The sequence below is a fragment of the Schistosoma haematobium genome, chromosome ZW (genome assembly GCF_000699445.3).
Source record: "Schistosoma haematobium chromosome ZW, whole genome shotgun sequence".
NCBI classification, from domain to species: Eukaryota; Metazoa; Platyhelminthes; class Trematoda; order Strigeidida; family Schistosomatidae; genus Schistosoma; species Schistosoma haematobium.
This window is the reverse complement of record NC_067195.1, coordinates 22,391,685-22,535,863: the sequence shown is the minus strand read 5'-3', so window position 1 is coordinate 22,535,863 and position 144,179 is coordinate 22,391,685. Positions and strand designations below refer to the sequence as shown.

Below are 144,179 nucleotides of genomic sequence, written 5' to 3'. Positions count from 1 at the left end.
TATAGCATCAGATCATCACTTGCTGGTCGCCAAGATGAAATTGAAACTCAAGAAACACTGGACAACGGGGAGGACAATATCACAAAAGTTCAATACGGCCTTTCTCCAGGATACTAACAAGCTCAACAAATTCAAGATAGACCTCAGCAACAAGTTCCAGGCCTTTCATGATCTACTCAATGGAGAAGGAACTACTGTGGAGAGCAACTGGAAGGGGATCAAAGAGGCAATCACTTCAACATGTCATGAGGTCCTGGGTCACAAGAAGCACCATCACAAGGAATGGATCACTGTTGATACACTGGATAAGATTCAAGAAAGGAGGAACAAGAAAGCAGCAATCAATACCAGCCGAACAAGAGCAGAAAAAGCCAAGGCACAAGCTGAATACACAGAACTAAACAAACAGGTGAAGAGGAGCATCAGAACCGACAAACGTAAATATGTGGAAGATTTAGCAACGGCGGCGGAAAAGGCTGCAAGAGAAGGAAACATAAGACAATTGTATGACACGACAAAGAAACTCTCTGGAAATCGCCGCAAACCAGAACGACCAGTGAAAAGCAAGGAAGGCAAGGTAATCACCAACATTGAAGAGCAACGAAACAGGTGGGTAGAACACTTCAAAGAACTCTTGAATCGACCGGCCCCATTGAATCCACCCAACATCGAAGCAGCACACACGGACCTCCCAATCAATGTTGGCCCACCAACAATTGAAGAAATCAGCATGGCCATCAGACAAATCAAGAGTGGCAAAGCAGCAGGACCAGACAACATTCCAGCAGAGGCACTAAAAGCAGACGTAGCGGCAACTGCAAGGATACTCCACATTCTCTTCAATAAGATTTGGGATGAGGAACAAGTACCAACAGACTGGAAAGAAGGACCTCTGATCAAAATACCGAAGAAAGGCGATCTCAGCAACTGTGATAACAACAGTGGCATCACTCTTCTCTCAATACCGGGAAAAGTCTTCAACAGGGTATTGTTAAACAGGATGAAGGACTGCGTAGACGCCCAACTTCGTGACCAACAGGCAGGATTCCGTAAGGATAGATCGTGTACAGACCAAATCGCAACTCTACGGATCATTGTGGAACAACCAATTGAATGGAATTCATCACTCTACACCAACTTCATTGACTACGGAAATGCATTTGATAGCGTGGACAGAACAACACTATGGAAACTTCTTCGACACTACGGCGTGCCCCAGAAGATAGTCAATATCATACAGAACTCATATGATGGATTACACTGCAAAATTGTGCATGGAGGACAGTTGACAAAGTCGTCTGAAGTGAAGACCGGTGCTAGGCAAGGTTGCCTACTCTCACCCTTTCCCTTTCTCCTGGTGATCGACTGGATCATGAAGACGTCAACATCTGAAGGGAAACATGGGATACAATGGACATCTAAGATGCAGTTGGATGATCTAGACTTCGCAGACGATCTGGCCCTTCTATCCCAAACGCAACAACAGATGCAGGAGAAGACGAACAGTGTGGCAGCAGCCTCAGCAGCAATAGGTCTCAATATACACAAAGGGAAAAGCAGGATTCTCCGATACAACACAGAATGCACCAATCCAATCACAATTGACGGAGAAGATTTGGAAGATGTCAAAACCTTTACGTATTTGGGCAGCATCATTGATGAACAGGGTGGATCCGATGCAGATGTGAAGGCGCGGATCGGCAAAGCAAGAGCAGTATATTTACAACTGAGGAACATCTGGAACTCAAAGCAACTGTCAACCAACACCAAGGTCAGGATTTTCAATACAAATGTCAAGACAGTTCTACTGTATGGGGCAGAAACCTGGAGAACTACGAAAGCCATCATCCAGAAAATACAGGTGTTTATTAACAACTGTCTACGCAAAATACTTCAGATCCATTGGCCGGACATTATTAGCAACAACGTACTGTGGGAGAGAACAAACCAGATCCCAGCGGAGGAAGAAATCAGGAAGAAGCGCTGGAAGTGGATAGGACACACATTGAGGAAAGCACCCAACTGCGTTACAAGACAAGCCCTCACATGGAATCCTCAAGGTCAAAGGAAAAGAGGAAGACCAAAGAACACATTACGCCGAGAAATGGAGATAGACATGAGAAAAATGAACAAGAATTGAATGGAACTAGAAAAGAAGGCCCAGGACAGAGTGGGTTGGAGAATGCTGGTCGGCGGCCTATGCTCCATTGGGAGTAACAGGAGTAAGTAAGTAAGTAAGTGGTTACTGCCAAAATCTTCCAAATACTGTATTTCATCCACCTGATGTATCTAAACCAGTAAAGTCACGTTGATCCATTAGTGACGAACAGTTTTTAATCATAAAATAGACACAAAAAGCTTGTGAATACGACCCATCAAATATAATGAACAGCTTATGATGAATTAACCAACATTGCACTGCGTAAGTGGGTTGGACAAATTGTTGTCAATTTCTAATAAATCCTGAGATCTGAGAACAATCAAAGGCTTAAAGACCTTATAAAAGTAGTTATTTTTCAGAATAATTTGTCTTATTAAGATAACTTTAGAACAATGGATTATGAAAGGTATATCAAGTTCTTGTTTATCTCCATATAAAGTTTTTGAGAAATGGTTTATTCATCAGAATAAAATATTAAAAAAGTTCCTTTGTATAACATGTAAATATCATAGCTTAGTCAGTATTCTAGAATTTAAGTTGAAATATTGGCAGCAGACTGTATTAAATGTAAAATTATGTCTATTTACTTCCTGTAGATGACTGGGTGTGCTTAGTCAGACCATTTTAACATCACTGTCAAAAATCTACCTACCTATCTATCTGAATAGAATGAGATGTCCTTCGAGAACGAATGTTGCACTAACTGAATTTAACTGACAGTTGACTGTTCAATATACGTATATGACTTTCTAACTATTTAAACTAATTCTCAGAAAAATTTCTTTGAATATATGTGTATGTATACATTGTGTATCTAAGACAGTTGTCGATTGAACAGTTTAAATATTAAGTTAGTAACAGAATTTACTGAAGATGTCAGTGTACAAAATATAATCTTTTTTTTAAAAAAAAGTAACGAACTGGTTATTATTCATTTTAATGATACTCATATACAGAATTAGATTTTTTAAAAATACTTCCAATTATGTTAATTTATCTATGAAACTTAGTCTACTATGCGAATTGAATTCAAGCTTTTTACATGTGAACATGCTGTTGAAAACTAGCTTGGATCAAAAGGTTCTTCTATTCATGTGAGTCCATTTGGGTTGTTTTGAAGAGTAAAACTTAAGTATCGTTTTATGCTCAAGGATATACATTATGTAAAGAAAGTTGATTGTTAAGTAGAATTATGTAAATAAAATGTAACATTACTATAGAAATCTTCCAAGTTAAGTGGCAAATTCTATCCATAGATGTTATCGAATATCAAAATTCGAAATAGATTTTTAATTAAGTGCTCTAAAAATTAACAGCGTTAAACTCTATTTCAAGTCAATCCACGAAAATTCCAAATATTATTGGTTCATCGTAATGATAATTCTTTATTTCACTAGTCAGAAAGCTAGGAAAACTAATAGTATACTAATTGACAAAAATCTCTTCAAATCAAGACATTTAGTTCTATGTAACCGTCGAATCCATATAATGCTTAGACTGTTTCCAAGCCTTTATTTAGAGTAAAGACAGTAATTATTTTATTTATTCACTTTATATTCAGTTTGCTTGTCATTTTTATATTACATAATATTCAGTATAGTTATTTTATTTACTAACACAATTCTTGCTTATTCTACTCTTCACTAAAGCTATTTTGATCTAATTTGAGATTCACTGACTAAGTAGAACCGACATATATATATCACAAGTGACGACTAAAATCTTTGACTTCTTATAACAACCATAAGAAAATCCTTATTTTTTTAACTTCAGCTTTTTAGTATAGAACGTGATTTTACAGTAACGAGCCTGATGAATTACTCCGTACTACCTAAATTAAGTGATTTCATCGGTCATCAGTTTTTATTAGAATTTCCTTAACATTTATTTCGAATCAACGCATTATTCAACAAACGACTATTATCTGTTTAGATAATTTCGGAAGATTCTCTATAAGTTGATAAATAAAGCAGAACGTTATAACTTTTTGTAGCCCTATATCTAACTCCAAGTGGATTATATACTGATTGTCACCGACAAACACATATCGGCTCTCCTCGTTTATGTCATTGATTTAAATCGCGTTAGTGAACAATAGAATTAAATAAGTGGAATCCAAGAATAGATTTTTGAATATATATTTTTTGTACACTCATTGATCTGGACAAGAAATAAGAGAGAGATGAGATGAATAGAAGAGAGTGAGGCCAAACCGATACCATCAACTATATTTATTTATATTCAATTATATGAACTATCATTATTCTTAACACATTTTAAACATTCATTCTCACAATATAATTTCACCACCCAGTTACAAACCAAACAATTAAGCTTCACTTTAATTTTTTTAGTTTTCAATAAGTTTGTTCGAAATGTATTTCTCAATTTAAACAGAATACTTCTCGATTGAGTTATACTAATTTGAATTTATTGGCTGAAATGTTTTTACAGAGAACTTGTTTCCTTTTTGTTGTTTTGTTTGTTTGTTTTTGGATAGGATACAGTTTATATAGGAGTCCTTTGATGTTGTTTTCCCGTACTTTTCTGTAATAAACAAATTTTCTGGTAAAGTCAAATACATATGTTTATTGAATGTCAAAAATAGATGATAATTCTTCAATCTGAAATATGTAAATTATTTATGATAAAGATGGAAAATAAACATTGGTGTATTAGTACACATTTTAATGGATAAACAAATGGCTAATTATTTGTTTTGATATGTTTATTGATAACAAAATAAACCGCTTCTATGAATTGAAATAAGTCTTACTAATACATAAATAAATAGGTACAAATTATCTGGCTATTAAACTCATAATCTAGTCTTTATTGTTGATCAATGTTCATTAAATGTAGTGTATGATGTGATAGGTAAATTTTGAAGAACCAGTGAATTAATCATTTAAACGAATGTTATATGATCTACATTAAAATTAGTTTCAGACATGAAAAATAATAACACTTAATTTATCTCGTATTTATGCAGTAGTGTAACATATCAGACTACATTGATATAGAGTTTCTTACGACTGGTTCAGTAACTTGAAGCTACAAATCAGTCTTCTCATTCATTACTTCTATCAAGATATATATATTCACGGTTTCGTACAAATTTTACTTGTTCTTTTAACCACAACACACTTTGACATAGAAGCCTTAATTTATTATTATATTGAAAATAATAGGTTAGAAAGTATACTGTTTCAATGTGAATGATAGTTTATAAATTCATCTAACAATCTTAGTAAAAATTGTTCACATGGTAGGCAAAATTTGTAATTAAATCACCTAGTTAATCAATTTGACACCTGTAGCTAGAGTTAAATATAATTTCAACTTATTGATTGAAAAAAAGGAAGGGATGGAGCTACAGTTGCTTGTTTACTGGGATTAATGAATGTAACTGTCCTCAGTTTCATAGCTACACTGTTATCCAGAGTATTTTAAATATTGGTCTGTATGATACAACAATTTCCATTTGCTAGCCTGTTAGTGTTCATTTCAGCTAATGTAACAGTGAATAAGATACAGTATATACGTTTATTTCAATTTGACATCCATGAAACGGATATTTTTAAAAATATTTTCCATGTTTCATAAGATAACAGTGACGAGTAAAACTTTGCAGAAATTCTTCATTATGACATAGATGACGACAATAACAATAAAAGAATTAATGATGCTGGTATTGATGAGGTGTAACGCTTGACAATTTCAGATTGATTCAACGTTATGACAAGTTACTATCTGACGTTAAATAAACTTGAGATACACTCACGCACTAAGGTAAATTAAAATATCATTTTAAAGAGTGAACTAATTTCTGGAGACGAACGCTATTATAATATCGTATCCACCTCTTAATTTGTTTAAATTATGAGACCGAACAGAACAAGAGCACATGCTACAAGTATAAAGTTAGTTAACATTATCCATATATATATATATATATATATATATATATATATATATATATATATATATATATATATGTGACAGTTTCTGCGTATATGTGCGTGTTGGTAAGACTGTATGAATTCTGCCATTAAAACAGACGCTACATCATTTCTTTAACATTTCTCCGTTTTATTGTTTTGAAGTAAAGTAAATATTCACAGTTTAAACAGTTGTTGTTTTATTGAAATGTTAATAAGTTTTGAAATATTTTCAAGAAAATAGGTAATATTATCAATAGTTTGACAAGTGTCATTCAACACAAAGATGATAGAGTATCACTAATTCGAATGAATGATATTGCTATCTGTTTCATTCATTTTTCTCAATTTTATTTCCAATTTCACAATGTTTTTACTTTTCAGTTAGAGATAAGTGAACAATGTTTCCTTCTCTTATTCTTCGTTTCAAGTGACTAAATCATCATGAAAATAAACAGCAGGTAAACTAGTCGATCGAGTTATACATCATCTGGAAGTGAATGACATTCTCTTCTTAGACAAATCACTATATTTAAACAAGTATGTAAATAAAAAAATTTGAATTTGCATTCCCATACATATCCATTGAATCAACATATTTAAACAATGAATCAGTGGTCTTGAATATTAATAATAATAATAATAATTACTTTTAAATATACGGATAAGTTTATTAATTTAAGAAGCTAATGAAATTCTCAAGATGTGTATAAACACTAGATGAATTGTTATAGTTCTGAAAACATAAATTAGTCAAAGTAGTGTCGATTTTCATTGGATTTCATTTTCGTGAAGGAAAAATCAATACAGACGTTCATGTTTTCGTAATTAGATAAACATGATAATAATAAGTATCGGTGTATATATATATATATATATATATATATGTTTGTATGTTCACATGATACTAACTAAATAAAGATCAGTAGTTTTGTGATAGTAGTGCTGAGAATAATGAAGTCAGAATGACAAAACAGAAATAAATTTGGACGTTTGAAGGGATTATTAAAGTTTCGGTTATAGTAGGGTTCCATTAAAGTAAAGTTTAAGGTGTCCTAATAATCAAAGTCAAAATATATAAGTATTAAAGAGTTGATATGAAGTGGTGAAAAAGAACTAATAGGAAACAAACTGGCAAAATCTTTTACTAATTATTTTCTGCCCTAGGATGAGATAAAGGTATTGGGGGTTTCATATAAATTATAAGCCTATTCTGGCTGGTTCGATTTCTTATAACCGAACTAATATATAGTAGTAGAATTCTAAGCATGTTGCATGAATTGGATGAAATACGATATATACTTGACAAAATTTTATGTAAGTATAATTAATTATAAATTCGAACCTGATAAACGTTCAGTTGAAAACAATATTATCTCGTCTTTTAATAAATCCTTTCATGTTATATTAATGTTAAGCATTGTTAAGCATCAAAATATAAACGGGATAAGCCTTACTCATTAGAAAGACAACAATGATAATTCCTGTTTGAAAATTAATAAAAGTACACGAATACATTGTCTTTATGTAAAGAAGTGCTTTACTAAAGTATTCATACTAGATTCAATTATTCGGGCTTTCAAAAAATCCCTGTTCTCATAGGTCATGGTGACTGAAAATGTTAGTCATATGGCTTCAAATTAAACTGAAAAACTATGAGATATTCATTATCAGTAAAAGAATCTGCGGACATTGTCTTATTCATTATGTTGGGTATACGTAGGTAACTTAGCCATGTACCTCAAACTTTCCACCTATTCAGGCAAGTTTATTAGCCCTAATCGGTGATCATTGATGGACCATGGAAACAAATACAAAATTTCAGGTGACATTTTTTAATTATTCCTGACATACATAGGGGTTAAACAAAAAGCACGACAGTGCTACCTGACAAAAATTGTGACTTCGAAAAGTAACCGTATATAGTCTACTCGCCGTGTCTTCCAGAATTACCATAGGATACAGTATCATTAAATGTCCAACATCGTTTTTAACCGTTGTTTTAGAGAATGGAATCATAAATTAACTCAGAGAACTAAGTGGCTGAGTTTATAGATATAATTGATGTATGACATTCATTGAGATCCTTCTTTGCTTTATTTTGAAGGATAGTTGGATTATCCCAGAACCATGAGTCTCTTATCTAATAAAACCTTTTTATGTTCCATTTGACAGCATCAGTGCAACTCCTTGTTTGTGTGGGAAGCAGTTTCTACCTCCCAAAAAAATACAGCAATAGCTCTCCTCAAGTTGATCTTTGGTGTCCAAACTGTGCTCAATGAGTCTCACTTATTCCAAGCAGGGTCAGTTTATGTCTTCGCACTTCCGTTGCTATCTGAATGACCAACCTAGTCTCCTACATCATCCGGATATTCCATGTACCTATATTAATTGTTGCTTTAGTTATCAGTAGACCATCAGTTTCATGGATTTCGAAAACTCACAGCTTCTGTCATGTATTCTGAAATGCATCTATACAAAGATCTTTCAACTCCTATGGCAAGTTTAAGTGATTTTTATGTGGTTGTCATTTTTTCAACGATTTTTATGGGATGGAGTTCCTGGCCTTATGCCCAAGCCTCTATATTCACGGGGGTTCGGAAGTAGCAATAGCCCCAATGAGCTCCAGGTAGAGTTAACTGTCATCTGATACCACTTAGATTTTGACTAAAACTGGAGTATGCATGATAAACCTCATCATAGTGTAAATAAGTAAAACCAACTGTTTATGCTATGGGTAAGTTGATCATGATAGTATGTTTTGGTTATAGTTACAGAATAAACATTATTTTATAAACGTGATCAGATTGGTAGTACGGACGTTAACGTGATGCGTTCAAGCCTGGATGACACGAACTGATAATTGAAAACCTTAGGAGAAATGGTTTTCACCATAACATATATGAAATTTGGTCAAACTAAGAATTATAGACTAAATGCGAGCAGGTAACTCATAAATACTCATCAAAGCATCATAAAGTAAGATGAGTTCAAATCATTTCAAGTAAATATGGGACTTGATTTCAAATTGTAGGATATGTTTTATTTAATCTGCTATATCATGGTTTTATTTTATGTTTATTAACTGTATTAATTTCTCCTTATTCCGGCAGTAGTGTTCCAAATATCTTAGTGAGTTCAACTAACACATACAAATGAGTTACATCGAGATAAGATACAATCGGTGTGACTGAATTCTGTTCAGAAATAAATTTGCCAGATCCTTACTATTGATAGTGAATTTTCAAAGATTTCATAGTGTTTGAACAACAGTCCAATTTCCTGACTATCGAGTTCTATTCGTCACTGAAAAATGAAAAAAAACTTAACAATTTGAATGTATGTGCACTTAGAATGTTCACTGTTTAAGTCAACTGACATTTACATGCATCCATTTCAATAAATTAAAATTCAGGTCTCGAAAATTATATGCAAAGTTAGAGTCAGTATTACTTGAAACGATTTATTATTTCATCACCCTAATAAAAAAATTGTGCTCAGTTACGAACATTTTCATAAAGTGACATTCCATGTGTAGATGTTGTTTTCATTAATAAATTGTGTGTTTCGTTATGATGATCAGGAAAATTTTATTATTTCACGTGCCGCTTCAAAAAAGATGTTTACCCGCCTGGAGTATACATATACATATATAATTGCACAGCTTGATGATAAATTCGTTTCAGAGGTCCATTCGACGAATTTTATGTCCTCAATGTTTAAATGCGAATTAAAAATACACGACTTCTATTCGATCCATTAAAAATACATAAACCATCGGTTGAATTTTTCTTGTTAGCGTTTTTTTAGCGATTTAGTTTTCTGCGGGATGGGGTCGCTAACCACATGCCCAACCCTCCTGCTTTACCCTGGCTTGGGACCGGTCGTGCACAGACCAAATTGCAACAATACGGATCATCGTCGAAAAATCAATTGAGTGGAAATCGTCACTGTACATCAACTTCATTGATTATGAAAAGGCATTTGACAGTGTAGATAGGAGAACGTTATGGAAACTTCTGTAACACTACGGAGTTCCTGAGAAGATTTTCAACATTATCCGGAACTCATACGACGGACCACAGTGCAACGTAGTGCATGGAGGACAGCTGACAGACGCATTCCAAGTAAGGACCGGAGACAGACAAGGCTGTCTACCCTCTCACCTCCTCTTTCTTCTGGTGGTCGACTGGATTATGAAGACCTCGACATCTGATGGAAAACACGGCATACAATGGACAGCTCAGAACCGATTAGACGATTTGGACTTCGCAGATGACCTAGCCCTCCTATCGCATACACACGAACAGATGCAGATAAAGACAGCCAGTGTAGCAGCAGTCTCTGCATCAGTAGGCCTCAGCCTACACAAGGGGAAAACCAGGGTCTTCAAATACAACACAGAGAACAGCAATCCAATCACTCTTGATGGCGAAATTCTGGAAGATGTAGAATCCTTCACATACCTGGGAAGTATCATCGATGAACAAGGAGGTTCAGATGCAGATGTAAAGGCGAGGATTGGAAAAGCAAGGGCCGCATTCCTACAATTGAAGAACATATGGAACTCAAAACAACTTTCAACCAATATCAAAGTGAGAATCTTCAACACCAACGTCAAGGCAGTTCTACTGTACGGAGCTGAAATTTGGAGAACTACAACAATCACTATCAAGAAAGTACGAGTATTTATAAATGATTGTCTACGCAAAATACTCAACACCCATTGGTCGGATACCATCAGCAACAGCCATCGCTGGGAGAGAACAAACCAGCTTCCAGCTGAAGAAGAAATTAGGAAAATACGATGGAAATGGATAGGACATACATTACTCAAATCATCAAACTGCATCACGAGGCAAGCCCTGATTTGGGATCTTGAAGGGAAGCAGAAAATAGGAAGGCCAAAGAACACATTACGTCGGGAAATAGAAGGAGGTATGAAAAGGATGGATAGGAACTGGAAAGAGCTGGAAAGGATTACCCAGGACAGAGTTGGATGGAGAATGCTTGTGAGCGGCCTATGCTCCTTCACGGGGAGTAACAGGCGTAAGTTAGTAAGTAAGTATCTGTTTTCTTGTTTGTTATAGTACAGCTTGATTAAATCATCAACTTAATGATATGGTAAAATAATTAGTATATTGTTAGACAATTACAGTGCAGTCACAAGGTCCATTTGAACGTATACAGTTCAAAATAATGGAATGAAAGCTTGAAGTAAGGAACAACGTAATTTCTTTGATAACTCTCTTCATATATGTTCTTAATTTTTTTTATTGAACTGAATAATGGTGAAAAAATTTTTAAGCTAACTTCCCGTTCTGTGTGCATCAGTACGATAATGAAGTGAACAATATAATTCGGGTAATTTTTGTGAATAACCAGGTGTAACTCAGGGAATCCCTAATATGTGCTTGGAATAAAATAAAACCATAAAAACAGCAGTATAGTGGGTTTTGTTGGTAGGCTTAATGATAACATAGTCTACTTATTCAGTGTCTCTACAGTTTCACTGGTGGACTGAGATATGATCATTTGTGTATGCTTTTTAAGGTAGTTTCGGAAGAGATTAAATAATCGGTATATCGTACACGCAGTGGTAGCAAGTGTGTTTTGCGGATAGATTGTTGCAAATCGTTCCAAGTTCTGAAAATTTTACTAACAGAGCAGTTCTTTTACTGAGTGAAATCTTAATGAAAGATCCACAGTTTGATATTGAGTTATGAATGCTGCAACCTGGTGATCCCGAAACTAGATTACTTTACTGCATCTAAGAGATAAGTTATTTTGTATCTTGAGGGAACAGATTAGGGTGACGAGTTCATAAAGAACCAAGTATTAACCTAGTAAATGTAGATTTGTAATCGAATGTATAATCACTATTAAGAATGCAAAATGTAAAGTGACTGAACAGATTCTCTCCTCAGTTTTCATTTGCTCAGGACACAATTCAGAATAAAACGCACTATTCTGGCAGTGGTGGAACACATAATTTTTACGATGAAATACTTAATTCAATGTTATGCTAGTTACATAGTTTGCAACCTGAATGTTAACGTGGTCTAGATCTACGTATTCGATCTCCTATGTGAAAGACGAACTTCAGGAATATCTAACCCCTAGGTTTACCACCGAACGAAACCTAATATCTCTTTCCCATTTGCTGTGACCTTGAAATTCAGATAAAGATAACGGAACCAAATCCATTTACATTTATCAATCCTAAGTCCTGAATCACACTATGTGAATCATTCTGGAAACAAATGGCTTAATATGTATTGACTTATATTTGTGAATGCTGGTCTTATCACCCGATAAGAAATGTGAAATATATTTGGAGGAGAGTACAAACCACAGCAGTCTCTTGTTAAAAGTGATCATTTATATAAAATCTCAGGTGTTTCCGAGGTGACCATGGCAAATAATCGGTAGAATATATCTTGCAAACAATAAGATTAAGAGGTTGTTATCACAACACATTCACTTTGTAAGCAAATATTTGAAGTTGATCGAAGCATTAGGTAACAAATTTTCTCAGTCAACTGTGTGTGATTATTCTAATTTGATTTTTGATCACGAAAATGAAATCAAATTTGATGCCTAATGTAGCAGAAAGGAGTATATATTGAAAAATCAACTGACTGGACCAGATAGTGGTTCAGAAGTTCATACGCACCTGAGAATCTTAAAATCAAATAAGATGTAGTGTTCCAACCTTATTTTACCGAACACATCCAATGATTTCAATTTTCATAAAGCGGTTAGTGTTTTCGGAAAATTGCTTGGCGAATAGTCATTGGTTATCATTTATTCCTTACAGTTATCCATAATTACCCTATGAAACTCCTGACGATAATATTACTTATTTATATCAATTTGATGGTGAATACAATTATATAAACTTTTTCTCAATCAATGATGTTCAGTCCACTAGTAATATATTTGTATGTAATATGCAGTCACCTACTGATCCTCAAATTAATATTCAAGATTTTTGGATATAGTGCAACAATTATCATTTTCTCTGGATGTGACCTGAATCCTAATCGCTAATCGGTGGAGTGTGATAAAAATGTGGTTGCTAAGATAGTTTTTGACGTCAGATTAAATTACCATAACTCCTCAATCCATTTTTTAAAAAACTGTATGCATAGTATTTTTGTAGTGTTTAGGAGAGCTAAATTATATAACACGAACTAGGAAAATGCCAATCACGAGAAATAAATACATCAGTTTGGAAAATTTTTAAAGTTTACATTGTCGAGCAATCGTCGAACAATCAGTTGAGTGGAACTCGTCACTGTACATCAACTTCATTGATTATGAAAAGGCATTTGACAGTGTAGATAGGAGAACGTTATGGAAACTTCTGTAACACTACGGAGTTCCTGAGAAGATTTTCAACATTATCCGGAACTCATACGACGGACCACAGTGCAACGTAGTGCATGGAGGACAGCTGACAGACGCATTCCAAGTAAGGACCGGAGACAGACAAGGCTGTCTACCCTCTCACCTCCTCTTTCTTCTGGTGGTCGACTGGATTATGAAGACCTCGACATCTGATGGAAAACACGGCATACAATGGACAGCTCAGAACCGATTAGACGATTTGGACTTCGCAGATGACCTAGCCCTCCTATCGCATACACACGAACAGATGCAGATAAAGACAGCCAGTGTAGCAGCAGTCTCTGCATCAGTAGGCCTCAGCCTACACAAGGGGAAAACCAGGGTCTTCAAATACAACACAGAGAACAGCAATCCAATCACTCTTGATGGCGAAATTCTGGAAGATGTAGAATCCTTCACATACCTGGGAAGTATCATCGATGAACAAGGAGGTTCAGATGCAGATGTAAAGGCGAGGATTGGAAAAGCAAGGGCCGCATTCCTACAATTGAAGAACATATGGAACTCAAAACAACTTTCAACCAATATCAAAGTGAGAATCTTCAACACCAACGTCAAGGCAGTTCTACTGTACGGAGCTGAAATTTGGAGAACTACAACAATCACTATCAAGAAAGTACGAGTATTTATAAATGATTGTCTACGCAAAATACTCAACACCCATTGGTCGGATACCATCAGCAACAGCCATCGCTGGGAGAGAACAAACCAGCTTCCAGCTGAAGAAGAAATTAGGAAAATACGATGGAAATGGATAGGACATACATTACTCAAATCATCAAACTGCATCACGAGGCAAGCCCTGATTTGGGATCTTGAAGGGAAGCAGAAAATAGGAAGGCCAAAGAACACATTACGTCGGGAAATAGAAGGAGGTATGAAAAGGATGGATAGGAACTGGAAAGAGCTGGAAAGGATTACCCAGGACAGAGTTGGATGGAGAATGCTTGTGAGCGGCCTATGCTCCTTCACGGGGAGTAACAGGCGTAAGTAAGTAAGTAAGTAAGTAAGTAAGTAAGTAAGTATGTAAGTAATTAAGTAAGTAAGTAAGTAAGTAAGTAAGTAAGTAAGTAAGTAAGTGAGTAAGTAAGTAAGTAATTAAGTGAGTAAGTAAGTAAGTAAGTAAGTGAGTAAGTAAGTAAGTAAGTAAGTAAGTAAGTAAGTATCAGTTGAATTTACTAGAATATTCAAATCATTATAAGATATACAGATTTATTTTAATGAGACATTGGGATTTCAGTGGAAATTATTACTGTGAAACTAATTTTAACTATATGAGAATGATATTCTACACATTAGGCCTAATCTAAGGAAACAATATAAAAAGTTAAAACTAATTATTTCTCATTTAATATAATGGCAGTTTTTAAAACAATAATCTAGATGAGTTACATTTATAGTACAGTATCTCAATTAAGATGAATAACAATGAAGTTTTTCATTAATTTTACATTATTATTTTTATAATCATTTTTAATGAAAGATTTTCATTAATAAACTTTATTATCCTTATCAATTTCAATTATTTACAATATTCTATGTTGTTATTGTTGTCGACATTACTTCTTTTTTATGCATTGGATTAAAAACGTTTGCTTAAGTGTACATAAAATACTAAAGAGCAATAGGGAGAATCCAATTTTTAAATTTATATTTATGCATATACTTAAAAGTAGAAAAGATCAAAGGAGTTGTTTCGGAATTCGATATACCTCATTTATTGTGTTGTTGTTGATGTTTTGTACAGGAGAAATGCTCTAATCTACCTATCTATCTATCTATCTATTTATCTATTTAACAAAATAAAACCTTATTTTATTATGTATAACACAGGGGGAGATGATAGGGCTACGTATTTCCGTTACAATGGCGACAAATAAAGGTGAACTGGTCATCATCCAAAGTAAGATAGATTAATTTGTCGCCCGTGGATAATTGTTTTTTTTTCCTCTATGCTAAAATGTTTAATTTTAAAGTTGTTATTATCATTAACAACATTGGTAGTATCACTAATTAATATTGGTTACATTAGTATAAAGATGGTAATAACAATAATAGTAGTGATACTTATATTACAATTCTAACTATCTAGTGTATCGTGTAATTTTCATTAATGCTCATTTCTGATGGATTACAAAATTGAATGCGTATTGAAGTAAGTAAATTTAACGTGTCAACGATCGAAAACGAAATGCGGAAAATGATATTAGATTTTCTAATCATTGTATATATATATATATCGGAATAATGTTTATTAAAATAAAATAGACGACGAATACATATACATATGAGGAAAAAGCTAACGGCGGTAAAGTCAGTAACATCTATTTTCATCACCGTAGATGTTTTTTATCATAATTGTTAATATAGCTGTAATTATGTTAGTGATGTGAGATAAATTGAGTAGCCCGAAAAAATACGCATAAGAAATATAACACTTTGATGATTTGCCGACAAATTTGTTCTTTTTTTTGATAGAGCTACCAATTCACCCCTTCCTTTTAGCTTTAAAATGTGATTGAGTTTATAGGTTTAAAATTAGTATTCAACTTTTTATTTAAAAAAAACAAAACAAATATTTTGTTGTTTAGATTGTGTACTAGTGCTCCTGTGTATGTGATTTATTCAAACGAATAAGAGTCATTCATAGCAATAATTATCAACATTAAATAGTTGATGCAAATATAGGTGTTTTATTATGTATATATAATGATATTTAAATGAATGAAAAATATTGAACTGCGGCATGTTTCATTTTGATAGTGGTTTTACTAAAAAACGAACCAATGCTTTTTAGTGGTAACTATTATAAAACCAATTGGGTACGAGTCTTGACAACCACGAAATTCATTGGATTGATAAGAAGAAATAAATTACCAGTCTTTCTAAAATCAATGAGAGTTATAGATTTATATATGAAAAAAGTCAGTTAAATATATATGATAAGTGTCATATATATTTAGTAATATTATAATTATGATTAGAATAATAATACTCAATATTGACTAATGGCTGAAATAATATATCTTCAGTCAAGTATGAGTTCCACAACTTCTGTTATTATATAAATGAACATTGCGAATATATTATCATTGATTCACAATGCAAGGATTCACTATCTTTTCATCTAGGCAGAATTGTGAAATTGCAGCACGTTGTGTGTGGATAACTTTGTTTGTTTAATGAAGCGATGCAGATTAGGCACATTCGGTGAATTGTACTGTCATAGTAATGAAAAAAGAAACTGTACACGAATTTCAAGTAACTAATGCGTTTTCCAACTACATTAAAGGTTCCTAAATGTTCAAACTAGGGTATTCTGGATTTTTGAATTCATCTATAAGGTCCAAGATTGTTCTTCTTATTGCTTCTCTAGATATTTCTATGTAATACTCAATGACTTCATGTAACCTCAAAGTTATTGATGAGTACAGTTAGTAATTGGTCTTTATAGCACTGGTGTACAATGAATAGATGATGGTATCCCATGCTGTCTTAACGACCGTGCTCACTTTATTCATCCACAAATATTTTGTTTTAGGTCGCACATAACTCCTGCTTAATGTTCCAGATCAGAAAAACTGTCGTTATAAATTTCCTAGTTAGACATTACTAATTCAATTACGACATACTACTGTTAGTTTTTTTCAGTAGTTGATTTCAAACATCTAAATTATACTGAAGTCGAAAAATGAAACAGTAGTCAACAACAGAAAAGATAGTTCTGTAGAAAATTGTCATCAAAATCCTTATTAAATATTGAATATATAAGAACTGATCAATGTGGCTTACATAATCATGAAATAATTTGATCTGACCTGGAAATTAACTAAATATTTCAGTGTTATCTTTGAAGTATATATAGTCTAAAACGAAAGTTTCCCTAATTTTTTTCCCAGTTTACTTGATAACTCTTATGGTTTCCATCATTATCAACTGGAATCTCAATAGTCCTATAAACAGATTTGACATTCACACCTTCAATTATATCAGGAGATCAAATCATTCAATATCCAATCTGTTATTGTTTTCACTTGGTATTGTTTAGCTTGTATCTTCCGATTGCGGTTTAAGACTGTAACTGATCAGTCTGTTATTGGCATATGTGAATACTGTGCGTATGCCTCAACAGTGCCTTAATTCACAAGCTTTTTGTAAGCACATACAGCTGACGAGTCTCAAATAGGATGAAACGCGCGTCCTGGATTCCAGTGCTAGCCATTATCCATCATTGCTTGTTATTGTTTTATTCAAATAATGCTAGGCATTAAATCTATTATCTTTTGATTATCATAATAATACAACTAAGAAATGTCAAATTATGAGTTTCAGTACAATGAATCCATAAAAGTCTATTTAAAGGAAATAACTAAATATACTTTTTTCTCTCTCTAACTCTTCAAACTTATGCAACATAACATTCAATGTCTATTGATTGATTAATCACGAAAAATACTATTGAAGTTTATATTATATAAAATTAATGCGATTTAGTCATATTAAACATATACAACAGGAACAACGAATTATTTATGAGATGCCGCAGTTAATTTGACAGCCACAATAAATAAAATAATATATCGTTGTTTTATGAGTCAACATTTCATTTCTCTTTTTTTCTCTCTTTTTTTTGCTTCTTTTTTTAAATATATTTTACAATATGGAATGAAATATGAAGGAATAAATTTTCACTTAAATGTTAATTGAAATCTATACGCATAAATATTTTCATTTTTACATCGTAATAAGAAATAAATAAAGATTTAATGCAAAATTTTCCAACTCGAAAAAAAGATGATAGTAAACATTAAAAGAAAAAAAAAGAAAAAAAGGGGAAAAAGAAAGTAGAAACTAAAGAAGCAGGCCATTTTATTTTTATGATGGATTTATCAATATTGAAAGGAAGGAAAACCGATTAGAGTTCTGTAAAAATTTGATAAGTTACTGTTTTAGTGTGGATAAATTTATAAAGCATTTTATCATATAAATTCGGTATGGTTCATTGTATGTTGCTGATTAGAATTAGTGGTAAATTCATCAAACTAAGAGTATAGATGAAAAGTATTCCAACTTGATTTATAACTTTTATATTGTGCATAAACTTAATCGAATGTAGATCAAAATCTATGGTTCTATAGTTCGACATTGAGTAGTTTACCGCTGAGCCTATAACATTTAGTTTACCAATGATGATAAGTGTCATTAGTTCTCCTAAACAGTAAGATTCAAGTTGTAATCCATGATTGGTAAAATTTACCAAGCCCAAGTAGATGGATGAAGTCTACAGGTCAATAAATGCTTTCCCGGTGGGTCAAAAACAGTTTATTCATATATATATATAGGAAGTGAACTTTTATTGTCTCCTCTGGTTCGAAACCTGTTATCTCTCGACATCTCCTTCAGAAGTCTTTTACGATTGTGGAAAATAAGTGAACAAAAAAAGCCATTTTTTAAAGATCATCATTCTACAAATAGTGACTTTTCTTGAATGACATCTTTTCGATAATTTAGTCTGAACTTAAAGCGTATTAAAGGGTATTTGAAATATTTTGTGTCGTCGAAAAAGTTCTCATATTTTATATAAGTGAAAGTCTGGTTTAAAAAACCGAAGAAATGCTTTCAAGAATTAAGAAAAATCTAAATAATTTTGTACTTGCATTTTCACTCTTTGTTAGTTGAGGAAGTTTCTGATATTTCGCTTACAAGTATTCTTTTAAAAACTGTAATCTTCTAATTACATCTGCCGATTGAATCTATGTTCGTTCGCGTTATAATTATAGAAGTGTATAATATATTCACATTAATTTTGGATAATTGGCGATCTCTTACATATTAATTGATCTGTATGTTTTAGGACTGAAAGTTGTTCAATGAACTGGTGTGTTTATTCTATATTCCCCCTACTTAATAAATTAAATTTATTCTGTTCAAATTTTCAGTTGCATATACATCAACATATATGCCCCCAAATGCCCTGGTACGGCCTAGAGTGGCGATAGTGCGCTCTCGCTCTCGAAATGCTCTCAAGTGGCCACGCGTATATAACCTCTGCCAGGGAAGTTCCAGTCACTGCCTGTTCGCGGCGGGGGTGTTGTTTATGAAATTGAGAGGACGAAAAGCGAATGTATGGCGCTTTAACCTGGTTGATGGACACGGAAGATCCACCTAAGGGAGTTGGAAAACCCTGATTTCAAACCAATGGTGCACATGAGCTCCAGTATCCTGAAGGAACAAATGGCGTAAGAACCTATTGTTGATCATCGGCTACCAAGGGACTGTATCTCCTAACGTTGCTCCACTGCCTTGTGGATTAGACCTTTAGGTCGAAGGGTCCGGATGTAGCCCCTAGGAAAACTTTTTACTTCGGTCTGGACACCCGGGAGGTATCACAACCCACACACAAATCAAGTAACTTGTGTGGCGCATATGTATTCGGTGCTCCTTTGTACCAATATTTATGTTCAAATCAATAAATAAATAATATATTAAAACAATGGTTAATTGCCGTCTAAATTATTAGCTAATTCTTTGATTTATTTTTTCTTGTTTCTTAATTAAAAAAACTCATAAATAATATTAGACAATTTTGTATGTATTGATCTGACTGATTCGTGACTCAAACAATTTTTATTGTTAAATCGTCATTTAAAGCGATAACGAGTGACAGATACCAGTTCTGTTTATGTAACTTTGGGGGTGAAAGACCACAGTGTGTACAACTTTTTAAATCTTACAGTACGTAAGTAGTATCCCAGTATATGCTTATGGATGCACTTAACTGTACATACACAACCGATATCTAAGCATATGGACAAAAGTTAACTGTTATTTTTTACAGTTCGGAAGAAATTAGATTCCGCCAATGAATAAATTATTCGATTTTTAGTTGTTATTGTTGCTGTCGACAGACATAAAACAACTCTTTTCCTTAATGTTTAGCTGAATTTAACAAAATCTGTTGTGAATTCTTATGCTAACTATGTGATAGGTAATTTTATGAACTCACGAAATCAGATACGAATCAAAGTAAAAGTAAAGTCACACAAAAAAATAAAAAACATGAGTTACTTTCTCCCTATCAAAAATATTTTCACATATATTTAGTTTCGAACGCGTTAGTTTACTAACCGCCACCATTTTACGTGTAAAAAATTGTCTTGAGCATCTGGGTTACCTGTTCCTGCCACCTAGACATTTCATCAAGTTATCTATTTTTGTTTGTTTTAATATATCATTATGTCTATTAATCGCATAAGCTATCCTGGTGCATTTCTGAAAAGTGTACAACCTTTCGTTGTCAAAGTTACAAAAAGCTCAATAAGAGACAATGCGATTGCTGGCAATATACAATGAAAAGAATATACATCATTCAGATGTTCATTTACTGGACTGCTAACAACTAACTGGCGATCACTCAATATTTATCGCCAGGACTGATCAAGAAGAAAGAAACGGAAAATTGTTGAAATACTTTGCTCTGAGAATTCTATATTGTACCAAAAATATAATATTGAATAAAGCTAACAATAATAATAACTATCAGTCTAAAAATGACCTATGCGAAGAAAGGTAGTTACTTTTACGGTTCTGTCAAATAAAGATGTTCATTTACCTAGTTTTTTGTAGTACAAGCTTTCAACTAAAATTATCAGGCTTTTGAAGAAAGAAACATTTTGATATATTTACACGGCTTTATCATTATTGTTATTCGTCCTGAAGTGTTTTTTTAAATCTGTTCGAGGATATGAATTTTATTCGTGTGATCAATCGGTCATTTGATTTATATAACACTATCATTCACTAAATAAAACCTTCAAGTTACGTAAATTTGACAACTGATTGACATAATAAACTTCAAACAGCATAAGCTAGATCAAATGTCAAAATTGACAGCTAATTGGTTGTTGAGTATTTGGTTGAAATAAATTTGGGAAAATGACTTCACTATCTGGTATTGCTTCTCCGTGAATTAAAGTGTCACTAAATACCAAGTAGTATTATATAGCTATTTAATTCTGATTCGGGACTCTTCAGCAACGTACACTAATGACTGCTCATGAGACCGAGTGTAGAACCTTCAGTTAACATTCCGAATACGTTTAGAATCAGATGATCCATATTTTCATCTTCAGTCATTATGAAATAGCGATTTCAACATGCGATGCCAGTGGTGGTTACGAAATCACAAATCACGGCATTAAATAAAGACCATCTGCTTACAAATGACTAACTTTCACAGGGATTTCTACTAGTTTATTGATGATCTGTGAGGTTAATCACGTAGAACGTGAAGCACTTACATAGTGTTATCAATAAATAAAGACAGTACTTTGTCGCAAATTGAAGATGTGGACCGAGTGACTTCAACTTAATGCTTTTAACTTAATTTGCCCATGGTGAGATTTAATTCAGCCGAGTTCTTTCATAAGAGGTAATAGGTTTTCCTTACGAATGAATCCTAAACTAGGATGAAACATATGTATAATGATTGCATTACTTTAATGGCTTTCATCAGAATTAGGCTTATTACGAAAGTGCTTTTAGAAAATTTATCATTTCAGCCCTGGACCAACCAGATCGAATAAGAGTATTTTGGAACAGAAAAAACGATTACAAAAAGATTGTACAATAACGGAAAATTTTTTTATCATATAGAAATTATACAGTACGAAAACAGATAATTTTGTAAACCGGATTAATGTTCCTAAATTTTTGGAAAGTAGCTTAATTATCATAAAATAACCAATTAATATTACTTCAGAAAGGTCGCATGGACGATATATTTCAGTATTCATCAAGCCTTTGATAAAAGTGAATTTAACCTTTTAGACAAAATTGGTTGATAGTAACAAAACCAATACGGTTCAATACAGTTATCTTCTGTGTCTAAATACAACAAGAATCAGTGGAATTTTGTGTTCAACAAGAGGGCTTGACTTTGTTCTGTCTGGGAATAATATACCTATGATAAGAAATTAGCAACTTGACCGTCACTGAGAATGAGAAGTTGTGATATTGGTTACAGATATTTGACGAAAGTTCAGTAGTAGTAGTAGTAGGAGGAGTAGAAGTAGGAGTAGAAGTAGTAGTAGTGGTGTAGTAGTGGTGTAGTAGTGGTGTAGTAGTGGTGTAGTAGTGGTGTAGTAGTGGTGTAGTAGTGGTGTAGTAGTGGTGTAGTAGTGGTGTAGTAGTGGTGTAGTAGTGGTGTAGTAGTGGTGTAGTAGTGGTGTAGTAGTGGTGTAGTAGTGGTGTAGTAGTGGTGTAGTAGTAGTAGTAGTAGTAGTCTGAGTACCATACAGTAAATACCTAATTTGCATAATGTCAATCAATCGTCTCAGACTTCATGGTTCTTTCATTTCCACAGCAACCATTCTATGTCCTCGATCTCTTGTCTTCGATCTTCTCAACCTTCTGCCTCCAGGTGTTGCACTTTCGATTGATAAAACATACTACTTATATCCATCGACATCAGTAGCACACACCACAGTAGTATAAGTAGTAACAGTAACTCATGAAATAGAACAAAGTAATTGTTGGACATTAGCATATTACTAATCAGTAATTCACTCAGTATGAAAATACAAGTACTTGTAATTTAAAAGTTGTAAAATGTGACCTACAAAGTTGTCAACAAATTAACAAACACAATATCTCATGAAGAACAATCATTGTGTTCTATTCTAATTAAACAAACAGTAAACCTAGTCGTGTTCTCATAAAATTTGTTTAGAATTTAAAAAGAATCGTTTATGTTTCTTTAAACTGCCTCTGATCTTCTCTTTGTTATTATAATTTTTATTTCGAATAAATATTCCTGATTTGTAAGGGTGAAAATAAGTCTGCATTAGTTAATCCTACAACACTCATATATTAAACTTATTTTTGCTCTAAACAACTTCAGTCATACTGGTTTTTTGTGTTTACTGTTTTGTACATGTAATATACTGCTAGAAGAAGAAGCAACTTTTAACTGTTTAGTCGTTCTCTCAATTATTATCTTTTTACTCAGGTGCATTCCGACTACCTAATAAATGGGTTGCAATTCATGTCAACACCGGCAATAGATTTTGCATCCATTATAAATACAAATATACTGTATTCATTCATTATAATAGTTCTATGATTATTTGAATGATGTTATTTTTCATGCAGTCAGTGAATGATAAAAGTGAACTAAAATGTATATTCTAAAGCTGTCTGAATATTTTTGAAAATAATTATTTCTATAATTATATATTTAAATAATGGAACTTCAGCTGTTGCAACCATCAACAATAGTGAGATAGATTTTCCTTGTTATAATTTTATAATTGTAATCAGAAAAACACTTTCTTGTAATGTTGCTTTAATACATACTTCTTTTCATTGATTCATAAATCAATTGTTCATGTTTGAGTGAGATAGTTCCTTATTGAGAGCATCAAATAATTGTAATATTACGTTGTGAATTTACTGATTTTTTAATTATGGGCTGCTGGGTTTTAACTCACCAGTTTAATAATAATAATAATGGATGCTGTAAAACAAATTAATGTGTCCTGAATTCATGTCCTGGAAGGGTACCGATTTCTCGCTACTGATGAGTCTAAAAAGTAAAGGAATTAGATTGGCACTGAGAATTAGATGATATAACATCGATTCATACTTAGTAATCAATTGGTGTTGTTCAGTAGCCTCTAAATATTTATCATTGCCATCGCTGTTAATTGTTTAACCATTCTAAGCACCTTTCTGAAATTATTAAGATCTTGGAGATGGATTAATCATTTAGTTCTTGTTATCATTACAAAGTAATCATTAGCATAAACTTCAAAATACAATATCTATGTGCAAAATAACCTTTTACGTTATCTGAAGATTTATTGACAAGTATTAACATAATTGGGAATAAAAGAATAAGGTATACAGGGGAATTAATTTTAATTTTGATTATACTTCAATTATTCATTCTAAGTGTTTCAATCTGATGGATAACAAAACACAATTAACTCATCACATTCGACAAATAATATCGTTCTTGTCTTATTTATATTCAAAATTTTCAACAAAACTATTTATAAATTAATTTGGGAGGCTTTCATAAATTAGTGAAACTTCTGTGAACATTATAAAAGCAGTAATAATTACATGGCTATCCTAATTAAGAAAATAAACATGATTTAATTGATTAATAAAGGTTATGTAATATTTCGTTATTGACAATCGAAACAGAGATTAACCAATCTTTGTTGCCGTATATGTATCCTGAGTGGATTGTCTTGGTATAGCCTGGATTTACAAGTCTCGATAAGAACATCAAAACTGAGATGCATGTACATACAACTAGAGTCTCAAATAAGATGAAATGCGAATCCAGTTTTCCACTTCTAACCGCAAACCAAATGTAATGTAATTCATTGGAGTCATTATCACAACTTAAGAAAATTTGTTTTTCATCACGGTCTTATATCAGCTGGCTAACAAGTGAAAGCTAATAAGGACTGTACTTTTGTCTCATTTTATTACGAGACTTCGCAGCCCTGTGCGTATAAAATCTTCATACGATTTCGAATTTAGCAACTCTAAGCCTTTTTAAGCTGTTTTAGAGTAAAAAGTAGAAAAATCATGCCAATAAGTAACTTTATTATGTGAATAATGTTATCCCTAGAAACAGATTACAACTATTCACTCTCTCGTGGTTAACTTCGAGTAGGATTCCTGAAGATCCAATAAGAAATTATGATCAGTGGAATTCAGTAATCTAGGGACTGAGAAAGTTCATCACATGATGATGATTAGGCGATATAGCGAACTGAAATAAGTTTAGAGATAGAACCTCTAGATTCTTCTTAATGATCAGAATTTATTGTGCTTAAAGCGAAATCTAATAGTCATTGATTAGATCGCTAGTAATGTTGGATTAGGATGAAACAACTTTACAGTGTTTACTGGCTTTAAATATTTTCTAGATAACATTAATCTGTAAAGTGAAAATTTTTATATTGTACGAATTCACTTAATTATATTGATAATAACTGATCAAGCTTTATATCGTAGAATATAACATTAATGACACTTATAATATCCTCCATTTTCTCCCTCTGTTATTAGTTTTCTTTTGATGGGTTAAACAAAAAGAAAAGATGGTACTGATAGTAATATTAATAAATATATTAATAATAACAACAATAATAATAGTCAAACTGTAAAAGGAAGTAGCAACGTTGAATCCTTTTGTGGCTTGTTATTGAACAACACATCCACACATACAACCATAAATAAAAATCTAATAAGTAAACATATAATTAACTGAATTAATATTTAAAATACAAGTAAGGTAAACAATGAATGATAAATTAATTCCACAACACATAGATCATTGTCACTGATCCTGTCGTTCCTAGTGTTTTTTCTGTTTATTGTTTTCCGTTTTCTTTCTATAGCTCAACTTCTCCTCCCCTCTTCACATGTTTCTGTATTGTTATTTGTTGAATTGTGTGTACCCTGCCTACAAATACACATACTATTCAATAGGTTATGTCTTTATATATATACGAACAGATAAAATAAATATATGCTTATCTTGCTAGCAGATAAATTTATAACGTGCTTTTATTTTATAGTTTTATACGTTATTTCTTTGTGATAAAGTTAATTAATTACTGTACCCTATCTATAAACAAGCTCATACTGTATATGTATCATAATTCCTAAACAATGGCATTTGATCTATCAACAGTCATATAAAAATGAAATTGTCCCTTCTTTTCCAGTTTAATTTCTTTGAATTCGGCTCCATTTTCTTTGTCACTTTATTTAAACTAATTCTGTGCCTTTTAAAACATTAAAAAAATATATGAAAATAATGTGAAGTGTGTTCATTCCGTCTTCCATTTACCGGGCTTTCTTTGCCCCCTCTCTCTTCCTTTGACTTTATTATTTCAAATCATTTTATCGTGATTTATGTTGAGTTCACTAACTAAACAGAGGAACAATTAGAATAAAAGTAACAAATAATATTAGAAAGCTGAGAGAAATAAATCAAAAAGAAACAAGAGACAGAAAACAAATATGAATGGATGGCAAAATACTCTAGATTGACTTACTGTTCTTAATTAATCCCCCCTCTGTTGTTCAATAATACATTTCCTCAAAAGAAGAAATACAACAGTGAGTTGCTTTGATGTTTTCCTACATATTTAGATTGTCAAATTGTAACTAGCATCTTCTTGCACACTTATGAACAAAATAAAAAGACAAACAATAGTGAGATAAATAGGAATAACCGAATAGGCGAGGCAATAAGCTCCTTTGAACATACGTATTAAGCGTATATAGTTGAAAGGGTAAAAAAAGAAAAGACATTGAAAGGTGGATTGTCCTAGATATAAGAAAGTTTACGGATCCTTTCTTTATCACATTAATTATCTCATTATTATCATTATCATCACTATTATTAATTTTATATATACAATAAAATGGGATGTAGCATAAAAGAAAACAATGATTCAATCATATCCTTAATAATAGTCATAGTTTAACGTGGTAGCCGCTAAATTACAACTAAAAACAACAATATTTACAACTAAATTAATATAATTCTTAGAGAAAATAGCTGTTAGATGGTTGTATGTTTTTCTAAAACTTAGCTGTTGATTGCTACTTTGCTATTCCCATGTACATTTTCTCCAAAGCTTCTTTCAATTTTGAACACAGTGTAATGATTACAGCTGTTGAACTATATCAATCACAAAATTAAAGAATGAAACTTATAATAATTAATTGTATCTAATGGGTAATAGGAAGGAGTCCCGAACAACTTAATTTAGCAGTAAAATCATAAGGGTTGATAAGTAATTATATTGTGTAACAAATACGATAAGAGCATTTAAAAATCCAACAGACCTACTGGGTCTCTACAGTGCGTTCATCTAACTAAACTATTTTTAATGGACTTCGTCAAAATGAAACGAGCATTAGAGAAGTTAGTACTTTTAGTACAATATTTCGGACTATTATTGTCTTTACATTTATTGTATTATTACTAAATAACTGTGCTTCCATGTTTCTATATACCGTTTATTGTAAGGTTCCATTTGACCTATTAACCATTACTATGCGTCTTATTGTTCTAATAGTTATATACAGATTGCCTTTTTTTGGCAAATTTAGTTAGTGATGAAGATTGAGATCGGATATGTGGCAGAATTCGACAGTAGATATTATAAGAAATGCTACTTATAAACATCTACTACACGTCAATATACTGAAAACACTGACTACATTTGTTAGCGATTGGCAGTAGGACATAAGATGTTATTACCGTATTACCTTAGTTTCACTAACTCGGTACATCCGCGCATTACTGTTTTCAGCTAGCTTAGAATCTATCAACAACACTAGAGTGTTATCTATCCAGATAAAGGGCTACGATAGGCATTCTTTGTCATTTATTCATTTTTATCAAATATGAGACATTATTGTAACCGCTATTATATATATATATATATATATATATATATATATATATATAATTTTTACATACACCCGATGATTAGTTAACGATGTCACATATAGAAAAAAATATTTGAAGTTACTTCAACAGCACACAATGCACGTAGTTCACAGTGAATTGATTCAAAGAATATTGACTTAAAATAAATGCTACACTAAATTAAGAAAAACAGAAAATCAACCAACTGATTGATTGGCTGACTGATATCACCTCGAGAACTACTGAATAGCCGTTTTATTCTTCTTTAAATCTCATTAATAGTCACTTTAGGGACTACAATGAGACCTTCAAATATCGTAGCCAACACTGTACCATTGAAACTGTGAGTTAAGATTCATTGATTTACATCTTCAATCCATTTTGAAAATGAAATGTCTTTAGCTGACATTCTAGTGGATGCTTTATACTAACATAATTATGATCAAATTCGGATTTATTTGACCCTACTTAGTATCCACAATATGTTCCTAACCACTTTTAGGTATATCAACCAAAATGATTACTTTTAGTTACCTGGGCTGAAATTCAGTTTAGTTTTAGTCAGAAATTTTACTTAACCTATTCTCTAATCCTCATTTAGTCTCTTTTCTGCGGACTTGCAAAAGTGACAGAATTATCTGCTCAAGTATAGTCATTCTTTAAGTATACATGTAAATAAGCTGAAAAATATAGTAGATCCCCTATAGATTGAATAAATTGTTGATTATATTAGTTAGAAAACTAAAAGGTAATTGGAGATATTTGTAGTACTTAATTATTAATTTCGCCATAGAAATGTATTCTCGTATATAAAATACGACTTTGAAATATTTAGTTTAATACTGATAAGAAATGGTAACACCTTTCACATGTATTTATAGTTAACCTATCGAGGTTATCCACAACTTACTGTTATTTAATACACATTCTTACTTACTTACTTACTTACTTACTTACTTACGCCTGTTACTCCTCGTGAAGGAGCATAGGCCGCTCACCAGCATTCTCCATCCAACCCTGTCCTGGGCAATCCTTTCTAGCTCCGTCCAGTTGTAATTCATCGTTTTCATATCTGCTTCTATTATCCGACGCAATGTGTTCTTCGGCCTTCCTCTTTTCCGCTTCCCTTCAGGATTCCAAGTTAGGGCTTGCCTCGTGATGCAGTTTGACGATTTGCGTAATGTATGTCCTATCCATTTCCATCGTATTTTCCTAATTTCTTCTTCAGCTGGAAGCTGGTTTGTTCTCTCCCAGCGATGGCTGTTGCTGATGGTATCCGACCAATGGATGTTGAGTATCTTGCGTAGACAGCTATTTATAAATACTTGTACTTTCTTGATAGTGGTTGTTGTAGTTCTCCAAGTTTCAGCCCCATACAGTAGAACTGCCTTGACGTTGGTGTTGAAGATTCTCACTTTGATATTGGTTGAAAGTTGTTTTGAGTTTCATATGTTCTTCAACTGAAGGGATGCGGCCCTTGCTTTGCCAATCCTCACCTTTACATCTGCATCTGAACCTCCTTGTTCATCGATGATGCTTCCCAGGTATGTGAAGGATTCTACATCTTCCAGAATTTCGCCATCAAGAGTGATTGGATTGCTGTTCTCTGTGTTGTATTTGAAGACCCTGGTTTTCCCCTTGTGTAGGCTGAGGCCTACTGATGCAGAGACTGCTGCTACACTGGCTGTCTTTATCTGCATCTGTTCGTGTGTATGCGATAGGAGGGCTAGGTCATCTGCGAAGTCCAAATCGTCTAATCGGTTCTGAGCTGTCCATTGTATGCCGTGTTTTCCATCAGATGTCGAGGTCTTCATAATCCAGTCGACCACCAGAAGAAAGAGGAGGTGAGAGGGTAGACAGCCTTGTCTGTCTCCGGTCCTTACTTGGAATGCGTCTGTCAGCTGTCCTCCATGCACTACGTTGCACTGTGGTCCGTCGTATGAGTTCCGGATAATGTTGAAAATCTTCTCAGGAACTCTGTAGTGTCGAAGACGTTTCCATAACGTCCTCCTACCTACACTGTCGAATGCCTTTTCATAATCAATGAAGTTGATGTACAGTGACGAGTTCCACTCAACTGATTGTTCGACGATGATCCGTAGTGTTGCTATTTGGTCTGTACACGACCGATCCTTACGGAATCAAGCTTGTTGATCTCGAAGTTGGGCGTCTACTGAATCCTTCATTCGGTTCAGCAACACTCTGTCAAAGACTTTTCCCTGGTATTGACAATAGTGTAATGCCTCTGTAGTTTTCACATTTGCTCAGATCTCCTTTCTTTGGAATCTTGACGAGGTGTCCTTCTTCCCAGTCCATCAGCGCTTGTTCCTCCTCCCAAATCTTTTTGAATAGAGGGTGAAGCATGTTTGTATTTACTTCGATGTCTGACTTCAGTGCTTCAGCTGGTATGCTGTCGGGTCCTGCTGCTTTCCCGTTCTTGATTTGTCTGACGGCCATTCTGATTTCTTCCGTAGTTGGTGGATTGACATCTATAGGAAGATCTATGTGTGCTGCTTCGATGTCCGGTGGATTCATTGGAGCCGGCCTATTCAGGAGTTCCTCGAAGTATTCTACCCATCTGTTCCTCTGTTGTTGAACATCAGTGATTGGCTTACCTTCTTTGTCTTCGACCGGTCTCTCTGGTTTACTGTATTTCCCTGCTAGTTTCTTCGTTGTATCGTGAAGCTGTTTCATATTTCCTTCTCTAGCAGCTTTCTCCGACGTCGTTGCTAGTTCTTCCACGTATTTCTTCTTGTCGGCTCTAATGCTCCTCTTCACTTGTTTGTTTGCTTCTATGTATTCAGCTTGTGCTTGGACTTTCTCTGCTCGTGTTCGGCTGTTGTTTATTACTGCCTTCTTGTTCTTCCTTTCTTTGATCTTGTCCAGTGTTTCTGTAGAGATCCATTCCTTATGATGGTGTTTCTTTAGGCCCAGGACCTCTTGACACGTTGAAGTTAATGCTTCCTTGATGCCTTTCCAGTTGTCCTCCATAGTAGTTTCTTCTTCTTTCAGTAGATTGTGTAAGGCTTGGAACCTGTTGTTGAGAGCTATCTTGAATTCATTGAGTTTGTCAGTATCTCGAAGGAAGGCTGTATTGAACCTTTGTATTGCTGTTTGTCTAGTTGTCCAGTTTTTCGTTAGCTTTAGTTTTAAATTAGCCACAACTAGATGGCGATCTGAAGCTATATCAGCTCCTCTCCTGGTTCTCACATCTTCCATTGTCCTTCGGAATTTTTTATTGATGCAGATATGATCTATCTGGTTCTCTGTAGTGTGGTCAGGTGAGATCCATGTAGCTTTGTGTATACGCTTGTGTGGAAATATTGTGCCTCCTATGACCAATTTATTGAATGCACACAGGTTTGCAAATATTTCCCCATTTTCGTCTCTCTCACTCAGTCCATCTCGTCCCATAATATCTTCATATCCGGTGTTGTCTATTCCGACTTTGGTGTTTAGATCTCCCATTAGAATGGTGAGGTCGTTTCTTGGGCACTTCTCTATGGTTGATTGCAGCCGCTCGTAGAATTGATCTTTAATGTCGTCGTTGCTATCATTGGTGGGTGCATAACATTGGATAATAGTCATTGTGATCCCCTCCTTCTTTGTTTTGAATGATGCTTTGATGATTCTGGATCCGTGAGATTCCCATCTAACAAGTGCATTTCGTGCTACTTTGAACAGCATTAGAGCAACTCCCTGAGTGTGTGGAGCATTGTCCTCTTCGTGACCGGAGTATAGCAGCATCTCTCCCGTAGCTAGCCTTTCCTGTCCATCTTGGGTCCAGTGGGTTTCGCTGATTTCCCAGTACTGCCAAGTTGTATCTCCTCATTTCCATTGATATTCGACTGGTCTTCCCGGTTTCCCACATTGTTCGAACGTTCCATGTACCTATGAAAATTGTTGCTCTGGTTGTTAAAAGGGGCATCAGCCTCGTGTCTTCCGAAGGAACTCGGCTTTCACCATGAAGCGTCATAGTTCTTCTAAATGAAGACCTTCTAACTCCCAGGGCAGAGTTAAAATGGTTTGGATTATTTTTTCTGGTAAGCGTTTTTTTAGCGAGTTAGTTTTCTACGGGATGAGGACGCTAACCCCATGCCCAACCCTCCTCCTTTACCCGGGCTTGGGACCGGCAGCAACCCTATAAGAGCTACAGGCGGAGTTTTAATACACATTCGCTTAAATATTATTTACGGAGCATGTAATAATTACTATTACAGTTATTGAAAAAACCTTAGGATATTGATAATAGAAAAGCAAAGTAGTTTAGACTTGTAGGACAGATTTTAAACGTTTGGCAAGGATATTCATATAAGCTTGGTTGTTTGTAGACAAGTGTCCGTTCTACTGATACAGCATTTTAGTTATGATGCTGAACTGAAGTGGAAAACAGTATTGTGCTTAAGCGGGCTAATATAATAAATGTGATAAGAGTTTTCCTTAATTTATCATACTAACTAAAATGGTAATGAAGTGAACAATGTTATCAAATCAGTAATGAAACCGACGAAACAACTTCGAAAAAAATGTCAGCCAAAGCATAAAGGATTGAGTTATTTTCCTACGGTTGAATAAATTACTTACATAATATCCCATGTTATAATATTTCGTTGTAGTTTATATTACTAATAAGTAATATAATTCTGACACTAGCATTTTAGAACGATCAGCTTCAAACGTTAATTTGCGTGAATTGTGTCAGTGGAAAACCCACTTTAAAATCAAGCCCTTAAGAACAAAAGCTTGATTACACGGTAATTGCAAGTTTATAGTTTGTAAAACCTTATTGTACCAATCTGTTAATTGGCAATCCTAGTACCAAGAGACCAAATTACGAATAAATCAGATGGATTTTTGGCTTATCAAGAACTTACATGGAATGTCAGCCAAGCAGTTTATTTTAAGCATTTCTCAACTGAATGCAGGTAAAGTGAATTGAGTATATAGGATAACGCTTTAAAAGTTTTTTTCCTCTTGGAATTTATTGCCCATAAATGATAAGAAACCTTGTAATGGATTCTGAAACATCATTTTATTTTAGTAGTGTTTGCAGAAAGTTAGCAAAATTGGTTCGAAACTATTTAATGAATAAAGTTTACAGTTATCAATAAGATACTACACCTTGAATGATACCATTCTTTATATCAAATTAATTTAACACTTGTGTTCATCCAGGATGCTATGGAGTTCTGATTTATAAAATGGTCCTTAAATTACAATTTATGACTTTTTTTGACTCACCTGACGCTTAGGTACAGATGTTATGGATACTACCGAATTCATAACTGAAAGATCACCATTAAACCAAAAAAAGCATGTGGAATCTGAAAGTGCTTATACTATTGGTGGATTTGGACCGATTAAACAAAATGATAATCTTTTATAGATTTTAACACAGATTTTATTACGTCAGTAATATTTATGTGGCCGCCGAGCCAGGTGACATCTTCATGCAGATTACTCGAAATAAATTAATTGGAAATCAGTATACCTGTATTTGCGATTTTTGCCTTCAGGAAATAATACTACTTTGTTGTTACTGATACGTATTCGTGATTATTTGCACTAACAGTAAACCTAATTCCAGAGCTATTTGATCAAGTACAACTGTCTGAAATTTTGCTAACAACAATTTCACGCTTAAAATAACTCAGCATTGACTAGTTTGCTTCCAAATCTCTGTACTTCCTATTTCAGCTTAGATTTCCTATAAGTTTATTCATTAGAAAAATTTCACTAATAATCTAGACAATTATGACATTAAATCCTGTTTATTCGGCCTATTGTACTTTAACTGTTCTTGCTTTGTGTAAGATATCTACTGTGTTCCTTTGCTTGTTCTCACTAATTTCCTAACCGAAAGTTAAATTTTGTTCACTTATTTTTCTAAATGGTTTTAGTAACCTCTTATAGCCCTTGTTGTTATTTCTCAGATTATTTAGGAATAATTATCAGTTCTCTTTGTTTGTAATCTGAAGATTCTGAAAATCAACTTACCGACCCTACAAAAGATGAACATACTTAGCAGTCATATATGTAACTAATGAACGAAACTTATGGGAGGAAATAAACACACAGCCAGTTATTTCTATACGAAAAATTATATGTCGAATTATATCAAACCCAATTTCCAACTATCATGTGCCAATAATCTTTATATGTTATCAACCAACTATAGGTTTTTCGGTAAACTAAGATAAAAATTACTCTTGTTGAGAGTACTTTGTCTTATTCATGATACATTCATTTGAAATTTTCATATTTATAATTCGAGTACACTTAGACTGATGAAAGCAATCGGCAAAATTAATTGGTCAAAACAAAAGTCACCATATCACAAATTTTGGGCAATCAATCAGCATTATTTTCATATTGTTACCATTCGACTTGTTTTATACAATTATTTATTGGAAGGAAATGTCATCGGCATTTATGATGAAACTTAAAATAATCTGTTTATTATGTCTAATTGACTTTGATGAAATGACTATGGAATCCATTAAGAAAATGAAAATTCATCATATTGGTCATTAATCATATCATAAAATCACTTGACATGACCATCGGTGTATAGCCAAAATTTTATCCATTTCGTTTAGAATATAAATGACATTAAAGTGTACAGTTATGTTGAACGATTATGTCTTGATGATTAATTATATGTGGTCGACTTGTTACTATGTGGATTGTGTATCTTTAAATATGAAAATGTATGAAGGCTTTTATTACTTGTGTGTCTTCATCCAAAAATTAGTTCTAAAGAGTAATCATTAATCAATTTCATGATTTCCAACTTTGATTTGCCGTCACATGGATTCACTAATTTGATGTGATTCATTACAAATCATCTGGAGTATAGATAGATGTATCATGTGGCCTTTGATTGTCTTGACTGATTAACTTATGTGTAACGATTAATGAGTAAATGAACAGATTGGCCTGTTTACGTATAAATAAGGACGTATTGGCCAGTAGACCATTCGGGTATAGATTTGATGTTAAGGGCATAATGTACGTGAATGTCCACCAAATTATCAGTGATCCTAGCAATGAAGCTAATCAAAACCTTCATTCGATATTATTTTGTTCAGATGTTGCATAGATCTGTACTCCAATTGGATGGAAGAAACCCATTGTGACTAATACCAACAGATAAAAAACCTGTGAATAGTTTCTTTTTAAACTAAACTGATTGCAATACAGAAATGTCATAATATTCTGACATATACTCCTCTGTATCCTATCAACTAATGTATGAACAATGTTGAGCAGTCTGAATGAATGCTGATTCTTGTCAAAGTAATTTCTCAAAACGTACAAATTCTAAATAACGACAGTTTATCAAGGCCATATTGTTTTTGTGAGCCGTGGATCGGACTTCACGTAGATCGTTTGCTGCTTGTTATCGATATATACATTTCGCCAATCCTCGTATATATATCAACTAGCAAAAGATTGATAATTTTATTAAATGTGCAGATGACAATTTCCTACTAATATCTGATAGTAGAACAAGGAAACATTCTATGCCAAAAAGTAAATTGTTAGTTCACTCGATATTACGATGATTTTCGACCACACCAATCACGACAGATCATCAGCCAAAATTTATGTCGTCCTATCCATACAAATGATCCAGATTTACACCCTAGATTATCAGTTTTATTGTTCTATCATACGGGACAGAATATTTAATTGTTTATTTAGTTTACATTGTATCAGTTAGATACAACACTGATGCTGGTCAATCCAGAAGATTTATTTGTTTCAGTATGAAGTTTAGGAAATTGACAATTCAACCTCCATTCAAATCCGAAACCTTTGGTCTCGCAGATGAACACTTAACCCCTAACCATTGGTCCAGCATCCAATATTATGCAAGTTTAACTTGAATCGATCCATTATATTTGGCGACAATTTTACATTTGATTCCGGTTCAGTAATCTAGAGGTCAAGCGTTCGTGAGCCAGACACAATGTCCTGGGTTCTATTCCTTGCTTGGGGTTATGGATGTGCACTAATGAAGAGTGTTATAGTAGGACGAAATGGACAGTACGTTCCGAGTTTTTTGACAGCTGTCTCATTTAAATGGGCCTGTTATCTCGATGAAAGACCAGTTTGTATTTTTGTTAGTGAAATTTAATTTCTTGTCATTGTCATATTTATCTGTGATCTATTTTATACGTAAACTAAACAATATGAAAATGACCATGAATTCTTGAACTTATAAGCTATTATTATGACATATATCATAGTTAAGTGAGTGCGATGGTAGCTAGTTCCCAATTTGTTAATTATTTGGCGGTGATTTTTTAATGACTTATGGTTATATAATAAAACTGGAGTTTTCGGAAATGTTTCCCTTTATAAAAAGTTTAAAGTTTATTATAGCTGTCAAGTAAAAAATTAGATGGATACTTTCATTTATTTGCCATTATTTCAGTTTGATAAGATAGTTTTAAATTCCACAGGATCATTTCCTTCCAGATGGTAAATACTTGTTGACAGGTAATAACCAGATCTGAATTACTATTCAATACTTTCCCACTAGTCCTTTCTGACCACCAAACATCATAACAACTAAAACGTATGAACTTGGAATGGGCAGTACAGAATGATTATTATACTTTCCCAATTATGTTGTACGATTTTCCCATGGTGCAACTACATGTAAAACACTTTTAATAAATTATGGGTCTAACAATTAGGAAGGCACTGGTAATCATATTTAAGCAGGATAGGTTATACAATTTATGCTATAAATAGTATATATCTTTTGACTGTTCGAAAATTAACTGTACATTACTTTTAAATCTAATTGGTAAGTAGAAAAATGTTGGTTATTTACGTTATGAAGCATTATAGTCTTTATATCTCAACCTACAGTATTTTTTCTTAAAAAGTTTTCAGTTAGTATGCAAAACAACTACGTTCTTACAAGTTTCTAATGGATCTTAAATGCACTTTTCTCTTTACAAATGAATCAGAAATCTCGATCAAAATAAATTCCTTAGGGTGCAAGCTTTGTTGTTTATTCAGAACGACAACAAAAACTATACTAATGAACAAATTCATTCAAATAACGCAATACTATCAGCAGCATCAAACTGAATTAGTTACATATATTTCCAACCTTTAACGCATAATCACTGCAACTGGTACTTCAAATAAAGCTGTAAATACTATATGTAATTAACTAAATTCAACTACCTACAGAATTTAAACAGAACGATGCATCTATTGTTATTTTGTCTATATATATGTATTAAGTATATCAGTAGCATAATCTAGTTTATGCTACAGATAGATAAATGGTATTTGCAAATAAGATAAATGAAGATAAATAAAATCGTCTTCAATGTGATAATATCTAAACAAAATTACATTGAAATAAAATACAAATGTGAATCATAATGTTAAAAATAATCTTAATTGCAAAGGCGAAAAATTCAACATTATCAAAGGCGCATTAATTCATTAATTAATTCTAAGAATAATAAGAAACAATTAGGTAAAAAAAAATGAATGATAATAAAAATAATATTGTGAAGAAATACAACAACAACTTAAGAATGATATAATTTCAATGAAATGACATTAAGAAAGTGCAATCGATCGATCAGTTGGTGCTTGAAATTTCCACCAAGGCACAGAAAATCGATATTGCCTATAAGTACAATCATGAGGTAAGTAAGCTAAATAAGTCCTACCATCAACAATATAAGGTCTTATATCAGTGCAATTTTCTAGTAAACGATTTATGCAGATTAAATTAGCGAATGCCTAATGAAGATTAAAAGAAAAAAAATTGATGCTAGTTGATTATTTTAAAATAAAATATAAGTTACAATAAGTGAAATATTTAGTGAAATGGTTAGTAGAGATGTTCGCAACAATGAATAAGATAATATCTTAATCTGATATCAGTTAGAAACTCAGAAATTTCTGGACAGTTACGAATCTCTAGTTTAGAAAGGGAAATGTAAATTATTGAATTTTGAATCAGTATTTTAAAAGTATTGTGCTTGTGTGAGATCTGAAAGTTTTGGGTATATTCTTGAAATAGGATTTTTGATGGATGTTGATAAGAAGTTATGATCTCCATTTAAATAATTGTCTAGTTTTCTATGATTTTTACTAGTTCATAAAGTGAACTCAGTTTGTGATGAAAATTAATAAAATAATCACTTTATTTATACATTCTCGTCCCATAAAATATTTGTAATATCTTAGTGAGTAGAAAAATTGACTTTCTAGCATTTAACAACCGGATATAATACTAACAAATTTCTAAACAACTTTTAAACACTGAGAAGTGAGAAGTGAACAATAAATTAACTACAACAGGATTCGAAACCAAGGAACGTTCGTCTTGTATTACATTTAAACTTGTTCGAACGATTTATATGTATAATTTACCTTTATGTATCTGTGAATACTTTCCAAAATGGTGAAACGAACATGTAGTTAAAACGGTCAACATCTCACTACTCATTCATCTAATTCAAACTGCTAATCAGGTCAGGATAAATGAATAATTTCCAATAGTTTATCGGGTTAGAGTCTTCCAAATAGCAAAAACAATAGATATGTTGGTTAAAAGATCAGAGCTTTGAGTACGAAGAAAATGCGTTCAGCCTCTTTCCTAACAATGCTCAACTTCAGACTCATTACGTCAGTATTCATAATGTTTGCAAGACGATCTAATTTAACTAATTTACATATGGTCTTCCTCTTTGAATTTCCTTAAGTTTAATTTATTTTATTCAAGTATTATTTTGATAGAAATCATGAACCGATCTACGTCAAACCACCTTTGGAAACCAGGAAGCAGTGGACGGTCGTTTCGTCCTAGTATAGGAATTCTTGGTGGTGTGCATACACGACCACACACGTGGGACTCGGACCCAGGACCTTCAGTCTCACGAGTGAACGCTCAACCTCTAGACCACTGAGCCGGCATCCAACGGTGTCAATGTCTATCTTTAATTAATCCATGATATTGTGAGACCACCTTCCACTGTCTTCAGTAAGTAACCACCTCACATCCGACAGGGATTAGCTCTATTGCTCAGGGCTTCTCACTAGAACTACGGAAAAGTCTTCTCAAAGCTAGTCACTAGTAAGCGTATGATAATTTCTAGTACAGAGTTGTGGAGATTGATTAATTTCATTGAAATTATAAAACGATTTAAGTTAGAGGATCACTGAAAATATTGCTTTCATCACTGTTCATATATCTTTCGTTAAGTATAATAATAATTATCTTTATTATTAATTCTTGTAAGCACATGAAGAATTTAAGCAGCTTTAAATTCATCTTGCTGTTTGATACATCACTTAGTTTTCGACCAAACATCTGATCTTATGTGTAACTACATAGTTAGTTTTTTTCACTCTATCTCACCTATATCTATTCTGATTATATTCAACTGATATATCAACTTATTCGGCTTAAAATCACAAACTGGACAGTTCATCATCGGCAACTCTACTTGATTTTATTGACAATCCTAAATTTATATGCTAATATCTTAAAAGATGTATTCGCTCTACACTTGTTTGTCCCTTCGGAGCATTAATTTGGATTTATAATCGCAAACGGTGATAACAATTTATAGAAAAATTATTTTTCTTTCACTTCCTGCATTTTTACTCTGTACTTTATCAATTAAACGACTTACTTTACACGCTGATTCTTCATGTTCATTCCCCCAAATATAAATACACTCCAAAGTAAGATTTGTAATCAATGATTCAGCCAATGCACAAAGTCCGGGCCCTTTTAACTCACAAAACTGTACTGCAAGACTAACAATTAAGAAAACAGAATAAAGATCTCACAAAAATGATTTTCCAATGAGAAAATTTAATTTAATCTACTGAATAATTCTAAGAAAAGTTCCAGGTTCGTTATATTACCACCTATGATTTGCGTATTTACAATTGGTATGTGTTTCCGAATGTAATTTCGAATAATACAGCAAAATACTGTTATCATTTTGATAAAGTAACATGATTATAACTATCAAACATTAATACAACTCAAGAAAAAATTAAATGTTTCAGTATTGGGCCTTGGGCCACACTATTAATGTATGCGGAGTAGTATAATGATATTATATTTGCAAAACAGAAAACATACAGAAAAATGGACCCAGCTTATATTTTCCAGATGTGTACAGTGATGAATGGGATGAATGAATTACCATTTTGAACCTCTCATCATGTCTCTATGATCTATTACTTCCCGAGGAATAGACCATATTAATTAGGAAATGTCTGTAATGTAGTAAAATAAGTTAGAATACTACAGAAATGTAAACTTAATAACTAAAATGTAATTCCGCTATAGAGATGTAATTGTTCTTTACATGACCTAAATGTAAAATAGAGTTACAAGACAAAATTTATGAAATAACTTTAGAAACCTATTTCATTATATATATATATATATATATATATATATTGGCTGTCTGAATCTTCCCGTTGATATTTAGGGCTGAAATTGATCAGTCTCTTTTGGCACACATGTATCCTGTGCGTACTGTCTTGATATTACCATCAAGTGACAACCATTTTTAAGCAAAGATAGTTAGTGGCTAGCATTGGAAGCCATGACGCGAGCGTTGTGCCACTTGGGACTCTTCAGCTGGGTTTACCTGGATTCTGGCGCTTATTTTTACTCCATGACTCCGATAAGTATTTTTCTTCAGAACTCTTTCCTTAACATGAGCAATAAGGAAATTTAAACGCTTACAAATAAACAATAAAAATTATCACCACCATACAAGACAATAAACTCGGTTACTCAGTGAATAACTTGTTCTGCATTTAAGGCGAAAAATACTTATTTAGTTGCCGGAGTGAACATCTGCACTGGTATCCAAAACATCCAGCTAACGCGTCCCGAATAGGACAAAATGCACGTCCTGAACCCTACCGCTAGCTACCATCAATCTCTACTTATATTATGACCTTAATAGTTCGCTAATAAGCATATATTGATGTAAACATTACCGCCGTGAAAAGAGTATTCAAATATTTTATTTAATCTAGTGCTACTGAAGATTTGCTAGAATTAAAACTTATGGTTTGACAGAAATTAGGCCCGAAGTGTATAGTCTACTAATAAGTAGTTAAACGTTTTAAGTTAACAAAACTGTTTATTCCTGTCTTCTATTAGGGAGACTGACAAGTTACATTCATTAGTACATCTACCACGGTAGATTAGCCTCTCTTAATACATTGTGGTGGTTAGCAGAATAAGGAAATGTAGATAATTACACATCATATGTATCTCTCAAATATACTCTAAAGTACGTGTAAATACCAAAGCAGGTAAATTTAAAAGATAGTGATGAGAATATGTACACAGTTTATTGAACATAGTGAACTAGTTATATCTCACATGCCTAGATAATAATAATAATCACTAACAGGACAGGAGACGCAGGCAAGGTGTAACAAAGGTATTTAGGATCAATAACAAACATTTGCTCTTCGGAGAATATCAGAGACCACAGTAACTATACGACTTAAACTTGATCTTGAGAAGGAATCAGTGATTACTCCTTTCAAATCCCCGTCACCAAATATTACGATCCAATTAACTTAACTCATGTACGTTATTTTTCACATAATCCTCTACAAAACTGCCATTCATAGCTCTCACAAAAACAAGCTTGGGAACGTTTTATTAAAATTCTAGACCAAATTCGCTTTCTTGGCGACTTAATATTCCTTGATGAGTAAGTGATCCTTACTTTCTAAATATGCTAATATTTATTTAGAGAATTTCGAATTAACATTAGGTAAGGTGAATGAGACAAAATCCACCAAATTTATTATATACAGCAAACCGTTTTGTTTCCGCTTTATTTACATTTGTATGGGAAATCAACTTTATGTAGTTGAGCATAATTATAGAAAGATTTATATGAATCAAATTATTAAGTGGATTAGATGAAAAATTTCATTTCTGTCGTAACCCGTATATATCAAGTAATGAATAGCAATATTTATGTTGAATAGAAGGAACTAAATATTTGTTTCTCATCGCTACAGACCAATAGGATGAGAAAGAAATGACATATTATCATTGGAGATGTTGAAACATAAAGTTAGCTCTGAATCCCATTATCTAAATGATGTGTATTGGATTTGGGTAATTTTCTTTAAATTGATCGTTACGATACCTAGTCAAATAAACCATTTTTAAAAAATATACTTTCTCACTTTTCATGATTAATAGATGAGAATAGTTATATTTGAATTCAGTTTACACAGCCTTATTACATGAAATAACCCAAACATGAATACGGTTCAAACTGTATAAATAATTCAAATGAATAGTACATGTAAAATGTATAGTCAGTGTAACAGATTACAGTATGATAATAATAATTTTTCTAAAAATGAGACTAGCCTCGTCTCTCTTCCCACATGAATAATTATCGAATACTTTTCAAATAATGAATTCTATAATTTATCGCAATAAAACATTATGCTTACACTTTTAAATGTGTATTATAGACCAATGCATCTGCTAAAGCCATAGCTCCTTTACACTGAATTCGGTTGAATGCCAGATCCAAAACGACCAATGGGCAGTTCATGCTGATTACTCTGGATAATAAAATGGCTCCATCACGTGAAATACGATTGCTATGAAAAAAATTAAAGACTAATATTATTTCTTAAACAAAAATATGGTTAGAGATGGATAGTGACTAGAAGTAGAATCCAGGACGCACGTTTCGTCCTATTTGGGACTCTTCAACTGGATGTACCTGCATCTCAGAGTTGATGTCCACTCCGGGACTCGAACCCAGTACCGTCCGCTTCAAACACCATCGCGTTACGCACATATGCCTATAATAGACTGATCAATTGCAATCCTAAACGTCAATGGGAAAATTCAAACAACCAATACAAAAGTGAATTTAACATATAGTTATTATTAAAAACGTCTATTTATCTACAGAGAAAGGTTCGTGAACCAACACAGGATTATTACAATGGTTCAGTAAGTTAGAAGACGACTTCACAAAATAAAAGGATATTTGGTGAACTTAGTAGATATGTCTCATGTGAGTCAGTTTTTAAATAAGGGACGTTATGATGCCAAATTTTACAATTTAAGTAGTGGGGTCTCAGCAGGAACATTGACTTACTATAGTACAAAGAATTGTTATAAAAAGATTTCAAGTTATTTTATTTATTTATTTTTTAACACATAGATATTGGTACAAGGAGGCACACAAATCTCATTCGATATGTGTGAGGGCTGTGATACTGCCCGGGTGCCCAAACCGAAGCAGGTGGTTTTCTTAGGGGGCTACACCTCGAGCCTTCGACCTTAAGGTTTGACCCACAAGATAGTGGAGCATCGTGAGGAGATGCAGTCCCATGGTAGCCGGTGACCAACGATTGGTCCATACGCCATTTGTTCCCGCAGGATATTGGAGTCCATGTGCACCATTGGTTTGGAATCCGGTTAAAGCGCCGGACATTCGCTTTTCGTCCTCTCATTTTCGTAAACAACACCCCCGCCACGAGAAGGCAGTGAGTAGGACTTCCCTGGCAGAGGCTATATACGCGTGGCCATGTGAGAGCATTTCGAGAGGGAGAGCGGACTCTCCCTACTCTCGGCCGTACCAGGGCATTTGGGGGCGATTTCAAGTTAAATAAAAAGATATCCCCTAACTGTAATTGTAACTATGCCACATTGATGATAGTATTCCATATATTGAGATGGATTAAAACAAATGGATTCAAGCACTTAGCTGACTATACATTTTTTAATAAACTACAAGAAAAAAGATTTCTGGAAATAAGTCAAAGCTTCCTTAGTTTTTCGTGAACTTATGAATGAGTGGTTCGTTTTCAAACAAAAGCATGGGTCAAACATTGTAGTAGACAAATAAACTGTAGTATCTTGAAAGCATTAACTTTTAGTATTTCCCATATCAGATTCTAAATATCATTAAGTGTTGGATTTATTCTCATGAATGAATAGTGTAACTGTTCGTTTCAGTGAAAATTAATATAATCAGATTTATTCCTGATTTACTTTGTAAAATTCTCAGACAGAAGAAGACAACCTGAAGTATTTTTTGACAGGTAACTTTCTTTAAAAGTACTGGGTTTGCCTAAAAATGGATCTTCCTATTATTATTTCAGTCATCATCTTTTCACGCCAAATCGTATCACAATTGGAAATCTATAAATCTCGCTTGGTTTTGACATTTTCTGTTCTCGGCTGTCAAAATTCTATTTAATACACCAATTTAGTATCAATCTCAAGGTAACGTAAATAGTATGTCATCAGCCGTATTGTACGCATGAATACGTTTCTCAAAATAGCCAAAACTCTCTTGCAAAGATCATTGTTTTTTCTTATCACAAGTGAAAAGCTACATATATTCACACGTTCTCAAATCTCCAATTAGATCATCAAAAGTCAGATGGGTATTCACAAGTACCCTTATTATTTAAAACCATAACTCATATGATAATCTACGTAAAATACCAGACCGCCGCAATCTATAGATACTAACCGGTATCTAAAAGCGACACTTTCGACTCAAAACCGAGTAGAAAATAAATAGATTCAAAGAGGCTAAGATATTTCACAACAATTATTGAATTTAAAGAGAGCTTATAATCAAAACTACATAGAAAATTTGATGGAACAAAAGTTATATAAATTAACTAGCTAAAGAAGCTTTCTTTATGTTTCTTTTTATTTGCCTCTTCTTAACAAGAGTATATTCATATTATTTATAGTCCTTTTGCCGACTACTCATTACTTTTAACATTAAGCTGTCTCTACTTTAAACGTGAGTGTGTATGGATGTTAAATAATTTTTGATTATGACAGTCATTTGTGGTTAGTGAGTGAAATACTAACAACTGTAGTTAAAATGAGATAATTTGTTCTTAGTTAGCATTAAAATAGAATGATTTACTTACGCGCTTATATCTAATAATTCTAATGTATCATTACGTTCCATTGCTTCAGCTAAACGTGCCGCTCCAAAATCACGCATATCACATTTCGCTAAGTGTAATTCTTTTAAAGTTTTATTAATCTATTAAAAGTTAGCAAATGAGATTCAGATAAGAACAAAACTCTAACAATGAACATTTGAGCAAAAGAAATTAAAGTGTAAGGTAGCATGAAAACAGTTTGATGAAAATGATTAGTCTATTCAAAAGTTACTTAAATACTAAAATTTACCACTTATTGACATAATTCCAGACTGTGTAAATTCATGACTTTTATTGATTACAGATTGAATGAACCTATTACTCATTATGAAATAAAATTTGTCATCAGTGTTTGAATAATGTGAACTTAGATGTAAACTAAAGAACAGAGTCTAGATCAAATGACTCGTTTTCTTTTTTTATACCGCAAATGTCATAAATTACTAATCAGTAGTAATTACAAAGCTTAGTTGAAAACGTTGTTTGTCTATATATCTTGAACTGTGAGATACATCATGGTTGAGACAGGAAAAGAAACCATTAAAGACAATCAAAATAATCTCTGTCCGGAAGGAAATAGGTGTTTTCAAGTAATTTGAGTATTATTATGTCAAATTCAGCATATTAATGTTCAGATGCTGGGGAATTATGTACTATAGCAAGATTTCCTTAGTGTCTGATTTGCATAAAGATTTTTTAATAAGTAATAGAATGTTAGATTTGAAGGCATTTAGCTCGATCACGTACGACATGAAAATGTATGCACTTCTGAGCAATCTAAAACTAGAAGAAAACATCTACTCAGTGATTCCCTAGCTAAAATCAGCTCTTTATGTCAACGGCCTTCGAAACTTTAGTTTGATGTTACTTTGATGATGTGAACACATTATGTCTAAGCAGTTATAGGGTATATTAGTTCATGAAACTTATAATATCATTAAAAAAAAGTCCATCATAAATTATCTTACACATAGCATATCAGCAAAATGTACAGTTGATTCTTCTTGCAACGTCCATGATATCTGTCGATTTAGATTAATCCCAATAATTGAGTTATTACTTTTCAATACAGTAGCAAATGCAATACAACTAGTTATATCCTTTCGAAAAAAGATGAATGAAAATGATAAAAATTCACTATGTAACAAAAAGCGAAAACAGGATTTGTTTCAAATATTTATATATGTAGCAACCATAACAAAAGTTTTGGTGATAAATTTAAAATGATAAATATTTTTATAAATTATGAAACAAATAGGTCTAGTTTCTAACAGATAATCCAACGGAAGCCGGTTTTTTAGGTATGTCCGAAAGTGAAATTGCTTATTACAACGCGTAAGAGCCAGTTGTTCTGAGGAATAAAAATTTTTAGTTTTGTACCCAATCTCCCTATTTTGGGGAAATTTTAGGGAAGCCGCTATAGAAAATGTTGGGGAAATGGCACAAAACACCCAAGTTTCCTATATACATACCTTTGTAGTGAGAGTAAAAACATTGATAATCAGTTATAATGTGGTAGATTCAAGTGTATCTTCATACTTTAATTACACAGATATTATACCAAACCAGTAAATATGATAAGATAGGGTAGTATAAGAAGACTTTTCGTTAAAGCAATCAAATCTAAATCGAAACTACACGAAAAATCAGAAGTGATTTCGTTCCGATCGTAAATTTTCGCTTGCTTACATCTACATTCTTCCATAGAATATGTCCTGAATTTTGTTCCACTTTTATGTGAGACAAAACCCTGTACGTTCCTTTGTATACTACTTATTTCTTTTTACCTACAAAACTATTTTTTTACTATAAGATGCCATTGTGTAAATTTCGAGGCTTTTATATATATATATATATATATATATATCACTCGACTAACCTGATCACATTCTCCAAGATCTATGAATTCAAGTGTATCGTTTATTTGTAGCGCTTGAGCAAAGTATAGACCTCCTTTAGAGCCGATTGGGTTCCCAGTCATTTTTAAGATAACCAAATTTCTGTTATTCTAATAGTTAACAAAAAAATCAACAACGTTCGTTACAATTTGAAAGACTAAGTACACATATATAGTTACAACAATGACAAATATAAATGAATGTTAATAAAGCTAACTTTCACAATTTTGGATTTACCATAGTGGGTTCAAATAAGGAGCCAACAGTATAGAGCTATTTTAATAAAACTCATAACCTTTTTTATACTAATTTAAATAATAATAATAGTGAAATGATAATGAAACAGAATGAAATTGGTATCTATTGCTCTGATTCCCTAAACAGTATTATTAAATGACAGGAACTAGTTTTCGGAGGTTTTTTCAGTAGTAATTATAAAAGCTCCTTTTACATCTTGAAATGTTTGTTATTTTTTGATTGGGAAACAAATAAATAATTATTTCGTTGGGAAAAAAACGTGATCACCTCATATAAGAGATTAGAAAAGGTATATTAGATTGTACATTACCTTTAAAGAATTAGCAAGAAACTGTGCACCTTTCTCTGTGATATCATTACACATTAGATTTAATTCTTCTAACAAATTATCTACCTTTTGAAAATGGATAAATATAAAAACAGTAAGAATGTAGAAATGTATTACTTGACTTCAATTATTTCAATGAACATATATAATTGAATGCTGACATAAAACCAGGCTGATAAATAAAAGTACAATTTTTTTAGCAAAAGGGCAAATTGATTAAGATTTCAATCTATTATTATAATTAAAACTATTCAAGTAAAATATACTGATCAAACTTATATGAAAAGCTTGGACAATATTTGTTAATAATTTCAACTTTACAATTCCAATTAAAGTCGTATATATATTTGTGACAATACGAGCTGTGATCTTATTAAATATATATCTAATACACTCATTTAGTTCAATATTTGGGATTCATCAAATGAATATATGCCTCCATCGTAGTGTTAATGTTGACATAGAAGTTGAAACCTAGTGTATTGGAAAACTGGAATACTATTCATTAGCCTTCTGTTAAGATACGATAACTGTAGACTTTTTTCAATGGGCATGATCTTATTCATTATTCGTAATGGTTTGTACTTTTTTCTCTTTGTTAGTATTCAATGTAGAATTAACAAGTGTTGATAATCAGCAACAAAAGAATTCAAAAGCTAATAATTAATAGTTGAAATATCTGTATTTAATAACAAACTTATAACTTACATTTAAGAATTCACATAATATTTCGACTCCTTCATCTTTAATAAAATTGTAGCGTAAATCCAACATTGTAATACATGGTTTAAGGGATAAAGCCATACACAACGGTGTCAGATCAACACTAGTCAATTGAATGGCATCCAAATGATGGTTATTGCCACAGAGTTTTAAATATATTGCGAATAATCTGTCATCACTATAACACAAGTAGAATATTAATAAAAAAGGAACGTTATTCATTTTAAACAATCTTCCATAGCCAAACAAAAAGCACTCCTTGGAACCCATTTGAGGTTGCTGCCACTGAACGGTTCGAGCATAGGATCAGTAACTCCACCTCGTAAAAAGATAACCCCATAAAAACACGCCAACCAGAAAAAATCATTTGAACTTCCCCTGAAAGTTCAAATGCCTTCACATGGAAGATTTATAACAGCTAATGACGAAAGTGGAAAATCTTTGGGATCCATGGAGCCGATGCCATTCTGACAACTAAAGGAACAACTAATATAGGTACATGAAATATTCAGATGATGCAGGAGACCAGAAAGGTAATTCAAATAGCGACGGAAACGGAAAGACACATCATGCCCCTGCTTGGGAAACTAATTCAATGCAATTTGGACGACAAAAATTGACTTGAGGAGAGCTGTTGCTGTATTCTGTTTACGAGGCAGAAATTGCTTCCCTCACACAAACAAGGAGCCCCACTACTGGTATCTTGCGCAGCATAAAACTACCCTATAGGTTGACAGCCTCACACCTTCGTGGTCATTCGACCATCCTCCAAAACGAAGTAGAGGAGAATCCAAATGGATACCTGTCAGGGCTAAACCCCCAACAATGAAGGTAGTGTAAACGAGAATAACAAATTTTATGAGAGGCTGCAGTTCGTCCTAGAGAATTACCTGGGAAAAGGTCAGACCATTCTGATGAGCGACTTAATGCCAAATTTTGGATTGATAGCCCTGAGAGAAAGAGATGACAACTACAAGAGTCTGATAGATCGAAATGCTTTCAACACAATTGTTATGAACAACAGGATTCTGAGTTACAATCGCGTGAAAAAAGCTTCATAAGTTTTACCAGATCACATTGAGGCAAAGTAGATCGACTAAATATGCATGTGTAAAAAAATCAGAAGAATAATCAAAGACGCAAGAATAAATAAAGCTGATGAGGTTTAACATTACCGCCTGTTGATGCCCAAGGGACAGACTGAATATTTCGGAGAAAGAAAACAAACGAACAAGAGTATTAGAGCTAATGAGTAGGAATACGTAGGACACCTGATCATTACAGAAGCAAGAGCAAAAAAATATGAGAAAGTTAAGTTTAAAGGAGGAATTACTGCAGTGAGGTTTCACGTTCTCTTCTTAAATAACTCGAATGAAGAACAAGTACCAACAGACTAAAATGACGGATACCCCATCAAGATACAGAAGAAAGAAGATTTTAGTGAGTGTGGAAACTGTAGAGGCACTACACTTTTTTCAGTACTAAGTAAATTTTTCAACAAAATATTACTTAACAGAATGAAAAATGTTGTAGATGTCCAAATTTGATATCAGCAAGCTGAGTTTCGTGACGATAGATAATGTACCACCAAATCACAATATTACCGATTATTGTTGAACAACCAAATTAATGAAATCTATTGCTAAATGTCAACATCCTTGGTTTTAAAAAAGCATTCGATAATGTATATGAGAAAACCTTGCAGTTTTCAACACCATGGAGTACCTGAGCAGATTGTCACCATCGTATCGAACTCATGGGAGTGGCTGCATTACATGGAGAACAGTCCACAGGTGCATTACAAGTAAAGGCTAGTGTCAGACTAGGCCGTCAACGTTTGTCTTTTTTTTGTCTTGCTCACTGTTGGCTGGATCATGAATATCTCTACAGCTCAGAGGTAGGATGAAATAAGGTGGATACCCTGAGTAAAGCTGGATTATTTAGACCTCGTAGATGACTTACTCTGGTATCTCATAGACACCAACCAATGCAGACGAAAATACCCAGCATAGCAGCAGCTTTAATAGAAGTAGGCCTCATCATTCACAAGAGCAAATGCAAATTTCTGAAGTACAATACAATGAGCATCAACAAAACCGGAGCTCTAGAAGTTTCCACGTTCCTGGGTAGCATCGCTGATAACCCAGGAGGATCTGATGGGGATAGGAAGGCACAAATTCAAAAGGCAAGTGCAACATTCCTACAATTGAAAAACATTTAGGACTTAAAAGAACCGTCACTTAAGGCCAAAGTTGGAACTTCCAACTCTAAAGTCAAAACAGTTCTATGGTACGGAGCTGAAACTTAGAGAACTATCACAACTATTACCAAAAAGGTGCAGGCATTTGAAAACAGATGACTGGACAAAACGCTCCATGTTTATTATCCAGATATGATCAGCAATAATCTAGTCTAGCAGAGAAAAGAGCCATCTGTTAGGTGAGGAAGGAATTAGGAAAAGGATCTAGAGGTGGATAGGATAAATTTTGCGGAAACCATCAAACTGTATCACAAGGCAAGCCTTGACCTAGAGTCTTTAAGGCGAAATAAGGAGAGATAGACCAAAGAATACACAGTGACTGAGATTCTGAAGACACACTAATACCCTGAGTGGCACTTGGTAACAAGTGGGAAGGGAAGGAGAAGAACGAGTTGTTTGTAGATCCCTGCTTGGTGATCTACGAGTAGTAAAAAACCTAAATATACTGATAAATAAAACAAGTGTGGCATTTTAAGAGGGCTAACAGGCTTAAACAAGTAGATAAGTATGTCAAACAAGAAAGGCACACTATTTATATCTAGGTTGAAATATAAAATATAAACACTTAATTTGAATGGCAGACCAGGATTTTATTCACAGATAGAAGCTTTATACTATTTACTGAGTGCTTAAATATAAAGATCCTATTTTACATTTCACAAGTCCACCTATTTTGAAATAAACTCAAAAACTCCACGTTACTTAGACTTTAAGTGATTTGCTTGTCTCCACTTTCTATTTATTTGTCTCTCTTCTCACACCCATGTCGATGAGCCACCTTAAGTATTTGACAGACGTTATTATACTTCTTACATTCCTCTTGATTAACTTTCTCATTATGATAATGCTTGCAACCAGTTCAGGTACAAGATAGAGTGGGCTGGACGGATGGGAGATAATAAGGAATACAGAGTTATGATTGATTAGAATGATGAAAGTTCTTTTTACCCAAAAAGGAAATTTTCGATGCGAATGAAATAATTAAAGAAAAGTCCAACTCCAAAATGCGCTTAGATAGTATTTAAAAATAGAAGAAAATGCTTTCACGGAATTCCCTAACGTTATTAAACTCCTCATTATTTGAAAACTAAAGGGTAACTGTAATAACACTCATTAATGATAAGTATCAGCCACAGCTACCAGATAAGACTGATTGGCAGTGCCTGTAGCTTTTTCTGCGTCTTACAATGTATAATGAATAGAAAACTAAAAAATTCATTTCAAACTTCGTTTTTTCTGTTTCCTATTGGTAAATAGTGGCACGTAATCTAAAAATAATTATCAGAATGAGTTTTGTGGAGATTTTAGGAAATTTCACAGGTTGAAATCATGAGTCAGTTGAAGCTAGACCACCATTGAAAACCTGGAAGCACTGGACGGCCGTCTCGTCCTAGTATGGGACTCCTCAGCAGTGCGCATCCACGAACCCGCCCCCCGCGGGATTCGAACCCAGGGCCTACTGGCTTCGCGCGCGAGCACTTAACCATTAGACCACTGAGCCGGCATCCAACGGTGTTAATGTCGTGGATGCGCACTGCTGAGGAGTCCCATACTAGGACGAAACGGCCGTCCAGTGCTTCCAGGTTTTCAATGGTGGTCTAGCTTCAACTGACTCATGATTTCAACCTGTGAAATTTCCTAAAAATAATTATTCATGCAATTTCCGAGTTTGCGGTATAATGCAATAGAAAAAAACAAGACTGTTAATCACAAAATAATTGACAGATAGGCATAGAAAGCTAACTTTTTATCTAATTCATATTCTATTCTCATCATTTTACTTATAAAACTTGATGCCGGTGTCGGTTTGTTTTGTAAGCAATCCACATAAGTTGATGCTAATTCTTTCAAATTCTCTAGGTTTAATTCTGTCGATACATCACTATTTCGTTTCATAATGAATGTTTATTTTGAAGTTATAATTGAATGAGTCCAAATTTCGATAATGATGATTGTGAAGATAAGCTGTAAAAAATAAAGACAGCTTATGTAATCATTATAAGTCTAAGTTATATTGTCTATATGAGTGTTTCAAAAATGAAGTGGATTAAAAGAAAAGTGGTTTTTCGACCAACAGCTTCAAATTTTACAAAACGTACGATTCAAACATTGTATTTAAATATATCTGGAATTTTTTAATATTTTAGTCATACTTTTGCGTTTTAACACTTATTCTACATCACTTTTAAAACTTTATTCACTAAAACACCATATAATCTTAGGACAGTATTTTCGTGGCTATCCATGAAAACTTGGAATTTTCAGCATTTACTTGTCCGACTATTTCTACCAAGAGATCCAAGTTGAGCAAGTACGTATAGTAAAAAATGGAGAAGAATGTGGAGCAGACACAAAACAAAAGTAGAATAGAAATATGGAAATGAATAAAATTATTGTTATAGAAAGGAGATATACTTTTCAGAAGTCGATGGATCGAGAACAAGTCTATATCCTTTATGATACAAATTATAATCTCTCAAGCCCTAGTATTTTTGGCTCTGAATGGAGGCTAATGGAATGTGATAGAGATTAGAAAGTGATTTTATATTTAAAGGCTACACTAATAATCGACTCACTGATAATGTAAAATACTTCAGAATAATATACATTTTTACTTGATTGTTAAGATAATTGTGAGTACCTAACTCTTTAAAGATGAATGATCACTTACTCTTTGTTTTCTGATATTCAATTAACGGTAAGTTTGGTTAAAAACTGCATGAGAAATCCAAATTACGCCTCTATATCAACTGAGAGTACGCCGACTTTATATACCTAAAGTGTGATTCAAGATTGAATGTTCGATCTCGATGATAATGTCTTGACTGAGAAAGACGGATTTAGAAGTTATCAGTATGGTAACAGAAACTTTAATCTTGTTGTTTCTCTCGATGTAGTTTCTTGAATGATGGCTGCTTTCCTCGTCATATTATTAAAGCTGGCCGTGCTTGTAAAATACCTCCTTCCCTAAAAAATCTTCGACGCGTCACGAAATCACAAATTGAATGTACCAAGGAACTTATCTCCAAACTTAAAACAGAATCACTTGGTTATGACAAAATTGTTATGGATTTAAACATTGTATGTAGAATCAAACTCATGAATTTCGTTCACGATGTTCAGTCCAAAACCAGTCATAAATTCCTAAAGACATTAACCAAAACACTTGTGAAAGAACAAAAACATAACGCCTTTTCTACGAATCCAGAAAAATACGTACAGAATTTATCCAGTAAAAAACTAACTCGAATTGAAACTGAAGCACTCTCCCTTGGATTTAAATTTCACATCCCGAAAAAATGTAACAGAATAGACACTGAAACCCAGTTTTAGTATTTATATCAACAATTGTCAGAACTTAAACCCATGAACGATGAAAAACATAGTTGGTTGAAATTGAAATTAGTTAACATTACAAACCAGTACATAACGACACCAACCCCACAATCGAAGGTGTTGACTAAAGATCACCAACTAGCATTAAAAAACTTGTGAAAGATGAAACAATATTGCTACTTCGTCCAGATAAGGGTTCCGGTGTAGTCGTTCTTAACAGAGATGAATACATTAGCAAAATAATGTCTACTTTAAATGATTCCACTAGATTTATCATCGATAATGCCCAGAAAGACTTAACAGAGACGACAGAGAAGCGACTTTTAAAAAAATTGAGAGAACTCCTGAAGAAAAATCCAATAGATAATCATACATACAATGAACTTAAACCTAAAGGATCACAATTACCGTACTTATACGGCCTACCAAAAACTCACAAGCCCGACATCCCGATTAGACCAATATTATCCATGGCTAATTCGCCCTTCCATAAACTCGCCCGCTGGCTGACAAGGTGCCTAGAACCAATCCGAAAGAAACTAACACCTTACAGTCTAAAAGATAGTTTTGAATTCGTACAAAAGTTCGACAACCTAAATGTTTCCGATAAATGTATGGTTTCATTCGACGTCTCATCGCTCTTCACAAACATCCCCTTGGAAGAAACGATAGAGATCATATGTGAATATCCTGAACTTCTACCTCTACCAATCCGTGATTTTAAACAGCTCCTCTTTTTGTGTACAAAAAACATACAATTTCAAGTCAATAATGTCCTTTACCGTCAAATTGATGGAGTTGCCATGGGCAGCCTGTTGGGCCCAATTCTCGCCGATATATTTATGGGAAACCTGGAACTAAAAAAGCTTAAGCATGCAATCGATGGTTTTGCAATGTACTGTAGACATATTGATGACACATTCCTTGTCTGCAACAATCATGAGCACGCCATTAGACTACTTGATATGTTTAATAAAACTCACAAGGATAAAGAATTTACTATGGAACAAGAAGTTGAAGGTAAATTCCGTTTCCTTGATATTGGGATCAAACTAACATCTGATGGCACAATTCATAGACATATTAATCACAAAAATACTTGGAGTGGACTATATCTCAATTACTATCCAATGAGTTACAAAAAGGGTATTGTACGAACCCTTTTTGACCGCGCTCGTAAAATTTGTTCAAAGGAATGCTTGGATGACGAAATCACTCTCATCATTAATGTTCTACGTGAAAATGCATACCCATTGAAATTCATCCAGAAACATGCAAAAACCAATCTTCGGACAAAGTACGATGGAGTAGAAAAGAAAACCTGCTTCTTACATTTACGTTTCAAAGGAGAGGAAATTGCCGGATTAATTAATCACAGATTAACTTCTGCGTTGAAAGTGGCTTACCCAGCAGCAAAACTTATGACAGTATGGCAAACGAACTGCTCACTTAAACAAACTAAAGTCGACAAGTCCTCTTTTCTTAGTAGCTCCAAATGCATTTACCAATTCACATGTACGTACCAAAGCACATACATTGAAAGAGCTGAGAGAAGAGTGCATGTCCGCATTTCTGAGCATGTTCCGAAGAACTTGAGGCTGTGAGGGACTAAGGCTCTCAACAGTGCAATAGCTCGGCATTTACTTGACACCGGGCACACCGTCGACATTTTGCACGCTTTTAAAATTATCAATAGACAAAGAAATACGACTACTCTCCGCTTCGCTGAAGCAATTACGATAAAAAAACTTAGACCGAATTTATGAACTCAAAAAGAGACAGTAATAAACTTATTATTACCCTGGCAATCCAATTTTTTGTTGGTTATTTGGGTTATTTTATTCATTTATTTATTTTAAAATATTTATTTTGTGTTATACTCCTCCCCTATTACCTAATTCTTAAACCAACTTATTATTCACACATTTCCACCACCTGATCCTCTTAAATTATGTTAACTTTTCAAATTCTATCTAATTATTATTACGTAACCCATCTTATCATTATTCAATTCCATTAATCTCTAAAATTATCACACAATTTATGAACTTCACTAAACTATTACACCATCCACTCTGAATTAATTCCCTTTTTAACCTCTGACCTGTTCTAGCATATATATATATATATATATATATATATATATATATATATATATATATATATATATAATTGTAATTCAGTTATTTACACTCATTTATGTCAATTGTTTCTCACTATCTCAATGTAAAAATTCTATCACATTTTTTGTTTGTAAGCAGCTGTTGAGAAACCTCGAAATATTATGAATTTATACTATTCTGCACCAGTATTTGTTTGTGCTTTATTTAAACAATCACAACTTTAAAATAGCATTTGCATAAGTAAATAGTTGGCCTTCAATTTGAAGGAAATTTGATGAAGGTGGTAATAAGGACTTTTCATGTTGTGCACTGAATGTGCAATAAAGTAAAAGTAATAAAAGGATGATATAGAAGAATAACTTTAATGGATTGCACCTAAGATGATTTTTGGAGCTTTTAAGTTACAGTCCCACGGGTGACTGTATAAATTCAATCTACTCCCTTTGCGGTGTATACTACCTAAGTTGGAAAATGTTAGCAGTATGTAACTCCAATCAGAATTGGAATACCTGGGAGCAGAAAATTAAATTGAAGAGAACATGAATGTCAAAAAGCGAGCAGCTGTAATAAAAAGAGTTGAAGGAATCATTGGGCGTATAAAATACAACTGAAGAAAGATGTACAAAAAATGTATTTAATGTACGGTTTTCATATTTTACCAACGCACTCTGTAATTTCGCATTAATCAACAAATTGGTTAACCCCAGCATTTCTTTGTTTAACACAACTTGTTGTATAGGAGTTTTAGGAGTGGCTTGATTGTCGTCGTCAGATCATATAATTATTTCTTATGTCTTCCGGGACGAAAAATTTAGGAAGGCAAAAGAGCTAATAAACCCATAACTCGTTACTTGTCAGCTGATTATCAACTCTCATCGAACCGCTAACAAATAGAACTATCCACTTCGATGCGTATTTTAAGCGTCATCTGTCAACACATTCAAAATGAAACTGAATCAGCTGAAAAATTTCCTTTGCCAGAACTCTGGCTTTACCAAACTCAAACTGCTATAAGCATAGTCAAAAAATGTGATCTCATCTTATAAGTGTTACGAACTCAGACTCAGCAGGAAAATATAAGCAAAATTGAGAGAAGAAAAACAGAAGGTTAGGGAAAACATGAAGGAATATATGTCTAAAAGTTTAATAAGGAAAAGGTAAACCGATTTGTTACGCATACATAAAAAAACCAAAAGTTGAAAAGAATAAAACAAGAAATTGTGAAAGCCAGAAGTCGCTTACTGTTTTGAAGAATATACATGCTGAAAGAAATCGGAAGCCCAAAAGTTTCTAATCACAAAATGGTATTTGTGAATGTACAATTTACATGTCTGTTAGACAGTTGCAGATGTTCATGCTCAAGACAGATGATTAAGGGTCTGAGTTAGTCTTTTCCCAGCATTCTTCTGAGCGTTTCGGTGAGACTAAGATTTATGGAAGACCTTTGAGCGACGCTAAAGCGGCCTTGATAATGTCCACCTACTGACTAAACTAAATGAGGGTTTCAAACCAAAGTGAAGGATGAGGATTGTGATTTACAGTTGATGGGTAAGGATTAGATCTAGTGGTTTCATCACAAACTAACATAATCTAAAATGTCAAGACGTTATTAAGTCAAATGGATAAAGAATTTCGCGCCAAAATCCAAGAACTATCATCGCAAATCTGGTTGTTTCGTCCACAAATTATAGTCTGGCCGTGGCAGTGGATCACCAATGCCTCCAGGCAGGGACCCAGCTATATTAATGATAATAGAGGAAAAAGAAATTGGTAACTCATAGTAAGAAATTATCCTTAGTCTTTAAGAATACGTCATTTCCTATTAAAGGATTTGTGGAGAGTCGCTTAGAATAGCTCATCTGGAAGCGAGTTTCAGCATTTGATAACTCTTAAGGAGTAAAAGTTGTGCATACAGTCCGTTCTGCTGTGTTGTGTTTCCAGTTTCTGGGTGTTACCCCTTGGATTTGTGTTGGAGCTAAACTTAAGTAGGTGTTTAAGGGGATTCCCAGGAGTATTAAGGATACTGTAAGCAATAAGAAGGTTACCTCTAAGATGCTTGTACTGTAATGGGTAGAGGTTTAGGGATTGAAGGAGCTCTTCATAAGGCTTTAATTTGAGTCCATGAACTGATTTCGTGGCTCGCTGATAACCATGAACAAAGCACATTAGGGTCAGGAGATAAAAATGGAGACTCTAGCAAACAAGAAATGTATATGTTAGGATTATAATCAGCCGTATTCGTTTTTTTCATTTATAGAGTTGGTTAACAAAACATGTAAAATTAATATACGTGTGGGGTCAAACATTATTGTGAATAGCTATAAACACAGAAAAACCCAGCAATGTATCTTTATTATTGCTTCCAAGAACCAAGATATGGTATAAGGTCTTTGGCAGAGTTCAATAAATACAGTGAAGCTATTCGAATGCAGCAGTCGTGGTTAGGACTTCCACTACTGTACGATATATAAACATGTCTTTCATCTATACAAATCTTTTCGCCCAAAAACAGTAAAAACACGTAAAAGGGAATGAATTGAAGTCTTACGTATGAAGGGATATTGGTCGAGAAATGAGCTAACAAGAGAAATTCGATAACTGAACAAATTCAAAAGTCCGCGTTCGCTCGTCATGACAACGAATAAAATATAAAAATAAATTATTACTCATTCTTTACACAAAATACGATGACCAATTTAAAGCTATGCTATTATTATTTTATGTTGTTTTTGCGGACGCAAACCTTGACAAGTTTTCAAGTTTGTGCGTTACTGCGTAAACAAATTGTCGAAATAATTCAAAGCATCAAAGACTTGAATAAAAAAACCGGGTTTGAACGGAAAGGTCTATTATATTGTCACCTTTTATCTGAAACGGTCTTCACTGTCCAAGCTCACTTAATCTTGGTGAAAGACTTGGTTTAATGCTTTAAACATATTTGTGAGTTCGATGAATGATCTATTTGTTGTGTACAGAAAATCCAGTTTTAATTAAGTATTTTTGGTCAGCCATGATTTTATAAGCCGTGTTCATTTTGATAGCTGTCTTTAAAACGTATGTATAACTAAGTTTTACATATCTTGATTGTCAGTAAGATTTGGTCGTAATCTCTATATCTCATAACTTAAGCCGTTGGTTTAAACGTTTTTATCGGACTAGTTACTACTCCTGACATCTCATTATTCCAGTTGTCAGACCCTTTGCGCTTTTGGAATAACAAGGTTGAATTTTTATTAATTACATTTATATGATATTTTCAACCCTGGACTTATGAGTTCTTTGTTTTGTAACCAGTTTGAACGCAATATATGGATTTTTTGTGCATCATGCACTAGAATTCGACCTTTTTGAATCAAACTGATTATTTGCATTTAACAACAGTCATAAGTAAATTGCATCTGAAAACATATTTTTAAGGTTCTTCTCTTCATAAGGTTCTGTAAATACTTGACTGTTGGTTGAAAAACATTTATAAGAGTTCAACGATGATGGTTGAAAAATATGAGAAACACAATGACATTAAATTCAGACGAAGTTAAGGAGAAACAAGGATAAAAATAATAATCTGAAGCAAATACATATAAAAACCAATATTTATCCTAACCACACTGTTGCTCTACTTGATGTAAGCATTTTGTAACTTTATGACTAGGCTTCCCTTTAAAGTCGTTTGCCGATAGAGTTGTGACCATTCTATATGATCACGCAGAAACACGGAACCCGAGTTGCATAGAATGAAGTTCCATCCATTCCTACACTCTTTGTCGAGGTCATGTATTACCTGTTCCCTGAAGTGTATACACAAATGTTCCTGGTCGTTTTATTCCTGGTAAGGTAGTTTAAACTAGTCAAAATGTTATAAGCCAATCCCACTTCTATAGTAAGTATAGTAAGTCAGTTGAAATGTGTTAATACTTGCAGTGTTTTACAGTAGAGATTTATTTTTCCCATGAGTGTTCACCGACGAGATTGATGCAACTTGTTTAGGTTAAGAGATTCCATTTGTTGACCACTGAAAACCATAGCCCCACCCTAGGTTAATCTAGTCGCAATACTTGAACCCTTTTACGGTTCCCTTGAAGATGATTGGTCTTAGAGGAGCGATAACAGATGATATACGGAGGCCTAAATCAGTCTTAAGTCACCTCATTTCTTACGATTAGAGGAAGGAGAAAAGATATGAGCGTTTTAAGGTCACCCTCCGTGTGCCCACTTGATAAAATTATTCTGGAATCGTAAATATTTGAAGGAAGGTAGGGAACTTTAGACTATACTTCCCTTCAGTCAGTCTTTCGGATAACACAAAACCTCATGGGTTATTGCTGTGTTCAATAAAAGCTCAAAATTTTCTGATATTTAGGTTATCGTTACCCTCAGTTGTCTTCTCTACAGCCTAAAACTTCAAGTAAACTAACTTTATCCGTACTACTGAGTTTCATGGAAGATTAGCTGTACGAGACAAAAGCAAAAATAAACAAAAAGTGACACACCAAAGCCACTAGAGCAAATTTACTGCTCGTTTAACGTAGAACTTCTTGTAGAACTTGGTATTTCTTAAAAAAATTGTGGGCCATAGGTGATAATTTATATCATTCTAAAGACTGTTGAATTCCTTTGTAAAATCCATAAATAATACATGAACAAATATACTTTTTACCTTGATGTTGTTATTAAAGTTTATATACTTAGATCACTGAAAGTTGTTAAATATTATTTACTGCTTAGTTCCTACTTTGCATTTAGCAATTACATTGTTGTTGGTTCTATTCATCGCAGTTCGTGAAACTCAATTAACACATTGAAGTCTTAAGTTACATGTTAGAAATGGTTCTTTCAGTTACAGAACGAATATAATACTCAGTAGTTCGGTGTACATGGTTGCTCAACAGATATTTTGACCTACCTGCTAGTGCTTCTATAGGGCTTGGAAAAAGCTCTCGAAAATCTATGAAAGGTTGAGTCTTCTTCAGGTAGATAGCATGTTGGAAAAAGCGGTTATTTTCGAATAGATTAGTAGTGGCAATAAGAGTGATCTAAGGTCGGGACGGTTTTTGACCAATTCTAAGCATTCAAATTATGCAGTATTGTGGGTGTTTAGACTGTCAATTCACTGTCCTAATCTTTAAAGACCATTTAAATATTCTTTTGCTTATAGTGGAACGTAAGATATCATCGAACTAGAAATTTATACTTTCGAGGTCTTTGTGTGATTCCTTGGAAAGTGAAAATAAAGTTGAGGAACAGTAACATTCCTTCTATACTTTGCCTGTAACTTTAGTTTGGTATCACTGCCTACTTTCTAGTGATCTACTTCATTTGTTCTCTTAAACCTTAATTATCTAACTTTGTTGTTTAGTATTATTGATACACGTAGTTCAGTTTCTCTGCTCTCTTCCTTATTTGTTTTTCTCTCTGTACTGATATGAAGCGTCATCTTGTTTAATATTATTAATGACAGGATTGGATTCATTGTTGTTAGCAAGTTTGTAACCACTTACTATATTTATTTGGGTAAATTTTCACACAAATTCACAACCTACTCATTTTTAATCGTGATTTGTCCGTTGTCTTATATATAGAGTTAGCTTGATAGGATTGTGTTATCTCTTAATTTTACATTCATCTTCAATCCGATTTGTTAGTTTTAAAACGCTAAATATACACTTGCAGATTCTGACTATAATCTATTCTTATTTTTGTGGTCGTAATTTTCTACTAAAGTGGTTTCGTTACAATTGAGTACGGTTTTAAAATGTCTAATCTTAAGCAACATCATTTGAAGAATTAATGAAGTCAATAAATCCTGGACCACCCTTTTATCCCTATTTGTGTTTACAATGACTAGTTTACTCAGAATTGTTACAAACCCAAGGGACTGGTTTTAATATGGATTTATCAAAGTTTTTACTAAGAATCTCTAAGGTTGGTTTCAGATTCTCGTTGTTTGTATGGTTGGAGGTTACTCTCATGGTCTTTTATTTCCCTTCCACCTGTAGATAAAGCAGTTATTGAGTAAACCTAGGTTTCCTATGCTTCACTTCAACTGTACAACGATCGATAGATTTAAACAACTATGAAGTGCGTTTATAACATATTCACTGATACCGACTGCGATGCATTCTTGGGTGACGGGGTTGCTTCTATTGCTACTCTCATCAATTTCGCTCTCACTCAGCATTTTATTCATTTACGGCATTATGAACGTGGTTTGAAAAAAACGTCATTCATCATCACGGGAGTGTAGGTTGTAGACTATTCTTCTTCTCTTTCTGTATGTGTGTTTGTTTCAAAGTTGAGTTGCGTGCCGCTGGGCTGGAACCATCACCGGCTTCATGGTGGATCTTCTGAACTTCAAAATACTTTAACCTCTAAATTAGATAAAAGTGATGTCATGCTTGGAATAGGCTAGCCGTTGATAATCTGCACCAACATAAACGTGGGGTTTTGGTAGATTCACTGAGGTAAACCAGAGCTTGTGTTTAAAAACGCTATCAACAGCAAGTAAGGAGTTCATAAAAAATCTTGATCAACTTGTACCTGGCCCTAGTTTATTCTCATCGATTTCTACAGCCACCAGCCATTGACATTGTTATATTTACGATTTGGCTAGTTTTAATTTAGGGTCTTTTAAGCACCGGCTAATAAGAAATCACTGAAATTAGATGGACTAATTTACGCCATGTTCTTGAAAGTTTATTCCAATTATATTGTGCAAGTTACATAAAATATAACCTTACAAACTACAGTAGAGTGGAAAAAGCAAGTATTACGAAATGAAGTAAATTCGTCCTATCTCGTTTGCAAAAGTCTAGGGGACTAATATAAATTAGCTTACGAACACTTAGTAGGGAAGAAATCGATGTATTTGTTCTCTAATTTCTAACAATATTTTTTAAACATTACCACCCATTTAGAATCTTTATACTTATTGGCCAGCAAAGTAACATTTTGCTATATACATTTTACCAGTGAACTTGATATTTCGTACGGTGAGGTAGTTCGTAAAAGCCGTTTTGTTTTTCGTCATGTAGAGAACCATAGAAGATAACAGCCAACTAACTTAGTTATCTCAATGTGTGGCTCCTCAAGAGTGTATAATCAAGCAATCTTGTATGAAATTAGATTAAAAGTTTTCACGCCACACAGTTATTGGTAACACATCAGGCTTCTATGTTCTAATCAAACTGTCCACATTTTTAACACTAACCCTATTCTTTCCTTATGCTTATTATCTTTATCATTAATAAGTTATGATATCACATTGGTTAAAATTCAAAATATTAGGGCGTTTTAATTAAGTCAACTCCAACCAATACCCTACTAAAATTTCTTTTATTCTACTACTAGCTATCGATGAAAGGCTATGCTTAATTCACTTAGAAATAATACTCACATATAACTATTTTTTTCTAACTGTAGATGGCGACTCCTAGTTTGAAGAAGGGTACATCTAATTCAGACCTGTTAAACCGAACAGTTACCACAAATTCTAACCCAGTTAGAGCATTTTATGAGTTACCTGAGGGTGCGTCAACATCTGCTCAAATAGTCAAAGAATCAAGAGATTGGCTTCGTTCTGTTTCAACATGTAGGCCTTTTACACCTAAAGATAAAACAAGATCACTATTAAACACATTACAAACAAGAACTGGCTACAGACCACCAAGCGCTTTCAAGGTTACAGCAAAATCTTTTGATCCTTATGAAACAACAAGCAAATCGAATATCCAGTTGGAACCAATTCATATAAAGGTAGGTAGTTCACCTTTATTATTATTTTCAAAAGTACAAAAAAACTTGTTCTCACAAATCAATCACTTTCTAGCAGATTCTCGGATCTCATTTACCCAAAAGTCCATATTACTGTGTTAATACCTAGAAAACAAATGGCGCTTGAATGCAATTTTATGTGATTTTAGAATGTATTTTAAGTATTCCCAAATACCAGCTACCACGATAGGTGATGTCAGTGTAATAACAAACTTGAAGAAGTCGATGAGTCTCTACACTAAAGCGAAGCATCATTCCATAAATCAATTGACTGTTGGTCCGATCCATTTTGTGAGATACAAACTATCTGGTCAGAACCTTCCCCACACAGCCAGTACTTGGAGATCTTGGGCTATATGGTTTATAGCCGATTATAAGACGCAGATTAGTTCACTCTCTACCTTATTCTAGATCCTCAGTTTCAGCATTTCGTCATAGATACCTTTTCATTTCTGACTTTTTGTATAGCTTTGCCGATATTTAGCCATTATCATTATTATAGCTACTATATCATTTCGATTTTTTCACGAATCATCTTGTTAACTTTATCTCATCGTGCGACTGCGAATATGGAGAGTTGAGCTATCACACATTCATGCCAGACTCTAAGTTGATTGTAACCTATTAACTCCCTGACCGAAACACACTCGGGTTGCTAAAAATTAATAAAATCTTAAAGACGGGAAAATACCTTGAATGCACATGAAGATATTGATTTAAAATTAAAACACATTACCAAACTAAGTAAGAAGCAATTATCATTTCATATAAACGCCCTAACAGAATGCTACTCATGGGTGTCTATACAATTAATTCAATTTATGATCACGATTTAAACTAAATTCAGATATCAACTTATTGTACAGTGTATTACTAACTCATACTCTTGTTGAGAAATATTACAATATGTTATTTGTTATTTTTTAGACATAGTTGGGCAATGAAATATATTGCTGAACTATCATTTAAATAGTGAGACTATAATTTATGGACGTTCTTTAAGCAGCGCTAAAGTGACTTTGAGAATGTCCACCCACTAACTAGGACTAAATGAGGGTTATAAAGCAGTGTGAAGAATTAGAATTATGACTTACAGTTTATGGTTAGGGTCAGGAACTAGATTTAGCATTATCGTCACTAACTGACATCAACTAAAATGCCGAAATGCTATTTAGCCAAACGGATGAATGAATTTTGTCCCGAAATCGAAGACCGGTTATCTTATATCTGATTAATTCGTCCATAAATTATAGTCTTGCCATAGTCCAGTTACAGTTTAAAAATAAAAGATCTGGATCTCCTAGTCATAGTCACGAAAAATTCAGGGCTGTTAGATGGCAGTTCATCTCTCTAATACAAGGATTTCTAGTTTTAAATAATAATTGTAGGTAAACTATTAATCTAGCAATCTTTGTGAAAGGCGTTTTGTTGGTATTAATTGAGTTGTTTCTTATTTCAATTTCCATAATTGACCGAAATATATTCCTCGAAGTCATGTCCGGAAGGACAGTTACATTGACTTTTTAACCCAGAAGAAGGCGATTCAATCCAACTTGTTTCGCTTCTTAATTTGAAACACAGAGAGAAACCAATTCATATCAATATCTGACCTACTTTTGCCATCGTTATTCACACTAGTACAAAAGGCATGAATAGAAATTACTAATGAATATTTAAAGAAGCACAATATTTCGACTGAAGAGTAAGATGAATCAATATCCCTTTTCTTATGCTCAATTTTTCTGGCTGGTTTCGAAAACAGGCATCTTAATGTTATTATTTCAAATATAGTTTAAAGAAAACTACGAAATAACTGGTGTTTTATTTCTTTAAAAATATTTCTTTCGTAACAACGTGTCTTTGAATAAATTATTCACCTTCTAAACTTTAGACCGTATGCTTTTAATATACTGGTAAGTGTATTTTTCCATTGTTAATTTTCAGGATTTCATTTGATCAGTCCCTCTTCCTGCATATTCCCATTGAGCGAATGTTTAAACATTGTCTTAGATCATCGGTTCACTAAATTTTGGCGTTTTAACCAGCAGAATAGTTCAGAGTGAGCTTTTCATCCTGTTCAAGTCTCATCGTTGTATAAGTTCAAGCTATTACTCATACGCAGTACTTATTACTTCAAACCTCAACGCTTTATCCTCTAGGTTATTTAGTGTAGATGATCACTAACTTGTTAAACGGGTATCATATTCATTATTAATAGTAATAAGGGCTTGTGTTTCTCCGTTGTATCATATGAATATGTTATGAGGTATACCTTGGATTATCTAACTTAGAATGCTTTGAACTACCTTTCGTATATAAAAAGGGTATCTTGTATGTACTAATTAGTAACCTTATCAGTATTCCTGAAAGTGACCATACACTACCGAGTGTGAATACTTTATTTAACCTAAATATCTATTCACTTTTTTAACTTATAGGAAAAAAATATTCAGAAACCGTCAAAGCTTAGTAAAATTGAAATGAAACTTAACGTGAAACGAAAATCTAAACATCTTGATGATCGAATTCAAGTTCGTCACTCCGGTATGTGATTTACGCTGTTTAGATTATTTAAATGCTTTTCCATCTTGTAATCTGAAGAAACGTCGATATCTTTACTTGTTATAACTAAAAAAAATACTGCTTGATGCAATGAATAAGGTAAAACCGGAGATGAAGGATTTATTAGGCAAGAATAATAAATTCACAAGTGATCCAACCTCTGATCAACAACTCTATCAAAATATATTGAGTCGTATCTGATTTATTTATTTGAACAGCAGTCAAGCTTGGATACACTGAACTTAATACAAATTAAACGATAACTTAATCCATGTATAGAATTTACAACATCGTCAGAGTGAAATGCTTTTAATGGCAAATACAGTTAAATTGATACTCCATAACTTATTCTCTAGTGTTCATGTTTGATTGACTGAATTATTAAATTGAATTCCGCCACCCCCCTCAAAAAAAATCAAGCCCCTTTTTTTCTACGCTATAATATTCGGGTTTGGAATTTTACCTTATCGCTAAGTCAATGATATTACAAGTGTGAATAAATACAATGAGACTTTTGAACATCTGTATTATGTTTTAATTTCGAAAAAGAAAAAAGTCATCTTATTGCTCCATAGCTTCACTTTGTGATATGAATCTAAAATAATTTTTAAAATCCCCATGATACTGAATATCAACAAATCATTGGCAACAAACTGTTGTAACTGATTGGATAAATAAATTTTGACTTAACGAATAACCATAGTCACTTCTGATCATTGAATTCTGATACGGTGCAATTTATGTTATTTAAAAAGTCTACATTAAATTATTGCTGACACTACTCAATTTTAAGCATCAATATTTTTCTCACTTTATATAAATAAGTATCTAAGGGATATTTATCAGATGGAAAATACTTATTAACAATATAATCACGTTTCAAAGGTAGATTGCTGAAAAATGTACCCTTTTATATTTGTAGACTATTGTTAATATCATCAATTTAGATTCGACTGAAAAAAGTACATGTGAATCAATTCTGTTGAAACTTCGTTCACGTTATCTCAATGCACGCTTCTGAAGGGTTCCATACTAGAACGAAACAACTATCGAGAACTTCTAGTCATCAATAGTTGTCTAACTAAGATCAGCCCGTGATTTAAAGTGTGGAAAAAGGGTTTAGAATATTTTATACTGTTATGTTTGCGTTATTAAATGTATAGAATTTTTCACACATTCTCGATGCAAGTTTTTATTAGTCTCAGTATTCACGAAAGCATATCACGTGTCATGATAAATGGGTTCGAACTGGTCCAAGCCTATTATAGTGTGATCAGGTAAAGTTTCCTATTAATTAGTTTCAACCACTTACCATCAAAGTACACAACTATGTCGAATCACTTAGACTAGTATCCACATTACAATTTTATAGACTAGCTTTTTGGGAAAAAATATGACATTGCATATTACTCGCTACTTGATTACTGTAAAGAGAAAGCCAGTTCGTGCAATGAATAGATTAGTAGCAATGTCACATTGTGTTGCTAAATAAGACGAACTTGAATTCCAAGCAAACATCGAATTCATTAAGATTTTAGATCGGTTATCAGGATCCAGGATCCGCTTCAAGAATATTTCACCACCATCTTATTTAACTGAAGATTATGCTGGAAACATAGTCCCTGTCCATTATCTGTTTAGTACTAAATATTTAAATATAACAAATTTTTCTGTAGTTAGAATAGTTGATTGAATACTACTGAATAAGACATAAAATACAAAACTCAAGTGGATGGCAACTGTTAATCCAGTCAACCAATTACGAAATTAATTAAAAATAATGTACCATTAATAAGTGAAGTTCAAAGTGAACCTAGTTTGACTTCTAAGAATACGTTTACCATCATATACCAGATGGAGGGAATAAACAAAAAAGAAACTAGATTGTTCCGAATCACTTAAAAAAGTGCTATCAATAAAGACAGAAATTTCATTCTGGTTTAACAGGGTGAAATATATTTTTAACAATACTGAAAAATACATTAACATAGATCCTAGTACGAAATACATTAGCTTATGTTACTACACCTCGTCGATAAGATTAAAATGCAAGTGTCAAGTAAGACTATTATAAATACATTTTAAACGAATAAATCACAAGTAGCAGGAGACTTGACAAACTTGTCACCCGTACGTAAAAAAATAATCATAGTAAAACGATTGTTGATACGATAATTTCACTGTGTTATTGCGTTGATTTAAGAATGCAAGTGATGGAATATTTCGAGCATAAGTACATCTTTTACTCATGCTTCAGGGATAAAGCTGAATAGCTTAAGGGATCATTGTATCTATTTCATGTTTGACAGGCGGTTAAATATTTCACTGGTCTTACAAAAAGAAAAGATTGGTAAATATTAACTAGGCTTTTCGTGTCCTTTGCAAAATTTCCTCAGTGATCAGCCATTATTTGTTGATGGGACTATTTCATCGTTCTACTTACTAAATACACTAACGTTCTTGAGCAAACTTTTACGCGTTCAGTGAGCACAAGTTTCAAGACCGGGAATCGTTTTAGTCAAACCAGCTTATTTTTTATTATTATAATAGGATTACTATCTTTTTATACAATTTATAATGACTACTGTTCAAGAACAATGTGAGGTTTATGATATCGCTAAGCTAATAAGTAATTGTTCATGACCACCTCCCATAAACTTGGGCTTTTATAGTATCATAAACGTATTCTACCACTTTTCCAAGCTTCATATTTATCATAGACATTTCAACTTTATTAGGAGTCGAAAGACCAGTGTCAACAGACCACTCAGGTTGCAACCACATTTTAAACAACTGGAGAGTTGTTCAAACACTTTATATTAGGATAAGTATTAGCTCAAAATACTTAACAGATAAACGAAAGTTCAGAAACAATTTGCTTTCATTGACATGTACTTAGTGTTTTTGAGGCACACCAGAGAATAAATTTTACTGCAGCTAGTGTTTTACTATTTCATTCCCTTTATTTCATTTATTTATTTGAACACATAAATATTTGTACAAGGGGGCACCAGACACATATACGCCACACAAACCAAATGAGATTTGTGTGAGGGCTGTGATACTGCCCGGGTGCCCAAACCGAAGCAGGTGGTTTTCTTAGGGGGCCACTCCCCGAGCCTTCGACCTAAAGGTCTGGTCCACAAGTTAGTGGAGCGTCGTAAGGAAATGCAGTCCCATGGTAGCCAGTGACTAACGATTGGTTCATATGCCATTTGTTCCTTCAGGATACTGGAGCCCATGTGCATCATTGGTTTGGAATCAGGGTTTCCCAACTCCCCTAGGTGGACTCTCCATGTCCACCGACCCGGTTAAAGCACTGGACATTCGCTTTTCGTCGTCTCAATTTCGTAAACAACACCCCCGACACGAGAAGGCAGTGAGTAGGACTTCCCTGGCAGAGGTTATATACGCGTGGCCACTTGAGAGCGTTTCGAGAACGAGAGCGAACTCTCCCAACTTTCGGTCGTACCAGGGCATTTGGGGGCAAATAAATAGGATCGTAGCAGCAACATTCTATTTATTTGCCCCCAAATGCTCTGGTACGGCCGAGAAAGGGGAGAGTCCGCTCTCCCTCTCAAAATGCTCTCACATGGCCACGCGTATATGGCCTATGCCACGAAAGTCCCTTTACAAAGAAGTTTAGGTGGATTAATAGCTAAATTATTATACAAATCTTGGCAAAGGAATTCAAATACACATATAAACTATGGATATTTGTTTTCTCTTTGTGTAAACTGGGAATCCTTTTGCACTGATTTAAGCATACATTTTCAATATTAAACTAAGCTTTTTATATTGCTTAAATAGTTAACTATATTTTAACCCGAATGGTTTCTTTAAGTTTCCTTTCTTAAAACTATATACGAAAGTTTCACTGAAAATGTGTTTTTTCTCTGTTTAAAATGCCATTCAAATTTCCTATATAAATAATTTATCTCAATTGACTTCATAATCTATTCTGTCTTTTCGTCTCCAAATAATTGAATTGGTTGATTAATCTGTAAAGTAACTTTCTAAGTTGAAAATAACAACGATGTAACTACTAGTATTAAAGAAACTTTCATTTCATCAAATAATTAACGTATATTATCATCTTCCACTTTGTAAATGTCAGGTTCTTTGTGATGTAAAAAATTACTACAGAAACCCTTTATATAGTCGAAAAGTTGGCTAGCAGAAATCTACAAAATACTTGTTTTGTTTGTTTGTCTTGTGTAAAATACTCATCGTCTCCTATTTCTTATGTCTTCGTATTTTATGTTAGGTTTTATCGTAAACTAACATCAGCTGAAAAATCAATGTAAAGCACATCCTAGTTCTCAATTGATTCACTGTTTACATCGATAGATCTATGTAGAAACGAACTTGAGGCTCACGGGTTTCATAGTGAGCGCATTACCATTAAGCTTGAGACCTTTTGGTATGTCTAAAGTATTTCTTGGTATGTTTACTTAGGTGGTCACAAAAGCTTTGAGTTTTAGACTTTAGGCTGTATATATTTTGTTAAGGGCAATTGTACTACATACCTTCCTAACTGTTGACAGATGTATAAGTTATGTTTGTTTATGCGAATTATCAAAACAATAAATTATAAGTTATTATTCTATATTTAATTTTATGATAAATAACATTCAGAGAAAAAAACTTCATTTCAGCAACACCATCTCAATCCAGTGGGCCCATGGAAGAATCTGTTTTGACTGACAGTCATAAAAATTCACCACGTCTGGAACTTATTGGCACACAGACTCGCTTGATCTCCCCGATAAGTGTTAAGCGTTCAGCTTGTTCGGTTATTAAATCAGAACGATGCGCCGCTCCAAAGTCTCCATATGGTAGTTGTACCGAGTAAGTTTAGCCTATATTATAAGATACACTCTAGTATTATGTTTCTGAGATATATATAACTAGCAGAGCAGTTAAAGTCATCCAAACTGTTGATGATAAATCTAATTACAGTTGATACGTATGGCAAGCTGGATAGAACCAAAGATCTTCAGGTTTCCCAAGGAGCACAATATATTTAAGCTACCATGTCGAAATCAAATGGTTAATATTTTTTCAAATCCCATCAACTAGTGACAAAGAATAACTCTCATTCAGTGGTCTTTAGTTATGATCTATCTCAATTTCGGCCTTCTTATCTTTAACTGTTGTTATTTCTGACAAGAACTTTGAGAAATTCATCTAAAAGAAACTCATGGGTAAGGATATGAACTGACATTGACTAGAAAATCATTTATAACTAGGGAGTACTAAAATTGCTTCTTGCTAGTTTGAGACTTCAACAACATTCAATTGATACGTTGTACACAGCTGAGGCTTGGAAATTAATACCTTCAAAATTCAGCAAATCTCTATATGATTATTTAGTTCATTAATTACAAGATTTCATTTTAAAAAATGAATTGAAATAACGAAGATTAGAGGTAATAAATATTGTCATTAAGTTTATCAAAGTTAAGGAAACGTAAATCATGTGTTATAACGATGTAATTACCACAAAAACTAGTATTGATATATAAACAAAAGAGAAATTCTTCAGTGTAAGCTATTGCATTTATCAAACTTGATGCTACGAAAAGTCGTTTTTCTTTTTTAATGATGTCGGTTCGTGATTCAGGCTGACATCGTTGTCAAATAATATTGGACTAAAGCAATGAGTACTTACGTACGCCTTTTACTCCTAATGGAGCATAGGCCGCCGACCAGCATTCTCTAATCCACCCTGTCCTGAGCCTTCTTTTCTAGTTCCGTTCAATTCTTGTTCATTTTTCTCATGTCTGTCTCCGTTTCTCGACGTAATGTGTTCTTTGATCTTCCTCTTTTCCTTTGGCCTTGAGGATTCCATGTGAGGGCTTGCCTTGTGATGCAGTTGGGTGCCTTCCTCAATGTGTGTCCTATCCACTTCCAGCGCCTCTTCCTGATTTCTTCCTCCGCTGGGATCTGGTTTGTTCTCTCTCACAGTACGTTGTTGCTAATAATGTCCGGCCAACGGATTCGAAGTATTTTGCGTAGACAACTGTTAATAAACACCTGTATTTTCTGGATGATGGCCTTCATAGTTCTCCGGGTTTCCACCCCATACAGTAGAACTGTCTTGACATTTGTATTGAAAATCCTGATCTTGTTGTTGATTGACAGTTGCTTTGAGTTCTAGATGTCCTTCAGTTGTAAATATGCTGCTCTTGCTTTGCCGATCCGCGCCTTCACATCTGCATCAGATCCACCCTGTTCATCAATGATGCTGCCCAGACATGTAAACGTTTTTACATCCTCCCAATCTTCTCCGTCAAGTGTGATTGGATTGGTGCATGCTGTGTTGTATCGGAGAATCCTGTTTTTCCCTTTGTGTATATTGAGACCTACTGCTGCTGAGGCTGCTGCTACACTGGTCGTCTTCTCCTGCATTTGTTGTTGCGTTTGGGATAGAAGGGCCAGATCATCTGCGAAGTCTAGATCGTCCAGCTTCATCCTATCTGTCTACTGTATCCCATGCTTCCCTTCAGATGTTGACGTCTTCATGATCTAGTCGATGATCATGAGGAAGAGAAAGGGTGAGAGTAAGCAACCTTGCCTAACACCGGTCTTCACTTCGAACGACTTTGTCAACTGTCCTCCATGCACAATTTTGCAGTGTAATCCATCATATGAATTCTGTATGATATTGACTATCTTCTGGGGCACGCCGTGGTATCGAAGAAGCTTCTATAGTGTTGTTCTGTCCACTTTATGAAATGAATAAGAACAATGTAAATCAGAGGCTGAAAAATATAGTACTAACTTGTTTTCCGTACTTCATATTGTTATATCTGGTCGTCGCTGATTATCATGTCGGAATCGCTTATCACTTATATTTTCAAAACGAGGAACCACTGCAATTCCCATGAAGCGAAAGTAAGAACACAAAGACTGATACAAGTGAAGATTTATTAACCCTAAAACACGACGACGATCCTAGTCAAAAATACACTCACTTCGATTAATAGTTAGGATAAAATCCCATATATATAAAATACCCAGAATTATAACAAGTCACATGCTGAGTATAGTTCATGTAAACTTAATACAAGAATAACGTATGTTATACAAGAATAAAAAACATACTACATTGAGTAATCATTACATTGAATTAAAAACGGATGTAATATTGAACAAAAATCATAATGAGTAAATCAATTTAATTTTGACTTTTCATTCCGTCATATCATATATATTTGTAATGTAAGCATATTGGAATCATAATACCTGTCCCATCCAAGTATTCTGATCTCCATTAATTTCCAAGAACAATGAATAAAAGTAATCGACTTTTTAAAATTGCTACTGTAAATTTATTGCATTCAATCTTTTAAAGTTATTTCACTGTTTATTAGAATTTGTTGATGTACTTTTTTTGTATTGTCCTTTATAAGTTTCTTTCTTGTATATGCCTAAAGTTTCACAGCTTTAACCCTCTAATCTATTAAATACTGGTTAGTAAAATTTCAGTACCACAGAGGCAGAAAGTTATACTCACTGGAAAGGCTGGAGGAGAAGCGTGTAAAATTAAATAACTGTCTTCTATGAAATGAATACTTTTTAGGAAATTATCAAGAAATATAGTACTAAACACCATAGTATGGTTTAAGTACATAAACTGAAAAAGAAACATATTTTTATCCAGTTAACATTCAAAGGTAATAGAATCATGAATAAAACCAACCAAAAACTAAAAGTAGCTTTAAAGAGTACATTTCCTGCTACAAAATTATTTTCAGTGCATATAACTGCATGTTCAGTAATATGAACGAAAGTAGACAAATACCCATCACGTATCACAAACTGACTATATCAATTTAAATGTCGGTACAAAATCATGTACAGTAGAAAGAGAAACGCATGGGCATCTACACGTTTTTTTGAACATATTGCAAAGAACCTATGCAACCAGGGAAGAAGTGTTTTTCTGACTTTGATAGCGCAACACCTTGAAAGAAGTTATAAAGTGGATGCAATGAATGGATTTAAAATAATCAATAAGCATTCCAACACTGCTATTTTGTGAAACCTATAGCAACTAGAAGGTTTGAACCTGATCTTTATAGTCAAAAAGAGTTATATGTTAATCTTTTTCTTCTCTTTTCGTAACGAAAGTACTATAATTTCTTTTCCAAATCTTATTGTTCAGTTAATTTTAATCACAATCTAGTGAGTTTAGTTCATATATCTTTTCTTCTCAGAACTCTTCAATCTTTTTGTTATATTCTACAATGAAAATTATCTTAAATTTATTCTAGAACTGTCACTATTAAAAATTTTACTTCTTAACTACAGTCACATTTACATTGTATACACCTCACTCATTCTTTATTGTTGGATAGTTCATTTCTCAAAACAACGAAATACAATCAATTCACTGTATTCTACAAACTAATCTTATTTCTGACTTATTTAGATAAAAGTATTGCCTCTAGAACTTACTGATACTTTAGCAATAAGCATTCAATTGTCAAATTATCTTGTTTATTATTTCTAATCATTTTATATTAAACAAACTTCGTTGCAATACAAAATCACTTAGCTTAGATGATGAGTCGAATTCAATGATCATTGTAAACTAGACAAAATAATGCTGATCACTATTCACCTATAGATTAATATGATTATTCATTTATTTGTTGTTCATTTTAAAATTTATTCTATTGTTAGACTTCAGATGTTGTCAACCAATCAAAAACATTTACAAAATACTCAAATGGAAATAAATAAAAATAAGGATATCATCTCAAACATTAATTCTATTCTACCTGAGAAATATTCTTCCAGTAATAAAATAACAACAAAGATTTCCGTATATCCTTATTATCTTAATCCTCCTGAATTGTCAACATTATCTTCAATAGATGATAATCAATCATTTCGACCAAATAGTCCAATTGATTCATTTCTTCTATCGAATAGAACAATTTTAACTAATGAAGAAGAAGAAGAAGATAAACATCAATTTAGATCTAATGGTATTCGATCTGATGTTACTGGAACAAATACAAATAGAGAATTTACTAAATTAATTGTCGATGAGAATAAAGTTGGTGATATGAGTTAAAATATCATTTTGTTTTCATATGAAACTTTATTTATTAAGGCAGTTTTTTTCTTGTTTAATAAGATTAAATCTTAAGAAATGGTTGGTTAAGCGCCTGGGGCGAGACTGATAGGTCCTGGGTTCGAATCCCGCGAGGCGGGGTCGTGGATGCGCACTACTGAGGGGTCCTACGATAGGACGAAACGGCCGTCCAGTGCTTCCAGGTTTTCCATGGTGGTCTAGCTTCAATTGACTCATGATCTCAATTGTTGAAATTACTACAATCTCCACAAAACCCCTTTTGATACTAATATGTAGTTTAGTTTCCTTAAAATAGTGTTTCGTTTAATGAAGTTGAAAGACATTGAATGCTAATTTGATTTTTGTTATATTTTATTGTTTAAATAGTGATGTGTAATATCACAACCAATGTCAATTGAGCTCATTGTCTCACTTTAATTTCATTTAAACTGATATAGATAACCAGTATATAGGACTGATTTCCTTAATGTTAATAGTAGAATAAACATTTCGAACAGTTATATAAATATTTTAATAGAAATTGTGCATTAAACATGACTCAGGTTACATGTATTTAATGAAAGCGTTTCTTGCTTGACCAGCTCCTTTTTAATATGAATGTTTAAACAACCTTTTTTTTCAGTTCAAAATAAACTTTTCATTAGATCTGTTATTCATATTAATTACTATGATGGTCCCTTACTCAAACTGCCTAAATGACGTAGAATACAACTAAGAATATCATTGTATGAGTACCAACTTCTTTTACTACTCCAATGAGGAAAAGTTTCAATAAATTTAAAGTCTTATAAATTAATGAATTGAGGTATAGATATATAGAAATAACTATCGGTTATCAAGGAATAACATGTTTCATGTACATCGTTAAGATTGAAGTCATCAGCATAACTATATGATCTAACGTACTTACCGCATGTTACCCCCTCGTGGAGAAGCATAGGCTGCCCACCAGTTTTATCTGATCACTAGAAATTTTCCACCATTTGATTACTGGCATTTACTGTTTTCTACACAGAAAACATTTATCTAGTTGTATCATTCATAAACTCAGACAATAAAATTTATACTTATTCATATTAGAAGATTTCTAGAAAACATAGGAATTAACTTTCTTAACAATCCCACTTATGAAAAACTACACTTGTCGAAGTGTACCATTTATTTGTTGTTGTTTTATTTCTTTTTTTTTCGTTATATCAAATCTTAATTTTAAAGTAACTTAAAAATAGCCCTGTTAATCTTGACAAAACTATATTCTTTTCCTTTAAAAAATTTTATACTCTTTAAGAAAATTTCTTCATTTTGCTAATAAACAATTCACTGTTTCCAATGGTAACTCAAACTATATCTTTCTTCTTGTTAAACAATGAAATATTCATTGTACTTAAATTTATCAAATTCTTATCTGTATAGAAAGATTTTTTCCGCTGTGTATACAGTAGTAGTACATCTGAAAACAACTAGATATAAGAAGAATTCATTTCTTAAGCGAATAGGGGGAAGCTTAAAGGAATTCTTGAATATTGAATATGTTTGTCTACTTATTATCTTTGTGTATTGACAAATGGAAAGTGAAACGAAAGTGAAATTGCAATTAAGAATATTTTCTATATTTATATAATTCATTTAGTGTTTTTATTTGTCCAAACTGGTTCTTTGTTCATTTTTCATGGTGTTGCTTATATTACATTACAGTGAATTAGGGATTTGACCAACACAATCTTTGATAAACTGTATGTATATACTGCTACAACTATATTACTCAGAAATAGAAATATACAAATACGTCTACATCATTGGTTTACTTAGAAGAATGGAAGATGGGCATTCTCTAGATAGGTTTCTAATTGACTAATGATCATTGCAGAATAAACTTAACCTTTGTAACGTTTACACTAGTTGTATTAAAATAAAGAGATATTCATTTTGAGCTCGGTTGAAACTGCTCACAGTACATCTATATCCAATGAAAATTGTTGACTAGCTTACTTCGTTTTGTAATTCAGTAAACATATGTCTTCTACTCGCCAGTATATTATTACTTATCGATAAGGTTAATTTCATTAAAGTTTTATAAAGAATGTTAGCCAGAAATTCCTTTAACTTATTTATTTGATTTCAATGAGAATACAGATAACAAATAAAGCATTACTTAAATATAGATTTATTATGTTTTATTCTGTACTCTGTAGTTCAAAATCGTAGCATATGTATAGAACTTCGCGAGTAAGGTCTCTTACGTGTATTGAAATTAAAGCTTATTAACCATAATTTTAATATATACGCGTAATTCCATTTATCATTTTCAAAAGACCAAGAACAAAGATTGTGGCAGAATAGCATGAATTCATTTTATTTCGTTGGTTCTCGTCAGCTGCTTACAACCTAAATTCACGCTATTCTGCTAAAATCTTTGTTCTTGCTCTTTTCAAAATTTTAATTTAATTGTTTCATCAACTGTTATTCCAAAGAAAGAAATGTTTCATAATATTGGCACCCTCCCGCGGTACCTATGTTTAACAGTCAATCTTTATTGTTTTAAAGCTCATTTTGGCCTTTATTGAATATAAGCATTCCTGCTGACATATTTGACAAATGGCAACAGATCGTTTTTATAATAATGTTGATATTTAAACAATTAATAGGCGTTTAACTTTGACCATTCATCAAAGATGACAAGTCAATAGGTACTCAAGGTTATGTTGCAATTACTCAGTGCTAATATTTAGAGTATACTACTCAAACATTTTATGATTGATTTACAAAACTTACGTAGCTAACACACAATAAACCAGGGATGAAAAATTGGATCACAATGATCTGCTGTGATAAATTTAGGTAGAAATTTTAAGAAGTGGTCACTCTTCTTAAGAAAGCTAGTCAAAATGAGACTGTAATGAAACTTGTAATATTAAACCAAGCCGCTTAGAATGCACATGAGCCAACAGAAACTGATCACTTGTAATCCTTAATATAAATAACGTGAAAATCTAAACCTGTGCATACATATTTCCGTTTGTTTTTTTTTGCAAATAAATTCACTAGCCTAAATCTTGTGGTCCACATAAACGTTCAGTCAATTACGATGTAACTAATATAAATTTACGTGATAAATTTCAAACATCTGTTTCCAGTGATTCTGGTTTGTCATCCGTTACAGAACTGGATAATTTAATTTACCAATTAAATGAACTGTCATTGTCAACATCAACGATAAAAACAGAGACATTAGCATCATCACCTTCATCATCCTGTAGAAATTTACAGAATTCTAAAACATTTGATTTGCAAGTATTGTTTAAAGACAACAATGATTCATCGGTTCAGGAACAATACCAAAAATTAAGTGAAGTAAAAAACAAAGTTACACCTTCAACAAAAAATATTCAACAATCGATGAACGAAGAAGAAACTGTTCATTCAAATTTAATAACAAATAAATTAGACGAAAATGAAGTCACAGATTTATTAGATCGTATACAAAATTGTGTCAGTGAATTTGATTTGGAGGGGAATAGAAATTGGTCAAACCGTTCAATGTTATTGAAAGCTGTATTCAACTTAATTAATTATCCTTCATTAAGGATACATCTAGCCGTAGCTAGATTGATCTTTACAGTTAGTGATAATTTAGTTAGCTAATGTTTCTGTGAGCTTAGTTTTGTTACTGACTTGATAATTTCATTAAAACCCCATATCCTATTTTCAATATGTAAAATTTATTTTGCATGGGATTGTTCACTATTTTAACACTGAATGCAACTACTATGACGTCATTTTTCTGTATTTAATTGTTCTGTAAATGCATACTACATCATCTTGTAGGGAATCTGACATTTTATTCATCTCTGCTTCCAAATTCAAACTAATTTAGGAACAAAATTATGAAATAAACATTAATAGACGAAATGAAAGCTGTTAACAGGAGTATGCATTAAATTTATATCACTCACTGGGTTCTATTGTTTATAACAATATTTGTAGTAGTATTGTTATTCAGTAGTTCAGTCATTTAATATAAAACTTGGTCTTCACTTCATCTGCCATGAAATGGACATCCATGAAGTATTCTTAGTCGTCTTACAATGTGTGATTTAGAGCAAATTATTTTCAACCTTGCTCTGATTTTTTGAGTAAAAAAGGTGTATAATAACAAAAATCTCTTTATTGGATACTAAATACTTGTTTACGATAAGGAACTCTCAGCTTATGTGGTAAAATGTCTTAGCGAATTCCTTTGACACTCATATTATTGTGGAAATTCAAAACAAGGCTGTTTGAAAACCGTTTTTAAGACGGAACTTATTTAACAACTGCCCTTAAACAATTGTTTTCATCCAGTTCTGCACTGTTCTTCCTTTTTAAGCAAGCATCCTAAGTAGTGTAATGTACACCATACGGATTGCGCTTTACGCTCATGAATTCCATTTTTACTAAGTCTCGTTGCGTCAGCGGACAAGGAAGCAAAGAAATATACCATTTACTTCCATATCTCTTCTTGCTTTTCATATTAGTTATCACAACAGTTAGTAGTAAGTCCTTTATAAATGTGTTTGAGTTAAATGCGCTGTTCAAATACATGAAAACAAAGTCATGTCCTTCAGTATCTAAACAGTTAAAAATTGTGTTTCAGAGATTTAAGTACCGACTGTGGTTAAACTAATCTGCTTTCAGATTAAAGTTAAAAAATTATTGTGTTTTATTTCATGCCATATTTGACCAAGTAGATAGCATCAGACAATTTACGTACATTCATAAAACACTGTTCCTCAATACAGATAAATATATCAAGAATCTTTTAAGAAATCATGCACTCAATAAATTATAAATAGAAAAAGGGATTCCGATAAGAACAGAATGAATTTGGTTGTTGACCTCAGGACTTATGTATGAGATTATTTTACTTTAATATTAAAAAACTATTTTATTGGTGATTTTTAAAGAGTGGACTAATATAAAGATTTATTTAATTAGTGGCATGATCAGAACACTTTCTCGGTCTATTATCCCCAAAAATAATCTTTTTTACATGGACTCAATATAATTTTCTCCCTCTCAAGGATTTCGCTCATTGTTTTCATGAATCATGCCACTTCTTTTGCAGATGAAAGTAACTGGGAAAAATTTGTTAAACATTTGTAAAATTGTCTACAAAGTAGCTAAAAATGCAGATAATGATTGCTTATTTCTAGAGAATCCTAATACCCTTGGTAAGTATTAATTTATTGTTTTGACATTTGTAAGGTTACTGAGATTCCTTTTTTTAATTTTTAATGTAGCTAGATGTTATAAATCAAGTAAGTACGATAAAGTGGGTAAATTTTGTGAAATAAAACCTTATTTACAGCCATGGGTCACTCGTCAGTTATGACATGGCGCTATGGTCATTGAATGTCATTAATGATAGCTATCTCGATCCTAATATGATCAAGTTCTCTGCGCGACTTCCATTGAACATTCAAGAAATCTTCTCAAAGTTATTCACTAGTGATTGAATAATTATTGTTAACTTTGATGTTTTACAGACAGATTTATTGTTTGAAGTCCCGAAGTAAGATGGAATACTTATCTAGCGGTCCTTAATCTATCAGCTTTGTTAACTGCCTTCTCGGACCACTGAGATAAAATATTGATGAGTTGTCTGTTTTTTACCCATTACTTAATTACCCTTCAAATATTTGCATAATCTCTTAATAAATATTTGAGTATTAGTTAAGCTAAAATTAACATTTCTCTTGTTTTCCCCATTTTCAGATGTTTTAATTGATGCTCTACATTTGTCAGAATTGTCCATTATGCCTTTTTCCATTTCCTCATCTGTTGCCTATCCGTCAACAGTACCAGTAACCTCATCGTTATCACCGAAATCGTTTTCAATGAATAATTTGTTTCAAAACTCAACATTATTTTGTATACAGTTAGAAAGTTTATTATTTTTAACTGGAACAATAAAGTTCCTTATAAGTAATATAAATTTTATGCACAAATTTCATTCCAATTCAAGCTTTTTACCAAATTTAATGACTATTCATAAGCATATATATGAAATGTTAATTTATTTCCTGAAGAATAAGAAATATTTTTGTTCAGTGAATACTGTTAAAAAAGAAGAGCAACATAATAGCAATGATGATAATGACGATGCTAATAATAATGATGTATATGGTAATCAAATTAATAAATTTATACAACATGCATATCATATCATTATACAGGTCAGTGCTTGTTTCTTATTTAAGCAATATTTCATTGATTCACCATATCACTACAGTTATGGCAGAAGTAGTAGTAATGATCTCGAATGATTAAAATAAAACATCACCTTGTTGTGAAGCATGATAACAAAGAGTTGATATCGGTACACACTTTCTATACACGAGTCCGACTACTTGAGAAAAAGACAAAGAGTGAGGAAGAACGTTTATTTGGCTAGATTGAATCCATTGTATTTGGACTCATATATATATATATATATATATATATATATATATATATATATATATATATATATATCACTTGAGAAGCTAAGCCTATCAGTGGCTTATGTTTCATCCCTTTCGAATGACAACCGTTTTTCAGCCAGTCACGTACATCATTTGTCTGGTTCTGATTATTCCACTGTATCACCTATCTAAACGGACTAAAATAAACATTTATTAGTGAAGCATGGTTTACCAGCTCAGCAAAGATCACAAATACACATAATTATCATTTAGTTTTATTCATAAAGAACCCAACTCTATGATTATATTCCGATCCACTTTATAAATTCACACAGATCATATATATGATAATGAACGACGCGTGAAAGCTATGATTACTGACTATTAAAAACATTCAGGTAACATGAAATTTATGAGCTATCTATATCCCATAGGTCGGTAAATTGATGTTTAGGTGCTCTGATGGATATACTTTCATAAACTGCGCGTTTATTGGAAATTGAAATTTAGGCCTTTTGCAACAAAGATAATTACTTATTTCTCTTAATAAATTCAGTTTTCCCATCCGACTTATTTTGCGCGATATATATTAGTAATTTTTTCATTTGCATAGAATTTCGCAACCACAAAACTTCTCACAATATCTTTTGTTAACTAAGTTTCATCATGCAGTCAAATCAAGGCTACTCTAATTTTTCATTGCCCGATCTCAGTAATTGATCACGCATCTGTGTACTCAATTTCAAACTATGAGAAACAATAATACTACTAGCATGTTCTACATCTTTGATCTAATGGTCGAATACCGAGTTCTCTAATTAATTAATTAATTCATCAACCACATCAATATATTCCAAAAAGGACTAGCAACTTGTCCATACTTAGAAATGTCAGATCCTAAGAAAATTTTGTTTTCTTTACTTAATTTTATTCAACATTCACGTTTTATGTCTATGGAGAAGGTTCACCAAAATACCGATTTCAAACACTTCCATTAAATTATATTTACTACATGAAACCTCTACTACAAATATATCACATAGTGAATTAAACTCTGTTAGACTTTAGAAGTGTTGTTTTTATTAAGAACTATGAACAAATCTCTTATGTGGGTAAATTATGCTTTAATCAGCTGACTTTAGAGAGGTCCAAATGTGATAATTTTTACTTTGACTATTTCAGTTCTTACTTCTTTGTACCGATTGACTATACTTTGTCCTTACACCTTGACTGTTGGTTACTTTATTCTTTCATTTGTTCCCCTATGTTCTCTTCCAATCATTTATCAACTGAAAAGCTTTCCTTTTCAATGTTTTAATTCTGTTATCCTTCATATCCTAATCCTTAAGTTTTTTCACTATGCTCATAAGCATTGCGGTTTAGTGCTTGTGCTTCATTTCTATAAAATATGACACATATATACTGAATAGTCAGACTGTTTTTCTTTCTTTTAAAAAGGTCACAGAGATATTTTGTTATTTAAGCTCAATGGATTCATTTCGTCCTAAACTAATTGCAAACGATGGAATATTGCAACATATTGTAAATTGTATAATCAGTTATGAAGAATCCGATGACAAAATGTTGAGGAAAAGTGATGGTACTCCCACTACTTCTGCTTGTATAACTACTGACAATCACGATGACCAAAGTGAAATGGAATTCAACTTTTCAGAATTTTATACTATTTACTTCAATTGGATTAGATGTTTATCTCATTTAACAGAACATGCAGATGTTTGTCATTATTTGGAAAATTGGGTAACTCCATCCAACAAAGATATGAATATCAATTTAACAACAAATATGAAGCCGAACGATTCGATTAATATATGTCACATTTTATCAACACAAATTACAGCATTGTGTTATGCTTTAACCGATTTCATATACATTTTTAAAGAAAAACATGTATGTTCCAAATCATCTTATTAATTCTGTTCTTAATAATCAGTGCCTCTTAAAGTATATGATGTCATATAATGGCTATTTACACGAGCTTATCATAAAACTTCAACGTATTTTGATTTACCGTAGTCAGTCACCATTTATTTACATGAAAATGTTCAAGACTAACTGAATAAACTACAATGTGAAGATGATTTTCATCACAAAATGACACGGTTTAAAAAACTTATTGAAACTAGAGAGGATTAGGTAGATGTCTTGTCGTAGTTTGAAGTGTCACATAAGCGACCTAGCTCAACAATAAACCCAGAATCTTCCTGTTTTGTTTTCAGCATATATCCAACCAGTCAGAGATATGTGCAGTGTTGTAAAGTTTTTAAGTGGTTCGCTGAAGACGAATGTTATAAAGCTTTAACTGTAGTTAGACTTTCAAATCTTGAGTAGAGTTGCAGGTGCACATTCCTGAATTATACGAGACAGCTTTTCTTTGCTCCCCACTTTCCAGTAGTTCTACATCTGATGTTAGCTGATGATCAGAGCTGCCTGAATCTATTTAAATAAAATAAGATTGTTTTCATCATGTTTTAATGGAACTTAAACTCCACAAAGAGATTTAATAAATCACAGAATAAAGATTTAAGTATTATTTCCAATTCTTGTTAATTTGATTGAATGTGTATTCTTACTTGTACTAGTTATCTTGACGTTAGATGGTTGAAGGTAGTCGACAGAAAACCCTGGACCTAGGATTCATTCCATTCAGGACTCATCAACAAGGTTTACTTGGAATCTCAAGGAAATTGATCCGCACTGTGAGACTTGAACCCACTTAATCCAGCTTCATAGTCTAAGATGGTACCACTGAGTTATTCTGACGGTGATTGATCTCAATTAGGACTGGCATGTTTAGACTGATCGATCATTGGGTAACAAGCAAAGTCATACTTGTCTTAATGTTGTTCGGATTCTACTGATGATGGGTACCCTTTAGCACTAAACCTAGGTTCAAGGTTTCCTGTTGACTACTTCCAACCACCCAACATTAAAACGAAATCTAAGCAATGTTGAGGCACTTTGACTGATGACAAATTGCTACTTGATTAGTAGGATGCTATCAGTACTAAGGACCAGACAAATGCAACACAGGTCACTAACTCGTTATCAGTCTTTCTAAATGAACTTCAAGAATCTATTCCATTTAACGGTTGTTAAGTAACTTTATAAGAGTGATAATTTTTCAATGCAAATCCTATTTTTTTTAATATTTCATTTAGGAACTTGTTGTTAGGATAGCCTATGTACTTGGCAATCTGGCAGCTAAATGTGAACGTGCACGTATAGCGATAATACCTAATCAAGATTCTTTGCTGAAACTATGCAATTTATGTTATCGATATAATGAAATACAAAAGCATATTCATCAATCTGATCATTATACAAACAGAACTAATTTGAATAAATTAAAAAGTTGTACTGAATTTAATAACACCGGTGTGTTAAAAATATTACTTAGACTTTAATCATGTTATATGTTAAAAATGTTATACTAATGGCTGTTCACCTTTGGCTACAAAGATTTCGCATCAATTCTGCCCATCTTACTACTTTCCTTACAAAATATTACACTAGATGAAATATTGTAGAACGTTTTTGGTCACTTTTAATTTACATGAATTTTAATATATTTGTAATACCTTCTGCTAGAGAATGGACAAAGGAATAAATATAATTTATGAGTACAGCTATCAGATCACTTTGGAGAAATATTGTGCAACTTTTGTTCACCCTATAATATGTTCACAATAAACTTAATTAATCTGTTCAGTAACTAATTTTGTATAAACGAACCTATCAGCCTCAAAATAGTTTCAACATCTATGAGTTTATAGTGTATTATTATACTCGTCAATTTTCTTATGTTATTTTCAATATTTGTTACTACACTTTTTAAGGTTATACTCGTTAAAAAAATTTATGACCGTTGTAAATCCAAGACTTTAATCACTGGCTAGTGAGATAGAGCAAATATTAATCTATAATTAAATCAAGTATTCATATTATAGATACCCTTATTCTTTATTATTTGAATAACTTATATTTAGTCCTAAAAGAAGTGGAGCACAATGTCAATAAAAATATTCTTGAACGACTTAAATAAATAAATAAATTTGTTATAATATCTTTGTTGAAATGGAAAATTAACATCTGAATTATTGTAGTTGTTCTCAGTTGGATTATTGTAATGGAACAAGATGGGATATAATATTGTGATAAATTCATAGCTCCTCATTTTTAGACCTAAATCTCATCTCTCTTGGTTAGATGATGTATATTAGATGTCAATCAGTTTTTGCCCACTACATCCGTTTCAAGGCTTATTTGCTCGATGGTTTCAGTTTACAAAGTCAGGTTTATTTATTTGTCTTTAGAAGTAACAGAGCTTTATAAGAGTAAAACTGTCCAATAATTTAAATAAAACCTAATAGTTACTTACACGTTCATTTACATGGGCTCAAAGCGAAACAGAGAGAGTTGTATTTGATCTAACTGTACAGTTGTGAAAAGTAAATTAGTTTGATTACCACGTCATCACTAAAGTAGAGCACATGAGTGCATGCTAAACTTTCCCACAAGTCAACGAAGCTGGAGGCATTCAGTTAAACATATTTATTGAGGTTTATCTTGAAGTCATATTGTTAGTGCTTATTATACTATAGTATTTATGTTTTTATTCCCTTGTAATTGTTTTCATCCCATATTTTTCTCCTTTTATCATCCTTATATCTAGATTTCCTAAATAATGCTTTGACAGATAAACTAAATAAATCTGTCAAATCAACATATTCATTACAATATGATATACTGGTGAAATTACTACGGGTTATAGCAAATGTTAGCATTAGTAATACGGTTGGATTGATATGCACAGAAAACTTTGATTGCATAAATTTAATCTTAGAATTTATTGGTAAGTTTTACTGTTGCTTTTGGATAAGTTGGTGATTGGATTTGGAATTTTATACTTTTAATCAAAAACTATTTGGTCACTGTTATTAGTATTAACATCACACATAAATTAGTTCTACAGTCAGACAGTTACAGTTTATGCTTTAAATCACTGAAATTGACAGTAGTTGTATTGTGTTGTCTGCATTTAGAGACTTCAACAAAGTAGGCAGTATTTATAAACAATGGTTATCATCATTTAATGGATCGACATTCAAACGAAATTAGGAAGGATTATTTTCAGTGATTTTTTGTGAGAAACAGCTTTCAAATAAAAAAAAAACGCTGGATAAGATCTTTCAAGCTGACCTACCAAATAATCAGATTTGATGTTAACTACACCACCTGCTCCTGTAAGATATTCTCTTTAGCCGATTTTAATTACCATACTGAAATTATAAATGACGTGAAAAGCCATCACTGTAACTAACAACATGAAAACTATTCACGTGATGACAATCCTGACACATCGAAGAACTTGCATCTGTAAATTTGTTTCCTGACTATATTAGTATTGTCAAATGGTTTATAAATAAAATACAGTCTCTGCTACTCTGAAGTTCATAAAATAAAGTGGTTTTTGTCCCACTATGAACTTAATAACTTATTTATATTTTCCAATAATAACTCCATTAAACTGCATAAATGATTGATATTCTCATTCAAAATATGTAGTTTTGCATACATAAAGCTAAATGATTGGGTAATTGAAACAATTAGGTGAATCTAATTGTCATTATGAAAAGGAGTACAGAATATTATTTACAAATAGATCAATCTCAAAATATCTTACTTATTTCTTACTATTTTAACTGATTGCTGCTCTTATAATATTTTTCAAGTTCGTATATATGTATTTGTAAGGAAAAGTTTGGCTTATTATTAGTAAGAATCTACGATTAGCTTTCCTACTTAGTCAATCAGCTATTTAATTTAATGTAATTTTTCGAGTTAGGAACGAGTTATTGCTTCATAAATTCGTTATAAAATAAACGCTGAACGGAACGATCTTTGTATACGACTCCTAAGCCTTCGTTGCACATTTTAAAACCGAGAATTATAGATGTTTTATGAGTATGGTTCAGAGATTGGTACGTTGTATTTTATCTAAATGGGATAACTAACATCGAGATTACTCTACAGCATACAAAGAGTCAGGGGTGAATGTATAAGAGTGGTTCAACTAACACGACTTATGATCTAACACTGAGCAAAGAATGATAAAAAGTTCATTAAAAATGTTTATACCACCTTAAAAAGGTAGAAATAATATTATTAGCCAACTATGTAAATATACGCTAAAGGACATTTGTGCCTTGACAAACTTAAATCGTTATGGTACGAAACGTACACAAAATTACAATTTCAGAAGTTTACAAGAAATAAAACTACTAATTTCAGGAGATATTCAGATCATTTTTAAAGCTACAATGACTCTATAGAGTGAGTTTGTAAATAAAATGCCTCACTAGTTAATGGATGCGATAATATTGTGAATTAAAACTTACGTGCTGATTATTTATTCTTGCACAATTTGAGTTCTTAAACAATTTCATACTATTTCGGGCCTATCAGCCCATTGGTTCCAAATAGATAACTCAGTACCACGTCAAGGTTTCAGACGCAGTTTATAGATGCCTCATATTACAGTGTAACCCTCAACCATTAAATTAGTAATATTTTATGCTAGTACCTACTATAAAATTAACGTTTTCATCTGTTGTTTTTTTTTTAAATGGATGCAACAGATAATCAATCTATTGGTGAACCTCATGAATTACTGCTAAACTGTTTTGCATGCTTAAACAACTTGACTTACTACATAAAACAAGAACTAACTGATCAGTCTGTTACAAAACAATGTGAAATAGCAGAAAGTAAGTTATTAAAATTATACCAATAAAAGTAATCACTTTCAGTAGAAATATATTTATGTGGAGGAGAATAGATTTCTGATAATTGTTACTTTTCCGGAGGATTAAAAAGAAACTTAGTGAATACTATTAATTATGATCAAAATGTATGGTATTTGCATGATAGAACTTGTGGCAAAGCAGGACCACGAACGTGGTTCACACTGATCAAATCCATCAGTGAAAAAACCAAGTTATCCGAGATTACTCTCGAATAAAGAAATTCTAGTTCATTATAGTTCTTACTACATTAGTCAGTCGTTTCACTAGACTCTCTCAACGATTCTTATGACTTCAATGTATTTTAATGCAAGTGTATATTACTTTTTTACATTGTCAGGTTTATTACGTGTAATAATGAAGACTAGTGGTTTTCAAGATGAATTTCTTGGCATAATACGTGTATTTGGCAATCTTACACGGCATACAGCAATAAGGCAATGGTTAACTAATAATAGCAGTCGATTATTACGAGTCAAATATTCTTCACTTTTCAATGGCATCAGTCCAATCAGTAGTATTAATAGTAATATTACAGAATTGAATAATTTAATTCAACAGAATGCTTTTCTATATTTGGTCATACAAGCGTTGGATTCTCCACGACCAGATATTGTTTATAGTACATTAGGTGTATTGATTAACTTGATGACAGATTTGGACCAACGACCAATGTTAAGGATAATGGGAGGTCTATCAAAGTGAGTTGCTGTTTTCATGTAAAATCACCACAACGTATAATTTACAGTTTAAAGTGTTATGTTTCTAGCCCTCATTCTGACTTTCGTTTATATTATTTCCTGTAATGATCACCCTACAAATCAAATTCTTACCATCGTTGCTTCAATTACCGCTCCTTTTCTTGCCGAAATCCACTGTGATTGTAAAGTTACTAACGCAACTTGCTGTTTTCTCGGTCTTCATGTTGAATATTTAATCTCACCCTTACTAGTTATTTTGTTTCGAAACAATTTAAACAGTCAATATTCAACAGTAATGACCTTTTGTTCAGACACTAAATGCCCTCTTGTGATGGCCTGTTTTTCCGAGGATTTTACATATGTTATGAAGTATGATTCACATGTTATTTGTTTTGCCCGATATCTAATTAATTAATTTAATTTGTAACTGTATTAACTTATACATTCGGTTCATATCATCTCTAGTTCTGATGAATTCTACTGATAACACTGAAATACTTATTCACATACTGATAAACCCTGATCATATAAATAAGGGATATTAGCAATAATTCAACATTAAAAACATAAATTTCTCCTCCAGATCCAAAATTCAAACAATCCTTTATTTCCTTCTGGCTGATCAGTTGAATGGTCCCCAAATGCCCTGGTACGACCGAGAGTGGGGAGAGTCAGCCCTCCCTCTCGAAACGCTCTCACTTGGCCACGTGCATACAACCTCTGCCAGGGAAGTCCTACTCACTGCCTTTTCGTGTCGGGGGTGTTGTTTACGAAATTGAGAGGACGAAAAGCGAATGTCCGGTGCTTTAACCGGGTCGGTGGACACTTAGGGTCCACCTAGGGGTGTTGGGAGTCCCTGACTCCAAACCAATGGTGCACATGGACTCCAGTATCCTGAAGGAACAAATTGCGTATGAACCTATTGTTGGTCACCGGCTACCATTGAACCGCATCTCTTGATATTCCTCCACTGCCATGTGGATCAGATCTTTAAGTCGAAGGCTCCGGGTGTGGCCCCCTAAGAAAATCAAACAACCAATTTCCCAATTTTATGGTGATTACTCCTTGAATAAAGTATACTCATATTCAAAGTTCACTTCTTGAAACTTTCAAATCCTTTCGTTGGGAATTTTCATGTAGAAAACATTTAAAGTAAGATGTTCCTCTAAATTTCTTTCTAACTCATGAAAAATGGGATATTCATTTATTCAGTTGAACACTTCAGTGAGCTCACCAATTGAAGCATGGTTTTCAACAAACGTTATAGATAAGTTATTCGAAACATATTTATCTTTCAAAGAATTAACGCAATTTTTTAGTCAACTGCTTTTATCTTGAATGTAATTATTCAAATTTTATTGAAATTCTGAATCGATCTACATTAGAACACCATAGAAAACCGAAAAGCATTGGACCACCGTGTCGTCCCAGTATGGGACTCATCAGCAGTGCTCATCCACGACTCCGTACTCGGTGATCCAACCCAGGAATTTCGGTCTCGCAAGTGAACACCTAATCTGTAGTTTTATTTAATCGAACGAAAGTCTTTGTGTTACTAATATTTTTTTATCTAAGAATCTTTTATTTTATTGACCATAATGATATCCTAATATTTCAAAAATAACCTTTTATTTACATCTAACTTACCAGACTCATAGAAATTCTTCGTGATTTTGCTGGACATGATTGGGAGTTAGCTGGATTAACGTGTAAAACATTATGGAATTACACAGAAGTGGTTGATAATTCACAGGGAGAAATGTTTGATCAAGAATTAATGAATGAGTTGCTAAGTCTGCTAACCAAATTTACCGGTGAGTACGCATATCATCAGTGATCACATTCTTACATTTATCTCCTACATTACATAACAGCTATTTTCACTAGCTTGAAAACATTGAGTGAGATTGGTTCACATTGTTACTGAAATCTGCTTCGCCAGTTTACAATAAATTGTTTTGAAGCTAAGTGCATTTTATAAATATTTTGTTCACCTATATTTTCAATTTGCCAAAATATTCTGTTGTCGTTATCAACGGTCATCGATTTTATGCGTAAAGTTCATTCCACCTACTTCTGTTTGAACGGCAGTGTGGTATCAATAGACCTCAGCTATCATACTTCTGATCTGAAAACAGGCTCTTGCATTTAATTACTATGCAACAACTTTTACACCGCGATAATCTTCATGATTTCATTTAGAACTTTGACTATAATTTTCTAGGATCACAGTCCCCAAAATACCACTTACAATCATATCAACCTTTTGACACAAATGATTTTTCTTGAAAAAAGGCTCGTTTTTGAAAACGTTCAGAGATGACCGTACCCAGTGAATTGAAAACGTTTAAGATTCAATCTTGTAACGACACAAAGCGAGAAATGCTTTTAATGTTTTTCACTTACTTATATCTTGAGTAGTTTTTTATTGCAAAGAGATTCTTTATTTCTTGTGAGAATACACTACTAATTCATTACATTGATCACTTCATCCTTTCATTTGTTTTCGTAACCAACCATTGCCAAAGGATTGTACCTCCTAATTTTAATTATCAATCGTATTATTCCCAATACTGAATTTATTGATTACGTAGTATCATAATCTTGTCTTAATTTGTTGAACCTATCATTAATATCTACCATAATTGACTTTATCGACAGTTATGAACCTGGTAGAAATTATTATCTGTTTGTTATAAATCATAAAAATCTTAGCAACATGTTCCTTTGAAATTGTATAATTAATGATTCATTCTATTGGAAATAATTTCTCTCGAAAATGACATCAGTTGGAGAACCAGTTAAAATCGAGAAGCACAGAATAACTTTCGAATCTTGTTTTGGGGTTTATCAGAAATCCACATGCACTCAGGTCTTTCAGACTTCTCAACGACTATGGAATATCTGATAAACTAGTCGAAGTTTAACAGTTTATATGGTTTATTGACTCGATGAAATAACTCATATAAACTGGTCTTTTATTTTAAGTTTTTCAACGGTTATGAACGTGTAGTCTCACTTGTAATCTACAAAGTTTCTAACGAAAATATAATTTAACTAGATTTATTTATTCAAGATTGTTCTTTAGACTGAAGATTGAAACATTGTGATGATGAAATTTTTCCACATAAGTTTATTAAAAAGTTGGAATATCCGAGCTCAACTAAATCTGATAGTGAAGATAGTTTTTAAACCCTGAAAAATAAAGATACACGGCGTGGTCAGACAATTGTTTTTCGGTTCATTTCATTCATTAAGGTTTATTGAAATACTTTCTTTATATTAAACATAATATATTAGTTGTTTGTCATTCATGTATATTTTATATATGTTTGTAGATGCTGAACTTATTGAACAAATACATAAATCATTATTATCAAATAGTTTGGTAGCTGAATCTGATTGCTTATTACTGTGGGAATCTACATGGTCTAATGAATTTCTTCCTTTTGCAAATGAACTTATTTATCGTTTGTCAAATGCGTCACAATAAAATGATTTTAATTCACAAAAAACACCCATTCTTTTTCATTTACCACTTCAGTGGACTGCAATACTGTGGTTTGAGAACAAAAACAGTTAACATTATCACGATATCATTAGTGCGTGAAAACTAGATTCATGTGATATATTTAAATGAAGGTTACTTTATATTACAGATAAACCTAATAACTGCCTATATTTCTTTAATATTATTCATAACCATCTGTTCACTTTTTTTAACATGAACATATTCTGCTCAATTTCACTTAATGCTGATATAATTTTCACTGAAGTTTTGATATTGTTTGACCGGAAACCATTTCTTACAGTTCAACTGATTCCTTGTAATAATATCACTTAAATAATAAACATTTTTACCATTTATGCTAAGCACAATATTGATTGTTATTAGTCCTGAAAGATTTGTCAAAGAAGATATTACCGCGGATATTACTGACCGTTCATTTTAAGAAACAAACAAACATTATTCATCTGAGAATTCTAAACATTCAGTCTCGACATTTGTATGATTCATTTCCTTGTACTGTTTACTTTTGTATTTTGTTAATTTCATTGATAGGTTACAAAGACTTTTAGTTTTCTAGTATCTGAGTTAACTTTACGAATCTATGAAACCTCAGCAGCTGAATATCAGTCAGATATATTATATACTGCTTATTCAAATTATGATAAATACACTTGGCTCTCTCAAATATGAGTTCTATATCTACATAAGAAAAAACGCATTTATGTTGAAATAGCTTTAACCACTCCCTGAAAAGTAAGTTTTCACAGGTTAAAATAATAATATAAAACATCACAAACGGCCTAAACTATGTAGGTAAATAACTATACTTTTATCCAGATATATTTACTGTTACTCCCATCAGCGATAATTTACTGAATAAAACCTTAAACTTATTAATTGTTTGTTTATTCATACATTATTCGCCAGATCATAGGAAATTGGTATAAGGCTATACAAGCCGACTACCACACATTATTAATAACATATGGGAATTTTACCAAAACAAATACACTCAATCGAGCTTATGTCATACGAAGTCATAAATAACTATTAAATTCACTGGGACTTTTGCAGTTGACTGCCTAAACTACTCCTAAGGAGGCCATAAAAGACCGTGAACTGTATAGCAATACCAAGAAACGGCGAGACCATAATTTACGGACGAACTAATCAGACTTACGATAACAGATCTTCGATTTTGGCGCAAAAGTCATTCACCCATTGGCTAAATTGAATCTTGGCATTATAGCTGATGCCATTTCGTGATGAAAAGTCTAAATCAAATTCCTAACCCTAACCATCAACTGTAAATCATAATCCTCATTCCTCAAAATGCTTTATAACCCTCATTTAGCCCTAATAAGCAGGTAGACACTCTCAAAGTCATTTTAGCATCACTCACAGGTCGTCCATAAATTATAGTCTCGCCGAATGTTTTCATTGAAATAACCTGAAGTAATTATTATGTTCCGTACGATCATCAGGTCTCATTTTATTCTCCCATGATCTATCGAGTATAGTCCCAGATGGTGAAAGTGGTTATAACAGAATGTGACCATTAATACTATAGCCCACTTTGCCGCATGCTCTAAGAGATTCATTGTAAAAGTTTACGTATGTACTTATACGCGTGTGAAAACCACCCTTGCATTCACTTTATACAGCAAGAAATCTTTGACTATCTATGTTTTGGACGCTTTTTTTTACTGGCTTCTGCATTTATTTATATTGCCTTGTAGCGGTTTCCATGCCGAATTATTATACTTCGGATTTTTGCTATGTTTACTGGTAGCTTCTGCAGTATATCACCAAACATGGACTGTGTTACCAGTTCTTCAGGAAGATTGGCTGTTGATGGCCGTTGATTCCCACTTTTAGAACGAACTGAACTAAGTTGTTCCCGTTATTCGGGTATCATAATGTCCTTTGACGAACAGGAATATTTTTTCTAATCGTGACGATTGGGTTTTACTAGGTCCCAATATCTGTTGGAAAAGGCACTGTCCATTGATATTTTATTTACTTCATGCTTACAATTTGTTCTGATGGCATCATTCCTGTACTTTTATGTATCTTTGCTACGTTGTTATATAAAAGTTTCTAAACAGTATCATCTTTGTGATCTGTTCGAACGCGAAAAGGATTTATGAAAAAAACCGACTGTACTCATGTGCTATGGTTCCAAGAATTCCTTATTTCATATTCATATCCCTTTTGTGGAAAGAGGGTGAAAAATTTTATGAGTTTCGATGTGTGTAAGGATGTATATTTTGAATATTGTCGGAAGGGACCCCGGATTTGACTTTCCTGGTTGCCACCAGATAAAGTGAAGGGTATCATAGGCTTTATCTACATCCCATTACTGAATGACACTGGTTTTCGAGCCTTCAGTTAGCAAGAGACGTATGTCGCTCTCCGTTGAGTCAGATGTCACAGAGAAGGTGGTCAGCCCTTAACTCTTACGCTGTTTGAAACAGCTTAACTTGATATTTTGATCGTTGAGTGTCAAACCACTCATTTGTGCTTGTTCCTTAAGTACTGCAAGGTCTTTTCGAAATAATATTCATCGGTTTTATATCTGACTGATCCTGATAGTTTAACACCCACAGAAACAAGAACTAAGGTTTACTTGGGAAGCCGCTAATAAACATTTGATACGAAAGATTGCTCATTATGGTACTTTATGAAATCTTAGACATAGAGGCTCTTCATTTTGAATTTATTCAGTTGACTTTAGTGCAGAAATCTCAGTCCTATATGTACTTTTTTGCCCCAAAAAGACAGATCTTCAGAACCTATTCTGTCGAATCCGGTCAACATGACAGAATGTCACACAATACCAAACGATTTGTCAAAGTTCAAGGAATAGTGATTACAAAAGTAGTTTAAGATCTCAGCTCTTGCACACTGATGACCAATTTGAGGTGCACAATGCAGTTCATGAAGCCATGATTTGTTTCAAGAAAAGAGGTTATGTACGCTTACACACTACTTCATTTGATCATCTGTCAAGCCTCATAACACATTCGGCAGCACTGAAGTCATCCCCCAAGTTCTGTAGCAGCTTAGATCTTTTCTGCCTCTCCCCATGATGAGTGGAGAGCTGATAACTAACTTTCACCCCATCGGTAACCTCTTTGAATCCAATGCGTGCTGAGACAGTTCGCATATCGAATGCAAAACGGTTTTGGGACATTTTTTCAGTACCGCGGAGTGTATGTCAATGCGACCAGGCGACACGCCAGATCTGGATTTCAATAACTGTTGTGACCTTACGTCCGGCCAGTTGTCACGTAATTTATTCGCCAATCGAAATACGACTTATTCACTCTTGTGCTGTACTAAACCAATGACGTTCAACCGGTCTGATCAGCCTAGCGTCCTTATCGGTCCTTCGTTTGCCTAGACCGTCCAATTGAGTCCAGAACACCAATAACAGCTTCCACTATGCAAATCATTCATTTCAAACATACTTGGTTTACCTACCAATCAAATAGACCTCATCGCACCATAAAATAGGAAATAACGTTTATACAAGATCAGGCCGAAAAGTGGCTGTGAATGTGGGAAACGGTAATCAAATAACTGAGTATAAATTGAGAACAGTAAATCGTACAATAATAGTCTATAGATCAAAATGAAGCTTATAATAAGGGAATATGGATATATGTAATCTAGTTATTGAATAGTTATACAATAGGAATATATACATATATTATATTAGTCGATTAATAGTTCTCGGAAGTTACTCTTAATTTAATCTTCGTTATGATATAACAGTAACCTTCTTAATGCTGGCCCAAATGATTACCTCACAGTGCCCTTCCATATGATCCCTAATAGAATATGGGCTCGAACCCACTGACTAGATGTCTGATTTAGTTGCTTGCTATGGTGCTCGTTGAGTGCTTGCGTGGTTTCGAGGTCACCGAAGGCAACTTCCTTTGTTTCAGCAATGAAATATTTCCCTGATTCGTACTTCGTCTGTTAGGCATAGATATATATGTAGTTGTGTAGGAGTATGGTCTACTATGATATTAGTACTGCTCTAATAATAGACTCATCCTAAAATCGTAGATTTGTCATGATATAAATGCCTAATCTATAAGATCTTACGTGGAAGTCACATCACCGTCTACACCAACTCACTACATTGTAACAACTACCAATACATGATGGAGAACAAACGTAGGCTAGAGATAGAACAATATATTTAATATGAATAAAAGATATAACGTAACATTCAGCAGAGACCACGCCTGCATGGCCGAGCCATGCTATGCGAATAACTCCAATTAACTCAGTTCATTCTTCGCATTCTCTTCATTGTTGGATTTTTCTCCGTGTTAAATGTCGAATGTCTATTTCCCACATTGTCTCGTATGAAGGCCCAATGGTACTACAGTTGTATCGGCCATAATCACAAGCCACCCGTTCGAGGTATTTTGTATTTTTGATACCAATTGTTCACTTTTCTAAATAAAAACCGTTTAGATTGAACACGGAGTTTGTGTTTCGAATTAATTTAATACGAGTAACTCAAAAACGCTTGGTACATTATACAAAAGAACGTAGTCTGGTTCAATTTTGGTTCGCTAGTTTTGCGCTCAAACATAATATTGGTAGTTCGGTCGTTATGTCTACGATTTGGTCCTTACACAAATGACAAAGTCTCCTTTCGATAGCACCCCTGTCAGGCAGGACGCAATATTTTCATTATGGCTGTTTATCGAGAACTGATCTGTTTTTCACAACACTGCCCCTCGACAAAGGAACACTGAAGTGAATCAGAGAGTTTAGTCTATCATCCACTCATTTCGTGCCGATGATTAACCCTAGTTCTGGTGATAGAAGAAACTACGCTATTAGTGAATACGTCTTTATTTATACTGAAAGGTGGAGTGGAGAGCAAGTTTAAATTTTCACAAATTTAAAAGGCTTTTCAACATTCAGCATAACATAAGAGGAAATATAACCCCCATACAAAGTAAAGAAAGCGAGTGAATATTTAGGCTTTAATGTTCTGAAATTTATCTAGGTGTTTGTGGTCAACTCCTAGCTGATTAACCTAACTTGTTATCTTTCTACTGGTTTTGATGAAACGAGAGTTGCGTTGTTACTGCTACAACCTAACAGCTAGTTTCTGTTCATTCCAATTAACCACCAATGAAAACGACTTTTGAGTGGTGGGTGTTCCTTTCTAGCTAGTTCGGGATGTGTGCTACAGTGATTTTTGTTTCCTTGCTCACCAGCACTGCCAGAAGTAAAAATCCGTGTTGATTTTGGGTCTTTTTTGCTTTGCATAGTGTCCTGTTTGGTAACTGAGTCGTGTGACTAATGCTGTGTGTATCTTTTGGGGATGCTCCATGTTTCGTTTCCGAGTTCTTAATGGGCGCGTGGTTCTATACATAGATCTTCGACTTATCATTACCAACTGAATTAAATCTCTGACCATGCATATTACTCGAAAAACAGGAGGAAATGACAGAATTTTAAGAGGACAGCGTTTGGATGCTCTAGCAAATGACTTCCCGTGGTTTCGGTGAATGCTCCACAAGTCTTGTATTTGTGGGTGATTGAACAACTAGCTGTTAAATTATGTCACAAACATATTGCTTACATCTAAACTTTCGGCTGTTCAGAAAAGTCGAAAGGAATATTCATAATGTAAAAGAGTGACTTGCTTTCTACTATTTATCCAGTCTGCTACCGGAATCACCTTCATCAAACAGTGAGTGAAAAACTGAGTATACAGAGAAGAAACTATATTTTTGCTCAATACATGGGTTTAACGTATATTACTCAATAAGAAATAGAACTAACAGAAATATTGATAGACACGACTATGAAACGTGATTGTTCTGCTTTATCCAGTAATGACATCCTGACATTGGACATAAATATGAATAGTCTTATCGAGAGTACGCTTAAGTAACTAAAATTGACTCAACGTAAAACAACAATTTAAACGAATCCATACAGAAGACTCTTTTAGTAAGAGAGTCGAATGAGGATCCATAAATTTTATGTTGGAAAACCAAGTTAGTTCATGATATGGCGTATATATTTCACTACACTTATTTGTTTAAATCTTTGTATCAATATCACAAAAGTCCAGTGAATATTATTTCGCTTTTTCTGTTAAAACATCCACTTTTTACGGTCCACAGACACTGATGACTAAGTACGAAAGTTCTCTAACAACAAGCAGCGTGTAGTTTATACACACGTTTTCTTTCAGCTCGTGAATTCTTTGAATTAAAACGTGAAAAGACCCGCATATTTTATCGTGACCGCTTGAGAATGGCTTCATGCTTATTACTACATTCAACTCACCAATGGTATTTCAGGCCCAACTTTTGTATTAACGCAGAATGCATAAAGCTGAATTCACGTAAATTATGTAAAACTAGCAGATTTGTAAATTCTGCAGATTGAATACATTTTATAACCATTTATTTTCATGAGTACCAACTTGTATTACACATCGCGTAAATTCTTAATACTGTTTAAAACCTTATACATTTCACTATCTAGCAGCGTTCCGTGCAAAGACGACTCATAAATAATTAGACACGCCACTACACTAACTGTAACAAGAACGAACTTAAAAATGTCTCCCTGTAACAAGTATATTTGTACCAGTTTAGATTGGTTTGCTAAGAGTTCTCCTCAAATAAATAAGCACATGTCAAAACAGTATAGTTCAATTATTCACTCACTTCCTTATCTTGCATAGGCGTTATATTTCCTACTGTCTTATATTGAATGTTGAGAGGCTTTGTTTGTCTGAACAAAACATCCCACACTCCGCTGTAACTTCCATGCAAGATCTTATAGATTAGGCATTTATATCATGACAAATCTACGATTTTAGGATTAGGTCTATTACTAATATCATAGTAGACCATAATTCTACACATTAAGTGAAACTTAATTTAAATGCATACAATTCAACCATTAGCATTCTCGCCTGTAATTACCTCTTCAGAGACCATCTAAGAAAGAAAACAAAGTAATCGGGAAATTAATGCTTCTTTAAAATTATATCGTAGAATTTCAAACTAAAGGACCAGTGTGTATAGAACTATCATAAAATAATCGACTTTGGTTGCTGACACTAGTTATTTTTTTAGTAGTACAGAGACTGACTTACTTACTTACGCCTGTTACTCCCAATGGAGCATAGGCCGCTGACCAGCATTCTCCAACCCACTCTGTCCTGGACCTTCTTTTCTAGTTCCATCCAATTCTTGTTCATTTTTCTCATGTCTATCTCCGTTTCTCGGCGTAATGTGTTCTTCGGTCTTCCTCTTTTCCTTTGACCTTCAGGATTCCATGTGAGGGCTTGTCTTGTGACGCAGTTGGGTGCTTTCCTCAATGTGTGTCCTATCCACTTCCGGCGCTTCTTCCTAATTTCTTCCTCCGCTGGGATCTGATTTGTTCTCTCCCGCAGTACGTTGTTAGCGTCCCCATCCCGTAGAAAACTAACTCGCTAAAAAACGCTAACCAGTACAGAGACTTACGTTATTTAAATTTATGAAAAATGTCATATTGCAATGAAAGACATCTTGCATGCAATAAATGCAGAGCTTCAAAGCAAGCCAAGTTATTCTAATAAAGTAAGGGATATTGATGTGTGAACCTAGCTAGGTCACAACAACTGACACATTGTAAAATAGACGCATGGTTCATGTAATGTTATTTGCTTACGGTTTGATGTAAGTAGTATGAAACACGTGGAATTTTTAGAAATACTATATTTTCAACAAACACTTTGTTGCCGCACGATCAAGGCACCTGCTGAGTCGGGTGAACGAATGAATTAGACAGTCGTTATCGTGGAAACTAGAATCTGTCCATTTAACACTTTGTTTAAACTGTGTTGGTGCATAAAAAATTTAATAATTGAGAACTTATTATAATAGATGCTTTTCGCTTGATTCACAAACTCAGATATGAATAAAATGTACTGTATTTCAAGACGACTCAGCTCCGGATGATATACACCACCAACAGAAAGAACTTATCATGGGCCTAATTAAATCACTTCGTACACAGCTGTCGATTGTTTGCGCTCTACAGTTTATGCAACTGTATTCTCATTCTTCAAGATAGAAGATCTCGTTCATGAAGAAGAAAGCAAGTAATTGACGTGCTATAGTTATTCTCACTCCGTTTGTTCAGCTTACTGCACCAAGTATTTCTGAGTCATAGATGTCGTTACATGACAGACCATGCATAAAAACCTTTACAACCTGAAGAGTAAGAACGCAAAGGCAAGGTGGATGTTTTTTGTTAAAATCAGAGGAAGATAAAAACACACTCAGCCATCTTGTAAGACTGTTGCCCAATTTTTCGATTTTACCCTACAACCTAGGCTGTATCTCAACAAAGTATGGTTCGCCTAATATAAGTGTTACATGGACCTTGAGATACAAAGTAGAGCCTTGATACTTTTAACGCCATCCTCAAAATCTAAACTAGTGCCCGTAGGTAGCCCTGTTCATCTTCCACAAGTTGGAACCAAGCTTTCTGCATGTTTTGCAGCACTGCTAGTCATGCAGCACATAAGACACAAATTTCAACAACACAGTCATAAGATTAAAATCATTCAACATATCTTAATGAAATGTCTATTTTAGTCTTAAATACGTGAACTCTAATTCACGAAGTCATTAAGCCTCACTAGAGGCTATACGGGAAATCAAGCAACAATATATTGATCGTAGCTCTTACTTCACCACTAACGAAGATGTACAATCTCTCGCTCGAATACGTTAAATCAGTATTTTCATCACGTTAGTCCATCTGTTATTCATACATTGTCGTTCTATTTTTGTTTTGTTTACCACACGTGAATATATCTATTGATTCAATTGCCCAAGTAAAGGTAATATATTTGCACCACTTGAATAGCCAAAAAACACGAAATAAACCAATACTTGTGGTAGATTGAGTCAAGCAAACTCTTATACAATGTAAATTTCAACAACCCATAGAAAATTATGTTGAACTTATTCCTCACCCAGTTTTTTTATTAGGGGGATAAAGTTTTGCAAGTACAGACTGAGGCTCTGTCATGCTTCAAAATGCTACATGCCGTATAATCACGAGGGAAGAAAAACAGTTTATGTTTAACGCTGCGTGCCACTAAACGTAACAAACGTTTCACGACTTCATCACAGTTACCTCATTGATAAGAAATGAAAACCTTCGGAATGGATTTTTTCGATTAACCACTTAAAAGCAAGATGCATCATTTTGGCAACGTGAACTATCATAGGAACTCTAAATTGTTTCATCAAAACCATCTTCCCCACAGTTCACGATAGTGATCAATGCACTAGCCCTCACAGAAATGTCTGGGTTTCATATGGTCTGTTCTTCCTATGGTTATTTGCATTATTTGGGGTTCATTCTATAGATATTTTCGAAATAAAGCTTCGAAAGTGGAGATGACACAAGTATTCAGTGTTTGACAACGCTTTGACCAGTAACACCTAATATAACCCGTACTCACCAAGAGAAATCAAAAGACAGAATCGAGGAGATTGGAAGATATATTTGATGACTATCAATATGTCGAGAATCGTCCGATCTACTCTGGCTAGCGATTGCAGTAGATGTTGAGCACGGCGTTCCCACTTGTGATCTGGTGCGGATGCATGACCGAGCGCCTTCAGCTAGGTGAGCCCATTAAAACATGTGGTCAGCATCCAATGTCGAAAACTTACAGAGCTACTTGTTTTGGGGATTTGTTCACCACTACAAAAGTATGCCCAACTTTAAAATTTCACTTCTTTTATGTGGAACGCTGGGTAAACAAAAAAGACATGTGTCTATTTCTTCCAGTGACTTCACTTATTACTACCTGTCCACTTGTACTATTTTCACCTCAAAGCCATGTGCTTTGTTTCAAATCCATAAAAAATGGTTAGAGTGTAGCTTTTTAGGTATTTCGATTTTATGTGGCCAACTAAATTATTGTTGTTGCTCTAATACTTATCCGTCCACTCATTAAAAGAATCAAGCTCTGTCGTTAAATTGAACGAAAATCTTGCAACCAAATCACTTAAGTTTCTATAATGGAACCTTTGTTTTGTCTTCGCTTCAAAAATGAAACCGCAGATTAATAAATCAACTTACACTACTCGATCATGAAGTTATTGGATCTATCTTTCCAAACACATTATAAGCTGCACTTCTCTACACATCTTTTATATTCCCTCCTGTATCTTCTAGCGATTTACTTTTTCTATTAAGAAATAGTAAGTCAGTCTACTTTATCTACGTTATCCGAGTCTAATGAGGACGTTGAACATAACAGTCTTAACGCCGCATAATTCAACCAGCTCTCATTTTTGGTGTTTTAGTTTAAATACTTTCCAGTAAATAAGGCAAGATTTTGTATGGTGTGATTCGGACTTTTTGTATCAACCTAGAGTCATTTTTGTTCTTTTACCGGGATAATTTTGTCCTTTCAGACTCTTCTAAACGTAAGCCTCTTATTTTCAAGATCAGAAGTAGTATTGTTACTTGGTTGACCCACAGTGTAAAAAACCAAAAAACCTTCATGAACATACTGATAAAGGCCAAAACAGGGTTTTTTCTTTGGTCACAAACTAACTATTCAGATCCAAAGTATCTATTTTAGTCCTGAACACATATTAATTAGGAAGAAATTTGGTTAGACTGAAATGTATGGACGACCTTTGAGCTACGCTTAAGTGGCCTTAAGAATATCCACCTACACACTAGGACTGAATGAGGGTTATGAACTAATGTAAGGAATTGGAATTATGATTTACAGTTGACGGTTAGGGTTAGCTGTCTACAAATTCCTTTTCACACGTATGCACCTTCTTATGAAAGGTCTAGTCCTGTCCTCATGTTTTTGAGCCTCGATTGTTGTGCGCACATAGTCCGTACGTACTTCTCGCCTACTGACAGCTACCAGAACATACTTAATTCATTGAAAAGTACTTCAACTTAGCTGTAAAAGTCGTTACACAACACATGAATTACAAGATACCTACGAATTTTTCTATGACTGCCTTAAGGAATTCCTAACAAAAGCTAAAAGTATATTCGACTAAAAATGGCGTCTCATGTAGCATTTGTTCTGTCTTTTGTTTTCTGTGTAGTTTGTTAAGCTTGCTTTCTGTAGTAATTTTGTCTGACTTCTATGAGTGATGTAAAATTTCTTGAACCTTTCTTTTCGTTTTTTGATTGAAATTGATGTTAAGACGGTTTAAAGACAAGTTTTATTGTAAGTTTGACTCTAAATGGCTTCAGTGGTTTAGCTCAAACTGACTGGGCTGTGATCCCTACTATAACTTCATTTAATTTCAGGCGTTAAGATCACGTTGGCTAATTAACTGTTCTCTCTAATAGATCAACGCACCTGATACGTGTATCCTTTTACGTATTCTTTTGTTATTAATTGAGAGTAACGAATGAAAACATTATGATTGGATTGTTATACTGGGGATAAAAACGATCGTTATGCATAAACATTACAAATAGTAGAAGCGTTTTACGATGGTTATTAGTCAGCTAAAAAAACAACTAGCTTCAGATTATGGTGGATAATGAAGGCATATTAAGTTGTGTTTGTTTATAAAATTTGGAATACCATTATAAAAGCACAATTTGTTCTGCCTTGTGACAAGACGGATAATTAATATTTCCATATCTTTTAAGTATTGAAAATTTTAGGCCTTTTTGAAGACACGTTGATGCTTTTGTAGAACTTTTTTTAAGATTAATAAACTAAGTTGTATTTTATTCTGTCGGCTTTTTTTCTTGATTACATGTACTTGTTTGCATTCCTTCCTCAATTCACCCTGCTTATAATAAGACAAGAAATTACCCAATAGATACCACACTAAACAGTTATTTCCCTTGAACTTCTCAGGATGTACTTCTACTTTTTGTCACCTTAATATCCAAAGTGGGCCAAAGGATATAACTAAAATTCAACATATTATATTATATTTTAATGTTCGACGTACATGAATGTGTTAAGTTGTTGAACCTTCTCTTTTTAGTTTCTTAGGTTTGTTTATCTTAGTCGAATTCACTTCATAGGAAATTCATAGCCCCTTCGAAATCTATACTGTTACGTAATGTCCTTTTATGCATGTATCCATGTACTACCTAAGAATATTTATCTGCAAGCCCTTGACACTGATTTCAGTCACATTTATAAGTTTGTAGTATAAGGTGTTGTTAATTACTTGACATAATTACCTGGCAACAATAGGAAAATTGTGCGCCTTCTAGTTCATTTCAATTCCTAAATGTTAGTAGTTCGAAAAACTATGTTGGCAGATACTGAAGGTAGAATAAGATAAATATAAATCCAATTATTTCTTTCTATTATTGAAAATCATGTTAAACCGATAAGAAAAATATTGCGGAAGAATGTACTACATCATCTATTTCTGTTTTAGTGCGATACCAGTAAGCATTTGATTGATGTGTGCAAACAGAAACTTGATAGACTCCAATGGATAATTTTAAGGGCTGGTTTTGTATATCAATAACAACCACATAGTAGTGACATGAGTGTTTCACGTTTCTCCTTAGCCTCTGATTAACTAGCTGGAGTTTTGTATGTCCATATGAAACTATAGGCCATGGTGAAAACTTCGAAATTTTAGAAAGTGTTTTGCAAATTTCTTTACATGTGTTAACCAGATGTCATTCAGTCTAGTAAACTTGTTAGTTTTACAGGACTATCTCTGGGTTTAAGTGGTTTTTGGGTTCTTTACATTCCAGACATGTCTAATCAATATGAAAAAGAACCTTAATTTATTTATTTGAGGATATATTTGATTATCTCTTCTTATTAAAAGACTTTGTTTAACGTTCATCAAAATTTTAACTGTGATTAAGTCATAATTCCATTTCATTTAGATATAGAAGTAGGTTTTTGTCCTGTTTACTGGATTTATGACATCTGTGAGGAATAATGTGATGGACTACGAAAACACTCAAAAAATTACTCATACGTCGCCACCTAAGTAGACTGAGGTTTGAACTATTAACTTCACATTTTTCAGAGTATACTACTCTAACTAAATAGCTAGATACGTTTAAAAGAACACTCATATAGTTTGCGGCCGCGTACACGATAGGATTTTTCAAGTATGGGCTCAATAAATCTGTAGCGCTGCACCGATCTCTTTCACATATCTCTAGAAATCTGTGACTCATGAGATCAAATGATTCCCTACACTAACCTCATTTTCCACTTATAGTATTTATAGACGCTTCTTCGGGAGCTTTTCCTAACTGCTCTATTCTACGCCATGAGATTTCTCCAAAAATTATCTTTTACAAAGGGGAACTAGCCAGTTATGTCATAGATAAATTTTCAAAGCTGAAACCTACAGTAGGAAATAGCATGTAATTCCTTCTTAACTTCCATCTAAATATTATTTTATAGTGGTCTGCTTCCATCACTAACGAACGTAGTTTTATGGTAAACCCTTCCGCTCAAATATTACATTACGCGACACTCATGTATACTGTCATTTCAAAATCATATTAATGTTTTGGTATTCATGGCTATCTTGAAGTGGGGAATGATAAAATATGCAAAACCATATAACAGTACGTTTTGAATTTACTTTCATTAAAATCCAAAACGAAACAGTTTTTCGTACTTACAAAGGAGGTTTCATGTTGGCCAAACGAGTATGTAGTATCGCACCTTAAAGCCTTTGATACTCTGTTTGAAATATCAGATAAGTGACATGAGTCAAATTTTTAGCAATGAGTGGAATCCATAATCCGAATATAGTTTCTATCTCTATGTAGCATCAGCTGAAAAACCTCTGAAAAGAATTGTACCGTTAGATAGTTTTGACTTCATTTGGAGACCCCTTACAATTTGCACTGATGACTTCACATGGGCTGAAACCCATAACCTTCAGACATTTGATTGAAGAATATGCTTCTAGTCCACTTTCCTTAGCTTTGATCACCTACTCCTCTGAGATCAGTCATTGATGTGTTAAAACAAATAGACTTTTAAAACCTTCAGTTGTATATATTATGATCATGTAAACAACATAAAATTAACCTGGAAAGTGAAATATTCTGTCCAGAACACTGCTTTATTAATAAGCCGACCAAAACTATGTAGAACTGGACAAGTGTTTCTTTCAAGTTAATAGAGTGGAGAGCTATCTTTTTATGTAACGAGAAATTAAGACTAGTAACTGGTTAATATAAATATTGAATCCGTAACGCAGTTTCTAATAGAGAATGTTTTAGAGCGTGAGGATTTAAATTATTTTGTCAGATTCTTGTTTTTTTTATTATCTTTATTACGTCACTAAGGATTACCATAACTGCCTTGCTATTATGACCCCTTTACTTCCTTTCCACTAATTAAGCATCACTAGAATGAAATAACTTGATAATAATGGGGTTAATCTGCAAGAGAGCACCCAATACGCTTCATTAATAGGTGTCGGTTATCAGAACATGAAGATCTCAGATTACTCAATACTCGTCATCAACCACCAGCTATTGTATTTAATTGAGCATGTCGCTCAAGCCTTCTGTTTGTATTGTGCGTTCTATAATGAATTTCGCTCGCTAATAGAGATTAGACTAGATAATCAACCACTCCACTCTAAAACTTAAGACTTACCGAATAATTTAGTGTATGATTTGGATGTTCAAAGCCAGTAACACTAGAGCATGGTGCGCAAACGGTTTACATTTGAGTGGCTCGTCTGTAAAATTTCTAATGACATTCAAAAGTTTTATTCCCCTGTAAACAGTTCGCTATGTAACTTCTGTAATTGTTACTCATTAACCTAAAGCACATCTTACGTGACCGCCTTTCGGCCTTTTTATTTGTAATTCAATCGAAAGCATACATAATATTCTGGTTTTTAATGAAGAAATTTCTGTAAACCTGAATATAAGAAGTTACGAACAGAAAGCGCATCAATAAATGTTATAAGTCAATTATCATTTTATCTGGTCAGACTAGTGGTTCTAGTGCAGAAACATAAACGAAATAATATTAACACAATATTGACTTATCTGATTCTTGAAGGTTCATATCTCACAATAAGTGATTTTAAATAAACTGAGTTTCGTAGGCTTAGAAGAATGGTCATTTCTATACAATCTGCACCTTTGATAGTTTGGATATTTAGACTTGTACTCAGTGGACTTTTTAACCGTGTTTTTCGCTAAGTCCACTTCATCCGATTTCAAGCGTACAAAAGAAATTTTGCAGTGTAAAACGTAGAACTAGATCAGATTATTTTCATGGTCGATACAGTTATATACTGATGACTCCACCTCGAAAATCAAACTTTTTTACGATATGAATATTTAACTATCCAGTCATGTAAATAATTAAAGCTGAAATCATTCTTGTGACTTGACTTCTGACGGATGTCATGATGTTATGGCATTTTTCTATACATAAATTGAGTGGATAAAGTTCAGAAAGTAATTTACGAGTTGTATCTAAGTGGTATTATGTATACTTTACGTTCTAAGGAAACATTGAGAGGATATGAAGAGTCTCATGTTAGCGTATTTTGCTCTACGGTAGAATGAAGGTTATATTAATGAATTTCCAAGCTTTTTATAAGAATTTATCAGATCTTACTAATTCCAGTTATGATGTGACGTTTTTAAGTGTTGGAAAATAAAACTAGACTGATAATCTTTTATTCAGTGTAAACAATAACTTCTTATATGACTTTATAAAAGTATCCTCATGCATGCTCGAAACTCAGTGATCCGGTTACTCGAAACTTTGAAACTTTTTGAAGCGAGTACTTGTTTGAGTTTTTGTTACAACAACAGATATGAATACTTCTCGATATTTATTCTTATTTAAATGTTATAAAATAACCAAGGATTACTTATTCGCGGGATTATAGAATGCTTTCCAAATATAAAAATCGATTGAATAATAAAATAGGATTCAGTAAAATTATATGGCTATTGATAGGAGAAACGGAAATTTCTTTGGATAGTTGCTTCATAATTTGACGGAAAAGTATTCCGACTTAAACGATTCAACGATAAAGCCAGTAGAAACACTGTGACTGAGTTAGTTGGCTTTTATTATTTGGAACATAATTTCTACTTTGTTATTCGTGTAAATCAAAATAAAGATAAATTTGTTAGCTTGAGTGAGTTAGCTCAATATGTAAGTTATATGTACCCTCAATCCCTTCTACTTTTCCCACTGTTTATAAGAATAAGCTCTTGTGTTGTAGGAAGCAGTTGTAAATTCAAGGAAAACATACAGTTATATTTGTTCAAAGGCTACAGGAAGTAGGATTATAAGTATAGGAGGTTTGCCTAAGTGATTCAATTTATAGTTTACATCACAGATTGATTTTTACTAAATAACCGCCGAAAACTAAAAGACACTGAAGAACTGTCTCGTCCTTCGGATTGTCTAAAGCTAAGATTGCAAACCGTTGAATGCCGACTCAGTTGTCTAGATGTTAGGCCATTTCTGCGAGCCTTGAAGGTCTCATGTTCGACTTTTGGTGGATGCAGGAGCACACTGCTGAGATGTTTCATACTAGGGAGGGACAATTGTCTGGTCTTTGCTGGTTTTCATTGGTTATTTAGCTAAAGTCGGTTCGCCATGTAAACCATAAATAAGGTCATCTATATTTACAATATTATTAAACAGAAACATTAATTTCCACGGATGCTAGGAATGTCGAATGGTGAACAATCATCATTAGTAATAAATATGCTAAGTGTATAGAGATAATATTCCCAAAAAGTAGCAGTAAGGATATTAAATGAGACGTTAAGTGACTAATTCTCATTTACTTTTTGGGGATTAAGGAGTAATGCTTTAAATGCCCACTGCACCGAAGAGGAATATTTACTGATTTCTCGAAAAAAATGTTTACTAATATCTTGTAGGGTGATTGGATACCATCGAAGCAAAAATGATAAGACTAAGTCGTATGCTTCTAGACGTTCTATGACGAAGTTGGTCGATAATACATAAAACTTTACGACTTAGTTCATATTCGAAATAAGGTCTCAGAGTGCTGAGTTTAATGATATCAGTCCTCAGCTATCCAAACCTATGGATCTGTAATCACGTTTTACAGCCTGTTGTTTAAAGCTTGACATGTTTAATGTTCTCACTTAATTAGGAACTCAATATCAGCAATGGTTGTTATCGTATTTATTAATAACCGATAAATTGAAACTAAAGAATCACTATACCTTTTTAGTAACTGTTCTTTGAATGAAGTTGCGGCAAGTTGATCTCTGCACTTGTTTACAATACTATACTACGTGATATATAATTATTTATATCAAGCTGCATTCATCATAAAGTACAATTATCTTCTAATTCTTAATTTGTTGCAACAAGATCTTCAAAGTCAAGAAATCCTTTTTAATGTACATCTTGTCTGAGAAAACACCATATATCCATAGATAAGAGTATAGCTACATACAAAACTTTTAGTTAGCATAACTAAATATACCTGATATGTAGTATTGTAAGTAAAAATTGGTTGATTTTTCTTTTTGCAAGTTATAGGTTTCTGTTATGAGAATATAGATTGAATGGCTTTAGTATCGTGCATGTAAACATTCGTGTCACTTTTGTTATTTAAACACTATCTCTTGTGTGCAATTTTAATTAATTTTACACCACTATAATCAGCTGATAATGTTCTTGGTTTAAAACGAACACTTTCCAGAACAAAAATGATCTGTTTAAAATTTCTCAGTAAGTAGAAAAACAAATTTTTAAGATTTTGCCTCCTTTTATACACTATCACTGTTTTTTGTGTAATAGTTGGTTATGATTACCTAACACCTTTTTATAATTTGCTCATCACCATCAATATATTCACATTTATTGGTTTACTTAACACTTCGTCTTGTTTAAACCATCTCATTTCTGGTTTGGGATTCAAGATTAGTGCTGCGATCTTCTGGTATTTTCTTCTCCTAAGACAATGAGCTATTCAGCTTTCCACGTACCATAAGGTATACTCAGTCTTTTCATCAAGTTGTATATGCATTCTACAAAAAAGCGAACCGTTAGAAATAAGCATGTGTTGCATAAATGTAATCAAGTTTGTTTTCAGTCCATTTTTTTCAAAATGTTTATAAAAAACAACCTCTAATGGTAAGTAATTGAATGTTTATATATGGCGTGCAAAATATATTCAATATAACTATGTGTGTACATTTTTTAGTTAGTAACATTTATATTATCTCCAACAAATCATACCAGTCAGTTCTTATTAAATAAAAAGTGATTTTTAAGACCTGACCTCAGATATCACTTACAACTAGTAATAAAACTTAAAAAGCTTTGATTAATAGTTTAGACGTATTTATTAAATTCAAAGTTGACTACCGTATATCACTATTTTTATTGATTAAGCAACACCAACATAGGTATCCTACTTGAATATTGCACAAGGATTCTGCTCCATAAACTGTCGAAGTGTATTAGCGATTTCTTTTGTAACTGTATCATCAACAGATAATTCACACTGTCAATGATTTCATTATTTAGGCAATTACTGGATAATATTGAACAAGTGAGGTCTCATTATTGATCTAGAATGCTTCTAAATCATTCAAATGTAAAAACAAATTGAAGAATTTGGTTAAAGTCAATTGTGGACCATTTTAGATGAGGTAAAGATAAATAGAACTGTTGAATTTCCTAAATTTTTTCCTCACTGCTGTAACGACCTTCGACAAAATGACCTTCGGATGAGTAGTTTGTGAAGACTTGCTTTGTTTGAAGATAGTTTTTAAATGGTTACCAGCTGAGGAACTGTTATAAAGCATGAGGGGTTGGATCGCTGTTTAGTTCTAGTTCTAGATTGTACAACAATATACATATTCCGTACCAGTAATCGATCTCTGGATACTCAGATTTCAAAGCTAGCACGAAAATATTTGACTGTTAATTTTGAATACTTTGAATGCTACTCTCAGCTTCTATCTATTTGTGATGTTGCCCTATCTTTATCTAGTGCCACTGATGATATTTACCTCACAGTTGAGACAATTGAATTATACTGGTCTCAGCTTTTTTACGATTTTTGAAGATCTATCTGTAAGTTGGTTACTAATGATTTTTCTAAAACTGCTAACAATTTTATGGTTTATCATCCTTATTGCTTAGATAAGCGGCTTGGAAGTTCAGCTTTTCAATAATGTCTAATTTGACTCCGATTTATTATGAAAACTAACTTCTATATATTTAGGATGCTAATCGATCACATATTTGAACATACGTATATAGTTAGACAAGACTACTCGATCGATTTTCATGGACAACATTATCTTAATTTTCGGAGAATAATTCCTGTTGAAAATTTACTTCGGTGTCTTTCTTATCTGTAACATTATTGAATGCATACTCTTGTGTGGAAATCGACCCAAGGATCTTTATGTTTTGTAGCCAGTATTTTATTATGTGCTCACTGGTGATTAGCTTTGAGAAGGATTACCTGAAGTTCTAATGAAAACCTGTAGCCTGTCGAGTCAGTCATGTCAGTATTAAGGCAGTCACTTACCGATAAGATTGGATAAGGATCGCTGGTTGAGTATATCTGAGCATACGGACCACTGAAGTTCAAATCAATGGCTCTAAACTATAGTGCTTTCCATAAGGTTTGATGGTTCTAGTTTCAATAAGCACTGCAAGACAGTCTTAAACTTACATCATTCTGTGATAAAAAATTTCCTCAACAGAATATAAAACATTTCCACATGACTATCACACTAAATAAACTTCGTTTGTTCATTATTAGTGTCTGATATATTATACGTGTTTGTCCATCTATTAGATTGTTAACAGTAAGTTTGAGTCCAGAAAAGAATATATACGTTATACGATATTTCACACTTGATTCTAAAGATTTCTTTTCCAACAACCCAAACAATATGGACATTATTTACTCATATTTTCTGTTGTTCTGTCAATGAGTATTTCTCACTAAATTAATGGCGTGTTACTGTTTTTAAGCACATTTTCAATTCTTTCATATTAGAAAATTACTTAGTAGAGTATGTGTAATAATATAAATTAGTTTGTGTGTGTCTATATGTACCACACATAGTAATCTCTTCATTCAATCAGTCAATATTCGTATATTAATAGGTCTTTACTTTTTAATAAACGTATTGTGTGTGAACACAATTTGTTACAATACTAATAAAGTCTTTGGCGTGTGCCTAAGATTATTAATTGTTTGCCAGTATTGTCAATATGGTAATAGACTCGAAACATTTTTTTTCTTAAATCATACCAAAAGTTTAACAGATCAGTTTAAACAAGCAATAGATTTAAGCATTAAATTATCTATATTTTTAGAAATTCATCTTTTAGAAACTTTATTGAATGTAAAGCACATTTTGAAGGATAATATTTGTATGTATCTTAGATTGTAGTTCTTCATAAGAGCAAAGAACTATTTTTAGCACTAGAAAGGGTTGATATTAAGTATTGAAGAAATAATAGGGTGTAACAAAGGAAATGTAACGTGAACGAGGTAATCTTGAGTGAAGTTGGAGGTATGTTGGTGGCTGTTGCTTCTCGTTCAGCCACACTATTAAAGGATACTCCTGCTTGAATTACCTAAAAAGAAAATTGTGTTAGGAGTACTAGTCTTAACCACCTAGAAGTTTGAACTCCAGGCCGAAGGGACACCTGTCACTCAGCCTTTTATCTAGTAGTTCTTGATATGCTGAGTTTGTACTTCAAAGGCCTCACCTCCGGCGGCGGAATTCCGTGGGCCAGGGTGAGATTTGATATTTTGAGAAGGCGACATCAATACAGATACCATTTATCCTATTGAAGTACCTTTGTGACGTTACAGCCCCATGACAGCCAGCAGTACGAATTCCCCTCCATACATTAAGTTGCTGCTTTTAGTCCTATCACTCTCCAACTGATCTGCCTGGTTCGATAGAACCTAAATCAACAAGTGTCCCTGCCAATATAGCTCAAATAGACCACCACGAGAAGCGACCTTGACCTCCGTGCTAAAGTAGCAACTGTACTCCGGATCGCAGTGGAAGATGTTTCTGTTGAACTATCTTGACTGAAATTAACTTCCAACTTAAATGAATTTTTAGTAACCACCTAATTCATCCAAATTTCGGCTGTGGTTCAAGTTTAATTTATCATACAAGCGTATGTTTTGCTTGCTCACACCATACTAGAAATTCGTATATGAATTACCATGTTTAACCAATTGGTCATTTTTTAATGAAATTGTTGCACCATAGGTTCATGATTACTTTGAAGTCTGTTCACTGGTTGTACCATTGTAGCTTTAGTTTGTAGTGTGGCGTCGAGTCGCAATCGACTATGATCACCACTACAGGAAAGTTGCGTGCCAAAATATCAGAAGGCAATTGAAGGTTGTAGAGATATATGTTTGTTGGTGATCTCGTAGTATCGAAAGAATACCGAGATCGTACCAAAGGAGTACAAGCGAATTTACTGAGCAAACGTAAGTTCGTGCAAGGTCACAATCAACGGAAGAAAGAATGGAAGAATAATGGATGTCTTTAGTACAGTTAAAAAAAACAGGCACAGTAAAACAATCACTGGTACAATTGGTTATAATAATAATTGTTTCCATTAAACCAATCGCGTTCTCTTGATATAAGTAGGTCACAACAAGTTCATTGTCGATCTTGAAAAAGATTTCTTCCACTTAATAATTCTCTAAATTTATGGATTTTAAAAGTTTATCCTTTATCATAAGATGATTTTTATTTGTTTGAATATTCTGCACAAGTCAGTTCACTTGGAAGACAGTCTTCACCACGTAATTCCATCACTTTTAAGATCCGTGTAAATTAAATAGTATAAAACCAACCACTTATTTTTAGCCTATGACTCAGTAGTACGTAGCTACAATTTTAGGACTTGGGATTAAACGATTTATCTTTATATCATACAATTTTTCCTACTGATAAATTTGAGTAAAGCAAAAATCACGAACACAGTAGAATAACATGAATGCAGCTTATTTTGTGTTTTCTATTCAGCTGCTTATAACCTAGAATTAATTATACAAATTATTTGCAAAGCAAAATACTGTACATAGTTTATATTATAATAGTATCAGAAATGTCTCTATCGATGAGAATCAATAAGACTGCTATAAACTATAAAACAATTAGAAGAGTTATTAGAGTAGTTAAGTCTTGAAGAATGCTATTAATTCTAAGCTGTGAGTGGTTAAAGTGAAGCCACAAAATAAACTGAGTTCATGTTATTCTGATATGTTTGTTGTTTTTTGATATATTACAATAATCACGCGATTCAGTCTATGAGTAACTGTTCCATACTTATCATAAGTAATCTCTTCTAGTCATGACTTTTCACTAAAATTTTGTGTGGTTAAGTGGTTTAAGAAATTTATTTCTATTTGAAAATACCACTGTTTTCAATAATTCTTCGTCTACAACCAGTTTACAACAAAAATCAACTTCACAAATTGTTTTTTTTGGAAGGGGGGAATTTTAAAAAACTCACAGTTTATATTATCTCACCGACATTGAATAAAGAATAACCAAGAAGCTTGTAAGTATTAAATAAGTCCCAATCTAATACTCATAATTTCTGCATATTATCTCTCTTATTTACTAATTACAATTTCAAGTGTCACTTTATAACCACATTATAGTTGTGTGTTGTTCCTTCGAACTCTGTTAATCCATCATGCTTGATGCTCCAAAACCAATTGAAATGAACTATTCAATTTTCATTGTACGTTTCTCTAGTTGCTTGGTTTTTTTTTGGAAGAATGGTCAAATTACTATCTTTAATAGTTTTCTCGTTAGTTGGTATTGAAAATTTATTTTTTATCATCACATGAATTCGGAGATTGATCTATTTTCATAGGTTAATAATGTAACTTCAAGTCAGTTGATAGAAAAGTTGTATGTATCATTACTTGTACACATTTAACTTGATGTATGTACTATCTTATGCATTTTAAAAAGAAATTTCAGAAAATAACTTCCCATTAGTAAAATGAATAACAACAGTGATAAAAAAAAATGTAGAAAAGTTAGCGTAGATCTACATTTCAGTAGTCCTGAACAATCTTTGCTTTTTTCAGATTTAATTGAAACTTACTTTCTAGTGGCTAGGAACTTTTACACTAAGTAACAAAGAAGTAAACTCTGTATGGTTTTAAGTAATTCTTTTTATGTTCCATACAAATGAGAGATACGTTGGGAAAGCCATCGAATGAGTGCTTTTAAAGTTAGGCGTACGGTTATAAAAAAAAATCGATTAGTTTGCGGGCTGAATCTTTTGGGATATACATACCAGTCAACTGTCAAAAATAATGATCGTCACCAGTTGACGTCACCTAGTGAAATATTGTGGACCTAGCCTACGGTTATTCATCAGTACATTACCACTACTCCTAAATATGAATGACCCAAGGATATTCAGGGTATGCAGCAAGTTATTACAGTAAAACAAGGTACTTTGCAATATTCTTATTTTCTCGCTGGGTGTTGTTGCAGATTATTTACATTATGGTACATGAACTACTTAAATCTCTGCATATTTCTCATCCTCTCATATTTAAAACTCCATAGTTTACCAGCGTTTTTGTAATATTAAGGCTTGTACAGAGCTGAGACCCTTGTTTAAAAATATATTAAACGTTTCTTCAAGTGATTTATATAGGTGTAACTGATTGATAAGGAAGAAATTATTTGTCTTTAAAAAAAGTCCTCATCAATTTTTTTTCCTGTTGACAAAATCCACTTTTAGCAAGCTAGTCAATTATCAGGTATAAAGAATATCTCATAATAAATTTTGTTGTTTCTAACCACAAATACTTTGAACGCCTCAAACTAGTTATGATCACTTTCTACGAGTTTTTCAAAGTTGTGGAAAAAATCAAGCTTTTGTTATTTAGTTATCTTTTTTTGTATCTTCTCTCTAGACTGTTATTTTTGATGTACTAATCAACAGCTCAAATGTTCAAGAAGTTGCCTCTTAATTGAAATGAGTGTATTTGAACGTCTTCAACAAAGATTGGCCAAGTGTTCCACATCTTCTCGCGGTCAAGAAACTGCACAGATTTATCATAAAAATAAGTCAACTTCAGAACAAGCTATTTTTTTGGATGGTGTAGTTACAACAACTGATGATCGTTCAACAACAAATACTCTTCCATTATGCCATAATCATTCACAAACTTGGAGTGTTGAATCTCGTATGGCTTCCAAGATAGCTAATAGCTATTCAAACCCATCTCTGCACACAGTTGGAACAGTTAATTCCAAAGGTGAGGCAACTCCGGATACGGAAATTGATGTGCCAAAGTCAAATTTTAGTCACAGTCAAGATCATTTGAATACACCCAGTAATAGTTCATATCAACGTCAACCACAACAACCTAGAAGAAAACGAGCAAAAACCCCGGTTAGTTCTTTCTATCGTGTTAGCAGTGATGATGATTGTGATACATGCGATGAAGATGAAGAAGACGATGTTGACAATAATAATAATAATAATAATAATAATAATAATAATAATAATAATAATAATGAAGAATACCTGGATCAGTGTGATGATTTAATTATCAAACAATCTGCTGCATTTGAACGTAGATCACAACGTCTACGTCGTAGTATTGACCGGGCTAAAGCAGCTTTACCTGCTGATTTTGCTGATCGTATTGAGATCTCAGATTCACTTGGTGATTTACCTAATCAAGAATCGTCTAGTGGGGCACAACTTCAAAAACATCATCGGAGTGTTAGCAATCTTGGTGTAGATTTAACTGATCAATTAAGCAATCGTGATTCAGATTCTGAAGAAAATGTAAATAATAGTAATAATGTAAACGGACACTATGAGTCTCAAGAAACCTCAAACTCAAATGAAAATCGTACGAAATCAATTATAAAAGAAGATAAATATTCAGAAGTTAGTGATGCATTCAAAATGAAATCAACTGATTTGGTAATACCAAATGAGTAAGTACTTTAAAAAAAGAAACATTTTGTTATTCAATTACTTGTGGAATTATTTGATTTAAAATTGAAGTTATACTAAAGATTGTTGACAGTTCTAGAAATATCAATTTCTGATAGATGATGGGTGATGCTAAAACTTTAACTGATTATTCATTAAATGTTTTAGTTATTAGTCTCAGAAGGGGTTTTGTGGAGATTGTAGTAATTTCAATAGTTGAGATCATAAGATCATGGTGGTCTAGCTTCAATTGACTCATGATCTCAACTATTGGTTTTAGTTATTAGTTAAAAGCTATACGAAAATATTTCAAATATGTATGATGCCTATTTTTGTTAAGGATTTTCTACATTATAAATGGGAAACACTCATTCAGACTCAAAACAAAAAAAATAGAGAGTGGTTCAGCTAAGATATCTCTTCGACTATTATATTGTCAGGGCTATTTAACATTGAATATCCACTGATTGTTTGAAAAACCAATCATTGACAATCTCCTCCATGTTTTGTTGATGAGAATAATTTTTGAAGATGGTAATGGAGTTAACATAATGTTTAATATGTTATTCTTATTGAGAAAATAAATTTAGAAATGTAATTGGATCCGAAGGTTAGCCAAAGATACCATGGAAACTCGATAAGACTATTTACCTATGATAATGTATTCTATCACGTGATAAGATTGATTTTAAATTGAAATGTACTAAAAAAACATAAAATAAATAAGAAACCAATTCGGGATAACAATTTGACAACGGGTATCAATGGCTTAATGGTTAAAGCGTCCAGAACTCAGCTAGCCACTAAGTAACAGATACGAACCACGATCCACTCTGGGTTTAGCAATCAAATAGTATCGCTTGACTTCTTCACATATTTAGTATAGCTCAGAATCGTTTAAACAAGCATACACTTGACAAGTGAGTTCCATTAATCCAAAGCTTGAATAAGTTATGGTTTTTAAAATAAAAGAATAAAATAATGGGAGGGAGAACTGTTGAATAGGTTTATTTGGTAAACAATATACATGACAAAAACATTAGGGATGCAGATGTCGTAAATATGCACTCTTTGTCCGTCGCAACCAAATAACCGGTGTTAGTAAGATACCCTGTTACTCCACTTTTAATTATATGGAAGCCTCAAGTATTGCGTTTTGGATGAATAAATTGGTAGACTAATGAATTTACACTAGAACTCGCTTACATCACAATAGATCTTACATAATTTCAATGTAATTTATAAAATTGTAAGATAATTTTTATTGTCTAGAAAAATTCGTGATCACTTAGTGCATTACATAATGCTGTTTATTTACTTTATAAAGAATAGATCAACATACTTATTCTGTGATATATATATAGTTTTGAGTCTTGTGTTGGTTTTCAATTCACACCGACAAATTCATCTTACAATTGGGCGGTAAATTTAAGTGAAATGTCCAGCATCTTTCTAGTTCATATATCTTGCTTACTTACGTTTTAAATCCATTATATGAGTGAAATTTTCGAATTATTAAAGTTGCTGGGAAAAACAACCCATCTTCCATTTACCTTCGTAACAATAAAATCTTTTTATTAAGAACACTTAAATTTAAGATTCACTGTAAGTATGATGGGATGGTCTAATAAAATTCAATTAACCAGCTTTTCGATTGGTCAATACTATTGTATGCTATTGCTGATAGCATAGTAATAACGCTAGAATGTAGGTAATTGCTCTGTTATGAAATGATGACTAGTTAGTGCCTGAATTGAAAGTTTAGAAATCTAGTATAGAATTATGAAAATTTTACGAATTTTTGACTGGTGCCAAACAGTCTCATACAGAATTCAATTTTAAAAGTGAACTTCTAATTACTTTACGATGTTTAATAGTTTTCTTTACATGTATTAACCACTCACATACACCATGTGTATTCAACTTTAGTCTCTCCCTTGTTTTATGGAGGGATGAAACTTGTTGAGTTAATTGTCTAAAATGTCCGATTGCTTCAGTATGAAAGCTAAAATTCAACCATATTCAAATGAAAACTGAGGTTAACATATGCTTTAATTCGTGATGAAGTTATTCAGTACTAAAGCACATAAAATCACAGTAGTTAAGTTCCCAATTCAACTGTCTCCTATTTTATACCATACAATGTTGGATATTATTTATTTTATTGTTGAGAATGAATATTGAATAGTGACTTGAAAATAATGACTCTACATTGGTCATTGACAATCATCATAAGAATTTATCTGGATACTCTGAACTATTGTACATTTTTCAAAATACAAATCTATGGAATTTATTACTATTAAAGCTTTTACTACAGGTTATAAATAGGCAAGTTAAACGACATTAATCACACTCGTTTATTGGTTTCTTAAGACTAAAAAATCTTCATGATAACGATTAGTCAACGTTTCTTTAGATAATACATAAACTGTGCATTGAAATCACCACTTCTAATGAATTGTAGTTTCAAATTTTGTCAGTCCATTTATAGTGACTTATTCATTTCATTTGATAATTGTAATTTAGCTGCCAATCAATATCGAAACGTAAACAATAAGAATAAATATTTCAAAAAAATATGTGGTATCACTTTTACTCTATTCATGATTACAATCTCGGTGTTTTTAGTTGTGTATAATTCAATCAAAGTCATCACGCGTTTCACTGGTATGATTGAGTTTACTTTTGATTGTCTACATCTAGTGTGCGAAATATATTTAAATGTGTTATTTACACATTCATATGCTATGCGGATGAAATCACTTGACTGAATCGCTAGTTTCCTTTTATTCGCGATTCACAATAACCATTCAATGATGGCTGGTTAGCCGTAAGAGCATTTTTAAAAATAACAAAATCCATAAGTTGAATAGAGTCGTGTTTAAAAGTATGTTTGTAAACGGACGTTATATTATTTTGTGGTTAGTTCTATCATCAATTCATTTCATCAATCAAAAAGTGAAACGTATACACAATAACTGTTCAAATCTGTCTAATTTATACTTCATAGTTTTTCTTGCTCCATTTTATCGACAGTGCTTTGTATGTTAAAAGACTCTATGTGTAAGCCAGTCTAAATGTCATGGTAACATTTAGCTGCGTACTTTTAGAACCTGTTAAATGTCATGTAATTTAATTATCCAATATCTTATAGTTTGATATCCTTGAAGATGAACTCGTTTCCTAAATGTTAAATGAACTAGATCTCTTATCTTGTTGTTGAATACATAAAATGTTCAATAACAGCAGATTGTAATAATGTTACACAAGAGTTAGGTCAAGTCGAAAAAGTTACAGATTGGAATCGCTTTAGATTAATTACATTCACACGTTCGCCTAGTTAATTTATAACTAGTTAACAGTACAAACAATTCTTGTAATTCTTCTATATATTTCTATAAAAATGGTATAAATTATGAAATATGAAAGATTGGTTTAGCGAAGAGTTCTGTTTTCGGCGAATTTATCTCCAAAGCCTTTAACAATAAAACTATTATTAGTTTCCCTGACTTAGAAGAGTTAACGTTTTGATACGTTTGTTTATTGACCTCACTGTTACCATGTTTAACAGAATTTTATTATCACTATTATAGTAATTATTATCATTTTGAAAAAAGTATATATATTTGCGGTTTTACAGCTTTGAAGATGAATTCGCCGAAAACAGAACTCTTCGCTGAACTAATCTTTCTTATTTTATGACTCATTGGGTATATTCCGTTTACATAAATTATAGACATATGTTTTACAACAGTGAATACTAATATTTCTACATTATAAAAGCAGCTGAAAGAAATCCATGAAATGAATGAATTCATATTATATAGTGTATGGTTTATTTCTCTAGCTTTATGAATTATTCTTGGGATATTATTATTCATCTTAATTAGTAATAATTTTATTCACATATTTTATGTTAGTCTTTAAATGTGTTGGATACAGCTAGGCAAAAGTACTCATAGGTTTAACGTTTATTGGACTTACCTTCTAATCTCAGTGTGGTTAACAGTAACCAAAAAGAGTGATAAGAATTAATCTAATCCGAAAAAAAACAGAAAAGACGAAAAGTTTAATCGACAAGAATATCTTAAATATTGAAACGAAACAATCAAGCTTATCTGAATACAAAGATTAGTGGTCAAAACAGTTACTGTATACCACGTGCACCGAATAATAGATATGGCTATCAAGCGTTCTAATCAAAGATGAGAGAAGAAATAAGGTGGTTTCGGTTTGTGAAAACTAAAAGTCTTCAAGCCTTTTATTAGCTCTGGTTAGTTGTGTTTGATAGTAAAGAAATTTCTTTAATAAGCATGAATATGATTTCCTTACTTCTTTAAATGTAAACACTAAATTAAGGTCATGAGCATATCGAAACTGTAATGTTTGATCGGGGTTTACAAAAACAACCATGATTCAATCAATAATATAAGGGTTTGCGTGAACTATAATTGATTTGAACCACGTATTGACTTTAAAAATTAAGAAGCATTGGACATTCTTTTCGCTTTAGTATGGGACTCTTCAGACACACCGATCTATGATCTCACCAAAGATCGAACCCAGGACCTTTCAGGTCTCCCAGCGAACCCTTGAATTCTACACCACTGGGCCTGAACCTAACTATTTACGCTCTTAATATCAACCACTTTGCTATATGATTGAACTGTGTTTCAGAAAGAAAAATGAAAAAGCCTCACCCAGAACTCTCCATTTTTGCAATTATTTAGTGATCAGTGATGCAAATAATATTGGTGTTTATCGACACTAAAAATATCGTATAAATATCAAACTGTTACTCTTTGAACTGAACTTTATTCACAAGAAAGGAAACAAATATTTCTAATGGCCAAACTTGGGGCAAATTGTTTTTTAAACTTAGACAAGGTGAAATTTATTAGAACTACTTAATTTATCGTTAAATATAAACTTGTATTCAGTATTTCAGTTTATGAATTTATATTATTGAAAATTATTTGTATAAATGTCAGTATCTTTCCAGTGGATAAGATAAGAAACCAATATCACACTATTCTCTGTTGGCTTATTTGGTTCGAGTACAATAGAATATCCGCCGGAAATTCTAATTCTAATCATTATTAATTACTATCAAATGGTCTTTGTAACTAATGTCAGGGTGTTCGTACAATGAACTCGGAACGTGTTGTACACTAGAAAAAGGAATCTTTCAGCTCCAATTAAAACCAATGCTCTCTGAAAAAGGGTTATTGTTATAATTCGCATGCCTAACGAAATGATGTATTTTTTTATTTAAATTCTGATGGGAACATGAATACAGGTGCTTTCAATAGCCCAGTAATAATTCGGCTCATGTCGTTAGGTACTATGAAATATTATGGACTGCGACTCATGTTTTTTCGCAGAAATTCAACTATAAAATACCCAATTTAACTTATAAGCACCTGTCAATATTCTACCGTAGTTTGTTCCTAAAAGTGAAGTATTGATCTTTAGAAAAGTTTAGGGACTTTGGCAATGCCACTGCTATTTAGACGGGATTTTCACATATTTTTGTGACATGAATATTGATTTCCAGTATTCTTGAATGAAATAATATCGTAACTTCAAATAATCTATTCTTTCCCATATTCATCTATGATCCTTTAATCTTAATTACATGTGGATGAATTTCTTGCCTTTATGCACTAAGTTCTATTGAAAAATTTTAGTTTCTGGAGTAAATTATCAGTGCATTGAAAATAAATGCATTTCGGAAGGTCATAATTTGTTTCAATGTAAAAGAATATTTAAGACCAATGTCTAGATCTATTCTTACATAATTTCCTATAGATTAATATACGTCATTTGTTTTTTTTAATAACCATATTGTTCCCTCACTTTATCTTCTTAACAAATACTATTATCTTTTTTCAAGGTTTCTGACAGTTTTCCACTCTTTTTTGGAGATTTTGCATGATATATTGCTTTGCGCCTCAAAAATATGCCAAATATTTTGTTGCATAGTCTGCACCTCAACATGCGGTTATAGATTCAATACTAGTTCTGCCTCGTGAGTTCATCTAGTGGGCTTCGGTTGATCTTTCATGTACAGGCTCTTTGGTATCTGAATTAGAAGTGGAATTTTTTTTTCTTTAGACTTTTGTCATTGTAGGTGTTGGTTATTTATTTATCATCTTTTACGGAGATTTTTAAAAAATGATGTTCATACACATATTTTGTTGGTTTAGATAAGTTTTATTGATAGTTTTGTTGGTATTTCTTATCTTATAATATCCCTGCTTATTCATTTCTATATGAATTATTCAAAGTAAAGTTGAACAGTCTATTTTTATTTTTCATATTATTTCATTTGATACCGGTTTCAGTCGACACTAAACTATTTTGGTGTTACACATCACAATAATAATTTTAAAAACTATTAAAGTTCCTGTAACTGTTCTGTTAATTATAAATATAAATTTGACTATTTAAAACTACGTACCTATGAATAGGGAATATGGTATTGTGTTTTGTGAAATATAGGGATAATAACTCTTCTTTATTAAATTATTATAATCAACGTCAATCAAGTTGTGTTTTTTTTAATTTACTCCAGTTTAACTCATACACCAATTACAAGTTTATGTACTTGGCTTGAAATCAATTCGTTTTTGTTGCCCAATTCGAAACAGGTATAACGGGAACCTGAAACGTACTAGTTGAAAACCAAGTGGTTTAACCATTAACCTAATTCTACCACGCTAATACATATGTGAAATGATTTTAACTGAATAAACTGCTGACAATTTTTCAGATCCATTTCTGCTTTAATTGGAAAGCTAAAGAATACATGACGAGGATGGATGTTTAACAAACTTCACTAAACCAATTAAGATATATTTTGAATATAACCAACTCTTTTCTCGAAGTATAAAGCAGTAGTTTAATGGTTAAGGGATTCACCTCAAAACAAGTATGTTTTAGATTCGAATCCTTCTCCATTTACTTCATTCTGATCAGCCAAGTGCAATCACACTGGCGTTCACATAGACAGTGTCTCAAAATCTAATAAGTATAACTGTTTGTTAAACGAATTGGGTTATAGTGATAACAAAGCACCACAAATACGTCACTCAATTTTATTTACTCCTCGATTCGAAATTCGGTAGAGAAGTAAATCACCTAAACAAAATTTTGATTGCTAACTATTGTGTACTTTGCTCTGTTGTCTATGATCACCACTTAAGTTTTAGGAGTTGACTCAAAATTTATTGCAAATCCATTACAAATTATAATTTTAAATTATTATTTTATTTTCTTCACCGGGGTTCACTTATTTTTTATTTGAATCTTGTCAGGTGGATGTACTTGGATCCCAGTGTTGATGTTCACAATATGTATGGCTACAAATCTACGAATATTCGTGTATTTATAAAGTTATGTTTGCAAATAAACTATTGATAGCTACGTTAGCCACTCATTGAGTAGAACCAATATCATATTGTATAGTCCATCGCATGATTTTTGATTAAGGTGGATTGATGTACACAATGGGAAACTATGGATCTAAGTTTCATACTAGTTAGTGCTTACCAACAGTAAGTATTTTCAATATTGAGGAAACTGATGCCTCCTATGTAGTTTGATGTTCAGAGCTTTCTTGTCACATCAAGTCTTGATAATTACATAAAAAGCAGGTTTAAAGATGACTGATGGATCTCTGCTTGCAACTATTATTGTTCATGAAATGTGAATGCGAATTTATTCACTTAATATTGACAGTATAAAAGTAAACTGATCTTTTGACTACTTTTTAATAAAACTTTATTCAATAGTATTTTTTTCGATTAATTTCACTGCTTACATGATCTGATTTTATTAAAGTCTGATTTCACGAAAGGACAAAACTTATAAAACTTCTGCAAACTGAACGGTATTCTATGGTTATTCTTCACTAGTTGAGGATTTCTTAGGCATATGTATACGTTAGACTTAACTTGCTCTGGACTTATAGCCTTACAATTATGTGAATTAAAGCTCAACCTTCGCTTTATCTATATTATAATGACACTATGATCCAATGAAAATAATGATTACTTGACTGAATTCTTAATTTACTTAAATTATAAGTCTCAGTTACTCATTAAAATGTCTAATTGTTCTTGACCGTGATAAAACGTTTGTTTATTAATCTATGGTTTCTTCACTCATAGTTTGAAACGATAAAATTCACACTGTAGATCGAGTTTTGAAATGAAATAAATTATTAATTGATTTATGTATCTACAATTAGAAACTGTGTTACGAGAACAACTGAACATGGATTGTTATCTCAAAAAACTGCAACTTTTGAAATCCATAAAGAGTGATAGAAAAACTGTCAAAGATGGTTAAAACATAATAGAAAACTATAAAACTCAACAAGAAATATGGTCTCTAATATTTGTATGCCTAAATTTATTTTAAGTGAATGTAATCACATGAACATAAATTATAGAGGTATTTTATTATACGAACTAATTAAAAGCATGTCAATTGTAATTTGATGACTAAAGTTGAATGATTGATATTCATTGTGTCAATGTATTTGGTATAGACTAGTTTAAAATGATTTCAAGGAAAATTCTTAACCGGTTCAAGAATAGTTAGCTTGGTCGTGAAAGTAATCAGTTCAATGAAGAAGTATTCTGCCATATAATGGATCAGTGTTAAGTTGAACCCCTGGAGCAGTATATCTAACTCCGGAGTTTTTCCTAAGTGTTCTATGTTTAGACATTGAGTTATTAACCAACTTCTTTCATTAGTTTTCAGTATCGAAAAATTCGCAGTGAAACTTCGTCTTTTTCGTTCAACCAGAATAGTGGTGAAACAAAAGAAGGTGCAATACGGAAGGTAGAAAATTACCAAATGTATACCGTTTTTTATAACATTAATGAACACTCCTAGATTGGCTTGTGACTCTTCTGCCATGAAGTCGAAAAACGTCTAACACGATAATTTTTTTCATCTAATTCCAAATTATCATTCGTTAGGAGCTTTTATACAATAGTAGACAGATTTTTAAATAACTCCCCACAATCATTTTAAAAATCCCCCTTATTACCCCCAAGAGATATTGGTGAGTGGATCAAACTTTCAAGTCTGATTTCCATATAATACTCAAATAAATTTACTACTTATGGTTTGATTTTGTCAAACTAATTGCAACGTTTAAGTTCATATTATCTACTGCACTATACATAATGCGATTTGTCCGTACTTTAACTTCGAACGGGGAAAAAAGAATCGCTTCTAATTGGTCTATTTAACCAAAATTCATTTATTACGATAAAAACTCATCTTGTATTTCTTCCTATTCTTTTATCATCTGTTTAACGCCCACGATTTGTAAATGAGCACTTTTCTATACAGTTCAGCGTATTATCGACAGTTATTTTCTCCTTATAAAAATGATTCATGATAAGTTTGAATGTCAATATCCTACTTTGGCAATATACACCCTAACCTGGAAACTATTATCTCGGTCGTAGTTGGTTCATATACATATTCAATCTTAATTAAAGTCTTTTTGTCTAATCACTGTCACTTAATGTCGATGTAGTATTGTTTACTTTCGCACCACTTTAAAGAGTTAATCCATTCTATTTAATATATATATCTCCGATCATTTGAAAACATCCATAAGCCAAACAGTAATGATATAATTAGCGTAAATGCAACTGACATTGATTAAGTATTATGCACTGCGTCGTCGTTTAAATCACAGTCTGATCATATGACTGATAACACTATCGGTTTTCTTTAGTCTTGAAAAATGCTTTATTACATATATTTGTCGTAATAAACCACTAGAATCCATTAAAAATAAATGCATGAACGGTAGACATTAAAATTGATTTATAAGTAAATTGAATTACAGAAATTCATATTTCACTCCAATCATTTGGATAAAAATCAAGTCTACGTGTCAGACATTGTTATATTTTTAGCTTTGTATACTGTTTTGTTGTTAGTCACTCACATGAATCATGTATGCAGTAAACTACCTTAATGTTGGTTTCGTGAAAAATAACATCTGAATTGGTATAGAATTGTTCCTAATTCAGCAATTCCATTTATAAACTGTGAAATCAAATTACCGAAAATACTTATTTACCTAAAATGTCATAAACTCATCGTGATTCTTGACTAATTTCACTCATGCTTTTTCAAGCTATCTTATCTGATTTCTTTTTTTTCTCAAAGTTTTGTGGATTCTTTAAACTTTTAACGTTGAATGGGCAGTTAAATGGCTCGGAAGTATTATCTAACTTTATGTTATTATTATGTTACTTATCTAGTTTACCGGCTAATGAAGACAATTAAAAACTTTCTACACGTCACTTGCAATTAGTTTCATATTTAGTGTGCTTATGAAAATCGATGAATTTTTCTGTAGATCTGGAAAATGTTAGTTGGAACCAGGACAAGACAGTACTAGTTCTATGTCATATACTTTTAGTTTGAGTCCTATTGAAAGAAGTGGACCTTCTATTTGCTCGATGATCGTAACCTATTATTGTAGATGTAATGATCATAGTTTAAAATACGTATGCATTCATTTTGTAACTTCATCTAAATGTTCAACCTAATGTCGTTCCGTGTATATTCAATTTCATCCGTGGATTTTGACCATATTTCTTATCTTTAATCTGCCACTTTGGTCGAGACCAATACTTCCTTTTTACTACTTTTTGCCTTTTTTCATTTTATTCCCCACCGTGTGTGGTGGAAGGTATGGCTAGTTTAACCGTTACACACCTGTATCAGATGCCACATTGTCTACAGTTGACCTATCACTAATGAGGGTTGTTATTTATTCATTTGACGGAGCATAACCAGTGTTCTCAATACTAACTACAATCATAAATTGTATTTTTAATGGAATAACTTTGGTATTTAATTCTGCTAATTTTATCGATGTTTTCAGTTATTTCAATTATTAAGTGAAGTGTGAAAATGATATTTGGGTGTAACTTGATAAACTATTAATAACTACTTATCCACTGCTTTTATTATTTAGCATAACATTTCATTAAGTTTTATTTTAATGGATTTATTCACCATTGTCTATCATGTTTTACATTATTTGGGCATACTTTGTATCTGCTTCGTCAATATGTAATTTTCATTGGAGTCAGTACTTACCTACTATCCGGTACAATTATCAGATGAAATTATCACGTTCTAATAATTTCAAAGTAAAGCTGATATTGCTTAAAATTTAAGATTGTTCATGCGTTAACACTCTCGTTACCGCCCCTATTCTTTTACTTATTACATAACAAACCATAAATTGGGGATTTTTACAAATTTATATTTATTGATTCACAACAGTGTTATTCATTTAAATACCTTCCCTCTAATCACCCCACAAGTTATAAATTTGAAAAGAAAATATTGGCTCAGACCTGTTTATCTACTTTTTTTAGCCTGTTATTAACTTCTAATGAGTCATTGCAGTTTAAATATTTGTTGTTTAGATGAAAATTATTTTCCTCATAAGGTATGAGTCGTTCGTGCTTCCCTCCTTTCTATGTTCATTTTTCACTAGGTCTACTGACTTTGTATTTCTCTTCTAGGTGTTACTCACCTTGGTGTCTATGCTACTTATCTTTTATCATGACCTCAAATACCATGGTGAATTGTTCTACTTCTCCCTTTTTTTCAATATATACACAAATGACTCACCGTCCGATTGATTCAATAAAATTACTTGTCCTAAACACATAGGCATTGTGCGTCTATACTGCTGATTATATGTACTTGAAATAGAAACGGAGCTACTGAACATAGTAACTTACATGGTTAAATTATGTCAAATGTTTCAGTTTGTTTTTCATAAGTAATTATTCACCGAGTGGGTAAAATTCACTAAAATGTATAGTTTCTTTAAGTAATTGATTGCAGTAATTGAAATGAACTTTGTATCAGTTATACTTGTAATTCAAAGGTGTATAATTAAAGAAAGTAAAACAGTTGAATTATGTCTCAAATATTTTATTCTCTGACGTACTTTCATTTTATTGAATGAAGCAATTGACTTCTCATGTTGAAGGATATTCATCTTGTTAATTTCCTTCTATTCGTCCAATGTGAGCTATGACATTTTGGGTCTATGTATACACCGAGATTAGATCCAAGTTATTAGATAGGGATTGTAAATTGATTGGCGAGGTAGTGAATCTTCACCGACTGAAGTAGATGGGACATGCATTACGTAAACCCAGCCCACTGCCTACCTCTACAGGGTATCTTTTATGACTTTAAGTTCGGCTAGTTATCACGTAATTTATTCGCCAATCGAAATACGACTTATTCACTCTTGTGCTGTACTAAACCAATGACGTTCAACCGGTCTGATCAGCCTAGCGTCCTTATCGGTCCTTCGTTTGCCTAGACCGTCCAATTGAGTCCAGAACACCAATAACAGCTTCCACTATGCAAATCATTCATTTCAAACATACTTGGTTTACCTACCAATCAAATAGACCTCATCGCACCATAAAATAGGAAATAACGTTTATACAAGATCAGGCCGAAAAGTGGCTGTGAATGTGGGAAACGGTAATCAAATAACTGAGTATAAATTGAGAACAGTAAATCGTACAATAATAGTCTATAGATCAAAATGAAGCTTATAATAAGGGAATATGGATATATGTAATCTAGTTACTGAATAGTTATACAATAGGAATATATACATATATTATATTAGTCGATTAATAGTTCTCGGAAGTTACTCTTAATTTAATCTTCTCTAGGATATAACAATGTAGTCTGGTTTTTGAGTAGGTGGGTAGAAATCAAGAAGTGGATAAGCCAAGATGTGGTATCATTTCATAAAGTTATTGCCTGATGAACTGAGTCATGTAGTTTGGTGTAGTCTATTTGGTTGGGGTCCGTGTGATTATCGTAACCAGTGGTTGGAGATATTGAATGACATGTCTCAAAACTGTTCCTAGTGGTATAGATACATTTACTCGTTGTCTTTCTTTATATTTTTTAGTCATGAAATATAATTATACTTTCTTTGTGTATTTAGTCTCTTTTAATACCACTAATACAGTTACTACTTCTACTACTATGTGATTTGTTATGATAATGTTTCAACCCAAACCGATGCACATGTACATTGTATACGACTAACTGACTTGTCTTCTTTTTTCTCACTTAAAGCAGTAAAATAATTGTAAGGAAGTTTGTACAGAATATTGACTTGATAAAAGAAGCAGAATAAATCTTAGTTGATTATATCTTATAGGTTGAGTAGATTAACTCAGTTTGTAGTTTTTTTTAAAAAATTGACTATTATATATATTAATAGAGTACTATCAAGCGAGTCTACCTATTAGAAAACAATCCAAATAAGTAAACACAGGTATTGATTTTTAGTTAAGTTAGTGAACAACCAGTAGTAAACGGGCGTTTCAGTGATTAATAACTTAGTTAAAGATTATGAAAATCAATGTGTTGTTAAAGTATCATGAACCATTGTTGAAAGTTTATTCCATGTAAATAGATTGTCGAATATCAACAGATTCTTCTACGAGGTTGATCTTTTAAATTTATTAATTACTAGTAAGATAGCTTAGAAAATCATATAGACATAATATTACATTCAGTCATAAGAATATAATAACTACTCTACTGATCAATACGTGATATGTACCCAATTCAAACGTTCACCTTAAATACTAAAATAAACTCCGAATATATTATGTACCGTATTAGCAATACTATTAGTTATCATACACTATTTGATTACTGAGTAATGACTAATATTATATTGTTCATTACTTAGCATTAATAGACTTTCCCTCCATTAACTTTTAATGTAACTGACAAAACAGGTTTACTGGTTCAATTCAACTAACATATTTTTCTTTGAATTGCGATCCTTACTGGCCTACTATCCAATTACATTGACCAACTGTTTGCTATTAAATAACCAACCATATAAATCGATTTTATTTTGTTTGTATGCATAAAACTAGTGTACTTTTTTAACTTTATTTGGAAATAGAATATAGATCATATAATTTTCATTTACGTGCGTTTGTTGAGTGTGGGCGTCCATGTGAGCATGTATCTTATCTAAGATTGTTTATATATGTATAATTTTTGGTGGAACTCAACTCATAAAAATCAATTTTTGTTAAAGAAATCATATCTTAACATACATGATACCATGTGACTTATTACCATATCATAGAATTTAAAAATAGATAAGTCAAATACATAAGTTTTGGATATTTCATTATATCATTGAAAATTGTTTTCAATAATGTACGGTTACATTTATCTCTATTTGATTAAATATGCATAAAATGGTGTACAAAGAGATGTTGCGTAACTGCAGACTCATTGAAAATAGAGGACTACCGATAACAGTGAAGAAGCATATAATTCCTTAATGCTGGTTTAACTATCCTCTATAATATTCATCTTTATGCTTACCAGCAGAGTTGAAGATCACCGTTATGTGGTTTATGAAGTGTAATATTACGGGATGACTACAATTAGACAACTACTGAGAATCAGGTAGCACTAGGCAGTGGTTTCTTCCTTGTATGGGACTCTTTAGAAGTGGGAATTAATAACCTTATCACCGCCTCATGATGAACGCTCAATCTTCAGACCACTGAGTTAGGATCCAACCGTTTACATTTCTAACGTCAATCAATTCGCGATATCGCCCGACCATCATCCATTTGCATTGATGATATTTGTCTCACGCCTGAAATGATTGTGTTCTTATGAACACTGTTTCTTGCTAGAACTCGGGAAATCCCCTTTCAAAGTTGCTAAACATGGAGATTTTTCAATTTGAAGTTTCACATTACTAATTAACATTGGAAACTAAGATATATACACAGTTGAATATTTGGCAAATTAGTACAAGACGGAAACTCAATGTGCTCTGACATTCAGATAAAATTATTTTTATATCAGTCACTCCCTTATATGATGACTAAACTAAGGTCAAAGTGCGTTTTGTAGTAATACCATTGATTGTTGTTCGTACAGTTTGATTATTCAACTGACACGTTTAAATTTCACACTGATTACTTTTTGTTTAAATAATAAGCTAATGTCTTGTTCTTTCACTCATGATAGCTTCATAGACTATTTCATAATAAGTATAGATGTTCATAAAATGATATTCAATTGATCATTCACAAGTCTGCATAAATGGTGACTGTGATTCGTTTACTTTCAGGAGGGATTCCATATCATTATGAATTGGTACACTTCAGAGCATCACTGTATATTTGTGAGATTCTCTATATAGATAGACTATTAGCAAAGTGTAGTGTTTCAGCTTTTCAAACCGGTCTTGATTAATAGCTTTCCAAATCAAAATAAGCAACATCAATTCAAAGCTAACTATCTTAAAGGCAACACTTTTCCCTGTGTGATTCGTAAATGTTTAAACCTGTTTATTGTACTAAAAACGAAAAATACACTGAAGGTTTATCTAAGAAATTGTGATAGTTAAACTGTTGTCTATTTACCAAATATCTAAATGGGTATAGCATCAGTAAAAAGTGCTGACATATTTCAACGAATACTTTGCCAAGGTAATTTTTACAAAACACTATTTACTATAAATATGATTCTGATATATTGTGATCATATCTACTAGACATAATTAACTCTAGTAATAAAAGTACTTTAAATAATGTTAGCTAAACATCTGACCAATGCTTTAATAATTCTTCCATATCTATCATATATTTTTTATAACAACTTTAAGACCTTTTATCTAGTCTGTATCATCTACGGTAGGTTGATTAGCTCTTTTGTATAGAAAGCATCGTTGCCTGAATTAATACTTGTTCTTTGTATTACACTATGAAAAAAGACTATACTATAATATTCTATTATTTTATGATCAGAGTCTTTAATACTGTCGTATAAAATTTCTTTCTTTCGATTTTATTGACTAACTATCTGTATATTGTGTTTTGAAAAGTGTAGCGATTTTAGTAGTTCACTTCCATTCAAAGTATTTTGTTATGTCTCTCCTAGAAATTTCAGTAAATAAAGAAAATTAGATTAATAATTTTATGTATATGTGAAGAGTTTTGCAGTAAAGTAATAATCGCTCAATAGATTTACTGAATTTTCTCTTTGTATATTTTGTATGAAAGTTATAGGTAAGAGAAATGGATATTTAACAGTGCCTAACTATCCGATGGCGTTTATTCTCTTTTTGTCTTATTTAGAGGGGAAAATGCCAATACAACAACTAATACTACTATTACTACACCTAATGATCATTTTGAAAAGTCTGAAGCATCAACCGATCCTAGCTTACAAACTGGAATTTACTGGCATCCAGGTCCACCTCAGCCGTTGTCTGAATTGATGTACGAGTTTCGTTTAGGTAGTCCAGGAACAACTTATTTGATCAAAGCTATTTGCAAACGTTCAGGATGTCATTGCGCCTTAAGAAATTATGACAGTCTCATGTTATATCCAGTGCCGGATTCAACACTGGCTTCTGCAACTTGGGAATTATGGACAGCTAAAGACAAGAATCCGCGTTTTCCTACCTCTTCCTGTGAAGTTCAATCAAAATTAATTCTTTTTCGACAATGTCGAGGATGGTATGAAGTTTTGAATGAGAATCACCAGCCAACTCCTCATATAACAACACTTGAACAGGTAAGGCGCACCAGAGCTTCGACTTTCATTGTTCGACAAGACATGCGTTGCTTAGTAGCACCTCCAAATTTGGTCATACCTTCTTCAGATGAAAGAAGAGAATTAAATGATGATACTTCACCATATTCAATACCATCAAGTCTGGTCACATTGGCATGTTCACCAGAAACATTGGCTAGTTCAAAACCGGATTTTGTTCGTGCTGGAACACTTCTACGGTTTATCGCTTATCTACCTCAATGCTCAGTTAAACGTGGAAAAAAAACCAAGGATTTAGGCCTTATACTAGCAGTTGAACGATCCAGTTGTTCGAAACAATCATCCATTCATTCCGATCTACTCCCGGTTAGACCTCTTTCACGTACTATCTACCTTGGCGTAGAAGATTCTACACCTGCAGTATTTCCTCCTAAACTCTCCTTAAGTGTTATCGCTGGACCAGAAAATATTTCTGGAGTTCATTTGTTATCTGGTCTACTTCGTAAATTCCGCTTACCTTTGTCAGTTAGACCCATACCTGTACCAGACTCTTATAACTATACAACCAATACATCATCTATGAGACGTCCATCACTTATGAATAGTAATCCCAAAGTAACTTGTGGTCTAGTTGCTGTTCAACCACTTTCATTCACTGAAAAACATTTTTTAAGATTACACTCTTTATATAGAGGTGATATTTTAATTATTGCTCCAGTGTCTTCACCAGAACGTTTATTTTTGATTACACCATCAATGTTACGTGATCATTCATTTCAAACTGGTTATACTCATGATCCAACTTATGCTCTTTCCATGGAAAATCATCGTATACAAGCATGCAATTTTCTAGCTATTGCTCATGCTCAAGAAACACTCAATTATTTAGTTCGACATATGCAAGATATAACACGCGAGCCTCGTGATTCTTATACATCCCGTCAACAAGCGAAACAACGAAGTGATTTGATGCCAACTCCAGAATCTTATATGACACAAGAAGAAATTTACAAAACATACGATGAAATTGATGATATCTACTTTTATATTCGCCATGGTTATTATCCATCAAAAATACGTAAGCCAGATGATCTGAACAATAAAACAGAGTCTATATCTAATACTAAGTTAAAATCTCATAAATATTCCACTAATTCATCACACACATCAGATGATATGCCTGGAAAGATGAATTGTCAAAAAGATGGTGGATTATCCCGTTCGAATATGGCAACAGCTGAAGACTTACTTGCTGCTTCACTGTATACACCTTCACATCATGACTCAACGATACCACTGCAACAACCTATTAGTCTAACTAGATCATCAAACAATAATAAAATTGTTAGTTCAAATCAACATAATATCAATAACATGATTAATGCTACGTTGGCCACTTTAGCCAGTTCAACATATCGTGTACAGCCAAAAGAATATGGAATATAATAAGGTATCATTTAATAGTTGGGAGACAGTAAAGAACTTGAAATTCTCTCTGTTCCTTTCAGCAGAAATAATTTTTCTTATAACCTTTTTCTGACTTTATTCTGTGTAATCACTTATGTATTCGTTCGCTGAAAAGTGTAAACAAACAAATAATCGCATTATCTTATCTAATCAATGTCTCTTCATATTTGAAATTTATAACTGTTACTATGATATCTATAAAAAGTTCTAAGGACTAAAATAAACATTCCACCCATCTGTTCATCCAACCAACTATCCTTCCTTCTTTTCTTTGCTTCATGATATAAACGGTATTTATATTCCTTTTTACAAACACCAATTTTTGGCTGTTGTATTTGGAAACTTTTGCCTATAAGTTGCTTTTTTTTCTTGCATTAACTATTCCTATCACCGCCATATGAACAATCTTTTTCAAACGTTATGAATCTAATCTATCCAAATTCTCTTTCAAATATATATATGTATGGAGACCGAGAGAGAGTGTGGTCCGTTTTTGCCTAAATCAATGTTTTTAATTATTTTTCATTAGTCTTGAGGAATTTACACGACTATTGAATTCTATATGACACTAGTTTTATCATGTTATGTATGGTTGCAGTTGTTTTCAAAATAAACAAGCAAAAAAACCACTAGCATTCAAAGTTCTTAACCAATTTATTTCAATGATAAAAATTCCTTTTTGTGTTTTAATGATCTGTATTGGAACAATTCATATCTGTAATTAATAAATAAACTTAGTTTATCTATTGTCATGATTGTTCAATGAGAAAAGGATTCCATGTATCATCATAAAATTCCCTTTAAATTTTGTATATAAAATAATAGTGTTTTTTTTAAATATAAATTTAACTTATCTGTCCATATATTTTATGTTTTATCCTCAGTGAATGACAATTGTGTGTTTAAGTCACTTGTCTAAATTGTCATTCCTTCTTCTTCTTACGTTTTATCCTGTCATATTTGTTCCGTATTGTTTTGCTTTTTTGAAACTCTACTACTTTTTTTAAAAAATCAGAATGTTTATTTTACTACTTTCCCTTTGTCTAATCTTCATTTCATCTTGCAACATTGTTTTGTGGTGATTTTGATCATTTAACTGGTTTTGTTTTCCCTCTTTTTATGTATTTGACTTCGTATTCAATATTTCCAGTGTAGAAAATACACGTGATTAGATTCAAAGTAATTATGGTTAGTCAATCAATGATTATTGTCCACTCCATCATCTTCGTTTATTCCTAACTTTCACTGCTATTTCTTTCGTTGTTCACTATATATCTTCTTTTCTTCCTAATAATATATTTCTTAGGGAGTGCGTTCTCTATACGTGTGACTGGTGATTGATAAGTGTATTTCTGAGTGACGATAGTTTCTTTCTCTCTTTGTACTTCGTACTTTTCTGTATAAGATAGGCAATTTTATCTTAATATTTGTGTAATTAATCTCTTCGGATACCGTTGTTTATTTTGCTTATATTCACATTGTTTTTCGAATTACATTATTTGTCTTTTTCGTTTCCTGGATTTTATTCATTAGTCTTGAATTTATGATCAGTGATAAACGATGTCGTAAGGTACGAAAACATATCATATGGTGCTCTAAGTAATTAAGATATTCATTAAATTAACATAAATGTTTAGAAGGTGTAGGTGCTATGGTTTCTGCTTTAAACTACACTTCATATAAAGACCTATTACATTACTCAGCTAAAGTTGAGTTAGGATCTACTATCTGCTGGTCATAGGCTGAGCACTTTAATCACTAGGGTAATGATCCATACACAAGTTTCATATTCTGTTCAGTGTCATTTAAATATGAGTTACAATTAGTGTAAACCTCAGCCTTTTCCCCTTCAAATGCACCCACTAAGCTACTACAAAAAACCCAGGTCAATCATATGTGAGAGTACGTAGTTCAGAATGTCCATGAAAGTCATCAGAACAAAGAGAACATTTGATATTGTTTCAAACAGCCACCTGGTGGTGAGCAATTTAAAACTAAAGCTAAAAAAGCATTGAATGGGCTGCACCACACAGGTTTAATACAGCCTTTCTTTGAGATGCAAACAAACTCAAGACCTTACTCAGCAATAATTTCTGGGCGCTGCGTGATCTACTATGTGAATAAGAAAACATCATAGAGAGCGATTGGGAAGGGATCGAAAAATCAATAACTTCGACATGCCATAAAGTACTGGGCCCCAAGAAGCACCAGGATAAGTAGTGGATGTCTGTAGGTAAATAATTAAAAGGAAATAGGGATTAACAACAGCTGAACAAGAGTAGAGAAATCGAAGGTATTGACCGAATATACAGGAGCAAACAATAGAGGGAAGAGGAAGACCTTGCAGTGACAGCGGAAAAAGCTGCATGTAAGGAAAATATGAGGCAATTATATAATATAACGAAGGAATTAACAATAAAATATTGCTTCTTAGGAACCTGTATCGACTTAAAAACACATTCCTTGTATCACTTTTATGATTATCGCATATAACTAACTAACTAACTGATGATATCGAATTAACACGTTACTCATTTTCGAGTGAAGATATAAATAAATTTTCGTGTGTCACAACTCCTAACAAGGTTTGTATCTCAAAACTGCCAGAAACTAAACCCACTAGAGTTACCCAGACGAGAATATACAGAAAAGAAAGAGAATACTAGAAAAATAATAATAATTTGTAGGTACTATGACTTATGAAAAAGCATGACCTCATTAATATTTGGAGGGATGAGCTAAACTGGAATACGATCAGTTTGTTGTTAGCCAAGAAGAAGTGACCACCTAATGAATGAAAAACTCTTCCAAGAGCCTTTCGAGTGATCCAGAACTATCCATCATATATCATCTCTCCGTCCTTGCCTCAGGTAGATGTTAATATTGGCTTAGAATTCCCACCTAATCTGAACTAGTGCTGATAGGTCTGAGACAACCAAGAGCTCCAGTAGTCTTTGAAGAAATATGAGAAGGGTTATTTAATCGGATCGACACACTTATCTATGTATAATTGTCAGGAATGATTACGACCAGAACTTACTATTGATCACACCAACGATTTTTACAGAGAAATTAATCTAACATTATTTTTAAAATTCTTTGATATACAACCATTTGATGCATAGCTGAAATTAACTAGCAGGAAAGCTAGGGAAAACCACCATGTTTAAGGTCATACAAATCAACCAGCCTTATAGTTTTTTCTCTTACTACTAGTGCAAACCCGATTCATACATAATACTGCAAGCAACTGAACAACCGAACATTGGTGGTCCTACTGGTTGTAGAGGAATAAGTGATTTTTCGCAAGACTATTCATCTTCTGTCTTTATTATCCCAACTTAAGTTTCTAGAAACGATAATCGCTTAGTCGTTTGTCATAAAATATGCTCGTTAACTTAAAATAAACTGGTCATTACAATTATAATTCACATTGTAAAACTTGAGAAAAAGTATTCACTTTTAAAAGGTTTTCTAGAACGGAGAATACGACATCAGTTTGTATCAAGGTTTGGATTAATACTGTCTAAATAAAGATCTTGGTTACAGTTGTTATTTAAATTTTCTTAAGATTTGCATCAGTCCTGATGAGATAGTGATAGCAAGGTATCAGCACAGACACAATAGTTTTGACTGATTTCTAAATCTACTTCATTTGTGATGGTAACAAGATAAATACCTCTATTAAATGATGAGTACATTGTACAAAACTAAGCTCTTTCTAATCTACAACAGTGCTAATTTTTCATGAAAAATGGAAGTTATGAGGGTTATAAATCATCATAGATGATCTTAAAGTATCATGCTTATCGTTGAACTAACTAAAAATATAGACGATAGTGTAGAGAGCGAAAACTTGGGCATGGGTAAATCAATGTACCGTGTGAACTTATATCGGATTTGTAAAATGTGGAACAATAGATTGAATACACTAGTTTGCACATCTTTGAATTTTCAAAACCAAACTCTATCGTTCTTCTATTTATTTTGTTATTTTGACTACTTTCTGGATTGCTTTCTAATTTTTTTTCTTTTACCGGTAAGGATTCTACTTCCAATTATTGCCACGTGCTACTTATATCTGTCCGTATAAGTAGTACACATCACAACAGAAGTGAGATTTGAGGTATTTAAACTGAGAATTAAAATAAATATAATAAGAATAGATCTAGAAATAAGAAAGTGTAAGGTTACAGCTATTCATTGAGAGACATTATTAACCATTGAATCGTATGCCTCACATAAATCTAAAGTTTTTCAGTCTTATTCGATGATATTTACTTTTTTTTGTAAAGATCAGTTCAACTTTTTCATGATAAGATGACCTTATTTAATCCTTCATCTTGTACGATTTATGGTAATAACAACGTAATTATTAATCAATTACTCAATGATTTGCTTACTATTTAAAATGTTAGTTGTAAAGATTTAATTATGCCCCTATAACTATTCTTTGAATGTGTACTTGTATTTGAAACGCTTAAAATGACTCTAAAGTACGATTGAATAGAAAAAATAATAAGACAATTTTATTTGTTTAGATATTTTGTGGCAATTAACTTCATTTTAAGGTGCTTTTCATCATTAATCGATACCAGCCAGACAGTATGTTGTTTTAACGATAAAACCAAGAACCTATGGAGTTAATTAAACCATAAGTAAGACAATAACTCAGCACTGAATAGTGATTGTGAATTGATTGAAGTTAGAAATTTAGACAGCTGAATCGTGACTTAGTGATCCGAATGTCCAATGCTCATTTTAAGACTTGAAGATTCTGGACTCTAAATACATTTTAAACACGAGTATTCAGTATTGATGATCCAAAATCTAAGATAAAATAATTATTTAGTGCGGCTTAATTCCTGATGGTTTTTGATCTAATGCCAGTTTGTAATGAAAGTCATCTTTAAACTAAACAAATTTGTATATCTTCTCCAAAGAAATTCCATTTTCCTCAGGAAAATAATAACTTTTAATTCCTGTGAAACATATTATCATGTGTAATTCTCCGGTGGTTTGCACTACTTAGAAATATCTTTGTCTTTGTTATTTAATTGATTATGTTATAATATTTTCAAACAAATAACCTTTCAAATGTTTTAAATGTATGTGGATGAAATTTGTAGCCGACTAAATAACAGCTCTTACTACTTTGGTCCCTGCCTAGTAACTGAATACATGCAAAGTAACTGCTAGTTTGTGTTGAATTTACTTGATTACAAAAATCCATTGTTTTTATCATATGGAATTAACTTGTTGCCAAGTTTAACCCTAAGTATTTTTCTAAACTACTATTCCTTACATAAGGATTCGATTTGGAGATGACTTCTTTAATCACAATTGATACTTAGTATCAGATAAGTGAGTTAATCTAGTTTATTCTATAATACATAAGAAAACGAGTTTTGTATTTAAAGTAAGCTCTCATTATAAACTGACATAATTTGGCGAATCATTTTTGCCTACAAAGAGCTAAGTGTCTAGTTCACTAAAATTAGGACTTTTCAAATATCTACCCTTGGCTTCACTCAAGAGAATTCCCATTTGCTTCTACGTAGAATACAGAACTCTTATCGACGAGAAAAAAATCTCAGGATCGCAGTGGTTTTCTAAATGATCTTAATCTATGATAAGGTATTTTCAAATCAAAGAAGTCTCCATAAACAACTTTCTGAATAAAACATGTTTTTCGTCAAGATCCCTCACGAATACCTAGAAAAAGTCTTCTGAAAAAGTCTAAAGATCATTTCGTCCAGTCAGCATTCAGTGATAACTTCCCAGAAACTTCTCGGAAATAATAGGTTTATGTTTAACACTCTAATTGTATAATTACCTATATTGCTACTAATTTTTGTGCTTCCGCAAGCTCAAAGAACATCAAGGCCACCCAGTACCCTTGTTTTCTGTACACAAATAAGCCTCGGAAGTAAAGCATCTGTTCATGCTTCCCTTCTTCTGCATACCGTTTCGGACGTAGGTAAGGAGAACACTGAGTAACTGGTAAGTAGTAAGGGACCGAACACTTTAGTACCAAACTTACATTTTATCTACTCATCCTAATTCAGACGTAAAGTCATTAGCTAAGAATATCTATGGAATCATAGCAACATATAGATCAATGTGATATGGGATAGATGATTACAAGTTCCACTGTATTTTATCTTTTCGGTGTTCGGATGAGAATAATGAAATTATTGATCACTTCCCTAGAGTACAGTCAAAACGCGAATATAATGATCTTATATGTTCTCTCAGATTAAAGCAAGGTTATAAGTACATTGGTCTGGCTACTGTAATATATATGTATATATATATAATTCTTACATAGTACTATATTAGTAATTTATTTCTGAGTCATATCCACTCATGAGATTTGAATTACCAATATATTTTATTCAGGTGATGAAAATCTCATCACTGAAAAATAAATGGCAATTAACAAACTTGTCATGTGACTTTCTATTCGAAAAATGGAAGGAAGCAACAGGTTCACTAAAACTAGTGACGCCATCAGCACAATCATTTTTTTCACCGATAATCAGTTGCACATTATAGATAAACAATAATTACTAGATGTGCTAGATAGATATTCAGTTAGATTTCTGATTATTATGTCATTGTTTTGGAATTCTTCTTAGATTAAAAGACATCGAATGTATAACATGGTTCGGATTTATAAACACTCAAATCAAAATTTTTAACCAAATCTACTGCATATAAATCGGTGAGAAAACATATATATATATAATCTAACGTCGCCAGAAACGCAATATGAATCGTGAACATTTTATATGGACTTGATAAGCACATAGAAAACTATTTTTATACTGTGTGTTAGTTTAGTGTTATTCAGTTTAGTGAGAATTAATAACTGATCATTCAGTAAAATATTTTTCGGATGATTTCGATTGATCGACTGGCTACTTTTGTCGAAGAAATGAGACCAGTTTCTGCAAAGTAAACATCAGTACTTTTCGTGAACAGTCTTACTACTAATAAGCATTTCATTAAAATACTGACTACAAATATTAGTGATTTCTTTCAATTGGATTTTTAGTGAATTGTTCACAAAGAATAATCTACCTTTCGGAACTCCTCAACGATGGACACCCATAGCTTAACATGGAAGTGAATCCAAGAATATAACAATATAACAATATAACAATACACTTACTAACAGCGAATTGATTAAATTCTACTAAAATACTAAAGTATTATTGGCATTATCTAAATCCCAGATCAAAGACTATAAATGTAGACTATAATTTAGAGAACTAAAGTCAGTTATGTTCCCAGTAAATATAGCATGACTGACAGTTCAAAATATATATGAATAAACTGCTAAGTCATTAAACTATAAAATTATAGACTATGTAATACTACTCAAAATTAGACTGAGTATTACTTTTGAGAAACTGTACCTATAACTTTTCCCAAAACATTAACCTACTCAAAATAATCGTTAAACTGATTTTTGATTTAACTGTGTCATGTGGAGATTCATTCACTCTAAAGATAATTTTCGTCAGGATTCATGATCTGGTTTAGGGTTGTTGACAGATGCACAGGCTCCCGTGGGAACTGGATCAAGTAAACCATTGATCAATACAACTTAACCGTCTAGTGTCACAATAAGCAACTCAATTTATTGAAAAATAATTTAGAATATCTGATTGGCTGACTTTTAAGAATACTATAAAATATCTGCAACGAAGTTTAATTAAGTTAATAGATTCAAATAAACTTATTTACATAGTTCTCAAAGTTTACGGTTCAGAGTCTGAATGTAAGCAGCTCATTTTTAAGTATTATAAGAACAAAACTATCAGTTAAACCGCGTACTCATTTGTTCTAGTCTATCAACTGGGAATTTCATTTTGACAATGAAAGAATTTTCCACCAGATGTTTGGTAACAGCGGGGACGACTGAATTGTGTTAAATTTAACACAATTTGATTTAACTCATGCAAGTGAAACTGTTGGTATATATATATCAATTACTTTTGTGCATATCGGATCTGTTGTCCCGTATCGAGAGCAATAAACAGTGGTAAATAAATACAAGGAGTGAATGGATCTGAGTAACTTTAATAAGATAATGGCTATTGTACAGCAGCTCTAACCACTGATTTCTATTATCCCGTGCAATCCTTCTGGAGATTTGCACCCACCATTACGATTAAACCAT

The 144,179-nt window shown here is 32.9% G+C and overlaps 3 protein-coding genes across 5 annotated transcripts; 2 read left to right on the top strand and 1 right to left on the bottom strand.

Moving 5' to 3' along the window:
• Window positions 1–36,934: 36,934 nt before the first annotated feature.
• LRRC34 (Leucine-rich repeat-containing protein 34) lies at window positions 36,935–58,519 on the bottom strand. Its single transcript, XM_012944191.3, has 10 exons — window positions 58,458–58,519; window positions 52,195–52,415; window positions 48,176–48,368; window positions 47,450–47,533; window positions 46,863–46,991; window positions 45,952–46,083; window positions 44,966–45,084; window positions 42,503–42,655; window positions 39,673–39,799; window positions 36,935–37,771 (listed from the first exon to the last, which is right to left on the bottom strand). The coding sequence occupies exons 2-10, from the start codon at window positions 52,344–52,346 to the stop codon at window positions 37,586–37,588; spliced, it is 1,275 nt and encodes a 424-aa protein (XP_012799645.1). The 5' UTR covers window positions 52,347–52,415; window positions 58,458–58,519; the 3' UTR covers window positions 36,935–37,585.
• A 136-nt stretch (window positions 58,520–58,655) lies between these two features.
• On the top strand, window positions 58,656–93,785 carry ARMC2 (Armadillo repeat-containing protein 2). Its single transcript, XM_051210724.1, has 15 exons — window positions 58,656–58,849; window positions 63,329–63,661; window positions 66,118–66,223; window positions 70,900–71,092; window positions 74,936–75,314; window positions 78,399–78,971; window positions 80,458–80,563; window positions 81,108–81,568; window positions 83,255–83,707; window positions 84,979–85,195; window positions 86,493–86,672; window positions 88,459–88,587; window positions 88,964–89,324; window positions 90,975–91,138; window positions 92,663–93,785. Exons 2-15 carry the CDS (start codon window positions 63,329–63,331, stop codon window positions 92,815–92,817), a joined length of 3,810 nt encoding a protein of 1,269 aa, XP_051070740.1. The 5' UTR covers window positions 58,656–58,849; the 3' UTR covers window positions 92,818–93,785.
• A 9,379-nt stretch (window positions 93,786–103,164) lies between these two features.
• Window positions 103,165–137,496, top strand: MS3_00003044 (uncharacterized protein). 3 transcript variants are annotated; one of them, XM_051210723.1, is made up of 4 exons: window positions 103,165–115,630; window positions 116,829–117,867; window positions 125,188–125,618; window positions 134,101–137,496. In XM_051210723.1, the coding sequence occupies exon 4, from the start codon at window positions 134,243–134,245 to the stop codon at window positions 135,965–135,967; it is 1,725 nt and encodes a 574-aa protein (XP_051070739.1). In that variant the 5' UTR covers window positions 103,165–115,630; window positions 116,829–117,867; window positions 125,188–125,618; window positions 134,101–134,242; the 3' UTR covers window positions 135,968–137,496. The 3 variants fall into 3 exon arrangements, with proteins under 3 accessions (XP_051070739.1, XP_012799647.2, XP_051070738.1); XM_012944193.3 differs by lacking the exon at window positions 125,188–125,618 and having other exon boundaries at window positions 103,165–103,226; XM_051210722.1 differs by lacking the exon at window positions 103,165–115,630 and having other exon boundaries at window positions 115,821–117,867; window positions 125,188–125,427.
• Window positions 137,497–144,179: the final 6,683 nt, after the last annotated feature.

Excerpts from the sequence above, each read along its gene's own strand:
- MS3_00003044 (XM_012944193.3), top strand. The coding sequence starts at position 116,891 with ATGAGTGTATTTGAACGTCTTCAACAAAGATTGGCCAAGTGTTCCACA. Across the intron at positions 117,868-134,100 it reads GATTTGGTAATACCAAATGA|AGGGGAAAATGCCAATACAA; the intron begins GTAAGTACTTTA and ends TGTCTTATTTAG.
- ARMC2 (XM_051210724.1), top strand. The coding sequence starts at position 63,329 with ATGGCGACTCCTAGTTTGAAGAAGGGTACATCTAATTCAGACCTGTTA. Across the intron at positions 81,569-83,254 it reads CATATCATATCATTATACAG|GTCACAGAGATATTTTGTTA; the intron begins GTCAGTGCTTGT and ends TCTTTTAAAAAG. Across the intron at positions 85,196-86,492 it reads TACTGAATTTAATAACACCG|ATTTCCTAAATAATGCTTTG; the intron begins GTGTGTTAAAAA and ends CCTTATATCTAG.
- LRRC34 (XM_012944191.3), bottom strand. The coding sequence starts at position 52,346 with ATGAAACGAAATAGTGATGTATCGACAGAATTAAACCTAGAGAATTTG. Across the intron at positions 46,992-47,449 it reads TTCTTGCTAATTCTTTAAAG|AATAACAGAAATTTGGTTAT; the intron begins GTAATGTACAAT and ends GTTAACTATTAG. Across the intron at positions 37,772-39,672 it reads ATGAAGAATCAGCGTGTAAA|GCATTCGCTAATTTAATCTG; the intron begins GTAAGTCGTTTA and ends AATCTTCATTAG.